At 41.4% G+C, this 144,179-nt stretch overlaps 2 protein-coding genes and 1 pseudogene across 9 annotated transcripts in view; 2 read left to right on the plus strand and 1 right to left on the minus strand.

Annotated features, from left to right (window-relative positions):
• The window catches only part of Wwc3 (WWC family member 3), a 102,175-nt gene extending 101,421 nt beyond the window's left edge, over window positions 1–754 (plus strand). Inside the window, exon 23 of the mRNA XM_051142212.1 lies at window positions 1–754. This exon is cut by the window's left edge and continues 771 nt beyond it. The gene's annotated coding sequence lies outside the window, so the exon portion shown is untranslated.
• Window positions 755–26,092: 25,338 nt separating this feature from the next.
• Clcn4 (chloride voltage-gated channel 4) lies at window positions 26,093–92,767 on the plus strand. Of its 8 annotated transcripts, none has more exons than XM_051142399.1 (14): window positions 26,093–26,200; window positions 26,496–26,602; window positions 27,823–28,006; window positions 53,537–53,708; window positions 55,383–55,482; window positions 58,842–59,029; window positions 62,140–62,262; window positions 70,040–70,246; window positions 70,366–70,446; window positions 71,510–72,055; window positions 74,530–74,716; window positions 75,917–76,315; window positions 82,471–82,687; window positions 92,456–92,767. In XM_051142399.1, exons 3-14 carry the CDS (start codon window positions 27,993–27,995, stop codon window positions 92,544–92,546), a joined length of 2,325 nt encoding a protein of 774 aa, XP_050998356.1. In that variant the 5' UTR covers window positions 26,093–26,200; window positions 26,496–26,602; window positions 27,823–27,992; the 3' UTR covers window positions 92,547–92,767. The 8 variants fall into 8 exon arrangements, with proteins under 8 accessions (XP_050998356.1, XP_050998358.1, XP_050998360.1 ...); XM_051142401.1 differs by having other exon boundaries at window positions 27,864–28,006; XM_051142403.1 differs by lacking the exon at window positions 26,093–26,200 and adding an exon at window positions 40,108–40,168 and having other exon boundaries at window positions 26,247–26,602.
• Window positions 92,768–103,893: 11,126 nt separating this feature from the next.
• On the minus strand, window positions 103,894–104,349 carry LOC127185066 (60S ribosomal protein L17-like; annotated as a pseudogene).
• Between the last annotated feature and the right edge of the window lie 39,830 nt (window positions 104,350–144,179).

Raw genomic sequence — 144,179 nt, forward strand, 5'->3', positions numbered from 1 at the left:
CAGAGCTTCCAGCATCCCAGGTTTCAGCCTGCCTTTCCACTGGTGACTGGTGGCTGTTCATATTGCTTACAGTTGTCAAAGCATGTACAGCTATCTTTGATACCTCTGGCTGATCTGACAGACAGCAGGTGGGAGTGCTCTCCCGTTACCCCTACTGTTTTGTGAAGGAAAGTGAAAAGAGTGAAAACAACAGATACTAAGAGCAGAGACATAACCTTTGAAGGTGCTTTTTGTGTATGTGGAGAGAAGGGTGTGTGGGTAATATGGCTTACCCAGCAAGTCATTGCAGGAGAATAGTTGAGTTAAATCAAAATGCTTCTCTCATATTGGAGCTAACCAATATTCCTCATTGATTTTTAGAACTAGATCATGAGGGAAAATTTAATGGAATAAAAATATACCATGATTCTTTTAAATGCCAAACAATTTAGTTTGCCTAGCACACCATTATTCTATGTAAGTGTGCTTTCTTTTCTGAGGCCTTGAATGAATAAATGAAGTAATCACAGGAAATGTCAAAGAAAGCAGAACTCTCTTCCTTGATCTTTCTTCCCCTCCTTGGAAATGTCCCTTTTGATCGGGTTTCCTTTCTCATCTGTCTGTAACCTCTTCCTTGTATAACCCACTTTCATTTTTCAATTTATTAAAAATGAATTTTGTTAAAAGCATTTCATTGACATGTGACCAATCACAGACAATGGAATTTGTCAGTGGTGGTAAGATTGAAAACCTTGGTTTTTTTTTGTTTGTTTGTTTGTTTTGTTTTTTTACAGTTGTCATCTCTTGCTATGCATTCCTGCTTCTAGTCTTGCTTTTTTGCCCCCACCCCCACCCAATTTCCTTTTTGTACAAACCTACAATAGAAGTAGAGACCCAAGGTACCAATCCTTAGAGGACTGCCAGTAGCAAGCAGCGTTGCTGAGCAGGCCCTTGCCCTGTGCCTGCAGATTATCGGGACCTTAACGTCCAGCCAGAGCCAACTGTGGCTGACACTGCCTCACAGAGACAGCTCTTCCCAGGCCACTCTCCACCTGGAATGAGGTAGCTTTTCTGCCAACCCAAATTAGGGAGCAACTGAGGAAAACCAATGATGCCAGTACAAAAACTCTAAGTGTACTTTTCAGAAACATCACTGCCTATCTTATGTCAATTTCTGTGGGGAGTGTTATCTTCCTACTCTTGCCCCCACAGGAAACACATGCAGCCCATGCTTTAGGAGCAGTCCAAGGAGCAGCACCTGAGTTTGACACCTTTCCATCATATCTCTCTCTCTCTCTCTCTCTCTCTCTCTCTCTCTCTCTCTCTCTCTCTCTCTCTCTCTCTCTCTGCCATCTGGCTTTGCAACATGTGGAAGGTGAATTTTGTGCAGGTGTACTGCATGGACTGTTTGTTGCCATAGGAGACATGGTACCAAACACCCTCACTTGCTTCCTTTTGGCAGCTGCCAGCCTCTTAAAAATACCATGCCGGGAATACATTGCCCACTTCAGATAAATGAAGGGCTGTGAGCATTAGGGAGCTGGAGGGAGTTTCCATCTGCTGTGTGAGTTTGTATATATGCTTGGCCCGGTGAAAAAGAAAACTCTGGTCTCTGAGCAGCTCTGATCGTACAACAACCTGAAATCTGACACCAGGGTCTCTGCAACAGCACCGCGTGTAAAAGGGAATTTGGTGTTTTGCTTTATCTAATCATTGCATTGTCAGACTTTGGTGATTATTGCTGAAATAAGTAATCTTCTGTTGTGGGAATAAGTTATAATCAGTATTCATCTCTTCTTTGTTTTGTCACTGTTCTCCATGATTGTGTAATTTGTATTGTTTGAAGGTATTTCTTCTATAAAATTAAACTAACCTGCCTTAAGAACAAATGGGAATGTGTGGTTTGTTATTTAAATAAAAAATGGTGCTGGAAATGTAGCTCACTGGTAGAATACATACATATTTCACATATACAGAGACTTGAGTTCAGTCTCAACACTAACAAATAAATGAATAAAATAGAGACATTGTGTTAGTCAGGGGTCTCTAGAGAAACAACTTATAGACGGAATCTAGATAGATGTAGAAAGGTAATTTATTAGAATAGCTTATAGGCTGTAGTCCAGCTATTCCAACAATGGCTACCTATCAATGGAACGTCCACAAGGCTGGATGACCCAGCTGGTCTTCACTATACACTGGAATCCTGAAGAAGTAAACTCTAATGCCAATGAAGGAATGGACTTGCTATAGAGAGTGAGAGCATTCAGGCAAAGGGAGCAGGCTTCCTTCTTATGTGTCTTTATGTAGACTGCCAGAAGGAGTGACCCAGATTAAAGGTGGATATTCCAACCTCAAAAGACCAGGCTTAGGGTGGGTTGATACCCATGGGGGCTGCCCTTCTCTGAGGAGAATATGAGGGGGAATGAGAGAAAGAGGACTGAGGGTGGGAATGGGAGGAGAAGAGAGCAGACTGATCAGGCTGTAAGATGAATAATAAATTAATGGGAAAAAAGACCCCATTAAAGTTTTATCTTTCCACCTCAAAGATCCTGATTAGAAGTGGGTCTTCCCACTTCAAATGATTTAATTAAGACAAAATCTACCAACTATTTGGGCTTTATTTAATTCTAGATGTAGACAAGTTGAAACTAAGAATAACCATCTCAGACATGTTTATTTTAAAATATAAAATAGATATATAAAATTTTGAGAATAGTACAATGGATGAACACATAATAAAACCCACCTGGCTTCCACACAAGCCATTAGTGTTTCCCCAACTCTCAATCTTCTGATTTGAAGCATATTTCATATGTCTTTTTTTTATTTTGAAAATATTTCAGTATATATTGTTAATAGCAAAACTCATACATAATGACTTTATTACAACTAAGCATCTGATATTCATATTAAATGGCCTTTAAATGACATTAATATTAATATGAACTTCATGTTAAAACACAAAGGTCAACAGCCATACTTTTCTTATTTTTTAACTCTGAACAGAATCCAAATATAATCCATTTGTTAATTTTTATATATGTGTTTTTTTGTTAGTACCTTTCTTGAAATAGAATTCAAATACCATAGAATGTACTCATTAAGGCATATGACTCAGGTTTTTATATATATTGAGAGTTATGAAAGTATTACCATAATTAATTTGGATATTTGATCACTCCCAAATAACCCACACATCTATCCTCCTTTCATTAAGCACAATGCTTCCTAGATTCAGCCACACTGTATTATCTATCAGCATTTGGTTTTTACAGCAGAGTAATTTTCCACTGTGTGGACAGACCATATCTTATCCATCCTTTTGTCACTTGGACATTTAGGTTGCTTAAATTTAGGGATGATTATATGTAGAGCTGCTGTGAGCTTTCATGTTCAAGTTTTTATATGGACATGTTTTCATTTCTCATTGGATTATACTGAGACTATTTTCCAAAGAAACTATACCATTTTACCTTTCCAACAGATGTGCACCAGACCTCTAGTGTCTCCGCATTCTGGTCAGAACTTGTCTTGCCATTACAATGATAGCAAATCTTGAAAGTACAAAGTGGTATCTCATTGTTTTTCAATCTACACCATATCACCACACAGTTCTTCATGAATCCTCCAACTCTTCCATTTTCTGGACTTAGTGAGTTCATCTCTGGTATAGTTGAACATTTTCTACAGAATTTTATTACTTATAAATTGGTAGTTGTTGTGTGATGGTATTCCTGGAGAGATGTGAATCAATGCCTACTTACCTCAGATAGGGAACCAACCAAACATGCCTTGGTTACAAAAAGCTGAGCGTTGCATGAAAACTGGAACCCTGAAACTCTATGCACAACTTGCAGACTCCACGGGTCAGGGAGTATCCTCTACTCAGTACAGTCCTTACTGTTTATATAACCTTGGGGAGAGGGTAGACTTGTACCTTTGGTGTGTTTCGGGAACTTACTAAGACTTTTGAGTTGTTCACTTCTTGCGGCTTTTAAAAATTTACTTTCAAATATTCTTTACTTCCATTTTTGTGTATGTTTCCATGCTGAAGTTGCCAGGAGTTGTGAGCCACCATTGGGGACTGAGAATACCATCAGGGTCCTCTGGAAGGATACCCAATGCTCTTAACCACTGAGCAATTATTTATGTTCCCATTTTTTAAATTTTAGATGTACTTTATTTTTTTAAGAGAAATGGAGGGGAGAGAGAGGGGGGAGAGGAGGGAGAGAGAGATACCTGAAGAAGACAGAAGAGGGCATTTGATTCCCTGGGGCTAGAGTTACAGGCAATTGTGAGCTACCTAACATGGGGACTTGGAACTGAACTTAGATCCTGCAAGAGCAGCGCTTAAGGGAGTAACCAGTATTAACCACCGAGCCATCTCATTAATTCCTCTGGTTTTTTATTGTTGTTGTTGATTTTTTTTCTTCCTTAGAATTAAAACGGGGGGGGGGAATTAAAACAGGGCCCTCTTTTTAAACATTCTCAGTCTTAATCAGCTTTCCTCCAGGATGGACTGTTTGAACTCAGAGGAAACTGCTCCACACAGTAGTCAAATATGGAAATTCATTTTCTTTTCATTATTTTTTTGAGAAGAATGACTGGTAGATTTCCATATGGTCATCATCTGGTGACTTCCAGTATCCTGTGTCTTTTTGTAATGTCAGCTACTGTTGATAAGACCTAGAGCCAGTGATTCCCTAAGCATGAGTTCATTGTAATCTGAGTCTACCATGTTTTTCTACACATGAAGTGAAATACTTTAAAGAGAAGCTTATCTATTTGGTTACCCTGTAATAACAGCTTCTGTGGGAAAGGCATGATAAATTCTTGACGTTTTTCTTTTTTTCTTACTGGTTTTCAAAACAGCAAATCGTATTACAAATGTACAGTAGTGAGCAATTTGATGTTTTGTTTTTGAGAGCTTTACCACCATTATTATTAACATACATTATTATTAGTGTGAGTAACTGTTCCAGGTGTTGACATGCACTAGACTTGTCCTTGGTGCTCAGATTTATCCATCTTTGGCTAGAGCAATCTGCCCAGTTCCTGTCCCCCTCCCCACCCCCATTCTGAACCTAGTCTTGTGAAGTGGTCTCATTGCCACTGACCTGCTTGACTCTATGCTCCAGGACTAGAATTTGCCATTTTCTCAATACAACATATTTTGCTGCTAGAGGTCTTTATTACTACTACATTGGTCATTGTTTTTAGATTGTTTTAATGGTTAAAGATAGAGCAATTTTCTGGGGGAGGGAAATGGATGGTAGCACTAGAATATCATGCCACCATTCGTTTGCTTTAACCCGTGTCATGTGAGTACTCGTACAGCAATTTAAGAATAAGGCCAACAGTACTAGTCATGATAGAATTACTAGAAACCATTTGAAAATTTTTCCTGCCATCTCCTAAGCCTTAATGTATAGATTCTTAAGAATGTAAAGTCAATTTACCTTAAAAAATTGTAGAACTATTCTAAAATATTAACATAATGCTAAAGATAAATATACAAGGTGAGGTCGATCCAAAGAAGTCTAATTTTTTTTGCCTTATTTTCTTTATTTACAGATAACTATTTTTAAAATATTGGTTTTTGTGTTGTTTGTTGACACAAACATATATACACCCAAATAAATATATACAGATATGTACATATGAATATAAATACACAGATATTACACAATTACATTTGTCTTTCTTCTTTACAATAATATTCTCCACTTGATTTTTTTCATAGCAAAATATATCTGAAGGGCTGTAAGTGTAGCTCAGTGGCAAAGCACCTGTGCCACATGCACAAGGCTGACAGTTTGATCACTCGCTCGCATGCACACACCTCTGCATTGGTTGTTATAAGAACTTCCCTCTAGTCACTATCCCCATCCTCTCATCACTTACTCTGTGTTGTTTGTTTCTTTTTATCCCATAAGAACATGTGTCATTGGATGTGGGGCCACATGGCTAATCCATGATAATCCCAGCTTGGGGTTTTTATTTAGTTACTTTTGCAAAGACTCTTTGTAAAGAAGGCCACATTCTCAGGTTCTAAGGTGAAATATCTTTTGGATCATCGGAACAAACACCATTTAAACCAGTGTACAATCAGGAATATTGGTGTACACCTGTAATCACAGTACTTGGGAGGCTGAGGCAGGAGGAGCCTGAAATTAAAGCCAGCCTGGTCTGCACAGCCAGTGTGAGGCTGATCTAAGCCTATGCCTCTAAAATAAAATCAGCCATCTCAATACAGTCTGCTTTCTGGTGCTGCCAAATTTAAATCTGTCCTACATGCAAAATACATTGTTCCATCCCCCATTTCTGTCACAGTGGTATATAGCGAATTGTTCATCCTTTGGTTTTTTTTTTTTTTTTTTTTAATTTTCCACATTGCATTGGTGGGTGTGAGTTTATCCAACCATCTTCCTACTGTCTCTCTAGTCTTCTCGATTAGTTTCTTTTACAAACATGTTTTCACTTTTTTGGGGCCACAATTTCTGGGAAAATGGAACCTAAAAGTGAAACTTCTGTAATTTTGTGAGGTATCACTAAGTTTTCCTACTCAAGGTACCCTATTTTTGTATCTCACTATAACATATAAGTCAGTTTTCCTGCAGCCTCACTGGTAGGGTGTTACTGTAACTTTTATTGGCCTGATCTGATTGTCATCTTGAAGGCCTTCTGTATCCATCTGCTAACCTAGGCCTATTCCTGGAAGCTTCTACCCTCTGTACAATCTTATCTAGGTATAGAATGTTTTCGGCCTTGGAGACTTACTGCTTACCATTTCTAGTACTTTCTGAGTTCTGGCTGGCTGAATCAACTCAGCTGTTCTGGCTCAAACTTCTCTCCAAGTAGACTGATTCAATCTGGTTTCTCTCTCCACCTCTGACTGAATTGCTCTGCTTGGCCTCATAATAAATCTAGCAATCTTCTGGGCATGGTGGCGCACACCTTTAATCCCAGCACTCAGAAGGCAGAGGCAGGCGGATTGCTGTGAGTTTGAGGCCAGCCTGGTCTACAAAGCCATTCTAGGACAGCCAAGGCTACACAGAGAGACCCTGTCTCGAAAAGCCGAAACAAACAAACAAACAAACAACAAAAACAAACAAAACAAACCCAAAAAATAAATCTAGCAATCTGTTCTAATCCTCTGGCTGCTTCTCATTTTCTGGCTTGTTATGTCTTCACTTGTGTCTAACTTGTTTTCTCTTCAACCTTTCTGTAAAACTCTCCTGGTAAAAACTGCCTCTGAATTCCATGAACTAACAGCCATAAATTCAACTCCACTGCACTGCCTCACAACTCACTGACTCAAGTGAATTGACTGAACAGAACAGACTAGAACTCAGAGATCTGTGTGCCTCTGTCTCCTGGGTGCTTGGGATTAAAGGTGTGTACCACCACACCTGGACTCAAGCTTTTTCTTTACCTCAACTAACTCTACACCAGTCTGGCCTTAAACTCAGATCTGCTTGCCTCTGTTTCCTGGAATAAAAGCTGTGTCTGTATTCCAGCTGGATCACATGGACCTAGAAGTTCTTTAGATGTGTTCTTTTGCCAGAGCAGCCATATTCTAAATTAAAGTTCCTCTACAGTAAGATGAGTCTTTGCCATTCTGTGAGAAAACACTGCATACTCTATATCTGTTGCATGGGGAGAGGCTGCATACCCTATTATATCTGTTGCATTGGGAGAGGCTGTTGATAGTTTTTCCTGATTTTTCAGCCCTAACTCTCCTTCCTTTCTTCTTTTCAGTGCTTTGCTAGATAGTCTTGCTTGTTTGTTCTTCCAAATGAACTTTGTAATCAACGTATCTGGGTCCTGTGGTAACACAAAGACTGTCAAACAAACCACTGGAGCACCAATCTCACTGAGATAGTGATAGCTTATTGAGTGAACACATACCCCAAGACAAGGCTGATTGCAATCAGAACCACAGAAAGGACTCAGGAGCCCAGCTGTGATGCCACCTGTTTCTAAGGCAGGCCTTTTATTAAAAAAAAAAAAAAAAAAAAAAAAAAAAAAAAAAAACATTAACCAGGTAACTAGGTGGGAAGCAAGCAGGAGGACAGCACTACATCTTTTTGATAAGCTAAGCACAAAGAATTGATTTTGTGTGGAGCACATTGTATCTAGTTAGCTAGACTAAGCATTTTAAGCTGATTGGCCAGGATATAGGATTGCAGGCTTTCCAGTTCCCCACTGTTGTGGGAAACGGAAACATAGCAAGGTATTGTGATTTTGTTAAAGTAGAGCATATATCATTACTTCTAGCAGATCATTCAACAATTATTGAATTGTAAGTAAAAGGCTGTTCAACTGCCAGGCAGGTAGAGCCTGAGAAACTGAACTTAATTTCATGTTATGATCAAAATGGAGAATTAAAAACAAAATGGCAAATTAAAAACAAAATGGCTTTTGTTATGCTAAAGACAAAAGCAGGTGTTAACAAAGGAGCTACAGTTTTAAGCAGGTTACAAGAGCTCCAAGAAAAAAAAAACAAAATGTTGGGGTATTTCTTCTCTTGTTTTGCTTTTTTTGTGTTAAAGGCAGAAAATAACGATAAGATAAATACACAAACACTAAAGGCAATATTTTTCACTTGGGTATTGTGAATGCACTTATAGTCCCAGCATCTCAGAAACCAGACTTGACTGGAATTCATTATGTAGCACAGACTTACCTTAAACTCCCAGCAATTTTCCTGACTCAACCTCCCAAGTGTTGGGATTAGAGGCTTGAATCACTCCAGGCAGCTGGAAGCAGGTGTTTTAGCCTGCTTTCTGGTGATATAACAAAATACCTGATGCCAGGTGACTATAAAGAACATATGTTTATTTAATTGATGGTTCTGGAAGCTAATAATGCCTAATGAACAGTGACAGTGTAAATGTGTGCAATGGCTTCACAATTTGGTGAATGTAAAGCCAAAACCAGCCCTAGCAGGAAATAAGAATAAAGACTTATTACCTGCCAGACTGTGGTGGCACATGCCATTAATCCTAGAGCCTGGGAGGCAGAGGTAGGTAGATCTATGTGAGTTTGAGGCCAGCCTGGTCTAAAGAGTGAGTTCCAGGACAGCCAGGGCTACACAGAAAAACCCTGTCTTGAAAAACAAACAAAAAACAAAAAGACTCATTACTTGCCACAACTAAGGAGTACAGATGTTTCCCCACAAAGCACTGCCTTTCTTAAACAAAAGAAACAGGAAGCAAAGCACATTAATGTAGGAGTTCACCCTGGAAGACACAGGTTTACTTAAAGGCTAATAACAGCATCAGCTCAGTTTCTATTGGGTACCTTGAAACTGCTGCATCATCATAACATGGTGACAATGTTACGGGCAAGCAGCCTTACGTGGAATAGACTAAACTCGGGAGTGTGGTTATCCACTGTTGTCAATAGCCTGTTCCCTTGAGAAAGACATTGATTTTTCTTAGCAAATAATCACTTTATAAGGACTCCACATCTCGACACATTCACAAATCAATCAAATTGCAAAATAAGTTTTGAAAACTACAACTCTCTGACACAGGACCTTATGCAGCCCAGGCCGGCCATGAACTCACTATGAAGCTAAGGATAACTTTGAATTTCTGGTCCTTCTACCTCTACCTCCTGAGGCTAGGATTACAACTATGAACTACCACAACTATTTTATAGATTGCTTATAGCTTATATATGTTAGGCAAGCACTCTACCAACTAAGGTATATCTCCAGCCCCAAGGTTTTTTTTTCTTGATTTCTTGGTTTGGAGAATAAGTTTGGGGAAATTCTGCATCAAGCTGTCTGGGCCTGTTCCATGCTCTACTGCTTATTATATTTTTTATTTTATTTTTTACAGATGAGTGCTTTAAACTATTTTCTTAATCCTTTTTTCTATGGAAGTTTGTCTTTTAAATTGTATCTCTTGACCCATTTAGTTTAACCAGGGCCAATTGTGTGATCATTGAATTAGAACTACTCATTGTAGCTTGCCTATCATAATGTTCTACTTATAGGTTTCTAGGACCCTCTGGATCCTTCTACTTTGCTATTCTCCCATGCTTCTCTCATTTAGAGCCCCAATAGGATGTCCTCCCCCCCCCCGCCCCACTTTCCTGGTAAGTGAAGGCTTTCGTGGGACATGCCCCTTGGGCTAGTATGCAGATATAAGTGAGTATATACCATTTGATTCTTTCTGCTTCTGGGTTAACTCACTCATTATGATCATTTCTAGCTCAATCCATTTATCCACAAATTTCGGGAATTCCTTGTTTTTAATAGCTGAGTAGTATTCCATAGTGTATATGTACCACAGTTTCTTTATCCACTCTTCTACTGATGGACACTTAGGTTGTTTCCATGTTCTGGCTATTATGAATAAGGCTGCTATGAACATGGTTGAGCAAATATTCTTGTTGTGTGCTGGAGCATGTTCTGGGTATATTCCAAGGAGTAGAATAGCTGGGTCTTGAGGAAGCCCTTTTCCCATTTTTCTGAGATAGATTTCCAAAGTGGCTGTACTAGTTTACATTCCCACCAGCAATGAAGGAGTGTTCCTCTCTCCCCACATCCTCGCCAGCATGTGGTGTCGCTTGAATTTTTGATCTTAGCCATTCTGATGGGTGTAAGATGGAATCTCAGAGTTGTTTTGATTTGCATTTCCCTGATGACCAAGGAGATTGAGCATTTTTTTAAGTGTTTCTCAGCCATTTGATATTCCTCTGTTGAGAATTCTCTGTTTAGTTCCAAGCCCCATTTCTCAATTGGGTTATTTGGTTTGGTGGTGTTTAATTTCTTGAGTCTTTATATATTTTGGATATTAGACCTTTGTCAAATGTAGGGTTGGTGAAGATCTTTTCCCAGTCTGTAGGCTGTCGCTTTGTTTTCTTGACAGTGTCTCCTGCCTTACAGAAGCTTCTCAGCCTCATGAGGTCCCATTTATTAATGGTTGACATTAAGGCCTGGGCCGTTGGTGTTCTGTTCAGGAAATTGTCTCCTGTGCCAATATGTTCCAGGCTCTTCCCCACTTTTTTCTCTAAGTGACTTAGTGTCTCTGGTTTTATGTTGAGGTCTTTAATCCACTTGGATTTGAGTTTTGTGCAAGGTGACAAATATGGGTACAGTTGCATTTTTTTACACATAGACCTCCAGTTAGACCAGCACCATTTGCTGAAGATGCTATCCTTTTTCCATTGAATGGATTTGGCTTCTTTCTCAAAAATCAAGTGACCATATGTGTGTGGATTCATATCTGGGTCTTCGATTCGATTCCACTGATCCACCAGCCTGTTGCTGTGCCAGTACCATGCTGTTTTAATTACTATTGCTTTATAGTACAGTTTGAGATCAGGTATGGAGATTCCTCCGGAGCACCTTTTATTGTACAAGATTGTTTTAGCTATTCTGGGTTTTTTGTTTTTCCATATGAAGTTCAGAATTGAACTTTCAATGTCTTTAAAAAATTGTGTAGGTATTTTGATAAGGATTGCATTGAATCTGTAGATTGGTTTTGGTAGGATGGCCATTTTTACTGTTAATTCTCCCGATCCATGAGCAAGGAAGATCATTCCATCTTCTCAGGTCATCTTCAATCTCTTTCTTCAGAGTTTTGAAATTTTTTTCAAACAAGTCCTTCACTTGCTTAGTTAGAATAACACCTAGATATTTTATATTGCTTGTGGCAAGTGCGAAGGGTGTGGTTTTCCTAATTTCTTCCTCTGCAGGCTTGTCATTTGTGTATAGGAAGGCTACAGACTTTTTTGAGTTAATTTTGTATCCAGCCTATTTGCTGGAGGTGTTTATCAGCTGTAGGAGTTCTCTGGTGGAATTTTGAGGGTCACTTATGTACACTATCATATCATCTGCAAATAGGGATAATTTGACTACCTCCTTTCCCATTTGGATACCCTTGATCTCCGTTTGTTGTCTTATTGCCCTGGCTAGAACTTCGAGTACTATATTGAAGAGATATGGAGAGAGTGGGCAGCCTTGCCTTGTTCCCGATTTTAGAGGAATTTCCTTGAGTATCTCACCATTTACTTTGATTTTGGCTATTGGCTTGCTGTATATAGCCTTTATTATGTTGAGGAACGTGCCTTGTATCCCCGATCTCTCTAAAACATGAATGGGTGTTGGATTTTATCAAATGCTTTCTGTGCATCCAAAGAGATGATCATGTGGTTTTTTATTTTCAGTTTGATTATATGGTGGATTACATTGATGGATTTCCGTATGTTAAACCATCCCTGCATGCCTGGAATGAAGCCTACTTGGTCATGATGAATGATATCTTTGATGTGCTCTTGTATTCGTTTTGCAAGTATTTTATTTAGTATTTTTGCATCGATGTTCATAAGAGACATTGTTCTGAAATTCTCTTTCTTTGTTGAGTCTTTGTGAGGTTTAGGTATCAATGAGACAATGGCCTCATAGAATTAATTTGGTGATTTTCCATCAATTTCTATCTTTTGGAGTAGCTTGAATAGTATTGGTATTATCTCACAATTGAAGGTCTGGTAGAATTCAGCACTGAAACCATCTGGCCCTGGGCATTTTTTGGTTGGGAGACTATTGATGATTGCTTCTAGTTCTGTAGGGGAAATGGGCCTATTTAGCTTATTTTTCTGTTCTTTACTCAACTTTGGCAAGTGAAATTGATCATGAAAATCGTCCATTTCCCTTAGATTTTCAAATTTTGTGGCGTATATGCCTTCAAAGTAGGATCTTATGATTCTTTGTATTTCTTCAGTGTCTGTTGTTATGTCTCCCTTTTCATTTCTGATTTTGTTGATTTCAAGACTGTCTCTCTGCCTTTTAGTTAGTTTGGCTAATGGTCTGTCTATCTTGTTGATTTTCTCAAAGAACCAGCTCTTGGTTTTGTTGATTCTTTGGACTGTTTTCTTAGTTTCTAATATGTTAATTTCAGCCCTGAGTTTGATTATTTCCAGGCGTCTACTCCTCTTGGGTGTTTCTCCTTTTTTTTTCTAGGGCTTCCAGTTGTGTCGTTAAGATGCTTATGTGCGATGTTTCCAATTTCTTTTTAAAGGCACTTAGTGCTATGAATTTTCCTCTTAGCACTGCTTTCAATGTATCCCACAAATTTGGGTATGTTGTTCCTTCATTTTCATTGAATTTCAGAAACTCCTTGATTTCTTTCTTTATTTCTTTCCTGACCCATGTGTCATTTAGCAGAGAGTTGTTTAGTTTCCACGTACGTGTAGGTTTTTTGTTATTTCTGTTGTTGTTGAATTGCAGCCTAAGAGCATAGTGATCTGATAGGATACAAGGTATTATTTCAATCCTCTTGTATCTATTGAGGCTTACTTTGTGACCTACGATGTGATCAATTTTGGAGAAGGTTCCATGGGGGGCAGAGAAGAAAGTATATTCTTTCTTGTTTGGGTGAAAAGTTCTATAGATATCTGTTAGATCCATTTGACCCATGGCATTGGTTAATGATGTTATTTCTCGGCTTAGTTTCTGTTTCAATGACTTATCCTTCAGTGAGAGTGGGGTGAAGTCTCCCACTATTATTGTGTGGGGATCGATGTGTGGTTTAAGCTTTTTTAGCAGATCTCTTACAAATGTGGGTGCCCTTGTATTGGGAGCATAGATGTTCAGAATTGTGATGTCATCTTGGTTGACTTTGCCTTTGATGAGTATGAAGTGTCCTTCCTCATCCTTTTTGATAAATTTTGGTTGAAAGTCTATTTTGTTCGACACTAAAATGGCTACCCCTGCTTGCTTCTTGTGACCATTTGCTTGGAATATTTTTTTCCAACCTTTTACCCTGAGGCAATGCCTATCATTATGGGTGAGATGTATTTCTTGAATGCAGAAGAATGTTGGATCTTGTTTATGCACTCATTCAGTTAGTCTGTGTCTTTTTATTGGAGAATTGAGACCATTGATGAGAGAAATTAATGACCAGTGACTGTTAAGAGTCTTAATTTTGATGTTGTTTCCAGTCGAGCGTTTGTGTAGTTGTGTTTTTGCCAGGGGATAGTTATCTATTTCCTGAGTAGTTTTGGTTGTAGCTTGACCCTTTGGGATGGAGTTTTCCTTCTAGAACCTTCTGTAAAGCTGGATATGTGGATAGGCACTGTTTGAATTTGTTTTTGTCATGGAATATTTTGTTTTCTCCATCAATGGTTATTGATAGTTTTGCTGGGTAAAGTAGTCTGGCCTGGCATCTGTGGTCTCTTAGGGTATGCAGGATCTCTGTCCAGGCCCTTCTGGCTTTTATGGTCTCTGCTGAGAAGTCAGGTGTAATTCTGATAGGTTTGCCATTAAATGTTATTTGGCCTTTTTCCCTTGCAGCTTTTAATATTTTTTCTTTGTTCTGTGTGTTTTGATTATTATGTGACAGGCAGTTTTTCTTTTCTGGCCAATTCTATTTGGTGTTCTGTAGGCCTCTTGCATGTTTATAGGCATTTCTTTCTTTAGATTGGGGAAATTTTCTTCTATGATTTTGTTGAGAATAGTTTCTGGGCCTTGGAGTCTGATGTCTTCTCTTTCTTCAATGCTTATTATCCTCAGATTTCTCCTTTTCATGGTGTCCTTAATCTCTTGGATGTTTTGTGTCAGGAGTTTTCCAGATTTGGCATTTTCTTTAATGGTTGCTTCAAGATCTGTGATTGTATCTTCTAGACCTGAAATTCGTTTTTTCATCTCTTCGATTCTGTTAGAAAAGCTCACCTCTATGTTGCTCGCCTTCTTCTCTGAGGTCTCATGTTCTCGTTTTTCTTCTGTTTGTCTGTTTATCATTGAATCCATTTTCATTTTCAGATTTTGAACTGATTTTTTTAATTTCTTTCATCTGATTGTTTGTATATTCCTGAGTTTCTTCCATTGCCTCTTTATAAGTCTTCAGAGCTTAAACCGATTTATTTCTTTCATCTGGTTGTTTACATTTTCCTGCAATTTTTCCAGTTCCACTCTATGTGCTTCTTTTATGTCTCTCACCTGTTTGTCTGTGTCTTCCTGCATTTGATTACGAATTTTATTTGTTTCCTCCATTATCATCCTCATTACTAAGGATTTGAGGTCCGAACCTTGGAGCACTCCCACTGCCGTGGTGTGGGGACCTCGATGTTCCTGGCTCAGAAATCTGTGCAATTCCCTGAATTGTTCAGTGGAGCCTCCAAACACGGTCCACACTGCTCACCGCCATCTTGGATCCTCCCAGAACTTACTTCTTGAAAACAACTTTGGTAAGCTCATTTTAAATTATGTATATATGTTTATGTCTGTGTATGGGTATTTGCAAATGAGAACAGTGCCAAAGGAGGCTAGAGGAAGATGTCAGAACCTCTGGAGCTGCAGTACAGTGGTTGAGAGCTACCCAACTTAGGCATTGGGAACCAAACTCAAGTCCTCTGAAAGAGTAGTATGAGCTCTTAACTGCTGAGCCATCAGCCCAGCCTCAGAAGGTGAAATAATTTGGAAATTATTTTATGTGTTTTATAATTTCTTTGTAATAAGATATATAAATCAATCTTTAAAAAAACTTTTTCTTTGGCTGAGAGATCCTTCTATTCATAGACTGAGGCTGAAAAATTGTAAAAGCCAGATGTAATAGATGACTCCAAGGAAACACCATCTTCTAGGTAGGACAGGGCTGATGAACAAATGAACTCACAGAGTGTGTGGCAGCATCCACAAGACCTGCACAGATTCAAGCCAGATGGTGTCCCAGAGCTAATAGGGGAAAGTAGACAGAAACTCCCGTCCCTAACCAAAAAGCTGTCTCCAATAGACAATTATTGGCAAAGGAAAAATTGGTTTCTCCCAAGGAGTCTCACTGGGCATACAAACTGAACTTAAGGCTAGACAGTAGATGGCCAACACAAAACAAACTCCATGTGTTTTCTTCTGTTGTGTTTTGTCTTATTGGGCTTTGTTTCCTTGCTTTTGATATCTATATCTATATAATCTCTCTCTCTCTCTCTCTCTCTCTCTCTCTCTCTCTCTCTCTCTCTCTCTCTCTCTCTCTCTCTCTCTCTCTCTGTGTGTGTGTGTGTGTGTGTGTGTGTTTGTGTGTGTGTGTGTGTGTAAAATTGATTGGGTAGAGAAATGGAGAGGAGGATTTGGGAAGAGTTGGGGGGAAATATGATCAAGACATGTGAAAAACATTTCCTTTCTTTTTCTAGTTCTTTCTCTTGTCATTTCCTATTTTCTTGTTTGTGTTTTCTTCCTTGTGTTCTCTTGATCAGATCACCTTCTGATCAAGATTTTACATTAAAATCAAAACCCTTTCTCCCTATTTTTAAGTCTGAAGGTCAGGCACTTCAGACCCATGCTCCATCCAAGGGCTCCAAGGGAGGGTTCTTCCTCTCTCTTCTACATCCTAGGGTTTACAGGTATCCCTTGGCTTGTGGCTCCATCCTCCCCTCTCCTACATCCCATTCCTGTTCCCATTTTCAAGAGCCTTCTCAGCTGTGTTTCTCTCATCAAATCTTCCTTCCCTTTCTCTTATGAAAACACCAACTATTGGACCCAGCCTAAGTTTCAGCTAGAGAATCTTTTGTTAATTGCATCTGTCTGGTGCTCACACTTTCTTTCCTTCTTTCTTTCTTTCTTTTTCTTTGGGGGGTGGAGGTCAAAACAGGGTTTCTCTGTGTACCCCTGGTTATTCTGGACTAACATTGTAGACCAGGCTGCCCTCAGCATCACAGAGATTCACCTGCTTCTGTCTCTGGAGTGCTGAGATTAAAGGTGTGCATCACCACTGCCCGGCTGATGCTATTTCTAAATAATCACATCCTGACAGTCTGAGTAAACCTGAATTTGAGAAGCAGAATGCATATATATTTCTTCTTCTTCTTCTTCTTCTTCTTCTTCTTCTTCTTCTTCTTCTTCTTCTTCTTCTTCTTCTTCTTCTCCTTCATTTGTTTGCTTGTTTGTTTGTTTTGGAGACAGAGTGTCTCTGTGTAGCCCTGGCTGTCCTGGAACTCAATCTGTCAACCAGGCTGGCCTAAAACTCACAGAAATCCACCTCTGCCTCCCAAGTGTGGGGATTAAAGGTGTGGACACCACCTCCCAGATACACATACATATTTCAACCCTGCACACACTTATCCACACATGTCTAAGTACTAAGAATCTGTTTATTGGCCATGCTAGCTGCATACTTTTCAGCTTTGCTCAGGTCCTGTCTTGAGTGCACTGATACTTGCGTGGTAAGGCTCCCAGTTTTCCTTATATTGATGATAATTACTACTTTTGTTAGCTATTGCCTAATGACTCTTCAATTCTTCACTGGACAGCATCACCCATAGCATTGTGAAGTGGACTTTTTTGTTGCACCCATGCTCTTCAGTCACAACTCCATCTTCTTAGACAACAAGAGTGATAAAGCTGCTTTCTTTTGGTTATTTTCCTCCTTGGATACCTATGTACATGCTCTATTTCTAGTCTCTTTTTGTGCCCATGTTTCACCACAGCTTTAATATTAAAATGCACTGCGTTTGATATTTCTAGAAATGCTTTCTTTTAACAGATCATCTGGATATGAACATTTGTTAATGATATTGCATTATAAAAATGTACTTGCTTCTGTTCTGCCAGATGCTTTCCAGCTGCTGCCTGGCTCTCCTGCTGGCAGTTGCAGGAACTTGTTCCAGGACCTGCTCAGTAAACCCTTTTATTTTTATCTCTTGGTCCGAGAATGAATCCAACATAACAAATAATAACAACCTTAGGGCTTATAACAACACACATTTACCCTATTATACTTCTGGATGTTGGAAGATTATAATGGGTTACACAGAGCCCAAATAAAGTACTGTGTTTAGTCAGCAGGCACCAGGCAACAATATTTCCTTGTTTTTTCTACTTCTGGAAGCTGCTTAGATTTGTCTGCTAATGGTCCCATACTCCATTCTGAAGGCTCATGATGCAACATTTTCAACTCTTGCTTTCTAATTGCTTATTCTGTTGTCATGTCATTTTTTCTGACTTTCATGCTCCTACCTCCTTCTTATTAGGGGCCTGTTGAAGTCACTGCAATCATGCACACATTCTAGAGTGTGCTCACTTGTTTTGTTATGTTTTGTTTTGTAAACTCGACATAAATCTAGACATATCTCAGAAGAGGTTATTGCAATTAATAAAACACGTCCTTAAGAATGGTTTATAGAGGTTGAAGAGATGGCTGAGAGGTTAAGAGCACTGGCTGCTCTTCTAAAGTTCCTGAGTTCAATCCCCAGTAACCACATGGTGGATCACAACCATCTGTAATGAGATCTGGTGACCTCTTCTGGAGGGCGGGCACACAATATTGTATACACAATAAAATAAATAATCTTAAAGAAAAAAAGATTGGCTTATAGGTCTGTGGTGCATCTCCTTGATAGATGATTAACATGGGCGGCCAAGTCTGCTTTGGGAGGTGCCACTCCTGAGAAGCTTGCTCTCAGGTGTATAAGAAAGAAGGCTAGCTGGGCATGGTGACCCACTTCTTTAATCCCAGCACTTGGGAGGCCACGGCAGGAGGATCTCTGTGAGTTCAAGGCCAACCTGGTGTACAAATTGAGTTCCAGGACAGCCATGGTTACACATAGAGAAATCATATCTTAAAAACCCACCCACCCATCCATCCCCCAAAAAAGAAAGAAAGAAAGCAGGCTGAGGGACTGGAGAGATGGCTCAGCAGTTAAGAGCATTGGTTGCTCTTCTAGAACTTCTGAGTTCAATTGCCAGCAACTACATGGTGGCTCACAACCATCTATGAAAGGGTCTGATACCATTTTCTGTCATGCAGGCACACATGCAAATAGAGCACTTATATACATACATAAATCAATACTTTTTAAAAAGAAAGAAAAGAAAAGAAAGAAAGAAAGAAAGAAAGAAAGGGAGCAGGTCAGTAAGCAACATTCCTCCATGGTCTCTGCTTCAGTTCCTGCCCAAGGTTTCTGTCTACATTGAGTTCCTGCTATGATTTCTTTTGATGATAGATTGTAATATAGAAGTCTAAGGCAAATAAACCCTTTTCTCCCCAAGTTTCTTTTGGCTATGGTGTTTTTCACAGCAATAGAAACCTAAGCAAGACACAAGGCAAAATCTGCATCACTCCAGAACCCTTAACTTAACCACACCTGTATACATCCTTTCCTCACGTAAGTCAACATCTTCAGGGGTCCTACAGACAAAAGATTGAACACCTTTGGGGGACAATTGTCTAATATAGTACAAAAGCACCCCTTTTGAGGGGTGCATTTCTAAGTTGCTATGTGGATGTCCACTTGCAGGCATCTGTACCTTTGCTTTGGAACCAATGATCAGGTATTGTCGCATCTCCTTGAAGCAAGGTCTAGAGACCCCAGAGATAGAAACTGCCCTTTTATGGCCTTTGGAAGCACCATGTCTGAATTCTGTGCCCAGAGGCACACAGCTCTCTGGAATCAGCAGCTTTCTATAATTCCCACCAGCAGACTTTCCGCCTAGATTGCTTTCCTGCTCTGAAATTATAGGCAGCCTGCCAAAGGTAATAAACACAAATTGTTTTACTTCAGTGGAATTCATTTAACAGAAGTACTTGATGGCATAAACAGAATTGTCTGCGATGATGCAATTGTTATAAATGCTACTAAAATATCACAGTTATTGGAGCAAGGTGACACTTAAGCAGTTGACATGTAGCTATGAATAAGGGACTGAATTTTAACTTATAATTTAAGCCAATTACTTTGTAAGTAGCCATTGCGGCTGATGGCCAGCATTCATAGCCAGTACTATTCAGAAAAATCATGTTTCTTCTTCATGGTACTAAGTCAAAAAACATTTTTTTTCAAAGGCCAGGTCCAAAGGTAAAAAAGAGCTACTCTTTACTTAGGGACAATAAAACCTTAATTCTGTCATTTATATAAATTGACATAGTGTTGAAGCACTATATATATCCTTAATTTCAGAGAAGCTTCTCTTTCCAGTGAACTTCATTGAATGAAGAGATGTATAGTTGCACAAGGTACGAAATGACAGTGAAGTGTTCAATTATAAAGAATACACCTATAATATTTCTTCCATGCTCAAGAAACACTGTGGAAGAGGGGAGTGGAAAAAAGGTAAAAGCCTTAAGGTAGGAGAAGGGCTGTGAAATGCAAACCTTCTGGTGTAATACACAGTTGTTGTCAGCATGAACTGTCAACAACTGTGGATGACTGCAATGAGTCTGCACAAGAATGGGTGGTACATCAACAGTCAGTTATAGAGGTGTAGGCTCAATTTTCTTAACAATTTTATTTTATTATGAACTTATCAAACGAGCTTATAAGCTGACTATCATAAACCTAAGGAAAAGAAGATTAAAGAAAACAAAAATTAAACCTTCTGGGTATCAGTTTCCAGGAATGGCTCTCCTGGCACCATCAACAGGAGTTCTTCTGCTGGAACCTGAACCTCAGCTGGAGCCCAGAGCAGCAGCCGAAGCCTGGAGCCTCAAAACCTTCACTAGAGTGGTTCTCTTGAGGAGCGTCTTGAAAGCCAGCAATGAACAACCACTCAATCCCAAGTCTCCAAAGACCACACCTCCTGTTTTTGGCTCACATTTATATCTCCTCTCAGAATTTGTTCAAGGATGTTTTTCAGGTGGTAACAGCCAAGCCCACCCACAAAGTGGTTTGACTTCTAAGGGGGTAAACATCACCTGCTCTCTCATAGGTCTGTTCTTCATCCCACACTGGGGATCTAAACAAAAACATGTTTATCCCTCCTTCATAGAGGGAAGATACACTCAGGGGGCCCTGTCTCTCACGGAAGCACTACTTCCTATGGATAGGTTCTGGGGGAGAGGAGTCATTTCCCTCAATAGTATATCCAACTGATCACCCCAACTGGCTTCACATGGGTTGTTCCAAGCCAATAGTCACACAGATGACCCTGGTTAAACAAAACTCATTTTTACCATTTTGAGTTGGGTTGTTTATCATTAACACAACACCATACTTATGCCAATTAGAAAAGTCAGCTTTCTGATGCAGGTTTGGTGATGCATTCCTATCATTCCAGCCACACTGGCTGAGACAAGAGTATTACAGTTTAAGGCATTCGTAAGCTACAGAGTGAGTTCAAGGTCAACCTGGGAAATTAAGTGACATTGTTACAAAACAAATCGTCAAGAAGAGGTCAGTGTTACAATGTTGGTCACTTGGTAGTATTAAAAAGTAAGTCTAGTATGTGCATATCCCTAGGTTCAACCCAGTGGGCAGGAGAGAAGAGATGGAGAGGGGAGACAGACACATGAGTTGCCTTAGCACAATCTGAGTTTCCTGGCAGCCAAATAGAAAAAGGTGACACTATCACCCTCAGAATGCTAAGTATAAAGTCTTGGGGCTGGAGTGGGGAGTAGAGCAACAGTTCTCTTACTCCTATAATTTATTCAGGCTATTGCCTCAAGCAGCCTAGAATAGACAATGGCCTTGACAGTTACTCCTTTGCAAAACAGTGTGTTTTAGGCTGTAGTGTGTCACATTTATAAAGGCATTCCCTCTACCTAGATAACTGAGTAATATGGTCCAAGTCTGCAGTTTTCAGATGTCCAGTATGATCTGTAAACACAGCTCAGAATGCCTGAGAAAGGCTGGATTGCACAGTATTATATTTCACATCATGTAATTATTCTCGTAAATCTTTTAAGATACTGATCACATGCACAGCACCAAACTAGATGGGCAGGATTCATTCATTCATTCATTCATTCATTCATTCATTCAAGACAATAGACCCAGGTGTAAAGTACTCAGGATGCAAAGTCAACTGGAATAGGCTCATTATTCACAGAATAACTTACTAGATACTCAGGGCTGAAATTGGTGGCAAGTGAGGCAATTGCCTTGGGTGTAAAAGTTTAAGAGTACCACAAAAGGCATTAATAAAAAAGATCATGTATTTGTTAATGTAAAAAAATAATGCAAAGGGATGGAGAGGTGGCTCAGCAGTATTTAAGAGCACTGACCGTTCATCCAAAGGACCTGCTCTTCTAGCACTCACACTGCTAGTTCATAATCATCTGTAACTCCAATTCTAGAGGATACAATATCATCTTCTGGCCCCTGCAGGCATCAGGCATGCAATTGGTACCCAAATATTCATGTATGTACAAAACCCATACCCTTAAAATAATAAGTTAAAATTATTGCAAAAGTCCATAATGCAGAAAATATAAAAATTTAAATACACTGTAACTCCAGCCCCAGAGAATCTAATACTTTCTTCTGACCTGTGAGGACAACAGGTATGCATGGTTCTCAAACATTAAAATATATAAGATAAAATGAAATAATTCTTTAACAATACATTGAGGTTTGAGGAACCTGAATTATTGTGAGAGGGTAGTAGTCATTTCCAGTCAGCAAGGGGTTATATTTCTTATGTGTCCCCCCCCCAAAATGGGTTTATACAGTTTGGTAGTGGTATGTAAATAAATTGGGCATGCTGTGTGTGTGTGTACCCTCAACAACTTCCACGTAGTTGGAAATACGGGTGATTACTATATATAGGTGCATACATTTCCCGTCACATCTCCCATGCAAAAAGGCACTGCTTCCTCTTTCTCAGTGGCTCACTTAAGCCTCATAACAACTCTGAATGGTGGTCTCTTAGGGTTATTGCTTCTGGGATGAAATGCCATGACCAAAGTAACTTGGGGAGGAAAGTGAGTACAATTCCACATCGAAGGAAGTTAAGATAGGAACTCACACAGAGCAGGAACCTGGAAGCAGAAGCTAAAGCAGAGGCTACAAGGGGTGCTGCTTACCGGTTTTCTCCTTATGGCTTGCTCGACCTGTTTTCTTACAGAACCCAGGGGCACCAGCCCAGGGATGGCACCACCTACAAAAGGCTGGGACCTCCCCCATAGATCATTAATACAAAAACATCCTATAGCTGGATCTTATCGAGACATTTTCTCAGTTGAGGTTCCTCACTTTCAGATACCTCTAGCTTGTGCCAAGTTCACATAATACTAGTCAGTACAGGTAGATTCTATAACACTGCCCTATTTGCAGAAACAAAAAGTAAGGTTTATGCAGATTTGAAAATATAGCGCAGATAAGACTGGGCTGTAGCTTAATTGTTCAAATGCTTGCTTAGCATACACAAAACCCTAAGATTGAGTTTAGCCCTGCAGAGACTGGGTATGGTGGTACATGGCTGCAATGCCAGTCTCTGGGAGATGGAGGAAGGAGGATCAGAAGTTCAAGGTAACTCTCAGCTATACAGCAAGTTTGAAGACTAACTTGGATGCATGAGATTATGTCAAAATAGCACAGAAAGTAATATTGTAATATGTTAAGGTGTTATAAGTTAGTTGTGTTAATTTTTGGTTGAGAATATTTTTCATATTTATTTTTATTATACATATATGTATAGGCATGAGTATGTGTACATACCTTCAGAGTCCAGAAAATCTTTGATCTTCTGGAACTAGAGTCACAGTCAATTTTGAGTCACCAGATGTGGGTGCTGGGAACCAACTAAGGTCCTTGGAAAGAGCCTCAAACACTCTTAACCTCTGAGCCATGTCATTAGTTTCTTAGCTGAAGGCATTTGAGCAAAATTTAAGTTGCTGTAACTTGGTATGGCACAGAGATAGTACTGAGTGTTGGGCTTTCCTTGAGGTTCCTTGAGCTTTCCTTGAAGAGGCAGATCCAGCTCTTCTTGCTCTCCAAAAACTATAGGACTGGTGTGAGCAAGTGATTTGTATCTAATGTGGCGCATGCCATGCCAGAGTCTTGGGGAGTTGTGGGTTCACAGAGGAAATGAGGGGATGGTCAGAGATGTCATCTAGAGGGCAAGCAGGGACTGTAAGTCCATGTCTGACCACATGGTGCTGCATATCGGAGGGCAAGAGGCAATGTCAAGACTGTCTTCTGTCTGTCCTGAAAGACATAGCATTTTCCTTGTGCTATTGCTGGTAATACTTGCCTGTAAGCATCAATGAATACCCTGGAGATGAATGTACTCAGAGTATTGAATATTTGACACATGTAGTTGAGAGTGCTTTGGGACATGTATGTTTAAAACATGTTTAATGCATCCCAAAACTCTTAAAACTTTCCACCAGTCTCTGTGGGCCAGCCACTGGGTTCTCCTCCCCAGAGATATAACTGCCAATTTATTGTGTTTCTTTCAGAGATAGTGTATATGCAGACTGGCAGTTATTCTTTCCTATACCTTAGTGCTGACATGGAAGGCGCTTCATTACATGAAGGTTCACAGTCTTCGGCACATTATCAAGGGGGAAATGCTTCAGAATGGTTGGGACATCAAATCATACTTTATAAGTCATTCTAAACCAGTGGCCCTCGGCCTCAGCCTTATTGATATTTGAGGCTATATCATTCGCTGTCATGGGCAGCAGTTCTTTACACTGTGGCCTGTTCCCTAGTGTCTCTGGGCTCCACCCTCTGGGTGTCAAGAATATACTACTTGTCTCTATAGTGCCTGAGTGGGACAGCTGAAAATAACCCCAAGGGAAAAGGAGCTATACCATTCCCATTAGGAACCAGTGTTTTAGCTGTGCAAGGTGTCTCTCACAACACTCAAGAGGCAGCCTGAACTACAGAGTGAGACTGTGTCTCAAAACAAAACAAAACAAAACACCCACAACTGAACAATCCCATAGTGTAGTTCATCTTGTGTGTGTTTCTAGGAAAGGGGCAGATAATGAAGAGGGGGAAGGTGAAAAAAGCTTCATGTTATGAATTACAAATATGTGAAGAAAAAAGAAATTGGGGATCTCAAATTTAGAGCCCAATGGTGCTTCCACAGCTCCTGAAGAAACTTTTTTTTTTTCTGAAGAAGCTTTTTGAGACTATTAACAGTCTGTCTGTCTGTGTCTGTGTCTGTGCACCCCCCATTGTAAAATGAGAAGCAGGTTACAGAAAACAGAAAATGACATGAATGGCCCCCATTTCCGGTGCCTGACAGTCAGAACTCCAGAGAAAGGCTGTGATTGTTCCCTTCAAGCTTTGTCCTTAGGACTGGAGACCAATCAAATAAGAACTGTGAATCAAAGAATTAGCTAAAAGTATACATTCTCCATATTTCTTTTGTTATAAAACTGTGTCATTATGGAGAAACTATTGTATAGTGAAGAAGAAGAGGAGGAGGATGCAGGGAGGAGGAAAAAGAAGAGGAAGAAGAGGAAGAAGAAGAAGAGGAAGAAGAAGGCAGCTTTAAAAACACCCTTAAACCACTGAGTTGCCATATTTGATAATATGGTGAATTCTATTAATTGTTTTCTATGTTTATATGTGAAAGTTTGTGTACCTAGCCACAACTATCTTGCACCCACATACAACAAATATATCACTTGGTACATGATTGGGAGCCTGGTTGTGTCCCATTTAACCTAGTATTAATGTCTTTTTCTCTCTATGTATCTACTATCACAGTAACTTTATTATTATTATTATTATTATTATTATTATTATTATTATTTTTGGTATTTGAGGGTAGAGGATATTACAAGAGTTATTTCATTCTGCAGGAAATTCCATGGCCCCATTTTAGGTATGCTGTAATGTGTGCTTTCAATTGAACAATTTTAGGTCTGTTGTTGGTGTGTGTGTGTGCGTGTGTGTGTGTGTGTGTGTGTGTGTGTGTGTGTGTGTGTGTGTGTAAGAGACAGAGAGACAGAGAGAGATAGAGAGACAGAGACAGAGACAGAGGCAGAGAGACAGACACAGAGACAGACAAGCAGACAACAGTGTGCTTGCTTTCTTTCCTTGTTTTTGGTTGGTTTTCCAGACAGGTAGTCTTTGTTGTTTGTTTGTTTTTCGAGACAGACTGTCCTAGAACTCGATCTGTAGACTAGGCTGGCCTTGAACTCACAGAGGTCCCTGTGTCTCTGCCTCGTGAGTGCTGGAGCACTAGGATTAAAGGGCCATGCCATAGCGTGTGTGCGTGTGTGTGTGTGTGTGTGTGTGTGTGTGTGTGAGAGAGAGAGAGAGAGAGAGAGAGAGAGAGAGAGAGAGAGAGAGAGAGAGAGAGAGAGAGAGAGAGAGAGAGAGAGGGGGGGGACGCGGTGGGACGGGGAGGAAGGGGAGAGAGAGCTTTCAAATGAGCAATCACTTGGAAAAAGAGAAGGTGAAACTAACCCTTTTTTTTTTTTTTTAGTCTGTCCCCGGATGAGGAAGGTGTTGGTATTTAGTCATTTCAGCCAAGCTGAACACAGAGGAAGGATGTGAGCAGCAGGGTGAATTACATGCCTCTGGCAGCAGGGTGAATAACAGCACGCAGCAGTCCTCTACTCCCACCCCCACCCCGGGAAACTACGGCCAGGGAGCACCAGCCTCTGGAGGTGGGGCATCCTGTATTGCAGAAGTAGGGTTCTCTCCGGACACCTTTTTACCAATGGTAGAAGGCCAACCACATTGCAAAGGCTATCTTCCAGAGCCAAGAGCTGCCCAGGAGGACAGGGCTGGGCTGAGTGGCTGAGCTGAACACGTGATACTGCCAGACTGCGTCCTGGGCCCTCTGTGAGCCTAAGACTGAAATCGACATTTGCCTCTGGCAGGAAAATGAACTTGTCAATTTCACTGTGCTTCACACATTCAACCCAACGGAGCCAGGAATTGCAGTAGCAATTTGGCTTAGTATCTCAAGAACCTCAGAGCTATAAAGGTAAGTTATTTGTCACTCTGAGAAACAAACCTGAGAGGAGTGACCTAGAAATCCACACTACCACTGTCAATTTAAAAAATAATAATGGTCTTGAAAATAATAGATTGCTGAGAGAGGCAAGGGCTGTATTTAATCTAAATTAGAGTTTGACATTCTGAGAAAAAAATGTGGTTAATCTGGAGGCAACGGTGGTAAAGGGGACAAGGTTAAATATAGAAGTGAATAAAAGCTGTTGGAGTAAGTGGCGGCCAACTTAACTCATGCCTGTTTGTCAAACAATCTATTTAACCTGTCTTTCAGGGGAGTGATCAAAAGGAATGTTATAATTGTGACTTAAGGTTAAAACAATTCCTTACAAATGAAAAGAGCTTCTACCTTTGCCCTTTTAATCCTCACAACATTTATGTGCTTTGGCAAACAGATTGTATTTTTAAAAAACTGCTTTAACTTCTAAATGTGCTAGCTCCAATTTATGAACTGATCACAGAATATTTTAAAATTTTTAAGCAAAGGCTGTTTTACTGTGAATGAAAAAATGTTGACAATGTACATTATAACAGTAAAGTGACTCACTTCTTCAAAATGTCAGTAAAATTAGACAACCTGAAATAACGAGTTGTTTTCGACAAACACATACTTGAGAGATGAAATGTCTTACCCCAGGAGTCAAGAAAAATAAGCACAGACACATACTGTTGTGTTTTCTCAATAGTGCTGTATTTTAAATAATCAAATATTATTACAGTAAATAGTATTAACATATGGTGCCACTGGTGTTTTCCCTAGCAAAAAGAACAAATGTAATGCAGTTACTGGGAGTAACTTAAAGTATTAGTCATAACTTAAAGTGAAATTAGTACAATATTACATCAAGAACTGCTTTAGTGTAATATTTGGCATATAATTTGGAACACCAATCCTTTAGTGCAGTGTGTTCATGCATGGTCTATTTCAGGTGTCATTATGATTTTCGTAAAAGATATTTCTCTGTTGTATCTGATAAAGTAGAACACCAGATTGTCTTCCTTTTCACAATAATCTCCTTATTGCTACCTTTTTTGAAATCCTATTACATGCCTGGAGCCTGTAATAATGTCGATTGCTTTTGTGTGCTGTTTGCCACAACTTTCCCAATGAGGCCAATCAATAGACATGCATCAAGACAAATACCCTGAAAGGGGGTTAGACTGACTGTTACCTACCTCTTCTGGAATATTTAGTGTCTTCCTACTCCACCCTCGGACCTTTGGTTCTGCTCCAGCCGCAGGACTCCAAAGACGTCACGTGGCAGAGCGGAGCCCGCCTCCTGATGATGTCACAGCGCTAGCAGCAGACGCGCTGAAGAAAGGATGCTCTAGGATGCTGTCCAGGTGGACGGCCACGCTGCAAGATGCGGCACTGCAGGTAAGGGGTGCACGGTGCCTGGATGCCCTTCCGGGCGCTCAGGGCAGTACAGTCGCTGCAGGTGGAGCCCGGGTCGGCGGTGTGTTGTTCTGGCAGCGTCCCCTAAAACTGAAGTAAGGCCTTCGGCTGCTGCAACGCCTGCTGCCCACAGCTGCTTCCTCCTGCTTCTTTTGCTGTTGGAAGCATTAGATGAGGAGTGGCCTAGTGCAGGTCCTTGCATGAGTTGGGTCTTGGCGTGCACACCTGCAGAAAGTGGCCAGAGGGCAGACAGAAAGATAAAAGCCTCTTACTAGGAGGGGGAGAGAAATGTGCACCGACTACAACACATATATTCTAAGGACAGAGACCAAGAGAAAGAGCTGCTTTTGAAAAGATAACCATAAACCATTTTCCTTCTGCCATTGTGCTGGCTCAATAAAGGCATCTTTATTAATTCTTCTCACAGAGATTGCTTCTCAGCAGTGAGCCTAATTTCACTCAAAGCAAAAACTTGCTTGGGAATGACAACTTCTTAGCTGCAATAACAAGGCCAGATGTGCAGTCTAAATCGTTTTTACATTGTTTTGCAAGGCTATAGCATTTAAATGTGTTTTTTTCCCCAGGCAGGTGTTTTCAGTAGATTTAAAAATAATAGCAGTCAATAAAATATAATAAATGTAGTTTGCAAAGATAACAGGCCAGTATAAAACATGGCTATATCTCTAAGATCAAAATAATCCTTAACAAGAGCTGGGGGTTGGAGACATTCCAGACCTTTTAGAATTTCCAGCATTCTTCTTAATTGCTTTGCTGCATAATTAGCTCACTGAAGGCAGGGGCTTGATGACTCAGCGGCAGATGGAGGGGTCAGGTGACTTCAGGCCCAGCATGACAGCCTGTGTGTGCATGTGGGGGGGGGGGAGGGGTTAATGCCCTCTTTCCCACCAACCCTGTTTATATTCCTTTCTTCTGGTCTGTGGCCAGTACTCGCGTGGGTATCCTAAAGAGGAGAATGTAACATTCTCTCCTGAAACCCTGATGTCTCAAAAGCTGAGGCATCAGCACTGGAACTTACCCTCTGAAGAATCCCATCCACCAGCAACTTTGGTGAAACAGTTCTATTCAAACTGATAATTGAAGATGGTGTTTTGTTCAGATTTGGAGATATCCTGATAGGCTACTGTGTCCATCATGATTTATTTATTGTGATTTTCCTTCTTTGTTTTACGTTGGCTACATATATTAAATTAGCAGTATTGCAGCTCAGTGTTGGGTAATGTGTTTCATATTTGAGAGACCCTAGATTCCATCTCTAAAGCAAAAGAAAAGCATCCTTGGGTCCCCACCTTTTCTTCTCCCCAGCCAAGTCTTGACAGAGTAAAGTAGGTGATGGAGGCAGGAGGAATAGACACTTGAATCTACTTCTGGATTTACAGCTGTATAACCTTGAAATAGTAACTATTATATTTTCATACCTCAGCAGTCTCCTTCAGAAAGTAACAAAGGAATTTAGTTTAGAGTTTTTTAACTTCAGGATGCCACGAAGGTTATCTGAGTCACTGTAGGATGTTTTCCCTAGACTGAGGCCTCTGCCTAAAGATGCTAGCATGAAGATGTTTCTTCTAGTTGTGACATTCCAAAATGCAGTGGAAAAATTGTTACCTGCTTAAGTATTCCATTGACCTTTGTTAGGAGTTACTGATATAGATGATAAGTTTATTCTTTTTTCCCACCCCTGGTACTGGGGTTGAAATCCAAGGTTATGCGTTGTATATTAGGTAAGCGCTCTACCATTGAATCATAGTCTCAACCCAGAGATGTTCTTTAAATGTTATTCCAGCTCTAACATTCCAGGACTTATTTTCTTATGATTTGTTCAATGTGAAGCCCCTGTCCCCTTCCATCCTTTTCTCATCAGCTCATGTCTGTCTGAACCTCCTCCCCTGGCCTAATCCTCAGGTAATAGCTTGCTTTTAGTGAAACTAGTAAAACAGGCTGCTGCTGCAATCTAGGATGGCAACAGCTGGCTGTATCTAGTCCCCAGGCCACTTTCTGCTCACAAGTCTTTCTCCTGAGTCCTGGTAGTTCCTCTTCCATCCAGAGTAGACCATTCCAACTCTTGTTTCCTCAGAAGGCTTGGATGTCTCCCTGGGCTCTCTGGTCTTGCCTCTTCATAATTCAGTTTCATAAAAGCAAATTATAATGAGGGCATGAGGGTATTATTCATAAAATGATGCTTAAGAGACCAAAGAGCCTAATACAATTTGTGGCCTTTACTTGTATTCCAGCCAGAACAAACATGCAATAAACATTTGGGGGACAGTTGAAGAGTTATGTGTGTGGCTATCAGATGATCCAAAGAGACTAGTGCTGCTTTGGTAAATATGAATCTGAGATTTTTACTCTTGCTGGACACAATCTTGCATAATCCTTTTCCTCCACATTTGGGCCACACCCAGTGATTCAAGTGGATATAAAAAACTAGAGTATAAAGAACTAAAGCTTTAGTCTTGGGTATGTGTTCTCTCTTGAGTCACTCCAGCACAGGAAGGAGACTCTGTGTCTTGAGCAGTTCTGACTTCTATTGGAAGCCAGAACCAACTGTGGCATGAGTGCACTTGGCAGCAAATCTCTCAGCCACAGCTCAGATATGAGGTGGTGGCAGTCTTCTGAGAGACCTGGGGCCCCTGCACTTAGCTCAGGTGCACCAAGATTCATGTGTCAAACACTATAATGGTTAGTTTTAATTGTTCACATGACACAATCAGTATCACCTGAAAAGAGTATCACGAAGGAATTATCCAGATTGGGTTGACCAGTAGGCATGTGAGGAGATTGTCTTGATTGCATTAATTGATGTGGGAAGACCCACCTACTGTGGACAGAATCATTCCTAGGGTTTGGTCCCTGAACTGCATAAAATAGAGAAAATGAGCTGAGCAGTAAATATTCATGCATTTATTTTCTCCCTGCCTCTGGATGTAACTAGCTACTTCAATTTCCTGCTGCTTTGGGCTTTCTGCAGTGATAGACTGTAATCTAGAATTGTAGGCCAGATCAACTACTCCCTTAAAGTTGTTTTTGTCAAGGTAGTGTATCATCACATCAAGAAAGGAAAGTAGGACACAAGATAAGGTAATCTTATTTCCTGCTGCTGTGTTTTGGGTAATTTGTTACACAGCAACAGATAGATCGTACATATGTTTATGGATGGGGTCTTATTTTTTGGAGATGCTTGTTATAGTACTTAGAGATAAATGCCATGATAAAAGCAATTTAAACATTTTATTGAGTTTTTTTGAGATCTCTTTAATATGTGTTTAAGTAGAAGATACAAGAATTACTCTCCTAACTACATTACTCTCATTGCCTTGTAGCACTGATACTCCTTGCTCAGCCAGTGAGTGTGTTAGACATTGGAAAGGCTCATTATCAGTCTTTTGCCTAATTATCTTCCCAGAAACAGCCCAGCAGACATTTTCTTTCTCATTTTCAAGAGTGTGCTTCATTTACAGATCATGACATTAGTTTCATATTAAAAATAATAACTTATTTTTATTGAAATGGGAATTTATAGACATGGTAACAATTTCCATGTTACACAAAGACTATTTAGGTCCCTTATATTCTTGCCCCCTTACTTTCCCAAGGCAATCACCCATAAGTAATCTGGTTATATGCTATTTCAGAAAGTGCCTGTACAGATACATCCATCTATATAATATGTTATCACCTGCCTCTTTTCTTCCCTGTCTTAAGAGGACTTGCAGAGGACCTGGGTTTACTCCTTAGTACCCATATGCCAGTTCAAACTGTCTGTGACTCCAGTTCCAGGGAATCTCACATTCTCTTGATCTCTATGGGTACCAGTTGCAATATATATATATATATATATATATATATATATATATATATATATATATATGCATACATATATTTTACATGTACATGAAAAATAAATAAATCTAAAATATTTTAAATGAATAGACACAAAAAAGTCAGATGCAAGGAGATTGCTTCCATTAGTTTTGGTAAATCTATACATTGAACATTACTAGACCTTCCAAGGACACTATCTTGCCCCACTTGCTAGAGTGGCCATTGCTATTCTGGTTCCTATTAGCATAGGTTTGCTTATTATTGAATTTCACGTAGATGGAATCATAAAATACACTTTCACATCCAGCTCTTTTCACTCTACACGTCTCTGAAATTCATTCTGTTATAGCAGTAACTCATTTCATTTTCTTGTAAAGAGCACCATAAGAACTAAACTTGTGCAACCAGGATTGTGAAGAGTTTGAGGCCAGCATGGAATGAGTTCCAGGATAGCCTAGGCTGTAGAGTGAGACCTTGTCTCAAAAGGGGAAAAACGGATATAAGTGGAACAGTACCTGAGCTATTGTTGGAAGACTAATTTGTATGTACCTATTCATAGTCATTCCATCCATGGGCAGTACAGGAATTTACTGAACCAGTGCTGATTGATAGAGATGTGGATTGGGCAATCTATTACAATCAGTTATTATGGTATTATGGGAAAAACAGAAAAACTCTAAAGAGGAAACAGTCCTCTGAGAAGAAACAAATAGTATTTAGATGTTAGAAGTAAGCTTCAAAATCAAAGCAATTTCTAGAATGTACATCTGAGGAGTAGATGCCCATGATCAATCATCCAGTTTTGATAGAGCTATGTATGAAAAATTGTCATGTCTTTTGTTCCTTTTTCCAGTATGTTAAGGTAGACACCATGCTTGTCTTCTTTAGTGATGTGAGCTCAGAGAAGATGGTCATTAAACAGTATTTCAGTGTAAACCCAAGTTATATGCTGGGTGTAGTAATGCATTTTGAAGGCTATGGTGGGAGGATTGATAGTTTGAAGCTAGCTTGGGCTACATAATGAGTTCCAGGCCAGCTTTGAGCTATCTAGTTTGACATTGCCTCAAAACAACAAAACTGCTACAAGCAGCTGCAGAGATGGCTTAATGATTAAGAACAAGTAATGCTCTTCCAGAGGACTCAAGTTCAGCTCCCAGCATCCACATCACAAAGCTCATATCTACCTGTAACTCCATTTCTAAGAGCTTCAATATCCACTTCTGGCCTCTGTGAGCACCTGCATGTACCTACAAAAGGACACATGCCCATACACATCATTTAAAAACTCAAATGCATTAATGTCCCAAGAAAAGGCCATCTATGAGTACTACAAAAGCATTTCCATAAGATGTGAATCTCAATAATTCATTCATTCATTCCTCCACTCAACACTTTAGCAACATTGTTGTTTATTCTTATTTTATTTTGAGTGTGTGTATGTGAGTGCATGCACAAGAGTGTATTAAAGTGTATGAATGTGGGCATATGTGTAGAGGTCAGAGGGCTACCTTTGGTATCGGGCCTCATGTTCCATCCTGTTTGAGACAAGCTCTTTGTTGCTTATTTATTGTACACACCAGGCCAGCTGGTCCACAAGCTTCTGCAGATTCTCCTCTCACTATCTCCAATCTTACTAAAGGAGTGCTGGGATTATAGATGCTTGCATTATGAATGTTCATGCTACATATCTGGCTTTTATGTGTTTTGGGGAATTCCAACTCAGATCCTCATATTTTCATGACAAATGCTTTTACTCAGCAAGCCATCCCTCCAACCTTTTTAATAACATTTTAATCCAGCAACTATTGCTTGCATCTCTTCTGTGTGTAGACCAGGATTTTTCAACTTGTTTTTTTCCCACTTTGATCCTTCTCCCCCTTTTAAAAATTTTTGTTTAAGTAATTTATTCAGATTACATCCCAATTGTTATCCCCTCACTTGTACCTTCCTGTCCCCCCTCCCTCTTTCATCCTATTTCCCTCCCTTAGGTCTGTGACAGAGGGGGACCTCATCCCCCACTATAAGATCACAGTCTATCAGGTCTCTTCCTGGTAACCTGCTTACCCTTCCTCTGAGTGTCACCAGGTCTCCCCACCAAGGGGAAGTGGTCAAATTGGGGACATTAGAGTTCATGTCATAGTCAGTCCTTGCTCTCCACACAATTGTGGAGAATGTACTGTCCATTTGGCTAGATCTGAAAAGGGGTTTCTACGTTTACTGCATGCATTGTCCTTGATTGGTACAGTAGTTTGAGCAGACACCCCTGGGTCCAGTCCACCAGCTTTGATGGTCTTCTTGTAGGGTTCCTGGACCCTCTGGATCGTTCTATTTTCACATTCATCCTTACTTCTCTCACCTAGAGTCCCAATAGAAATTCCCAGTATCTATCCCAATCTCTGGCTAAGTGAAGACTTTCAGGGGACATCTCTGTTGCACTGGTGTCCAATTATAAATGAGTGTATACCATGTGTATCTTTCTGGGTCTGGGTTAACTCACTCAGGATGATCATTTCTAGTTCAATCCATATTCCACTCCTTGGAAAATACCCAAAAAATGCTCCACCACACAACAAGGACATATTCTCAGCCATGTTCATAGCACTCTTATTCATAATAGCCAGAAACTGGAAACAACCTAGATGTCCCTCAGTCGAAGAATGGATAAAGAAACTGTGGTACATTTATACTACAGAATACTACTTAGCTATTAAAAACAAGGAACTCCTGAAACTTGCAGATCCTTATCTCTTAATGGCATGATTACCTGCAATCTAGACTAGTGCCCTGAGAGAGAGAACAAGCTGGGAATGGCCAGAAATGATGGAGACCTTAGGCAGCCAGTGATCATGACAAGAACGACTCTCAGGAGGCATGCTTCATTGAGCAGCTCATGTAATTGGGGGGAACAAAGGCTATTGAAACCTTTTGGGAGTGGGTAGAGGCTCTTGGAGTGAGTGTACATCATTGGCTGGGGCCAAGGTGCTGGGAATGCCTTACTTGCATGAAGAAAAATTCCAAGTGCTTATTGGACATGACCTTATAAGGAGAGGGGAAGTTTAACCTGGCTGGAACTATGTGACCTCCTCTGGTGTGGGCAAATGTGGAAAGCACAGGACTACTTGCTCCAGGACATGTAGGCCCAGGGCAGGGGAGGGAGTGGTCCTCACTCTCTCTGCACTAGAGATGAGGTTTCTGGGGTTAGACACAACTTGAACCCACTCCTGCTCTGGACTGGCTCCTCCTGGTTCTCAGGCACCACAGATACTATTTATATTTGAGGCTGTGCAGTTGTTTGGTTTTGTTGTTTTAGAGACAAGATCTCAGACTTTTAGGCCAGGATGGCCTTAAATTTACAGTATTCCTACCTGAATCTTCCAAATACTAGTATTACAGCCATGTACCATCACACCCACTGGGGCTGCAGGGTTCTTTATGATGGAGGCAGTATAGGCTTTTTAACAGTTCCACTCACCTGCATCTATCTACATAGCAAGCACTCTACAGATGTCATTCTAAAATGTTTCCAGTCATTACCAGGTGGCAAAGTTGTAGAAACTTTAGGATGGTGAGGGGGTATGATGCTGTCATCTCTGCAGCTAGTTCTCCAAACATTAGACTGGTGATAACGATAAGTGCTCCCCATTAGCTACTTAGTAAGTATCTGAGAGCCAGAGGACCAAAGAGGAGACAGTCTCAAACAGAGGGAGGCTGGAAACAAAGGAGTACATACAAGCATAGGAGAATTAAACTGCTCCTGTTTCAAAATGTTAATATATTATGGACCTGTAATACACAGAGCTTGGGGATGTTCACTTCCTGTTACCTCCTCCCCCTTCTTCCCTGTCTAACAGTACTTTCTGTACCCTGCTACCCCCTGTCTGCCTTACACAAGACTGAGCAGGCTGGTGTGTGGCATGGCAGGCTTCCTACAGCCCCAGGCCCACGCAGCTATTTGTCCCATTTTGAAACCTAGCCTGTGTGTTGGAAAGGAGATCAGGCCAACCTCATGTGGCCTCTGGTGACACAATCAACTCAGTGTTCTCCACCCTCACCGAGAGAGAGGGGGATGGGCTGTGAGGTCTCTGTGTTGCTGTTGCCAAGAGTCAGCATTTTAGAATTTCCCCATAGACACCTTCCAATAACAGCAAAAAGAAAAGGCTCAAAACAACAACAATAATGAATATGTGGCTTAAAATACTCTTCTAAATACTTCCTACACATTAAACCTGTAGGACTCCCAGTGCTCTATGAATCAAGAACTGTTACCTTGGGCCTTTGTTAAGATAAATTAACTGAAACAGCAAATAACATAGCTCTTATATACTACCAGAAGTGGGTTGCATAGAGCCTAGGCCCCAAGGCTTTTTGCAATGCCTGACAGGCCATGATCATTTTAGGACCTGGATGCTCCCAGGTTACACTGAATGGGTATTGGGAGCAATGTTTCTCCTCAACTGTGTGGAAGCAGTTTCCCAAAGACACTTGGGTTATCTTCTCATCTCTCTGGTGGGCAAAGGCAAACACATCCACACAAAACCTGGCTATACTGTATTTATTGCTTGGGCTGCTGTAACGGAGGATCATATACTGTTCAGATAACATTAAGTTCTTCCATAGTCAGATTAAGTTGTGGGTGGGGTTGTTTCCTTCTGAGGGCTAGGAGGAAATAATCTCATGAAGGTCTATCCCTGGCTTGTCCTCTTATGTTTGTATGTGTTTCTGTGCCCATATTATGTCTTATAAGGACACTCATCAAATTGGATTAGGGCTCCATCCTAATGACCTTAGTTCAAATTAATTATTTCTGTAAAGACCTTGTCCCCAAATATGATCCCACTGTAAAATACTGATGGCTGGAACGTCAACACAGGAATTTGGAGGTGGATAGAATTCAACCATAACAATGCCAAACAGTGCTGCAGGGAAGTTGTGCCCTGTATCCTGGAAGTTGCACCCCTTCCTTTCCTGGCATTCCTCATATTGGCCTTTTGATAACTTTTTTCCTGGCAATTTTTAACCACAATCTGTTTTCTGCTTCCCTGTGATACTCTCACTCATAAAAAAATAAAATAAAATAAATAAAATAAATAACTAACACCAATGTCTAGTGATTTTGTCAAGGTTGTATGCAGGGCATCAGACCCAGCCTTGATGTATCCCCACTGTCTCCTCAGACTGGCCACAGCAAAGAGAACATGGCTAATGTGGCTGAGATGATGGCTGAAGGTTCAGGCCTTTCACATGTTTTGGGAGAGACAGGATTGGTGAGCTATGAGGTTCCTAAGCTATGAGGAAAAATACCTCACTATGGTAGGCCTTCCTATATCCTGACCACAAAGTCCTTTTAGGCCAACAAGCACCTCCCAGGCTTCCTCTGTAGGAGGAATAGTAAGCCTCATGCTTAGCCAAATCAACCCAGATCAGGAACTAAAATCTGAGAAGTAAACAAACACAACTAGGCCACAGAGTCCTGGGAGAACTGCTCGGTCAGCATATAGTACAGGCTTCCATGACCACCCTGAGATGTGTGTGCAGGCATCTCAGCCAAAGCCCGAGCTAGTCCTAGGGAATCTGCAAAGCAGTTTTCTGTATGGCCTTCTCTTGTTAGCCAAACCCCAGTTCAACCTCATGAGGGGAGAGCTACCCCACTGCATTCTCTCTGCCACTTTTCTTCTTTTTGGTGGGTGATCCTTGGCCCCAAGCCTTCCTTACACTCATCTTCTGTGGCTTCAAGTCAAGTTAAACTCGTCTTCCTATAAGAAAAGCCCTGGTCTCAAACTTACACAAAGTCCAGCCAATAACTGAATACTGGGCTATGAAGAATTGATGGTCATCCTTTGCTTCTGACTATTTAATTCAGCAGCACAACCAAGGAAACAGCAAATTTTCCCTTCTCTATCTTCAGGGACCTCCACAACCCCAAAGACATTGTGTCTAGCTCCACCAGACGTTCCATCATCCTGATGCAATTTTGTCCATAGGATACATTTGACAGGAGCTTTTAAAAAACCGAATTTAAAAATATTTTAATTAATTAGCTTGTAAGTTTATTAATTTTCAGATAGGGTCTCATATATCCCAGGCTGGCCTCAAACTCACTTTGCTGAGGATGACCTGAATTTCTGACCTTACTGCCTCTATCTCCCATGGGATGGCATTAAAGGCATGGACCACTACTGGTAGATTCAAACCTGGGCCTCTTGTACATTAGGCAACATTAGACACACAGGCCCTGACAGCAACTTTAAATTCTATTTATTTGTTTATTTATTTATTTATTATTTATTCATTCATTCACTTATTTATTTGCATATGCATGTGTGTATACATTTATCCATGCATGTATAGCATGAGTTATTAGAGGACAGTTGGTTAAGAGTTGGCTCTCCTTTTACCATGTGGCTCCTGGAATCAAAATCAAGTTACCAGGGTTGGTAGTGTTTTATCCTTTGAGCTATCTCACTAGCCCAACAGTAACTTTTTAAAGTAAGGTGAATTTGAAATGGCTGGGGGTGGGGTGACACAAGGCAGCAAGGTGAGGAGAGATGCTTCCATCACTGGAGAAGCCGCCTTTTAAGATGGATCCTCCCGCCTGTCTGTGACAAGGGTCCCTCTGTTTCTTAACTGTAAAGGCACTTGTGTACTTATTTGGCTGTTTATTGTCTGTGTATCTTTTCTCTCACGCTGATTTTAAGAGATCCTGGTTTAGGGCTGGAGAGATGGCTCGGTGGTTAAGAGTACTGACTGCTTTTCCAGAGGAGCCTGGCTTAGATCCACAACACCCACATGGCAGCTCATACTTGCCTGTAACTCCAGTTTCAATTATCTGACACCATCTTCTGGCACATATGTGGTACACAGACTCATTCAGGCCGGACACCCATATACATCACATGAAAATAAATAAGGAAAAAAAAAATAGAGTTAGGAAGCTTGATTTTCCCTGGTGTTGCCAATTTGATTGTCTGGGTTCTTCTTTTGTGTTTTGAGATTCGTTGAGCTTCTTGTTTCATTTAGAACACGATTTTCTACAAAGAGTGTTCTAGTTATTGCATCAAAATTTATCTAAAATATACTTCCTGAGATGCTTTATATAATTGCACAGTACTGTGCGTGGAACCTAGGGTCCCAAACATGCTGAGCTGTTCTCTAGTGTTTTGAATAGGTTTTAAAACCAGTTTCCCTGTTGAATTCACACACTCCTCCACCATTTGCATGAGGACAATAGGGGTTGGCCTCATAGTTGGTTTAAGAAGCTGCCAGATTGTGGTTGCTACTTAAATTATCCACTTGGAGGGGCAAGGGAGTAGGGGTATTTCTACACTAGTTCTGAGTGTCATTGTTCACACTGGCTTCCAACCATGCATTTCAAGCATGTCACATGAACAGAATCACCATCCCTGGATTCCAAAACAATTATGTCAGATATAGAAATGCAACTAGAAAATTAACTAGAGCCTACTACAAGAGTTTAAATGGTACGAATGGGATGCATCAGATATAGTTACCGGTCTATAAATTGGGTAAGGACAACAGAGCCACATGTACAAGTCAATTCACATGTAACATGCTTGAAATGTAGCATTACAACCATTGGCAAAATTGGTCAAGGTGCAGATTTGTCTATAATTTCTTTGGCATGTGGCAGGAATGCCCAATGAAGGTTGAGAATGAAGAAAAGCCTCACATACCTAGCTCTGTATTTGGTGTGTGTGTGTGTGTGTGTGTGTGTGTGTGTGTGTGTGTGTGTGTGTGTGTGTTAGAGACAGAAAGACAGAGAGAGAAACATGAAATGCAGAGACACACAGGGAAAGACAAAGAGACAGAGAAAATATTTTGTAAGCAGAAAATAAATCCTGGTCCCTCTGGTATATTTCATTTTTTCCTTTTTTGAATTTTTTTTGAGACTAAATCTCATATTAATCTAAACCCTGCTATATAATGGAGGATGACCTCAAAATCCCAACTTTACTTTATCTCCTTGTTCTGGTTTCTTTTGTCAACTTGATACAAGCCAGGATCATACGTGATGAGGGAATTACAACTGAGGAATTTCTTCCATCCAGTTGGCCTGTTGGCAAGTCTAGGGGACATTTTCTTGATTAGTGATTGATCTGGGAGGGCCCAGCCCATTTTGGGCAGTGCCATCCTTGAACAGCTTGTCCTCAGTGGTGAGCAAGCCATGGGGAGCAAAGTGGTAAGCAGTGTTCTTTCATGGCTTCTGCTTTTGTTCCCACTGCCAGGTTTTTGTCCTGTTTGGCTTTCTGCCTTGGATTCCCCTGCTGATGGTCTATAAAGTGTAAGGTGAAATAAATGCTTTTCTCCTCAACTTGCTTTTGTTATGATGTTCCTGGGTTTTAGTACTATAGACCACCATACCTGGCCCGTCCCTGTTTTTGTCTGTCTGTTTGTTTGTTTGTTTAGACAAGGGTTCTTTGTGTAGAAAAACTTGCTCCTGGAGACCAGGCTGGCTTCACAAACAGAGATCCATCTGCCTCTGTCTCCCAAGTTCTGGGATTAAAGACATGAGCCACCACTGTCTGGGCCCTTCACTGTTTTTAAGCTTCTATTTTTAATCTTTCAAATATGAAAAGTATAAGAAGATAGCTAGAGCAATATTTGCAACTGCATTAAAAACATCTGTGGCCATTTTAGTTTTGCCTCCATGCACTCCGACAGGTTAGAAATAGTAAGTGCTCAATGGTGGGTGCGTGCCTGTACTATCTGCACTCGAGAAGCTAAGCAGTAGGGCTGCTGTGAGTTTCAGGCAGTCTGAGGTATGGAATAACAGAAAACAAACAAAGCAAGCAAACCAACAAAAGAAGCACAGTATTCTGTTGGGCAATGTGAAGATTACTTTGTGCTGGATGACAGTATTTAAGCATTTTGTTATGTTGAGTGCAGAGACTCGGGCTTTGAGTAAAGACAACCTGGGACATCCTCATTCAACATGAGCTCCCAATATTCCTTTCACCAGACAACAAAGTAGAGAATGAGGAACTGGCTGGCCTGGCTGTTCAAAACTCAGTGGGCTGATGATGCTCCCACATCTGATATCTGAGTCTAAGAGCAGTTCCCTGACAACCCCAGCCACCCTTGTCAGGACACAACATATTGCTTCACGCATCACCTCTTAATCCGTTTCATGACATTTACTGTTTGTGGCTTTTCTTTTCTTTGTAGAATTACCACCGAATTGTTGGTTCTGGTGAATCACAGCCTACTTCTGCTTTTTTTTTTCTGAATATTCTATAAATAGAATCACATAGTGTGTATTCTGATGTGTCTGGATTTTTTGGCTCACCATTCTGCGTTTAAAAGCCATCTTTTGCAATCATGTTTAAGCGTGCACTTGAGTCAGAGCAGATTAGAAGAGAAGCTACTAAAGGGGACAGAGAAACTGCAGTGAGTTGGAGAGACAATTACACCAGTGCCTGTTCCTTAGGGTTCAGTTCCTATCATGGGCTCTTTCAGTTTGGGACTTCTGGTGACCTACAAGCCAAGCAGAGAAGCTTCAATGAGGCTGGGTCGAGTTATAACTTAAAGAAGATGGGGAAAAGAGGAAATCTTTTTCTTTTCTTTTCTTTTTTTTTTTTTTGAGGCTTAGTTTTTTAAATTAATTTATTCATATTACATCTCAATTGTTATCCCATCCCTTGTATCCTCCCATTCCTCCCTCCCTCCCATTTTCCCCTTACTCCCTTCTCCTATGATTGACTAAGGGGGACCTCTTCCCCCTGTATATGCTCATAGGGTATCAAGTCTTTTCTTGGTAGCCTGCTATCCTTCCTCTGAGTACCACCCCATCCAGGGGACGTGGTCAAATATGGGGCACCAGAGTTTGTGTGAAAGTCAGACCCCACCCTCCACTCAATTGTGGAAAATGTCTTGTCTCCTACTCAGATCTACCCAATGGAGAGGAAATCTTTTTCAACAAAAGGGAATTGGTTGCCTACACAGTTGGTGCTGAACCAGCAAATCCTGAGAGGCTCCCTCTGGTGTCCATATGTGGTAATACCATATATGAGCTCATAGGCTGTACCAGCTTCTGAGTTGAGCCCCTTATGTAACCACCATGTAGATTTCGAGAAAAAGACCTTTTCAAGGCTGCTTGTGGATTAGTCATTGAGATTGGCTAGAAAATCTGTAAGAAATGAAAAGTTTTTTTTCTGTGGGGGATGGATGCTTATTTTTAGATGTCACCTAACCTAGGCCTGTCTCTGAGCATATTCTCAGTTCCTCTCCTCCAACTGTATACTTCTAGAATTCCTATTGAGTCTTATGATGTTCACTAGAGGTTAATTTTAATGCTGACTTTGAATATTTTATTAGAGAAATACAGTCATTATATTTTATTCATGAGCCTGGGCAACTGGAAACTGGAAGAATTAATTAGTTGTGGGAAATCCTTCTGGTTAGAGAATCTCAAAGAAACCTTAGGGTCTCTCTCTCTCTCTCTCTCTCTCTCTCTCTCTCTCTCTCTCTCTCTCTCTCTCTCTCTCTCTCTCTCTCTCCCTCTCTCCTCTCCCCTCGCTCTCTCCACTCGCTCCTCTCTCTCTCTCTCTCTCCCTCTCTCTCTCTATGTGTGTGTGTACGTGCATGCATTAAGAACTGCCTCTTATCATCTCGTAATGTCAGGGTTGAAATCTTAGTGATGTCCTTTATTGGCATTTCTGGGACCTCGTTCTGTCCCTTAAATGAACCTATGAGGCATGACTGTGGCTGCTTAACTTTGAACTAGTTCCAGTGGATCACAACAAATATCTGTCCATAGTGGAGTGTACAAACACATTGGAACTTAGTTCTATAATCAGATAGAAGACTAGGAGCAGGCTAAGTATATTGTTGCATAGTCTAAACCCAGCTTACCACCTGCTTTTTTGTGGCTTCTGAGATAAGAATGCTTTTTATTTTTCTATTTTTTAACTCAAATGGTTTTTACATTTTTATAATGTTGAGAACCGCAAAGTATTTTGTAACACATTGAAGAGTATATGAAATTGAATTTCAGTGTCCATAAATATAGTTCTATTAGACCAAAGTCATAATTGTGAAGATGTGTCTGGTCCCTCACTCCTTTTGGATGACAACACACAGTTGAATAAACCTATCATTGACCACATGTCTCACAAAGTTTCAAACATTTACACTTTAGCCCTGGACAGGAACTATTAGCCCTCCTGGTTACAAGGCAGAGGGTTGAACACACAGAAATTATGCTCAATAATATAGATAGACCTTAGATCATAATTTAGGATGCAAGAAACCAGAAACAAAAGATTTAATTGATAAAAAATAGTTTGAAGATAAGCACCAGTAGCATATGGTGTAGGCTTATCCTTAGCAGTAGTTAAGGACTACGGGTGCAACAGGCAGCTTCTAGGGCCTAGGTACATCCTGTGTCTTGTCTTTAGTACTGGTTACCTATGGGAGAGGGCAGGTGAGCTGCTTTTTACAGAGTTGCACTGTTGTAATTTTGTATTTTATTTATTTGTGTTTACACATGTGGAGGCCAGAGGTTGATGTTGGGTATCTTCCTCGGTTGCTATCCACATTAGTTTTGGAGACAGGGTTTCTGACTGAACCTTGAGCTCACAAATTCAGCTAGCCTGGCTAGACAATTAGCCCCGGGGATCCTCCCTTCTTTGCCTCCCCAATGCTAGGATGACAAGTATCTTGTTGCAGTCTACTTTTTTCTTTCTTTGCGTAGGTGCTGGGGATTGAATTCAGATTTTCATTTGTACACGCCAAGCACTTTACTTACTAAGCCATCTTCATAACCCTGATTTAAAAAAAAAACTACTGTAAATCAATATTTACTTCAACAGGAGATGACCTCAAGGCTTGGGCTGTAGTTTAAGTGGTAGAGCACAGGCTGAGTATGCCTGAGACCCGAGATCCAACTACCAGGACTGGAAAGAAAAGAAAAACAAAACAAAGGTGGGGGCATTCGGGGGAGAGAGAGACTTAAGTCTGGCAACTCCTTAGAAGGTTAAATATAGAGTTCTTTTCTGTTCCTAGTGAAGTTCCTAGCAACTTCACTCTTAAGTATATATACAAGAGACATGAAAACGTGCATACAAAGACTTTATATCGTGTTTATAATAGCATTATAAAAGTAGAAACCACCCCAAAATTTTGTCAGGATATAGAGAAACCAGTTGTTATACTGTGCCACAGTGGATTATCATTCAGCAATAAAAAAGAATGAAGTGCTAATACATGATCTTCTGTAGATATATCTTGAATATATTGTGTTAAGTAAAAGGAGTTAGCTACAAATGGCTGCATATCAGATGATTCCATTTAGGTGAAATATTATAGACTAGGTAAATTTACAGACAGAAAATAGATCAGGTATTGCTTGGGTACTAAAGAGGGAAATGACTGCTAATGGCTCTGAGGTCACATTTCCGGGAGATTGGATAGTGACGGGTGATTGCACAAGTCTTGGAATGTACCCAAGCATAAATTGGAATTTTATAGTAAATGAATTATGTATAAATTATGCTTTAAACAGATTACTGTTTCGTAGCCCCTTGTGCATCTATATAGGTCAGAATGCAGAAGTCTTAAAGTGCCAGCCACCGCGTCAACACAGATAACTCAAGGGACTGGCTCTTCCAACAGGTTATCCACATTTATCCCTTGGGTCCAGGCTGATAGAATTTCTAGAGTTCAGTAGAAGGGACCACTAAAATTCCAGTTCTCAGAGAAATAAGGCAAATTAAAGATAATAGCAAAATAAAAAGCGACCTTGGATTTTTCCTGTGACTATATATATATATCTACCTTGGTTCCCACTTCCCTGACCTCTGATTTCCTTTTGTCTGAAGGGGAAGTGGTGAAATTCTTATAGTTAGCTACTATTATGCACTGCCATTCCTGAGCAAGGACTGTTAGCTTCTTGCAGGTTGCTCCAAGGCCCCATTTCTTACCTGTATATATTTTTTCTCTTCTACTTTCCTTTATGTTTTCGTCCCACTCTTCCTCTTTCCCCTCTCCCTCTCTTCTCTTTTGAGACAGAACCTCTCTCTATAGAATGCTGGTAACACTGGAACTTGCTATGAAGACCAGGCAGTCCTCCTGCTTTAGTCTTTCACTGCTAAGATTACACCTAGTTGTAGGTATCTTTTTGTTTGTTGTTTTGTCTTTGTTTTTTGAGACAGGACAATTCCAGGCTGCCCTGGAATTCACTCTATAGACCAGGCTGGCCTCTACCTGCTTCTGCCTCCCCAGTGCTGGAACTAAAGACGTGCTCCACCGCCGCCACCACCTGGAGTAGGTATCTTTTTGTAAAAAGTTATCAGTCTCTTTTGTGTCACACTTCTTAGTCCTCAGTTCTAAGGGGTAAGGACAATGATTGTTACTTTGGAGGACTTAAGACAATCTCCCAGATTATCTCCATTTGAATTTTGCTGTTGTCAAAGAATATGTATTTTAGGATTTTCTTCTCTGTCAAATACAAATGGCAGTGAAGATAGCTTTGAAATTTCTGGAAAGTCCCAAAGGCATTAGCTCTGGCACACAACTCATTCTGATTAATGAATGAATGTTTGCTTGTCCATGAGAGGGTGAAAAAAGTAGGTATTAACTTTCAATCTCTGTGTCACGTGTTTGGGCAGGTCAATGGAGGTCACATAGCTAGACTGGGGATTTGTGCAAATTTCTCAGTGGCTTGTTCACTTTGAGTAGAGAAAATTAAAAATTTTCAGAAACCAGTCTCTAATAAATGCAAATCTTTAATGGTATTCATAGGAAAACAAGATTCCTATCTTAGTGACCTCACTGATCCTTGGTAAAGACAACCATAGGAGGCCTCTTTAGAAGCAACATTGGATCACCCCAGTTTCCTCAAGCTGAAATGGAGTCTGGGATTGGGTGGTGCTATTTGTCAGCCTGAGACTTCATGCCCTGAGGCAAGTGCTGCTACAGTCTCTCTTTCATAGACTGAGGCCAGGTAAGGCTTGGTAACTTGCCTGCAATCCTACCACTGGAGAGCATCCTCACTGAGTTGGAACTCAGGCAGCACTGTCCCAGGGTCCTAAGAGTGCTACCTTTTAGGAAAAAATCCGAAAGTACACAGAGAAGCATGTATTAAATTATTCGCTTGGGCTGGGGATGGAGCTCAGTTGGGAGAATGCTCATTTAGCACGCACCAAGCCCTGAGTTCTATCCCTAGCACCACATGAACTGGGAGTGGTAATACACACCTGCCACCCCAGCACTGGGGAATTGGAGCCAGAGGGATCAAATGTCCAAAGACATCATCAGCTTTGTAGCAAGTTGGAGGCTACCTTGGGCTGTAGGAGATCCTGTCTCAAAAACAAAGTATGGCTTGATATTTGTACCTAAGACCTCAGGCATGTTAGTAAGGACTACAGTACTAGCCATGAATTTATTTTAAAACATACTTATGAAAAATTATAGACACATGTTGTAGTGACTTCCAACCTAAGATGATTACAGATAATCACTGTTTTCTTTTACATATGTTTGCATTGTGAAGACTTTTATAAGTTGAATGATCAGTTCCATTTTTCAAAAAAATGGCCACAACATTATTTCTGGATTCTGGGTGGTTTTCTAGAGACTCAATATTCCCCAGTCAGGATTGTGATCTATTTTCTTTTCACTTGACCTTGAGTGTGCTTTTGTAACAGCCACAATGTGTAGTATGTGACAAGAAGGCTACTGCCTGCTTTTTGAGGCTAGGTGAGGTAAAATGGCATAGCTTCTGCCTGATCTCTCTCAGGACATAGTTCATTGTGGTACATGGAAACTCTACATAAGACAGCCTGCTACTCAATACAACCATACTGGAGAGGGTACATGGTGGTGCCCTGTAGGGCCTCAGCTATTCTCATCCTCATTTGTTGAGGACTCCAAAGCCAGGCAGATGGGAGTGAGCAAGTCTTCAAATGAATCCTGGCCCCGCTGATTGAGCAATCTCTAGTGAGAACTGTCTGTGTCTGGTCAAATCCCAGTGCTAACAGTGCTAAAAAGAAAAAAGAAGGGCTTTTTCCTATGTCAGCCATCATGTTTTGAGATTAGCTGTAAGTAATCTATATAGCTTGTGCTACTTTTATGGTTATAATAACAGTGACACAACTAGCTCCTGCCTCCCCAGCAGTGAGATCGCAACCGAGTTACCAATCCTGGTTTTTTTTCATGAGTTCTGTGGCCTTAACTCACCTTTTCCTGCTTGCATGCTAAGCACATCACTGAACACTCTTTCTAGTCCCTTCTGGTAGTATCTGAAGGAAAAGGGACAGAGATGACAGTGTATTAAACCTAGCTGGTTGAGGCTGAAGAAAATGGGCTACCTAGCCTGAAACTGTGCTCCTTGGGCTACTTTACTGGTCTCCTAGTCCCACAGCTGTGAGAAGGCAAAATCAGCCAGAGACTTGAAGATTTGGTACATTGTTTGGGTCTTTCTAAATTTTACCCTTCAGAGTGAAAGATCTGGGCCTGGAGAGATGGCTCAGTTAAGAGCACAGTTTGCTCTTCCAGGGGTCCTGAGTTCAATTACCAGCAACTACGTGGTGGCTTACAACAATCTATACCCTCTAATGCCTTCTTCTGGCATGTAGGTATACATTCAGATAGAGCACTCATACATAAAATGAAATCCTTTAAAAAAGAAAAGATCAGTGGCTTATTTCATCTCCCACAAGTGCTTCTCAAAAGAGGTGAAGTACATCATACTGAGTTAAAAAAAAGGGTAGCACCAGAGTGCTGCTTGTCAAAGATTCATCAATAATTAATATCTTAACGTTGTCCTCACAAGTACATAAGGGGAAGCCTTGTTTCTCTACCTAAGGGATGTGAGGGAACTGGCACTAAGCTGAAAGCCTGGGCAGAACCTTAAGAGAGAGCACATGCTGGGGATCAAACCTCATTTCCCCTCCCTACAAATTAATTTTTCCATAGCTGATGAACCAGTCAGCCAGAAGGAGATTGGTCAATTGAAAATGGCTGAGCAATTTTGTTGCATACCCAGATGCTGATGTATTAATTCAAATAAGGGCTGGACTAGAATTTTGAGAGTTAACTGTTGTCTATGATTTGTATAGCTGAGACTGCTTCTGTTGGCAGTAGGCACAGTCAAGGGTTTCTTCAGAGTGCTGACTTCTGACATTTTGATCTGAAAGACCCATGCCCTCAAAATCATTTTGAGGATGCTCTTAAAGGCTGTTGGTTTAGATCACCCTGAACCACACAGCAACTACTGGCAAACTCACTTATTGGCTTGTACATATTTTGTCTATGTATCTTCTATTCACTTTTTTCTCCTCTCTCCTCTCTTTTATTCACTTATAATAAATTTAAGACTTTTTTTTTCCTATTTTAGATGGTTGCAAAAAGTCTGATGGGCTTTGTTACCCCAATGGTCCAGAAATAATGCATATAATTGAATTAATTCCATTACTTATTGAACACTGACTGCACTCCAGGCCTAGACACAGAGAGGTGAAAATGACTGTTTTCCATACTACAGAAGATCACATTAAAGTGAGAAGTTATTTACTGCTGTGGTGTACTTAGGAGTTCTGATAAAGAAGGCTTTGAAATGGGTAAACAGGATGCCTCAGCTCTCGCTGGGGGAACTAATACAATCTCTATAGATGAGGAGATGTGGCAAAGAGCTTTACAGAGTAAACCAGAACTTTCCAGACAGAGAAGAAACCGTTCAAAGGAGAGGAGCAGCATATTCAAAGTGATGGCATTTAGAGACAGATATGCTGAGAGTCACCATTTAGTTCATGGTGGCATGTTCTTTTATACTTAGTTGGGGCCTTGATTATCCTTATTGATCTTTATCCAAGTGATTTCCTGCTTGCTTTCATCTCTGGAATCCATTACATCTTTACCAACACCCAACTACCCACTGTCTGGGTTTCCTTTAAATGATACAGATCCCTATTCTGAGGGTGAGCCGACCCATTCAGAGTAGCTTTCAACATCAAAGTCCTAAATGGCATCGTTGATGCTATCACTGCTAACACATGCTTGTCTTTGTTGGGCTCTGGTGAATTGAGTTTATGGGAAGGAGTCTGTTATCATCTGCTGTTGAAGACTTTGATCCTGGCCTCTTGGGGGCTTCATGCTGAGACTAAGCCTTACAGATATTTTCTTGCTTTAAAGCATTAGATAAAAGACTCGAGGTGTCCTGCATGTTTTCCAGAGTCCCTTCTATACGTATATAATGGTCCTATATGAGAGATGGTATCTTCTCTGGCAGAATACAACCAGCATGAGATAGGGAAATTTCTGTTCCATACTATCTCTGTTGGGCATTGTCATCCATTGCTGCTTCAGTCCCCCTCAACACTGGAGTTGCTTTTCCTTTCTGCCGTGCTGACTTCACTTGCCTTCATTTTCCAGAGTCCAAGTGGGCACTACTGGATGCTGATAAAATTTTATTTACAAAACTGGATTTTCCTGTAGGGTGCAATTTGCAAAGACTTGATCTATGCTTCACACCCAGGGAATCTCAGATTCCGACTTTAGGATGGTATCCTTTGAAACAATGGCCTCAAAGTCATAAGCAGAGCTATCATCTGCCAGCAAAACTCTATCTGTTGGGGAGAAGGAATCAGAATAAATGAAAGAAACAATGAGTCCCTTCTTAGGTGCAAATGACTATGTATCTGTTAAGGGTTCCCTCACCATACTGAGCTGACAGAGATGATCAGATCATTTTTCAGGTAGCTGATCCAAGCCACGTACTTCCTTCTTGCTGCTCCCATATATGGCTGGACTTATGCTATTCCTTCATTTGTACTGTCCCACTGGATCTCAGGCAAAGTTCTTTTCATTTTTTTCTCACCCATGCTGTTTCTGTTTACATGCTTCCTGACTCTCCCATTGTCTCTTCTTCTTGCCTTTTCACCACAATCTCAAGAGATATATCAGCCACACTTTTGGGGGGAGGGTCGCTGAGAGGTAATCCAAACTCAAGTGATTAGATCGTGTTTACTTTCCTCTACTAATTCTAGGTAGAGCGGTTATATCTGACAAGCTCCATTAGTGTCTACAGATGGATGGGCTGTGGAGATGGCGCAGTGGGTAAAGCTTTTGCCATGTGAGCAGAGGGCTTGAATTCAGAGCCCCAGAGCCCACGCAATACTGCATGTGGCAACACATCTATGGACAAGTCCAGCGCCCCTATGATGTGAGGAGAGTGAGACAGGGAAATCTATGGGAGCTCGTGGGTCAGCTAGCCTGGTGTATACACTGAATACTAGACACTGTCTCAAGCACGGTGGAAGACAGAGAAGAAACCCTGAGGTTTCCCCCTGACATGTGCCTGTACATACCCCCACACCTCCACCTCTCTCAAGTGAGCATTGGCTGATGAATTTGGCTTTTTTCCCCATTGAAGCACTGTATCCTGGAGTAGCTGCTGCAGTAGAGACTTGGTTATATTTCAGGTAGGACCTGAAATACATTTCAGCCTGCAGCCACTCTGATCTTGAACTCATGACATTCTTTGTGCCCCATCTCCCAAGTACTGGGATTATAAACATCAGCCACTCTGTCCAGCATCGACTTTTCTTTAGTATCAGGTCCAAATCTCTGCAATTCTTTCACCAAGTGAAGTTTTTTTTTTTTTTTTTTTTTTTTTTTTTTTTTTTTTTTTTTTATGAGACCTCTGTGTTGTGGGTCTACAGCCTGTCATCTTGTTTTTCCTCATCAGAGATTTTCTTTGCCACATATAATAAGAGATTATGGCCATATTGCTTTTGTAAAAATGAGAATTCTAACCCTACTTTCTAATTTTATTCCTTCCCTTATATTATTGGTTATGTTATTGGTTGCTACTGACTTATGCAATGTGATTCTTCCCTGGGTACTCATCAGCGGGTGTAGTTTTCAATTTGGCATAGCTCAGCACTCAAACTTTGAGGAAGTTTAAAAGCAGCTGACTTGCACAGATGGTCAATAAATCAATCACTGTGGCCATTTTATTGCTTGTAAGGTGATTACCCTATTTTGTTCATAGTAACTTTTCTAGTTGATTAAAGTGCAGTTTCATAAGGATGTACTCGAATCCTCTAGATTCATAATATATAAAGCAATGAGAGAGGGCTGCACACAAATATTTTTATAACTGCCTTCAATGTTTTAACCATTGATTCCAATACTTTTGTGGCCTTCATCCTGTAATTCAAATTTCCATGCTTTTTGCCAAACTAATTTTTATTTGGTGCGTTTTCCAGACTCTTGTCTTTGTTCAAGTTTTATTTTTTTATTTTTTTTATGTTAACCGGAGTTAACGTTTTTCCTGCTACAAAAAAATTCTGTGCTTCAAACTGGTTCCTATGTGATCTAGAAGTGAGGCTCTAAGGGTGGCAGAACATGGAAACCTTATGATTGATTGGTTTCCAGGCCAGGGGAGCCTGAACAGTTGGAATGGAATTGTTATCTAAGACATTCAAGTCTTTTACTGTCCAGGCAAGAGTACCAAGTAAGTTTTGACTTTGTTTTAAGAAAAACTTAAAATGAGTGTCTGGCCTCAGAGCTCCTTGCCCAGGGCACTGTGCTGCCAACTTTGTGCGGTTCCTGCTTATTTGATATCCATAGTGGCTCACCTCTTGAAGAGGGCTGCTGCCACCTACAGACTGCCCTGTCACTTGTGAATGAAAACTGTGCTCTATTTGGATGTCTATGATGACAACTACAGAGGCTGTTTGCTATTATTTGCCATAGAACATGGAAAGAAACTCAGTTATTTGTGAACTGTATTTTCAAATGTGCTCATTTACTAAAATTTGCCATGTTGTGTGCTCTTCAGCTTAGCATCATTGTAACAAAACAAAAAGAAGAAAGGTTTATTAAGTTCATAGTTCTCAGACTGTGGCAAATTAGCCACCCTGCTTTGGAATTCTGGCGACAATGTACATAATAGCATGATTTTGTGGTGGAACAAACACTTACTTCATGTCCAGGACATGAGAGAGGAGTGACAGCAAGGAGCTGGGGCATTCTTCTTCTTCTTCTTCTTCTTCTTCTTCTTCTTCTTCTTCTTCTTCTTCTTCTTCTTCTTCTTCTTCTTCTTCTTCTTCTTCTTCTTCTATCATAAGACAATATTTTTTTTCATTTTTAAAAATTTATTAATTTTTTAATTAATTTATTCTTGTTACGTCTCAATGGTTATCCCATCCCTTGTATCCTCCCATTCTTCCCTCCCTCCAATTTCTCCCTTACTCCCCTCCCCTATGACTGTGACTGAGGGGGACCTCCTCCCCCTGTATATGCTCATAGGGTATCAAGTCTCTTCTTGGTAACCTGCTATCCTTCCTCTGAGTGCCACCAGGTCTCCCCCTCCAGGGGACATGGTCAAATATGAGGCACCAGAGTATGTGAGAAAGTCATATCCCACTCTCCAACTTCTAATCACCTAAGGATCTCGCTCCACCTCTTTAGCTTTCTCTACCTTCCAATAGCACCACCTTGAGGATAAAGTATGTAATACAAAGACTTAAGGGGTCCTTTAAGAACCAAACTATAGCACCAAGTCAGTAGTGGTGTTTAAAAGTTATTCACTGACTTGACAATTGTGCAGAATGGTGGACAGTTCAAGTTTCTGGAAGAACATCTCCTAGCTGTGGTCAGAGACTATAACTTACCTTGGTGTTTCCATAGTCATACTGTAAACAAGTGGCGTTTTCCTGTTTTATTTAGTTTTCCATTAATAACAGACCCTCAAAACTGTGCTCCTTTCGTTGGTAATTTTGTGGTTTAAAGTGTCCTGGAAATACTGCCCTGTAGTGCTGTCCATGTTCGTATGTGCTAGAGCATGGCTTGTGATGTGCTTTGTGGAGAAAATATGTCTGGTGGAGAAACTGTGATGAGGCCTCAGCAGTAGTGCTGAGTTCAAGGATACTGAGTGAGCAATATATGCCAAATAAGATGTCTCTCAATAGGAGCACACAGATAAAAGATAAACTATTGATGATCTGAAAAAGAAGTTGTGAGCAGAGGTGTGCAGAATTAGTTTGGGGGCAATTGTTTGGTATTTCCTAATTCAGTGTTCAAGATGACTTTGTAGAAGATAATTGGGAAATAATGAGGATAAATTCAGTACATATTACATATGTCAGTGATATTAATGTGGAAATAATGTTTTGGTTTATAAAAAATTAATGGAAGCAGAGAATGGTGGCACATGCTTGTTATCATACTGTCCAAGAGGCAGAAATAAGAGGATCAGAAGTTCTAGTCATTCTCTGTGACATGATGAGTTCAAGGACAGTCTGGGACACATGAGACTATGTTTCAAAACAGACAGACAGGCAATAAAGGAATCAGTGGTAGAGCTCTTGCCTAACATGTGAAAGGTTTATCCAGTCATAGGAGCGCGCGCGCGCACACACACACACACACACACACACACACACACACACACACACACACGGAGGGAGGGAGAGAGGGAGAGAGGGAAGGAGGGAGGGAGGGAGGGAGAGAAGGAAGGATAGAAACACAGAGAGACAGACAGACAAACAGACACAGAGAAAGATAAAGTTAGTAGAGTTCTTGGATTATGCGGCCATATTCACATTGTGGCCCTGCTTACTTTGTGTTTTTTTTTTGTAGAGCTGGAAATCAAACCTGAAGCTTTGTGCATGCTATGCAGACACTCTGTCCTGTTTGCATTTTTAACAGGTGGACTTCTCTTCCAGGAGTAACTAGCATGGTCAGTGCAGGAGCCATGAGTGCCTCTGGGAACCTAATGGACTTCCTCGATGAGCCCTTCCCTGATGTGGGGACATATGAGGACTTCCATACCATAGACTGGCTGAGGGAAAAGTCCCGCGACACTGACAGACACAGAAAGGTAGGTGGTATCATACTAAAGGGGTCTTTACCAATAGTTTCACAATGCTTCCATCTTCAGGTTAGGATCTCTGCCTGAGGATATTGTATATTGGTTCCACAGAAGAAAAGAGCTAATAGAGAAAGCAGGGACAAAGACTGAAAGTTATAATAGTAGGTACTTTGGGTGGAAATATGACCACTGCAAGCAACAAGGGGACCCTGGAGCCAGAAGTGTTTGAACCACATCTTGCTCTTGACACCTTCATGGTAGTTGAATTTGAGGATGTCATTTCTGGGCCTTATTTTCTCTTCTTTGAAAAAAATGCTGATTATGTTGAAGATTGGGAGGGGGAGAGGGAGGTAGGGAGGAGAGAGAGAGAGAGAGAGAGAGAGAGAGAGAGAGAGAGAGAGAGAGAGAGAGAGAGGGAATATGTTACCATGCTGCCAGGCATCTAATTGGCACTGAGTATATACTAGAATTTGATACAATGTAGTTATATAGCAAATGCCATGGGTTCGTTTTAAAGGAATGACTAAAGAAGGCTTTTCCAGAAAGGGTGTGACCAAAGTTTGGTAGTCAGAGAGAGTGGAGGTCTTCTTAAATATCAGGAGTGGGCTTTTTTAAAGTCCCAGACACATGAAAGAATGTGGCACATTTAGATCATTCAGGAGAGTCCTGGGTTTGTTGGAGGATTCTCAGGAGAAGATGAATAAAGATAAGCTCAGAAGAATGGGCTACAGGGCTGCATTAAGAATGGCTAAGTGGGCCATGGGAAGGAGTTGGTCATGGCCATAGAGAGTAGTAAAGAAGTGCTACAAAGAGAAAAACAGGATGCTTGAAATCATGGTCAAGAGGAAGGAAGAGTTGTTACTGAAGGCTGTAAAAGAAGATGGAAATGGGGTCAGGGTCAAGTCATGGGCGGCTTTAGAGGAGGGAGTAGAGTGAAATGTACTAATAGAACAGCAGACTCCTGTCAGACAAGGGGATGTTTTGCTAATGAGTAGAGGAAGGAGAGTAGGGATTGCCCTACAGCAGGGGCTGGGAGAAAGTGTGCCGTGAAGCTCAGGGTGAGGGTAGGGTTCCCCTTGGAGAGTCAGAGACTCCTAGCATGCAGATTCCTGCTAAAGCTTGGGACACTGACAAGGTGACGTGGGCACTCAAAGAGAGAAGTAGGGATGGAAGTAGGGCCCAGGAAAAGTTAGGGTCCATATTCTGGGCACAAAGGGAGGCAGGTGTGAGTCAAAGCTAGAGATTGGAAGAAGGAGACAGGGATGAAATAGAGAACAAAACGAAAATGCATATCGGGGGAATGATGATGCAAGAGGAGCATAGAACTCCCACAGAATGGGGAGGAAAAGAAGCATGCCATAAAGATACCAAAATGGTCTCTAAAGAATTAGAGTAGCCCCTTAAAAATTCATTTTATTTTATCCACTGGATCCGATTTGCTCTTTGATTATCTACAATCTACTGTGATAGGAAACACTGATCCTGTGTTGCATCCTTAGAGCCCTATGAACCAGAAATCCCATTGAGTCATTGTACTGTATTGCTGCAAGAATAATATGACTGGGGACTTAGTGGCTTAATTACATTCATGTTCTCAGTCACTTTCTTTCCTAAGGAATCTACTTAGTGTGAACTAGAAAATGTGTTCTGATCAATTGCTTGCTATATGTGCTTCATTTCCAGATAACCAGCAAAAGTAAGGAGTCGATCTGGGAGTTTATCAAGAGCCTGCTGGATGCCTGGTCAGGATGGGTGGTGATGCTACTCATTGGGCTGCTGGCAGGTATGTACAAGATATGTATGTGTGCTGTACTCCTAACCACCTGCCCCCAAACATCAGATGTTTGGGAGACACTGAAGCTACAGAGTATTCCTCTTCCATCTCAATGCAAAGGATTTATTGCTTGAACTATTTAAGATCAAAATACCTGCATGAGTACTTCTAGAATCTACCACCGAGGCTAAGGCAAGAGCCTGATCCTTACTGTGGCACCACAGACCAAAGCAGAGGTGGCTCACAAAACAAGTGTGGGCTTCTGAAAAGTTCTAATTAATAGTGCTGCTTGACCCTGTCCACACACTGAATAGGTTTATGATCACCTAGGGTTTTTTTTTTTTCCAGAAACACACGTTTTATATTCTACCTAGCTATGTGTGGAGTGACAATATATGGAAGCATTATAATTTGTAGGCATCAAGCACCACATGTGATGGGCTTTTTCTGCTACTGGAAAGCCCTGAACTCTATTGTTATAACATTCAAAGTAATGCTAACTACGCAGAGGATGCTAGGTGAATCCAGGACAGTTGCATCTAGACTATATACACTGTTCAGACCCTGAGAGACTTTTCATCCTCCGTAATTTGTAGGCATCAAGCACCACATGTGATGGGCTTTTTCTGCTACTGGAAAGCCCTGAACTCTAATGTTATAACATTCAAAGTAATGCTAACTACGCAGAGGATGCTAGGTGAATCCAGGACAGTTGCATCTAGACTATATACACTGTTCAGACCCTGAGAGACTTTTCATCCTCCGTTGTCATAATCTCAGCACCATTTTGTAGACAGTAGATATTTGGCACTTCATGGCAGTTTGCTGAACTTTATTTCTTCTTAGGAGGTTATGAAGATTGGTGTTAAGTAGGCCTTTCTGGGGATAACACTGTGACGCTGCTTAAAGACCTTCTCCATTCCTTTCATGATTTTGGTGTGAAACTGGAAGCAACAAACACTTAGAAAACTGGTTCTATGGACATGGTAGAAAGTGAAAGAAGGTGCAGAATGAAGAGGTTTTGGAGATAGGCACCTCCAGTGTTCTTTGGATTTGGATGCATGTTAGAGGGAGATCTAGAAAGTAGCACCATTTTCCCATGGTGGGGAGGACTCAGGTGCCCAACTGCCTGGATGGATGGTCTTATTTGGATGCATATATGATGGCGATGTAGAAAGTAGTACCATTTTCTCATGGCTTCATGCCTGGATGGATGGTTTTATTTGGCCTCCCCCATAGAGGAATCATAGAGATCCTCTGTGTAAGCAACTTACCAGAACTTACCATGAGGGGGCACTGTTGCACTACAGACCAAAGCAGAGATGGCTCACAGAACAACTGGCCTGGATGAATAATGTAACTGTGAACAATTGAAAAATGAGGGCTTTTGGAGTGATCATCAGATCTTGTTCAAATGTCACTTTCCATTCCAAATTTTGATCATTTTTCATAAAAAATTACATCTTTCTTTAAGCCTCTCCCTCACGAGTTCTGTACACGTGGTGTGTGTGTGTGTGTGTCTGTGTGTGTGTGTGTGTGTGTATGTGTGTGTAACAGCTATATTGCATGATTAACCCATTTAAAGTGTACAACTAAGTAGTTTTTAGTATATTTACAGAGTTGTGCAGTCATGATCATGACCAATTTTAGAATAATTCTATCATTCCCACCTAAATAGTATCAGAACCATTTAACTATGGAAGGACCTAACCCATTACCAGTGTACCTCATTTCTCTGTAGATTTGTCTGTTCTGGACATCCTGTATAAATGGAGTTGTATACTATATGTGTCTCTTGAAGTGGACCCAGGTTGAGTTGCCTGGCCTGAGCCTTTTTTTTCCCTACTGATTAAACCAGTGGAAGCACACACACACACACACACACACACACACACACACACACACACACACACACACAAACATACACACACACACCATGCACATGCACACACACACACACACACACACACACACACACACACACACACACACACAAAATCTACTGTTGAAGGTAGGGTTCTGTGGGCCTGAATGTGTCTTTAGAGTTCAGTAGCAAGAGGTGTACAAATAAGACAAGTCAGGGAAGAATGAATGCACAGCAGGAAAGGAGAAGAGGGTTTAGAGCCAAGCTTTGAGGAAATATCCCCTTTAGAAAGCTGAGCGGGGGAATAGGGAAGATCAAGAGAGACAGAAAACCCAAGAGTGAGGAGGAAACCATGAGAGGTTAAATGTTATAGAAGCCATGAGAGGACAAGTTTCTTGAAGAATGGAGTGCTCAGCAGTTTCAAGTGATGTCAAGAAGCCTAAAACCAGGGTTGGCAGCCTTCCTTCTATAAAAGGCTAGCAAATAAGGGTTTTTAGATATGTGAGCTATGTAGTTCCTGTCTCAGCAATTCAACTCTGCCATTGTAGCAGAAAGAATTGCTACAGTCAGCATGCAGTGAAAAAGTATTTCTATGGTGCGATAAAGCTTTTCTAACAAAAAATAAACAAACAAACAACAACAACAACAAAACAAAAACAAAACAGTGACATTTGGTCTTTGGGTGTGTGTTGCATGACCTGTTCTGGAAAATGAGGACTTGGTACAGGCTATTGCTTTCCTAGTGAAAGGAGGGAATGAACTGGACTGAGAGGAAGAGGAGAGACAGGAAGATACAGGAATCGTGTCTGGATGGGAAAGTAGACTAGGGGTGACTTAAATATTGATAAGAAAGAGACATTTGAGAGGGAAGCATTGTTTATTTGCTTGTGTATTTAGTGCATCTGATGTGTATGGTGTGTGTGTTGTGTGTATGTATGGGTACACTCACCTATATGCACATATTTGGAGGCCAGACAAGAATATCTTCCTGTGTTTGTTTCTACCGTACTCCCTCCAGACAGGATCTCTCACAGCACTTTGGCTTGGCTGACTGTCCAGTGCCACTTCCAGTGTCTTCATGTTGCTTCCCTCAACATTGGGGGTTTAGGCACATCTGGCCATGTCCAGGTTTTATGTACATGCTGAGATTTGAACTCATTTCCTCATGCTTGCACAGAAAGCACTCTTATCTGGTGAGCCATCTTCCTAAGCTGGAGATATTTTTTCAAGATATATGTAGGCAATATAAAAAAGCCTGGAGAGAGATGAGTAGTTCTTGAGCTTTGGTGTGTCCTCACAAAGGTCTCGTACCTGATTTGAGCCCCCAAGGCTCTTGTGGATCTTTGAGATGCCCACTGCCTGGCTTATATCATAAGTGCTCAGGTGACTTCCAGGTGAGTGAAAGCAGATGTGAGTTTCAATGGCAGTGTCATGGCATGGGTGTGCCCTCAGCTGTCTTCTCTCCATGTGGCAAATTTTCTTCCATGGTTCATTCTTTTCCTAGGTACCTTAGCTGGAGTCATCGATCTCGCTGTTGACTGGATGACAGACCTAAAGGAGGGGGTCTGTCTGTCTGCATTCTGGTACAGCCATGAGCAATGTTGCTGGACCTCCAATGAGACCACTTTCGAGGACAGGGACAAGTGTCCCCTGTGGCAGAAGTGGTCAGAGCTTCTGCTGAGCCAGTCAGAGGTATGTTATCTGTGTAGGATCCTGCCTGGGGACCATCATAATCCCTATGTCCCGGAAACTCACGATTTTACCTTCAGATAATCTCTCAATAGTGCTGCCACTTGCTTTTCTTGAGCCCTGATGCTCCTCAGAATTCACTTGGAAATTCTTGTTCACTCTCGTGGGCGTTAGATGTTTATTCTACAAAGCCTTTCCCTTTCTCCATCTCTCTCTCACTTTGTCCAACTTTTCTCACTTCCCCTCTATTTTTTTTTCCTGATTTTTCAGACATAGTCTTACCCCATAACCCACTCTGGCTTGAAATTCACAGTAATTCTCATGCTTTAGTTTCCCAACTTCTGGGGTTTTTTGCATGAGTCGTCATAGCTGGTGTAGTCACCTTTTTAAAAATCAAAAGTGACTTCCTCATTGTGCTGAAGAAATGTTTTAAGGCAGATAAAATGATGTTATTTGCTTTCTTAAAAAAGATTTTACTTAATTAATGTGTGCTCTATCTGCATGGGTACATACATGCTACAAGAGGGCATTAGGACAGTTGCTGGGAATTGAACTCAGGACCTCTGGAAGAACAGACAGTGCTCTTAATCAATGAACCATCTCTTCAGCCCAATGTTATCTGTTTTTAAAGTAACAATTTCAGGGAACCAATTTATAGCTTGTCAGATCCTTCCACAGAAAGTACAATTTAATGACTTCTGTCACATTCACAAAACCGTGTAATGATCACCACAATCAAATTTCAGAATATTTTTGTCCATAACAGTCCCCCATAAATACACACACACACACACACACACACACACACACACACACACACACACACACACACACCATGTATGAACTGATGCACAGTCATTGGCTGTTAGCCCTAAGCAACTGCTAATGTCTTTTATGTCTCTATAGATTTTCCTGGTCTAGATAGTTCAATTAAATGAACCCATGCACTATATGGATTTGTGTCAATTAGCATATTATTTTCCAAGTTCCTTCATGTTGTAGCATAAATAAACATTTTCTTTCTTTTTATGCTGTGTGATACTCCAGTGTATGAATAGACTACATAGTATTTGATGAACATGTGTTGCTTCTTTTTGGATAGCCTGAACAATGAACATCTGTGTTCAAAGTGGGGACATGTATTTCATTTCTCTTGGGTATAGGTGTAACCTCTGGGTGAGAGACGCCCTTTAGATTTAACCTTTGAAGAACTGGTCGGATGTTTTTAATGTGGATGCACCATTGTGCATATCCATGAGAAATATATGAGGGCACTGATTTGCCTACGTTCTTTCTAGCACTTGCTAGCATCTGTTTTCATTATAACTATCCTAATGAGTGTGAAGTGAGAGGCTTCTCACTGTGGTTTCCATGACCACCTTCCATCGATGTTTTCTGACCCAACCAGATGATAATTCTGTGAAAAGCATGTCTCAGGTACAGGGATATATGAGTGACCCACAGATCCAGTACTTTACTTCAGGAAATGATTAGCATCGAAGTAAATTCACAAGTTACCACCCTGAGCCAGGTGTGGTGGCACATTCCTTTAAATCCAAGTACTCAGAACGCAGAAGCAGAGGCAGGTGGCTCTCTATGTGTTCTATACCATCCTGGTCTAATAGTAAAGGTCTGACTCAAAAGGAGGAGGAGGAGGAAGAGGAAGAGGAGGAAGATCATTGATGGATCAGAAAGCCAGGTGAATAGAGCTAAGTGACAAGCTTCACATCAGGGGTAATGAAGACTGTTAAAGCTAGAGTATTCTGGAAGGATATTTGTAATCTATTTGAACTTCTCCTTCATTCTCTGTTGCTTTTGACTGACATTCACAGCTGAAGACATTTGGAATGTACTTTGCCATTTTACTAAAACCTTTCACTTGGTGGAGTATTCCCTCACATCTCAGAAAAAGATAGAGATCTTGAAACCTCACACATTCTCAGTGCTCTCCATTATTTCCAGAAAGAAATTCTCTTCTTGGGTTAATGGGTGTTGGCAGATGGGACTGGCTAGCTGCCATCTTTTCTCCTACTTGCAGAATGTGTTCCGGGGGAAACAAAGGTGCCTATCTTTTCAACGGGTTGTAAGATTTATTCTTTGTTTCAAAGAATTACTCTTTAGAAGAGTGAGAAGTTGGGTTTTCTTTTGCCTCCAAAAAGTACATATTTAAGTAGATGAAAGGTATTCCTTGGGTTGATTTCTCACCACATAGTGTGTGAAATATGTGCTTGCATTGTAATCTCCGGGAGCATGTCCTTACATTTAATAGGCACACATGTGACCATGGTCATGGCCTGACAGGTAGGTGATCACTGTTTCCCTTTCTTTCACTTGAATAATCCAGATGGTGAAGAGAAGCTAAAGCCATGAGAAAGGAGAGAGGGCTCAGAATATGTGTGTATAAGAATTGAAAATATCCTTCCATCAGCTACTTTGGAACAAATAGTCCAGTACATTCTTCTGAATAGGATGTTTAAGCAGCTTCTTTTTATGAGTGCCTGTCAAATGTTAGCACTTGCTGGAATCTTCCAGAGGCTTGTTAAAATGCACTGGGCTGTGTGCCTGTGTGAAGTATCTGATTTGGCAGCCCTTTGGTGGGGCCCACAGGTTACGTTTCTGCCAAGCTCCCAGGTGATGCTGATGCTGTTGGTCCATGGACCACACTTAGAGAAGCAGCCTTCCCAAACACAGTACCAACACTTATTCACTGTGGTCTGGGTGTGGTTATAATGAAAGCTACGAGAGGCTATCCCACCACAGACAAGACAAAACAAATCGTCCAACGTCTCACAGGCAGTCTTCTGCACCACACCTTTTATTAACTACAGTGCAAGTGGTGATTACGGTCCAACATCACCCTTGCTTTCCATTACTGCTGAGATTTCACCCCCTGGAAGGTTTGTGTAAATAGCTCCCGGAGAAACACCTGATACTGTTTGTGTCTGGTGACTGTAGCAATAGCAACAACTGGTTCTTTTGCTTATACAAGCTTGGGATGAACCTCTCTGAGCCATCACAGCTTCGTTTTCCCTGATGGAGATGGTGGGGTTGGGTACCCTGTTCAGATCTACTATGGCTCATCACTTTTTCCTTGTTTTGTGTCTATTCTTCAGGGTGCCAGTGCTTACATTCTGAATTACTTAATGTACATTTTGTGGGCATTGCTGTTTGCGTTTCTTGCTGTCTCTCTGGTACGTGTGTTTGCACCATACGCCTGTGGCTCTGGTATACCTGAGGTAAGTTGTGGCTGAAGTACTGTGTACCAGCTATAATCCACACACTAGGCCTACTAGATAGGCCTGTTTGTTCATTTAGTAGTTGAGGAAACTAAAATACAAACCAGTTAAGTTACTTCCTTAAAGTTTCAAAGCTGGCAAGCTGTGAGTTGAGCCCAACAGTCTGGATTCACAATGAGTTGTACTGTATTCAGCACTGTATTCTGTTGCTTCTCAAATGATTAGACCTCTTCCTTGTAAGCCAAGATAAACTCTTAAAGTCTGAAGAAACTGAGCTCACAAAGCATCCACATAAATTTGCTACTGTAGTAACTCTATGATGTAATGTGAAAAACAGACAATAGTGGAAGAGTATCACTGGGAAGATTTACTGGTGCCCAGAGCTTCTGCCACATTGTGCTTTTCTGGTGACAGGGTAATAAGACCCTTTAAAAACATCACTTCTGCTTTTAGAGCACACACTGGGAATATGGCTGAGTGAAGGTGAGGTTCTTGTAAATAGCTTTCAGCAATTTCATGTAACTAGCATATCGAGAAAGTGACCTCATCTTTCACTGAGAACAAACTTGAAGCCTGAGAGAATCTGCTAGGTAGAATGATGGTAATAGAACTGATTCCTGAATAAGCTCAGGCAAAATGGTAACCAGAAATCATAAAATGCCCTGCATGTACACTGTAGTCAGTGTACTTCTATTGGTCCTTGAGTAGAAATGGAAAGAGTAAGTTTGAAACTAGAGTTGTAATCTGATGATGGCACTGGGTTCCTGTCTTGCTGTTTGCTTTTCAATTTTTTATTAATTTCCTTTTGGATACAGCATTTCATGTATCTTAGGCTATCCTGAAACTTACTATGTAGCCAAGGATGACCTTAATTTTCTTATCCTCTTGCATCAATTTCCCAGGTGCGGGATTGCAACTCCCAGTACTGGCTTATGTGTGGCTGGAGAAGAACCCAGAGCTTTGTGCATGCTGGGGAAACACTCCACTAACTTAACTCTAACCCCAGTCCAGTTTACCCTGTATTGTGCCTTCTCACACTGATGCTGGCCCAGACAGTTCACACAAAGGGATAGAAGATATATAAGGAAGATGTACTGAAAAAGTACAATATATGCTGGTTTCAGCAAAGAGAGTAAAAATATATATTGATATTGTCATACTGAATTTTTGGCAGTTTATTTTGGTATATTGCTTCAAGAGCACCCAAACCAAACTGCCTTACCACCTGTCTTAGTCACTGTTCTATTACTGTGAAGAGACACCATGACTATGACAACACTTATAAAGGAAAGCCCTTAGTTGGAGTTTGCTCACAGCTTTGGAAGTTTAGCCCATTATCATCATGGCAGGGAGCATGGTGGCATGCAGGCAGACATAATGATGGAGAAATAGCTGAGAGTTCTATGTCCAGAAGAGAGAGAGCCACCAGGCCTGGTTTGGGCTCCTGAAATCTCAAAGCCCACTCCCCCAGTGACATAATTCCTCCAACAAGGCCAAGTGTCCTAATCTCTACCAAGTAGTTCCACTCCCTGATGACTAAGCATTCAAACATACGAGCCTATGGGGAACAGTCTTACTCAAAGCACCACACAACCCTATTTCCTCTGCACAGCCAATTCTGCTCTAAGGAAGCATGTACACTTTGAAAGCATATGGTACTACGCAAAATGGAACACTAAAACCGTAGACTTCTGAGGGAAATGGGTCAGAGTGGGGTCCTACTACTCAAAACCTGACCCAGAGGGAGAGAGAGAGAGAGACTTGCTAAGAACAGTGCCACACATCTTAAATGGCTTCCACACATGTAAATACTACAATAAATATGTATTTCCCACATATTGAAAAACTTTGATGTTTGCTTGTGGAAAATTGAGGCTAAAGGGATTACACCTTGAAAGGACTAAGTTGGGGTGCCATCCAATATCAATAGAAAGTGGTCACAGCAAGTACAGGCAGCCATGGCACTTTAGCAAAGGTGTGAGATGGTAGGAATTAGAGACATATTAAAGTGCACATTTTGTGTTTTCCTATACAGCTCAGTTCAACCAGAGGCAATTTTCTGCATTCACCTTCTATTTCTCCTGTGGAAAATTATCCATAAGCAGTCACAAAATTTGCATTATGCTTAAATTCTTATTTGATGAATGAACAGCATGGGTGGGAATTTGTATATTCAAAGCAAGTATTATTGCAGATCTGGCTGTTTTATTTGATATTAAAGCCTAAGGGAGCCTAGAATATAAAATAGATAATTATTACTGTCACAGTTTATGATCTTACTGTCCACTAGTAGGCATGTTCTTACTCAAGCTTTTCCCCAAACAGGAAGATAGTCATTAGAGATACTAAAACAGGAATAAATTGCACACTGGATTGATCTTTGTCCCCTTCCTAAGAACCAGAGATGAGTAGTGGTGATCTTGTAGACAGATGTGACCTTTGTATCTTCTCCAATGTGGATATCTTTTAAAGTATTTTTTATTACTTTGAGTGAATGCATGTTGTGTACATGGGAGGGGCGCTCTACACATGCCATAGCAAGTGTGTGAAGGTCAATCGACAACTTTGTGGAGTCAGTTCTCTTTTTCTGCCTTCCTGTGAGTGCTGGGAATTGAACTAAGGGCATTTGGCTTGAGTCTCAAGTGCTTTTACTTGCTGAGAGATGTTACTAACCCCAAAGTAGACATTGTAAATTATTGGTGACAGTTGCACATTCAAGTTTCTTAGGTGACAAAATGGCATGTGAAACATGATACTCATAACAGTGATGGCAAGTGTTCAAAGTAAAAAGTAGCCTGGTAACTTAAGTATAGTTCTATTTATATGGCAGCAACATGTAGCTAAAATGAAACAACCTGTGCTAACTTGATCAAGAAATGCAATTGAATTATTGGAAGTGGAGGGGGAAGAAGGAAGGTTCTACTGAGGAGGGAAACAGGGTTTTCAAAGATATCTACTGGGTAGAAGATATTTCTGTGCTTGCCCTATTAAGTCTCTTTTAATGATATACAATTACTTTAAAAAAACTTTTTATTGATCTTTAGGATTTCACATCATGTACTTCAATCCCACTCATCTCCCCATAGCTCCATATTTGTCTTCTGACCTTGCAGCTCCCTCCAAAAGAAAAAAATTAAAAATAAGGATAAATAACTTTTTGTGGAAGCTGCAGTCTGTAACACAGTATACCGTTTTTTCTCCAAGCAGATTTACTTGCAGATGTTCATTGAAATGAGTCATTGGTCTGGTTCTGCTACACTGTCAGTACTGGATCCTCACCAGGACTCCTCTTGGATATCCAGTTGTTTCCCTGTGTCATGGAAATCTTGCTCCTTTGGTTCTGCAGGACTGGCCCCTTTACACACTCCAGCAGTTCATAGATGGAGTAGATGTTGGAGTGAGCCAACTCAAAGCCCTGGAATTGGGCCTGGGTGGCAGCTGAGTTGGTCAGCCTGCCAGCGCGCCTACACCTGCCCTAATGAGCACTCAAGATAGTCTGAAAGTTTCATGAATGAATGGGGGTTTCACAGTCGAAGTCAGCTAGTGTGGGTCAGCAGTAGTAATGCATGCATTGTTAGTGTAGTAGAGTTGGAAATCCTTCACCTAGGAAGACAGAACTTATGACAGTTCTTGGAAAAGATGGTCAAAGTGAAAAGTCTATGTAAGTCCATATTTTGTGCATTAAAGAACCTTCTTGGGCTGGAGAGATGGCTCAGAGGTTAAGAGCACTGACTGCTCTTTCAGAGGTCCTGGGTTCAATTTCCAGCAACCACATGATGGCTCACAACTATCTATAATGTGATCTGGTGCCTTCTTCTGGCCTGCAGGTATACATGAAGGCAGAGCACTGTATACATAATAATAAATAAATAAATCTTATTTTTAAAAGAAGCTTCTCTTATTCAATAGCCATATCACAGTGGAAATTGACTTAAAGTAAAAGTTGGGCCATGCTGCTTCACATTAGCGAAGGTATAGGCTGAGCTTCTTACAAAAGCTACCATGTCTTAGTGGAGTCATGTGGTCTAGTGGAATATGTTGTATGTCAGATGACACAAGAGCAGACTCTGAACACAATGCACATACGTACATATTCACATTATTTTATCATGCTGAGGATGAGACTGGCAAGCTCTCTGCTACTGAGTGACAAACTAGACAAAGTAGGTTTTCAAAATTGCTCATTCTTCTAAGAATTTTCTTCCATGACATTTTGATTATTTAAGATAAAAATCCTTTTGGAAATTCTTTTAAGGCAGGATCTCACTATATAGCTCAAACTGTAGAATTACAACGTGGCACAGGCTGGCCTTGAAATTTCATCAGTCTTTCTATTCATGCTTCTTGAGTCTTGCCTGGGATTACAGATGTGCATCACCGTACCCACTATAAACATTTTAAAATAACAATTTAGAGATGTTTTTCTGTGTAATAAATGCACCATAGATGTTTTGTAAAGCACATTTGAAAATGAGCACTCCAGCTAAGGAAATGGCTCATCTGGTAAGAGTGTGCAAGTATAGGGCTTGAATTTGAATATTCAGCACTCGAGTAAAAGCTGATCATGGCTGTATGTTCCTATAGCACCAGCATTATAGAATAGAGATGGACAGATCCTAGAAACTCACTGACCAGCCAGCTTAGGTGAAACAGTCAGCTTCATGTTTAGTGGGAGACTCTGTATCAAGGTAGTAAGTAGAGAAAGATAAAGAAAATGCTTAGCACCCTCCTTTAATCTCTATATGTGCATACATGGATGCATGCACCCGCATACCATACATATGCACAAATAACACAAAAGAGAGCACTCATAGTGTCTTGGATTTCAGAGTTTGGAGAGACCATTTTCTCTTGAACCTCTCAATTCCAAAAAGCCACAAGTCTTCACCACGAACTGGACAAGAAATTACATCCTCTCAAAACTTATTCTTCACTGATTTCTGTTCTTTACCAAGTATGAGCATTGAAACAAACATTTATTGATCAGAAAGAGCTTTGTTCTTAAGGGTAACACCACTGAGTAAGAGTCTCTGCAATACGTTGCACTAAAGCCATGCTTACTCCAGTCACTATCAATTCATATTAAAGTAATTAGATTTGGGCATCTCCCGGGAATGAATCTGTCTTCTTTAGTTCCTAATTTGATCATGACAATTTTATAAAATCATTATAGAGAATTACAAAATACCTATTACATTATTCAATTCACCACATGTCATTGCTGGCAAAGGCTTGGGTAATTTAGACGCTTGTGATTTTCTAAGTAGTATTATGCTTTTAAAATGTACCCCAGGGTACAAATCCTTATTAACTAACTGACAAAAATTATAGATATTTTTATTTGAGGGAACACAAAAGGTCTAGATTGTGGCAGGCACAATCAAACATCCCTTCAATACAGAGATCTGGGAGCCCCAGAGCACAGGCTCAATTAGGGCAACTACAACTAGTTAAATAATAGTTTAACCACCACTAGTATGAGACTAGTTGAAGAAATTCTGTTAACCAGGTGTGGTGGTGCATGCCTTTAATCCCAGCACTCAGGAGGCAGAGGCAGGTGGATTGCTGTGAGTTCGAGGTCAGCCTGGTCTACAGAGTGAGTCCAGGACAGCCAAGGTTAATACAGAGAGACCCTGTCTTGAAAACCAAATAAATAAATAAAAGAAAAGAAAAAAAGAAATTCTATTTAACTTTCATTCTGTGAGTAGGAACTCACAGAGACTCTTTGGATATTTGTCTGTCTATCTATCTATCTATCTATCTATCTATCTATCTATCTATCTATCTCTCCCTCCCTCATTTCCCATTCCCTTTCTGTTCTCCTCATCCTCTTCCTCTCCTCTTCAAACTGAGAACCACGAAGTATTATCTGAGTGACTCTGTGGAACACACCTGTTATCTCAGCACTTTTGAGGTGGAGGCAGGAGAATCAGGTCAGCTTGGCTCAAATAGTGAGATCCTGTCTTAATCCTAGTCCATTAAAAGACAAGAAATGAAATCCTGAGGTGAAAAGAATCCTGGCCACAGCATTTTAAAATATGGCTTATCCCATTCATAACCTTCCCAAATCAACAAAGTTGACACGTTAAACAATACAAGGAAACACTGAAAAAAAAAAGACAAATTTTGTTTCAGTGATGACTCTTTTTTTTTTATTAATTTATTCCTGTTACATCTCAATGTTTATCCCATCCCTGGTATCCTCCCATTCCTCCCCCCCCCATTTTCCCATTATTCCCCTCCCCTATGACTGTTCCTGAGGGGGATTACGTCCCCCTGTATATTCTCATAGGGTATCAAGTCTCTTCTTGGCTACCTGCTGTCCTTCCTCTGAGTGCCACCAGGTCTCTCCCTCCAGGGGACATGGTCAAATGTGAGGCACCAGAGTACGTGAGAAAGTCGTATCAGTGATGACTCTTAAAGATTGAGAGTTCAGGGATATTTGTGTTACTCTTTCCAGGAGCAGAGCATTTTAGAATCATCTGGCTGTAAAATTTTCTTTGCCTTGGCTGCACCTCAGAGCAATTACATTTGATCTCTGTTGAGAAAGCTAGTTCTTGATTGCACCTCTGCAGGGAGAGCTACTCCCTGAGATTTTGTAGTTTGCCAAGTGATTCTGATGAGGTTGAGAAGCATCATGTTCGCCTTTTGAGAAGTTGTTTTACTTGGCAGAGTGATGTCCACAAGAAGACATTTTTCTGTTATATAATGTCCACAAGAAGACATTTTTCTGTTATGTAAATGACATCGACAAGGAAAAACATGATCCTATGACACAGCGTACAATTGGGAAAACTGGATAGGAATTTGATTAACTGACCTAGTATCTTATAAATCTAATCAGGAGCTTGAAAGTTGCTAGCTCAATGGTCAACATTCACTTTTTCTAGCCTATTGTGACAGAGGTTGGAGGTAGAAAAGTATTGAACCACTCGGAAAAATAGGCTTCAGTATGCAAAGTCCATCAAAGATCCTGGTAGCCAAATGAATTCTGGGCAAAGACTTAAACGTACTTGTAAGAATAAAGTTGTTATTTGGCATTGAAAAAATGGGGCAAGTCTGCAAAGGAATAAATAGGTCTCTCTCTACTTAAAATCCTTTTCAATATAAGACAACAAGAACAAAATATGTGACATATACATACAGAAACATCATATGAAACCCATCATTCTATATGCTAAAATTATCGATTTGAAATAGCAATCTATGGCTGGACATGGTGGTGCACACATTTAATCTCAGGACTCGAAAAACTGAGGCAGGTGAATCTCTCAGTTCAAGGCTAGTATAGTCTATGTAGGGAGTTCCATGCCAGCCAGGGCCACATAGTGAGACCTCATTTAAAAAAAAGCAATTTGTAGTCGTTCCACTGTATACCCCAAGTTGCAAAAAAAATTGTAAGTGCTTAATTAAAATGAAAAAAGGCATTAACATTGGGTTACAAACAAACAGAAAACATGTTTTGTTTGTTATCGTTGTTCTCTTTTTGTTAATTACTGGTGTTAATCTCTTACTGGGCTTACTTTATGAATTGAACTTTAATATGGTGTATATTAAGTTTGACATAACTTGGATTTAAGGTGTCCACTGGGAAGCTTTAGATGCATCTCCATGGGTAAGAGGGCTACTGTAATAAGGTACAAAACCTCTGCTGGTCAGGAACTAAAATAGCCTTCCATCCCTGTGACTTGGTGAGTCTTGTTCAGTCACTGCAGTTTCTTTCACAGACTTGGACTGATGTAGTTCATTCCCCCTCACTCTCCATCTTCTGTTGCAGATAAAGACTATTTTAAGTGGATTTATCATCAGAGGCTACTTGGGGAAATGGACCCTCCTAATCAAGACTGTCACCTTGGTGCTGGTTGTGTCCTCTGGCCTGAGCCTTGGGAAAGAGGGGCCACTGGTCCATGTTGCTTGTTGCTGTGGCAACTTCTTCAGCAGCCTTTTCTCCAAGTATAGCAAGAATGAGGGCAAGAGACGTGAGGTGAGCCAGTCCCTTCCACCTCCACTGGCAAGGGACATAACTTCTTGGAGTCCCTACCTCATCTTACCAGCTCTCATACTAAGGTCTCCAGAGCTCACCTTGAACTAATCATTTTGCAGGTGCTTTCAGCTGCAGCTGCTGCTGGTGTCTCTGTGGCCTTTGGTGCTCCTATAGGAGGTGTGCTCTTCAGTCTAGAGGAGGTGAGAATGGGCTTTCATGCTTTAGAATAGCCAGAAACACGTGGGTATCTGGCAGGGTACAATTGTTGAATAAAATTCACACAGTTAATTAAAGCGCACAATTTCTGCTGATAAATGTGTTCTCATATACTGCTTTCTAAACTGCCAATGTTTTGGAGAGTTTTCTAGTATGGGAACACAGACAAGTTAGCTTCCAATTTGGTTTTGGAACCTAATGGATCATTCCAGGGCTTAACAATTTTTTTTTCTGAAAAAGTCAAGATAGTTAACTATGTAGGTTTCATGAGGCACACTTTCTGCCACAGCCTATTGACTGACTGTACTTGCAGTAATATCCATGCGTAGGCATGACTATGTGCTTGAAAACTATCTTTATGGGCTTCGGAAACTTCACCTTTATTTAGTTCTTATGTGTCACAAAAATGGTATTTTTGAATATGTCAGGTTATAAGTAGTTACTTTTATAACCCCAAACATTCATAAATATACAAACTCTGCTGCCATATAAATATATATTCTGAGTCAGAGTTGAACTGTAGGCCTGACTTTTCCAGCCCTCAATCTATTCTGCTGCTCACATAGTAAGAATTATTGAGTTTGGGAGGACTTTTGTGGCATGAATAGTATTATAAGTACTTATATTAATTTTTCTCATTTTTGTGGTGCTGGGATTTAGAGAATACTAAACATGTGCTAAACCTCTAAGCTACATCCCACGCCTTTTATTTCTCTTCCAAAAACAGCACACACCCATTTTGATTAAAGCTATCCAACTTTTGCTATTTGCTAATTAATGTGTGTAGTACTAAGGACTGAACCCAGGCTCTATGACTGCTGTTCAAACACTGTACCTCCAAGTTGTATTCTAGCTCGCCAGCCCATGCTTAGACATTAAGTGCTTTTTGGTCACAACTAAACTTAACTGATAAATAAGTTGCATATATTTTTGGTCTTAGACTGTGTCTTTTATGCCAAAGGTCAACAGTTAGCTGCTAACCCAAGAGAAAGGCTCTGAGCAGTCCGTTCTCTGATCACTCTCTGATTTTCTATTTGTTTGTCCCAGGTCAGTTACTACTTTCCTTTGAAAACCTTGTGGAGGTCATTTTTTGCAGCCCTGGTGGCAGCCTTCACACTGCGTTCCATCAACCCCTTTGGAAATAGTCGCCTGGTTCTCTTTTACGTGGAATACCACACACCCTGGTACATGGCTGAACTCTTCCCCTTCATCCTGCTTGGAGTCTTTGGGGGTCTTTGGGGAACCCTCTTCACACGCTGCAATATTGCCTGGTGCAGGAGGCGTAAAACCACCAGGCTGGGGAAGTACCCAGTATTGGAAGTCATTGTGGTGACAGCCATCACCGCCATCATTGCCTATCCCAATCCCTACACTCGCCAGAGCACCAGTGAGCTCATTTCTGAGCTGTTCAATGACTGTGGGGCTCTTGAGTCCTCCCAGCTCTGTGACTACATCAATGACCCCAACATGACTCGGCCTGTGGATGACATTCCGGACCGGCCAGCCGGGGTTGGGGTTTACACAGCCATGTGGCAGCTGGCCTTGGCATTGATCTTCAAAATAGTCATTACTATATTTACCTTTGGCATGAAGGTAAGTGAAGCAGAAAGAAGAGGTGAGGGCATATTTTTCTGGGTATAGCAAATTATTCTCCAAAATAAAATTATGATTTGAAGAACAGTGACCTTTCTTGAATGTTCTCATGTGCTTGGTCTTCTTTTAATAATAATAAAAAAAGAAACAGTTCTCTAAACAGCAAGCATATGAAGTAGAGATTTTATTGTCATTTTCTTTTTATATTTTTTGGGCTGGGTCCCACCACTCTGGCCTAGAACTTGCTACATAGTCCAGACCAGCCTTGAACTCACAGAGATCATATGTCTCCCAAGAACTAAGAATAACAGCATGTGATACCACACCTGGTTAGTTCCACTTTCTAGTTGAAGAAGCTGTAGATGGTTCAATGCAAATATAAGCCTGGCTGTTGACTGGATGATGGCAGGTAGTGGACAAAGAAAGCCCAATTTGGCCTCTATTTCAGGCAGTAATCATCATTTGAGAATCATTTGTATTCTGAGCAATGTACTAGTCTGAGGAGTACAGAAACCAATATAAAATGTTGCCCTTGAAGGAAGGGTACATGGTTCTGGTGAGACACATGCAAAGCCAGCATTCAGAGAATTTGTACTGGGAAGCATGCGTGGGCTATTTGTATACATCTTACCTTGATGGCCTTGAGAACTGTGGATAATAGTGCATACTTCTATTTTTGGAGAGAAGATATGTTCTTTCATTCTGGTTTGAAGCTCTGTTTTAACCCAAATCAGATATACATAATCCCAAGGGCACTGAGGCATTATTGTTTTCTTTTTCTCTTTGAGATTGTGTCTTGCTGTTTAGATCAGACTGCCTCTCAAATGTTGGGATTATAGATTAGTGCTATGCTTGGCCAAGTTGATAATTTTAAAGTACAGAGTTCATTTTCATTATGTACATCCACAATATGGTGTAGCAACTGTTTATTTAGAATCAGAATATTTTCATTCTTCTGAATAAACTGTATTTATAGTTATTCTCCACTCACCCCTTCTATAGCCCTTACAGCCAATCGTATGTTCAGTGATACTGTGGATTTAAACATATTGGACAGTTCATATAAATGGAATGGAATATGTGGCCTTTTGTGTCCAGCATCTTTCACTCAGCATCATGGTTTCAAGGTTCATCCATGGTGTACTATAATACTTTGCTCCTTTTATTGGCTAAGTAGTATTTCATTCTATGTATATTCCACATTATTTCTATTTAGAAACTTATCAGAATATACCATTCATACAGAGTTGGTCACAGCTTGATGAGTCTTCATAAAAATATGAACATGTGTGGACATTACTATTGCCATGTCGTATTTGAAAATGTTTTCTTTTTACAGAGTCTCAGAAATGGGGCCTTTGTAAGACACAAGATGGGTAGAACTCATTAAGCAGATGACTTACTCTTATCCTTCAGTTCCTATCAAAGGAGTCGATCTTTGTGTTCAAGGAAGATGCTATTAGTACCCTTTGGTGCTTACTAAGAAAAGCCTACTTTGAAGTTAAAGGGGATTCAGTGACTGTGGAGCAAGGAAAATTCAGAAAGAGATAGTTTCTCAAAGATCATTCCAAACTCTAGAAATTGCACAAAGAGGCTGCCTCCTTCACGTCAGCGAGGTTGAAGATCTGCTTCCATCCTCAGACTGATGGCTACTGAGGTGCTGAGAAGAGCAGCTGCTGTGAGATTTATAAGCTTGTGAATTCTCAATGAACATCGAAGTCAGGGAATTCTGTAGCTCATGTATTATCACCAGCTAAACCAAAATATGTCTTCATTCATAAAAGTAGATGACTTGCCATTACTAACAACTATTAGGCCACACAGTCTGCTTCCTTGCTGCCTCTGAGTTGGCTGTAAAATATTCTGAAAGGTTCTTGGAAAATGCATTTAGTCAGGAAATGGAAATTTTTCTCCTCTCTCCCTGATAGGTGCCAGCCATCACCTTTTGAACTGGGCACTAAGTCTTTGAAAAGCTTTTGGAGGATCCAGGCCAGCTATGGTGACACAATGCATTCTGTTTCTTTATTTTACTGAGGAGCAGTTGAAGGCTTTTCTTATCCATTCTCATGCTGTGGCTTTGACATTTAATTTTCAAAGCCAGTGTGAATAACACAGCCAGGGGAGTGAGAAAGTGGTGAGAGGCTCAGGTGGCAAATGCTGGCTTGGAATGTTATCTGCAGCGAAGCTTACCATTCTTAAATGCACAGCAGGCAAAGGGGCTGGCTTTTGAAGTAGAGGAAATGAAAGTGTCAAGCTCTGTTCTTTTTGAGTTGTGGTGGAGTACACCACCTAAGTGACTGCTTGGGTCAAATCATTTGTCTCACCTTTCCCCAGCTTAGTTGTTTTGAAGAGCTGTGTCTCCTTTGAGGACCTAAGGCAAATGCAAATGTTGTGGGGGTGGGAGATGCTCACTCTCCCTGGGACTGGGTAAACGCCTTTTCTCAGACTGCCTTTTCTCTCTATGCTCCTTCGAGATTCCTTCAGGCCTCTTCATTCCCAGCATGGCTGTAGGAGCCATGGCAGGCCGGATGGTGGGAATCGGCGTGGAGCAGCTGGCCTACCATCACCATGACTGGATCATCTTCAGGAACTGGTGCAGGCCTGGAGCAGACTGTGTCACGCCAGGGCTTTATGCAATGGTGGGAGCTGCAGCCTGTCTAGGTACAGCCATAGATGCGGGGAGGATGAGGGCAGTGTGGTGATCTATCTTTGAGGTCAGACAAGCTGAAAGAAATGGATTAGATCATTGGCTTCACTTAGGATAAGGGTAGGCTATCTATCCTCTGCTAATAAGTAAATTCCTACATCTCAGTAGCTCATGCCTCGTTCAACACACACACACATGCACGCACACATGCCTGTGCACACACACACACACACACACACACACACACCCCTTCACATGTTTGCAGAAGGTTCTCATCTCTCCACTCATCCAAAGTCCAGGCTGATTAAATATCTATTGTCTGTACCATTTAGAACTTCACTTCTCAAGGTTCTCAACCTGTGGATCATGACCCCTTTGAGTGTGAAAAGACGTTTTCACAGAAGTCACCTAAGACCATCAGAAAACACAAATATTTACATTATGATTCATAACATCACAATTATGGAGTATCAACAAATATAATGTTGTGGTTGGTGGGGTCACTGCCACATGAAGAACTGTATTAAAGGATTACAACATTAGGAAGGTTGACAACCACTGCTTTAGAATATGCCTTCTCAACAAGGGGTGATTCTGCTTTGGTAATATTTGGAAACACTTTTCCTTATCATAATTGTAAGTGACCCTTGTGTGTAGTGTGTAGAGCACACAAAAGAGACTGCTTAGCTTGTGAGCATAAGACCTTCATGATAACACAGAATAGCCCACTCCCAAATATCTTATATTTTATGGGCTAAATCCTGGTTTAAGCTTATTAGAGTAGGATTTGGCTGCAATTGCCTAGGGATTCAAAGCCAGATCCCTGTCCAATGTAGTATTCTTTAAAATCTCTACAACTTTTTGGCTTCTGGGTTGCTTGTATTGTCAGAAGCCTACGTAGTCTGGTAGGATCCACTCATCAAAAATCCAGGCACATAACTTGGGTGAATATACAACCCATGTTCTTGATTGTAGTGGAGCTCCCTGTAGGCCAGTATACAGGTCCTTGATGCAAAGCTGGGTTTAACGGAGCCTGAGCCCAGTCATCATGTGGGATTGACTCCTTAGAACAAGTATGAAGATGATCAAGAGTTCTCATTAGAGAGCCTGCTTGGGCTGAAATTCTGATCTGGAAACTTGCCTGTTTGTATAAATCACACATTCATGGGGTCTGTGGCTTAGATTTCCCATCTCACTGTCCTTTCCTGTTATAGGAGGAGTGACTAGGATGACAGTGTCCCTGGTGGTCATCATGTTTGAATTGACTGGAGGTCTGGAGTATATTGTACCACTGATGGCAGCCGCTGTCACCAGCAAGTGGGTCGCTGATGCCTTTGGGAAAGAAGGCATTTATGAAGCCCACATACATCTGAATGGGTACCCATTTCTTGATGTGAAGGATGAGTTCACTCACCGTACCCTGGCCACGGATGTAATGCGGCCCCGGAGAGGAGAACCACCATTGTCGGTACTAACACAGGACAGCATGACTGTGGAGGATGTGGAGACACTCATCAAGGAGACAGACTACAATGGCTTTCCTGTAGTGGTCTCCAGAGACTCGGAGCGCCTCATTGGCTTTGCCCAGAGGCGGGAGCTGATCTTGGCTATAAGTGAGTAAGGACAGGGAGGTTCTCACATTTTCTCAGAGACTAGTGTTAGCTTTTGTATCCTAGGATCAGCACATGGGTCCCGGGTAGTTCATTAAGTCAGGGGCTTCTTGACAAGTCCCCAATATGTCACTTAAGTCTATGTGGTGAGTCCCAGACCTGTGCACATATGGGCAACATTAATTGGATTCAATAGGTTGTGTGTGCATAATATGTATATGCATATGCACTATAACTATAGAATGGGAGAACATGAAATTTAGAGGAGTATACGGCAAAGGAACGTAGGAATTGGAAGGGGAAGATGAGGGGTGGAAATGCTATAACAATGGCACCTGTATTACCATCTCAGAAACAAAATTTATGATAAAAACATTTTTAAAAACCAGAGGCTTCCAAGCTTTTCTTTAAGCAGATTTGTCATCGAGGATTAGGTTAAGTTGCAAATTCTGATTGGACTGGCCCACTGGATACTGAGATTCTTTATTCCTTCTGGGCTTTCCAGTCATCCCAATGCTTCTGCTGCCAACTCACATTGTAACGAGTTAGGGTTTAAACTCAAGCCCTGGGGTAAATATTTTGGGTTAGAAGTGGTTGCTGTGGGTCCAGGTAGTGGCTGGGGCTCCCTTCCTGCTAGGAGATATGTAATGTTGCTGCTGCTGCTGCATTTTTAAAGGAATTGTTGGCTAAAACTGAAAGGAAGGAATGCTGTGAGAATACAATTGAACAGACAAAGCTTGTCTCAGAAGTTGACTTCCAGGTAGCATAGTTATCCCACTTAAGGGAGGAGTTCTCAGCACTGCACTGGTGCCCATCTTCCCGTGCACTGCCTATACCATGCCCTTCTCATCAGCAGTCTTGCTCCATGATCTGTGAAATACCCCTACATTACATGGGAGACAAGCCTCTGGCACAACCTTCATGCCCACCACATCTTCCAGAATGTTCCTGCAGCATAACAATGAGACCTTCTTCCTCTTTCCTGACAGCCGATTACCTCACTGTGAACACATCTTCACCAGACTGCTGTTTATCCTCTGGCCCTTTGTTCCTATTTCCCAGGCACTTCCTTTTCCATTTTACAGCTCCTTTCTCATATTAAATAGCTGAAAATATATTTAAGATATCTTTCTCTAAAGCTTTCCAAGTACTAGTATAGATAAGCATTGCCTTCTAACTTTAATGGTTAGTTCACACAGAAATGAGAATTTGAGCTTACATTTTTGGTACCATAGGAAATTCTTGTGTGAGTACTCTGAGATGTTTCTCTTTATATAGGTCCTGTTTTGGAATAGGGAGGTGCCTTGAGGGGCAAATATTGCCTTATAAATAATGAGACCATTAAAAAGCTGTTGAAGTAGGGCTGGGTTTGTTTTAAAATAATATAATCAGCAGCCTTTAAAATGCATTCAGTTCCCCAACATCTTTTATGCAACGGTTGAGTTTAGAAACTGAAGTAATAAACGCCATTGCCTACTGTGCTGCTCTAGGCACACTTGCTAAGAGATAGCTTACTAATTTTGCTTAAATCCATTACTGTAATCAAGTGGGAAGTGGTAATTGGCATCAACTAGTTGGAGAAGGGATTTAAGCTCTGCAAGTGTGCAACCTCTCAGAAACGTTGTTTGGAATACCTGAAGAGGCATCATGCAGTGTAAATCATATTTCTGTGATTTCAGTTAAGCTCATCATAGTGCAGAAGCTGCTATTTACACGACTTGCAAAAAGGTGAGGGGTGTTTTGCTGAAAGGAATCAGAAAAGCTGTTTTCCTGAGCTGTGGAAACTGCAGGATCACCTCATTCTGGTAGTGAGATTCAGGACCCGTATTTGAGGAACTATATGCTCTTACATGACTATTGAGATAGGAAATTAAACATTTTGCTAAAAATTCTTCTATGCCAAGTTTACTTTTTAAAAAAAAGATTTTATTTATTTATTTATTTATTATGTATACAATGTTCTGCCTGCATGTATACCTACACACTACAAGAGGGCACTAGGTCTTATTATAGATGGTTGTGAGCCACCATGTAGTTGCTGGGAATTGAACTCAGGACCTTTGGAAGTACAGTCAGTGCTCTTAACCTCTGAGCCATCTCTCTAGCCTGCCAAGTTTACTTTTAAGGGGATTAGAAGCAGAGCTACTGCAAAGAATATTCAAGAAAATGATCATGAGTAAAGAATGAAAAATGAGGAAAATAAGGATGTTCCTACATTTTATGTTCTGTTCTTCTAAAATTTAAAAACTTTTTTAAAGTTAGCAAACAAAGTAATGGATTTCATAATAGTGTCTACATACATACACGTCATTATGTTTTGTCAAAGAGTGATATTTAGCGCCACCTTGCGCCCATCAGAGTTATTAGTCACTGGAGGCCCTGTGTGACCCTTGTTCAAATTCCTAGCAAGTGGATTTTACTACTCATTCCTCTTTGCGAATATGAAGATCCTTCTGTACTCAGCAGAGCTCAGGCTCTTCAAGTCCTGGCTTCTGCAATTAAGCAAGTGCAGGTTCTATGAGGACCCAGTGGGAAGTCACAGAGATGATTAAAGGAATGGAAAGTTAGAGTTATAGGGAAGAGTTAAGGGAACTCTTTTTTTTTCCTCATCTGATGGATGACTTAATAATGATTCTCCAGCATATGGAAGATGCTTACTTGCATAAAAGTATCCACGTTCAGGACCTAATGAGAAGATAGGTCTCAGATCTGCCAGACAGGCTCTGTAAATATAGAGGTTTCTGTCTGGAAGCACTGTTAACTATTGGAATGGGTCATGTGAAATAGTAGTGCTAATTACTTTCTGGGAAATGTTAAGATATATGGAGTGGGTAACACTTCTCCATGCCTTGGTAGATAGTATCTTATAAAATAATCTTTTCCTTCTATGTACTCTTTCAATCATGTCATACTGCTACTTAGCACGAGAGCAGTTGCTTCCAATCTTCCATTTAACCTTTCTTGTTAATTGTGCTTGTTTTATGGACACATTCTTAACCAACTGGATAATAGAGCATTGCTTCCCTGGAAACAATTACTCTAAAGTAAAGACTCGTAACCTTGAAATCAATGACATTTGGATCTGGTTGGGGATGTGGTGCACACTGTAGGGTGTTGAACAGCATCCTTGCTCTCTTCCCATTAAAATCCAGTGGTACCCCCCTTTCCATTTTGTAACTACCAAAAGGGCCTCTAGACATTACCAAATTCCCCTGAGAGTGGGGCCAGAACTATTCCCAGTTCAGATCATTGCTCTGAAGTTACTCACAGGCTTGATGGATGTTTGATTAGTTCTAATTTCTTAAATTTTCTTTATCTATCACATTATGTGACATGCATATCACCATCACTGTATTAATTACCCACTTTGCATTTGACACTATTGCTGCCAGAAAGTAGAATATGAGATTTCACAACCTTAGCAGGTGCTCATAAAATATACATCATTTCTAAAGGAGGTATGTCTACCAGGACTAGTTCAAGTACAATATTATGACAAAACCTTCTACATTAGAACATGAAAGAAGTCAGGCATGGTGGCACATGCCTTTAGTCCCAGCACTCAGGAGGCAGAGGCAGGTGGATCTCTGTGAGTTTGAGGCCAGCCTGGTCTACAAAGTGTCCAGGACAGTCAAGGTTACACAACGAAATCCTGTCTCAAAAAACCAAAAACCATTAAAAACAAACAAACAAACAACAACAACAACAAAAACGAAACAAAACCCCAAAACAACAACAAAAAACCCTCCAAAACATTGAAAGATACATTTGAGTGCTTGAACTCTCAAATATTTAAAAATGAATCTTTTTGTTATATGTTAAAAGTAAAAGTAATATATACTCCTCCTAGGTTATTGAAAATTTTGGAAAAATTTAAAAGGCACCTTCATTCTCACCACTGTTAAACAAAGGCCATCATAGGTTAGCATTTCAGTGTATTTTCTTCATATTTTATGTGTCTTAAAAACTATAATTTGGGGGTTGAAGATATGGCTCAGAGTTATATGTATAGCACTTCCTTCTCCAGAGTTGAAACCTTAATATACATTTTTATAATCTAGTTCCAAAGTAACTTAGGAGAGTCATTCTGAAGGGATCAGCCATTGTCACCTGGACTAGCAAGAAACACAACTCAGATTCCCATTTGACCCCAGCTAATGGTTATGGTTCTTGTCTGGTGGTGGATAGCCCTTGGACATTCCCTTCAAATGTCTCCTCCATGATATATGGTCTATGCTCTATGACAAACAGCTAGTTACACTGACGTTTACTAGATCTTATCCATTCATGTGACAAAAAATGTTTTGTGTTGGCGCTGAAGAGATTACTTAGCCACTAAGAACAATTGCTGCTCTTTCAGAGGATCCAAGTTCCGTTCCCAGTACCAGTGTCAGGTGGCTCACAGCGTCCTGTAACTCTAGTTTTAGGGTATCCAGTGCTCTCTTCTGGCCTTGACAAGCATGCGCGTGTGCATGTGCGTACACACACACACACACACACACACACACACGAAAATAAGTCTTTAACAAAATATTGGTGCCTGCTACATGCTTAGACATGGTCTTGGCACAAGAGATACACTGGTCATAGCTGCTATTATCAGGGTTCCAAAGAGTATCTGTTGATTGTGAGGAACATGAGCTTGCTATTTATTTCAGCAACTGCTGCATAGTTTCACAAGCAGCTTGGCAAATCCATGTGATCAGTTTTTGCTTAAGGGTTGTGGCTTGATCCAGTCCCGGTGTTCAATCTGATTGTTGAAGTGGATGGAAATCATGTTATTTGGGACTTTAAGAGACTACTGGTTTGTGGAAATGAGCAAATATGTACGTACTGAATATGGCCTCTGTGCCTGAGAGCTTTAAGACAGAACCCTTTTGGCTTAGGAGAAAAGGGCATAGTGTGTAGCCTGTAGTGTGGCTTGTGCAGGGTCTGCAGTTGAAAACATGCTGTATGTCAGTGCCATCGGGTATTTGTGGTTGAATCACATCTTATTTGATACAGCTAGATTCAACCTGAGCCATATAATGTGCAGACATTTGCCAAGCAGGCCCTCCTTTCCTCTTTACAACAGAGCCCCACTTTCAGACTCAGCCTGATCCTAATGCTGCCAGTTTTCCATTAGAGTACTCTGTTGCACTAAATGGTCTTAGAGGAGGCAGTAAGAATTTTAGTTTTGAAGAAATAATATAGGTGAATTGTAGTCATCTTTGAGAAGGTTAAGAACTGAACTATAGAAACTGAGGTTCATTTTTAAGGCAGGCTCTGATGTACATTTTCCCTAACCTTTTCCCATGAACTAAAAGGAAGATTAAAATTCCAACAGAAGGAAAATGGCCTTGGAGAAATATCTTGAGACTGATGGATTTATTTCACGTGTGACTTAAAATAGCTTGGGTTTCTATCACTACATTAAGCTGTATTTCTAATGAATTCCGGTTACCCTACTTTTCTTCAGCTTCATATGGCCTTGCCTACAGACAGAAATAAGTTAATTGCTACCATAACAGTTTTATTATCTTTCTTTGTGAAATCTATGAAATGGCAGATTTTAAAGAGAGGAGAATCAAGGGGTGGATGGATACAGCTTTCTTGGGGTTGTTTCTTTGGTCCCAAGGGTCATATTTGGGAGTGAGCTGCATTTCTGGGCTGTGAGCCTAGGCAAGTCTTATTGGTTTCTCATTCCTCTAGGATTCAACATGGCATTTAGGCCAGTTGTAAACTCATTTGTAACAAAACAAAAAACAAAACACAAAAAATGTGTGAAGGTTACTGGGCAGTGAAATGAGGTTTCTTGTCCTCAAACTTCAGCCCATGGTGAGATAGTGTAAAAGTGAAGATGGAGGACCTTTGGTCTTTTGGAGTGCTCTGCGCTCTACAGGAAAACAGTGGACATCTGTAAAGGGCCATGTTGTTGGGGGCCCATCTTGCAGGATGTTGGCAGTGAACATTCTGTTCACAACAGGGGCCTGCTCTCACAGCATGTGAGAGGGATGCTAGATTCACAGATGTTTGGCTAAAGTACTTGTTATGACTATGCCTTTTGCCCTCTGAACTCCTCTTTGTCAGAATCTGAGATGCTATATGCAGGCAGGTGTGGGTAGTAAAGTACAAGAAGTTTGTGTGTGGCTTACCATTTTTTCTCACCCTTACTCTAGAGAATGCCAGACAAAGACAAGAGGGTATCGTGAGCAATTCCATCATGTACTTCACAGAGGAGCCCCCTGAGCTGCCTGCCAACAGCCCACATCCACTGAAGCTGAGGCGCATTCTGAACCTGAGCCCTTTCACTGTCACAGACCACACCCCTATGGAGACAGTGGTGGACATCTTCCGGAAACTGGGGCTCCGTCAATGCCTAGTGACACGGAGTGGGTGAGTGGAATGACAAAGGAAGAGAGAAAATGTTTACCATGGCCAGCTTTAATGTGTCTGTCCTTAAGGAAGTCATGGTCCACTTGGATGGACCAGTCCTGGACAGATGCTACCCCTAAGCTTAGTTGAATGTATTGAGGAGGAAATGTACCAGAAGCTTGGGAACTTGGAGCAGAGGGAGAAACTTCTAGGCTAGACTATGGCCTGAAGGTTGAGTCAAAGGGTGGAACTAAAGAACAGATTGTTTCCTTTGCTGTTTGACATGGCCTAGGGAGAAGGTACAGTTAATTCTGCTATTCCATGACATAAATGGTATTCAAAATCACAGTAATACACCAAAAAGAGTAGCAATTAAAACACGAGAATTATGGGGAAAATAGATTTAGTGCACAATTCTCAAAACCTTAGTCAGTGATATATCATTTAAAAAGGACAGAAACCTAAAACACAGAGTAAGTTTGTACATTTTCCACTTGCTGAATTTTTGGGAAATTAAAAAATGTGACAATAAATATTTACTTTCCCTTGGGGAAAAAAACCCGTGTTGACAGTAAGGTGGCCATCTGAAGGGCCTCTAGACTTACTTTGATGGAGTAAAGGGAGGGAATTGGAATTCATTACAACAAGCTGGATGGGTGTGGCTCCTAATTCTCATATGAGTTCTGTGTGTATGTGTGTGTGTGTGTGTGTGTGTGTGTGTGTGTGTGTGTGTTGTATTTGGTTGGAAACAACTTTCTTTGCTCACCTACATTATCACGGATATTATTACCCAAAAGCAAATGCCACATCTGTATTATTCTCAGACTGTTCCCTAAAACATCAATGTATTTGAAAAAAATGACACCTTCATTACACAACTAGTATTAGAAAACTTAGTAATTTGATAGCCTGATGGGATCGTCTCTGAAACGTTTGCTTTGTGTCGTCATAGGCCAGGCAATCAACAACACAAATATCAAATTGCCATAGTGATGTGTGCAGTGAAGTTCTCTGTGGGCCATTCTTCAGGTCCAGGGATGTGGCACGATTCCATATCCTCAGAAAATTGGTTAGAGAAAAGTGCTGGAAGCCAAGTCATCCACTGTACTTCTAGGTTGGATGTTTGAGATAAGAGATGCTGTATATTTGATACCCAACATAGTTTAGGTCTTTGTAGAACCCAGAGGCTGAACTGTCTAACATTGCCTACCATTCTAGAGCCAACAGACTGTTGTTTAACACATTAGTCCTCAACAAGGGTGGCTTTTTTCCTGCTGGACCTGGGGACAGTTTTGGGTGTCACAACCCGAGGAAGTGGTGCTATATAGTTGTGTAATGGGTAGAGATTGATGGTGTTGCTAAATTTTCTACAATGTACAAAACATTTTCTGGCACAAAAAAAAATCACAATTTGACTTTAAAATGTCACACTAGTATCATAGTAGAAGGACCCTGGCTTGAATATTGTTTCTAAGTGAGGAACCTTACTCATGTGGCTTCCTTCCTCATAAGCTAGTCATAGGGGTACAGACTCTGCGAGCTTTCAGTGTGTACACTTACCTGCTGACTTTATAATTGGCAGGACAGGTTTCTCCTTTGTTCTAACTGAGGCTAAGATCACATTACCCATGAATTTTAGATGTACTGTCTATTTTCTCACACTTGAAAGATGCATCAGATTGCCATCCCCAGAGGATGAATCTACAGGTGAAACCCATTTTCTGTTTGCCACCCTAGAACTTCTGTTCCCTGAGGTCTTGAGTAAGGCCTGAGAAAGTGAGTTTTTAACAAGCTCCTGGGGATCCCACTTTGAGAACCACTGAAATGAATATCTGGCACTTGGGTTTCCAGCATGGAATAAATGCCACAATGATTGCCCAGGCCAGTTCAAGTGTATAGCAGTTTCTCCTTTCCTCTAATATAGTCTGATGTCAGTTATCATTGGAATTTCCAGTTTAGTCAGGAAATTCTGGCCCCCAGTGCCCACTTACACCTCATGGAGCCTCATGAGGTTTTCCTGTGAAGATCTGGGTGCTGAAATTGGCTCCGAATGTTCTAAGAGAAAACAACTCTCCCTCTTTCTCTGGCTCTACATGTTTTAAACAAATACAGATGCTGATACGTTAGTGCTGGCAAGGGGTTCTTGTTTGTGGGGCCTTTCATCTTCTCCTTGGGCTTTCAGCCAGGGCAGGCCCAGCTCAAGCCAGCTCATGGTTTTGATGCATTCCATTGCCATGTGCCTTCCCTACTCTAGTGAATGAGAGTCTGAGCCTTTCCCCTGACCTGATTTTCTGCAGGCTATCTCTAGGCCTGTGGCCCAGAGTATTCATAAAACTAGAGCAGAAAGCAGGACTGCATTGTGCCCACAGTGCTGGAACCTAAGAAACCTTTAGGTACTAAGTTCAAATTTGGGTCAGATTTTCTCTAGAGATTCTAGAAAGGGAAAGCAAATACGGGTATCAGCTTTCTTTTATCCTTGTTAGGTGACTCACAGGGATCTGAGCAACATAGCTGTCTCAGAAGACCTTAGCGGCTCCAGCCTGAAGTTAGGTCCTTTGTCATAGATCTGTCCATTTGCATTCTACTGGATTTTCATGGAATGCTTCCCAAAGAAGTTTGGCATTCAAACACTCCATTTAAATCAAATAGGACATTTATCACCACTAATGAAGCCTGATGTGTTTAATTTTTGCCTCCTTCTGGGTAGATGTTTTACTGCTATAGGTCAGGGCATAATTAATGCTTGAACCCAAGGCAGATCTACAATTATATTTTCTCAATGCTGCTGGAACCAATCTAATGGGCAGACTTTATAATTACAGAAATTTACAAAGAGGTTTTCAGAACTATAAATGCTTGTTTGTTGTTATTGTTGTTGTTGTTGTTGTTGTTGTTGTTGTTGTTGATTGTGGTGGTTGGGGTGATGGTGGTGGTGTTAAGGGAACTGATCTCACTAAATGGCCCAGGCTGGCCCTGAGTCTCTGGGCTCAAATAATCCTATTGCCCCAGCCTCCCATGAGCTGCGACTACAGGCATGTGTTATCACATGTGGGTATAGTAGATTTTTGGATTCTATTTATAGGGTAAAGATAATAAAACAAGGCCCAGACTATAAAGACACATGAAATGTATGTGTGTGTGTGGTTTCATCACTGTGTAAATGATAGTGATCTTTTGTGGGGGGAGGAGAAGGGGACAAGGAGATATCAGAACAGTGTTTTTTCTTAGCATCCATTTTGGCTGAGAACTGGAGAAGGCTCAAAGAGGTTTTTTAAAATATAAGGTTGTGGAGGAATGCCTTGAGTGGGTGTAGTAGTTGTCAATAAAGAGGTGTTTGACCAAGGACAGGAAGTGGAAGGCGGGACTTGCATGAGAGGTGGGAGGAGCCTGGAGAGGTTGACAGTTAAGAGTTGAGGGCTGACATGCTGGCGAGGATGTGGAGAGAGAGGAACACTCCTTCATTGCTGGTGGGAATGCAAACTAGTACAGCCACTTTGGAAATCTATCTGGTGCTACCTTAGAAAACTGGGAATAGGGCTTCCTCAAGACCCAGCTATTCCACTCCTTGGAATATACCCAGAAGATGCTCCAGCACACAACAAGAAAATTTGCTCAACCATGTTCATAGCAGCCTTATTCATAATAGCCAGAACATGGAAACAGCCTAAGTGTCCCTCAGTAGAAGAGTGGATAAAGAAACTGTGGTACATTTACACTATGGAATACTACTCAGCGATTAAAAACAAGGAATTCCTGAAATTTGTGGACAAAAGGATTGAACTAGAAATGATCATAATGAGTGAGCTAACCCAGAAGCAGAGAGACTCAAATGGTATATACTCACTTATAACTGGACACTAGCCCAAGGGGCAGGTCCCATGAAAATCTGCACTTACCAGAAAAGTGGGACAGAGGTAAGAACATCCTATTGAGACTCTAGGTGAGAAAAATATAGGGGATAGGGAAGTAGTTGGATCCAGAGGGTCCTAGAAACCTACAAGAGGAGCATTATGATGGGTGGATCTGAGCCCAGGGGTTCTGCTTGATCAAAGGCACCAACCAAGGACAAAACATGCAGCCAGCATCAAACCCCTACCCAGATCTAACCAAGGGACAGAACATTCTCCACAGTTAAGTGGAGACTGGGGACTGACTTTTACAGGATCTCTGGTGCCCCATATTTGGCCATGTCCCTTTGTTGGGGAGGCCCAATGGCACTCGGAGGAAGGATAGCAGACTACCAAGAAGAGACTTGATACCATAGCACTGTATTCAGGGGGAGGAGGTCCCCCTCGGTCACAGTCATAAGGAAGGGGGATTGGGGTGAAAGTGGGAGGGAGGGAGGAATGGGAGGATGTATGGGATGGGATAGAAAATGAGATGTAATATGAATTATTTTATTTTTCAATAAAAATGTGTTAAGAAAATGAGTTGAGGGCTGACAGTTGATGGAGACGGTTGGGGGAGAGAAGCCACTGGAGGAGCATCAGATTGGCAAGGGCTTGGGATATATGTAGGTTATGAGGATTAAAGTAGCTTATTTTAGTTTATTGTTAGATTTGTAGCAGTTTAGATTCTGTCCAGCATAGTGCTTGCAGCTTTGAAATACGTTTCAGTCTCTTTGTATCAGCTATTGGCTTCTTAGGCCAAACAGATACAATTTATTGTAACAGAAGGTTGTGATACATCATTTACTGTGTGCACAAGGCTCTGGGTTCCATGTCCAGCACCACACCAAAAAAGTGTTAAAAATAAAAGTCTGCTGAGCCAAGTGGCTCCAGCCTGGATTTCCACGTACTCAGGAGGTGAAGACAGGAGAACGGCAAGGTCAAGACTGCCTAGCCTGCAGAGTGAATTCAAAATCAGCATGGGCAACTTAGTGAGACCCTATCTTAAAGGAAAAAATTTAGACGGTTAGATCATAACTCTGTGGTAGAGTGCTTACATTGCATACGTGAGGCCCTCTACGTGCAATCCTAAGCACCACAGACAAAAAGTTAAAGAACTTGCCATCTGCTAAAAAATATGACTAGAATCCAATTTAAGTGACATCACCCAAGGCAGATGGCCCAGAGGCAGCCATCATGATCTGTGTTTTTAAGTAAAAACTATATTGCAGAAAATGAGTGAGCAAGTTAAGTTGGATGTTGAAGCTTGTCAGGTGTAGGGCCCTTGGTACCATCAAGCTCACCTACCGCGATACTCTCTCCATGTGAAATGATTTACTCAGATTTAGTTCTTGATCATGGTTTACTTAGTGGCATATTACAGTGGCATTTTAATTTTGAAAGAAGGTCAAATTTCTACCACCTGCTCCTCCACTTTCAGCTACTGATCCCTTGCATTAGAAGTCCTTTATTCCTGTCCATCACCTTTTAGCATCTGAATGGAGAGATGGACTTTGCATAAACCCATGTGGCCCTGCCTTTACTTCTTATTGATTCATTTTCCTTTAACAGATACCATTATTATTATCACTATATCACTATTATTCTTGTGTGATCATTATTATTGTATGTAGATGTGCATATGATATATTTCTGAGAGAGTGTAAGTATGTGCACATGTGTGCCACAGCTTATGTGTGGATGCCAGCCAGAGCAGAACTTTTGGGAGTTGTTTTTCTCCTTCCATCTTGTTTGAGGCAGCGTCTCTGTTGCTTCTTTCCTACTGTGTACTTCATACTACCTTCTCTATAAGCATCCATTCTCTTCTCTGTCTTGCATTTCACTGTAGAAGTGCTGGGATTACAGATGGATGCTACTACATCCTGATCTTTTTTTCACTTGGGGTCCAGAAGTCAAGCCCCAGTCTTATCCTTGCACAGCAAGCACTTTCACTTGCTAAGTCATCTTGCTCTTGCTAGTCCTCTCTAAAGCTTTATTGAGATAATTGTATAACCTGCAATCCACCCATTTAAATGTATAATTAGGTAGTTCTATTAGAAAAAGTTTTTCATTTATCCTCCCCATCAAAGTAAAAATATTTCCATTTCTTTAGCTATCCTAGTCCTAGGCAACCACTGTGTGCCGTTCTGTGATTGGCTTGTACCACTTGGGATTTTCAAGACTGATCTATGTCAAAGCTTGTCTCAGTACTTCATGCTCTTTGTGACAGAATAACTTATCATTGTATGGATAAGCCACAGTTTGTCTATTCGTTCTTTTATCGATAGACATTTGGGATGTTTCCAGTTGGGGCTATTGTGGAGAAGATTCCTGTGTAAGTTGTAAAGCAGGCATGTTTTCAGTTTTCTTGGGTAGTTAACTAGGAGTGGGTTGTTTAGTCATGTGGTTACTCAATTAATTTAGTCCTTCCCTCCTTCGCTTTCAGTTTGGACAGTGATTCTCAATAAGGAGTAACATTTGATAGTAGCTGAGGAAATTTTGGTTGCCACAGTTCTCTCTCTCTCTCTCTCTCTCTCTCTCTCTCTCTCTCTCTCTCTCTCTCTGTGTGTGTGTGTGTGTGTGTGTGTGTGTGTGTAGGTGGGTGTGAGCAGGAGTGCTGCTACAGAGTAGCAGTGAGAATCTGGGTAATGTCCAGGACAGGTCATTCCACATACAGACTGCCCTGAATGCCACTAGAATCAAAGTGGAGAAGTCCTTAGTAAAGCTTTTATGGGGTGTAGAAAAGTAAAGAGTGTCATCTAGATCAAAGTTAGAGCTTATTTGGCTACTGATATGTAGGAGAGATCACCACTGAACAGTTCCAGTTAACTTTAAATAGTGACCTCTAACAGCATCAAATCTTTGCTAGCTCTGTACACTTGAAGTTAATTAGTATCTGCAGAGTGAGAATGAAAAGTATCTGAACCCAAAGGGAAAACTGCCTTTTTTTACCTGGAGTCTCCAAGCCTCTGAAATAGCTCAGGTCTCTGGGGTATTGTTCTCAGCAGCCACATATAATTATGAAGACCCAAGGACAATATTAAGGACACAGTGATGTTTTTACTGAAGCATGGTGATTGACCAAATGCCAGGTAATAGTGAGACTATGAAAATCATTACCTCTCATTGGATGAATGCATGTGCCCTTATTCTGGCAGTTCATCCCCAAGCAGCTGAGATAAATCAACTTGGAAAAGTGGATTTTTAGGAGTTACTAATTGAACCCAGGCCCATTCCTCTGTGAGAAGCCTGGAGTGCCTCGCTTCCCTTGGCAGTGGTCACACTAGCAGATGCGTGCCCAGAAGAAGCCAGCATTTTATTACAAGAAGAGTGGCAATGTTTGCTTCCTTCAGGCTGCTTTAGGGCTAGACCAACATTCAGGGAACCCACTATGTTCACTTAAGTCAGTTCTACAAATTTACATGGTTCAAAGTTTCACATGATATGGAAAGGGAAGCATTCATAGGAAATTGCTTCATCACAACTGTCCAGCACAGACAGTTGCAGTCCTGGTAAGGACTGAATTGTCTCCCTCTAAATTTCTATAGCGAAGCCTAATGTTATGGTTGATGCAGTGGGTAGTGTGTGTGTGTGTGTGTGTGTGTGTGTGTGTGTGTGTGTGTGTGTGTGTATCTTTGTGTCTGTGTCTGTCTGTCTGTCTGTCTGTCTCTCTCTCTCTGTTTGTGTGTGTGTGTGTGTGTGTGTGTGCAAATGATACCGAGCTTAAAGTTAAATGAGTCCATTTGGGTAGATCCTTAACCCAACAGGGCTAATATCCTTTTAAAAGGTGGAAGAATCCAAGCAGTACCTATCTATACACACAGAGACGACCATATGATGACACAGCAAGGGCATAGTGATGCCCATATGGCATCCTAGGAGATAAGTCTTGGGGAAACTGGTCCTGTTGGCACCTTGATCTTACACATTAATTCAACCACAATGTCTGTGGCATTTTGTTACAGCAGTGCAGGCTATGTGATGCCAAGACTGAAACTCAGCTTGGCAGATTGGACAGAGCAGCATTTTTTTGTACCACGAAACAGCTTCAATTCAATTTTGCTGCATTGTGCAATAAAATTACTTTGCTGGATGTGGTGGCATATGCTTGGTAATCCCAACAAACAGGAACATGAAACAGGAGGATTGCCTTAAACTTGAGGTAATCCAGGGCTACATATCAAGACTTTGTCTCATATATGTATGTATGTATGTATGTGTATATATATATATGTGAATGTGTGCATGCATGTGTGTGCGCGTGCGAGTGCGCACGCGTGCGCACGCGCGCAAACACACACACATGTAAGGATGACTACAATCAGCCCTAAGCATCTTGAGTTAGATTCACAGTTCCTGGCTCTATCCTCATTCAAGCACTCTCCATCTAGTTGTTGTCTAACATGCTTTTATAGGGCCCTCTGGCTGCTTTTCTCCCTCCTAAAGATGTTCCTGTGACACAGAGGGTGATGGAACAGTATTTATTAACTCTCTTAATGTGATAGATAAGGAAACTAACACCAGAAAGATACCATATTTCCTAGATTGCTTAAGATCCAATGTGGTCAGAAACAGCCTGATGTGTCCACCAGCTGTAGCTGACAGATATCCCTTGGACACATGCAGCTTTCTTCACATTAGCTACTGGGTAGGACAACATGAGCTGGCCTAATTAGGCTTAAGTTGAATGGCAATGTATTGTATCTGTCCTTTCTTATTTTTCTATATGTCATCAGTTTACACAGCCCCATGAATAGATATCATTTTTATTGTTTCATAATTCTGAGGAGAGACTGCTATGGCTTGCTTCCCAAGCCCACCCTCTTTTAAGTTAAATGGGGATGGAGTGAACAATTATTTTCATGCTTACATGGTAGTGGATTTTCTTCCAAAGAAATTGTTCACATACTCTTTGTAGAAAACTCACTTTATCAAGGAGTCATGATTTGGTCCCACAGACTGTTATTAAATATCTAATCAAAGAATGAAAGCAAGGTTGATGGGAATGTTCAAATGTGCTTGGTATCATCCAGAGAGCCCTATTTACCTTCCATTCTCTGTGAACACTGCTCCCCAGGTTTGTACAGTTCAGATAACCCTATAAGAACAACTCTGGGAACCAGGTTCCTGACTCATTTGGTAAAATACTTGCTATGCAATTATGAGTTTGTATGTCCAATACAAAACTTTTATCTCCGATACAAGCTGGGTGTGGTATTGCATATCTGCAACCCTAACGCTAGGAGTACATGGATCAGAAAACCATTTGTTCCAGTCTAACTGAATCAATAAGCTCTAGGTTCAATGAAAGACTATCTAGAAATGAAGGTGGTTAGCAATGGAGGAAGAGCCATGAGTTGACCTCTGACCTTGACACAGACAGGTACACAAACAACTACAAACACCACACGTATGCATTTATACGCACACACGAGTGTGCGCGCGCACGCACACACACACGCGCGCACACACACACACAGTGTGTGCTCGTGTGCGTGTGTGTATGTGTGTGATTCAGGGACACATGTCTTTGAATATAGTACAGGCTTCATCAGGCATTTGGGGACACATGTCTTTGAATCTATTAACTTATGAATCTAGTAGCTATGAATCTAGTGACTTATGAATATACTTGTATATTGGTTCTGTGCATCAGCGTGTTTCCTTAGTTCTCTTGTTCCAGGATGCCAGGAGAGTGGAACAGAGGAGAATTTCACAGAACTGAGAGAGGCATCTGTCACCATTGCCCCTAGTCCATTGGCTGGAGCTTACACTATTTGTCCTGTCCAAGTATAAGGGAAGCTAGGAAATTTTGCCTGTCCCTAGCCTGGTGATGAGTTTCTTCTGTCAGGCTGATTTCTCTATTTTTGTTTTGTTTTGTTTTGTTTTGTTTCTACTCCAGGAGACTTCTTGGGATCATCACAAAAAAGGATGTTCTGAGACACATGGCCCAGATGGCAAACCAGGACCCTGAATCCATCATGTTTAATTAGCAATAAGGCGGCAATTATTTTGAGAAGACCAATAACTATATGATTTTTAAAGAAATAACCAAATGATACGTTATGATCCTAATGAAAAAATATGTACTGGGGACAGCAGAAATGAAATCCTTGTTTGAAAGGAGGGGGAGAAGGATGAAACTTTTTTTCAAAAAGGCAAAACCATAAATTAGTAAGCATTTTATAGATTTAACCTCTTACAAGTTCCAAGCTGTTTCATAATAAATTTGCTAACTGCTTTGGGGGCATGTGGGAGGGTGTAAATGACATGAATTAGACAAAGACATGGAACACAAGAAACTTCTGCGCCTTCACTCAAGGTTGATATTTGTCATTTTGGAGTACATGTGAAACTTTGAGTTCAAAAGACAAAGAGGGTTAACAGCATGCCACTGTTATATATGGGTTCCTAAAAATTTTGCTAGTAGGTTAAGGAATCATACTGAAGATGTGCTTATTTTATTGAAAGAGAAAAGAAAATCAAAGTTGGATAAAATGAAAGTTTCATGCAGGTTCTCATGGTCTATTCATGACCATCTCATGTCTTGCTTTTGCTCTCAAGTCCATTGTTTGGCTTCATTATCAGTCTGAACTAGTTGTGCCCACCATAGTGAGCATGAAGAAACCACATCTCCCCAGAAGGCTAATACCTTGAGAGTGGACAGTGAACATTTGGACAATGAACCATATAGTACTTTGCATACATGTCTCTTATAAAAGGGATACATTTCTACCTTGAAGGGACACCTGCTTCATCATTGATTTGCAACCTCAAAGCATCAGCTTCATTTATTTATATGGTTACCTGTACATTTGATCCATCAATTGATCAGTCCAGCACTTTCTATGAACTATTGCCTGTGTTCTTCCAGATTGCTGTAGTGTGTTTTTGTTTCCAAGTAGCATGTGCAATACAAAACAAAACAAAACAAAATCAAAAGACAAAAAACAAAAGCAAAACAAAACAAAAACACAGCTACCCAGTGTTTCTACTTAACTTTCTTCTCAGGTCTTTCAGCTAGAGCCATGATGAGAGTGGAGCATATGAGTTCTCAGTGGGAACTCTTCCAAATGGATTACAAGAGAAATAGCAAATTGATTCTAAATCTGTTCCATTCTCTGCTCTATAGGATATAACATGTCTAGTTTTAATGCCTAAACTTGTACTTTCAAACTAGCAATTGCAGCACAGGACAGAGTTACATTTTATACAGCCAATTGAAGCGTTAGGTCTCTTTGCATTTGAACTTAATGATAATTTCCTTCCTTTAGTTCTGCATTTCTGTCTTTTATGCAGGAAGGAACTAGTATTTCAGGTCCATTTCATAATCTGTGTAAGATTTATATCGTTTGCCATTTTACTTCATCTTTGCCTCTTACTTTTCACTGAGTCATTATCATTCTTTTCAATTTTATTGTCACTGGATATTGATGCATCAGGTACATGTGCACTTGACTGTAACAGAAAATCCAACTAACTGTGAGCCTAAGTAAGAAACCTGGGAGATAGCGACTCCAGGACTGTCTTCACACAATTGCCAGGGCTCCAAAATTCTTCTGGTATTTCATTTTCACTTTTCTTATTCTCTGTTCTTTAGCTTAGTACCTCATGGTTGTAAAAGTGTTGCCCAGATGCCAGGTGGGATGTCAAATTTCTGTGTGGGAAGAGGGAGGAAGAGACTAAAAATATCCAATGTGTATATCTGGGAAAGGTAAGCTTTTCCCAGGGATGCTCAGCATACAACCATTGGCTGGAATTCTGTCACATGCTCCATGCTCCTAGATGTCAGTGAGTACAGGAAGGAAAATTTTTAGCTAGACACATTACTTTCTGGAGGAAATTTAGATTCTGTTACTAGGGAAGGGGGATTGACTTGGGGAGGGGAATGTATCTGTCATATTAAATTCCAGCATCATGTCCCTGTCCCTACCATTGTCTTTGGTGTTTTTTTCCTCTCTAATGTGTAACAACCATTCCAAACATCCCTCCCAACATTCTTATAACGTTTTCGCATCTGAACAATTTTTTCACATTAGAGAGAAAATTCATTTCTAAGCTGAATCCGTTTCTTAGGCCTAATAATAATTTTAATTTTGAATCTTCTTATTGGTACAAGAAATATATATTCTGGAAAGCAATCATTTTGTGTCAGATCATGCTGACAACTGTAGAAAATTATGTTCCAAGTATTTTGTTTCTATAATTAATTGTCTCCCTCTGAAATAACACTAAATAGACACACCAGTGTGAAACTATCCAGGTAATAGAGGAGATTTTAAGCCTTGGTTAGAGAATGAAGTTCATCATCTCATTTGCAACATGTAAATATTATGTAGTAGATCCTAATGTTAGGGTTGTTATTACGTTTTGCATGGAACAGTGTAAATGAAGCTGAATTTTCCTGGACTGTAAATTCTAAGTGTGAAAGATTACTTCGTGTGGTTCCCCTCTTTTGCCCAGGTGGCTCCCCTCAGAGTTGATCTATAATGGGAAGACAGTATTAGTCATAACCTGGCCTTTATAATCTATGAGACTCCAAGCCCCATTTTTGATGTTGTTGTTGTTTGGGGTGTGTGTGTGTATGTATGTGTGTGTAATAGCTTAAAAACAATGGATGACAGGGAGACATAGCCAAAGGACAGCAAAACCACACGATTCAGCTCTGATCCAGCAGAGTCCACTGAGGAAGAAAAGGGGATAAACTTACTCTGGGCCAAAGTTACCAAAGGGAACCTGAAAACATTTGTGTCTTTCTCCTACTGCTTACCATGGAGATGCTGAGAACTCATGGAAGTAATTGAAAGTGTGACTAGACTGATATAAGGCAGTCTACTTTTCATTCGCAAGTTGATCCTCTAGGGTGAGGTTGAGGATCAAAGCTGTGGTCAGACAGGCAGGCTAAGATCAAGGATGGGGAGTGTGTTGTGGACACTGCCTTCTTTTCAGGGAGTCCAACTCTTCTCAAAGGTTCGTTTGCCATTGAATAAGCTCCCAGGGGAACACACTGCCCTGCACTTTGTCACTGTTATGAAAGCACCTATATAGTAACTCTGAGGCTATTTGCTGTATCACATGTAGAGTTCCCATCCATTTGGTGGTGTGATAAGAATGAGGACACAAAGGTGAGATAAACATCTTTCCCACTGATGCTCCTCCTGCTTTCCTGAACCAAAACCTTCAGGCATCTGTAAAATAGTCTGTGGTCTTTCTGAATCCATTCTTAATACTAAAACCAAACAAAACCAAAATGTACAATAGAGAAGGTGATTTCTAATGAGGCACACCACCTATTTTTTGCATTCGCTCTCTGTTACTAAGAAAATGGGTTCTAGAACACCAAAGAATAGCTACCCCCCAAAAGACATGTGGAATTAGTGTCAGTGTTTGTCAGTGCATCACGTAGGAATGCAGGTGTTCCTGTGACTTTTAGGGACAGGTATATGTTCTGGAAGAAAATCTTCAAGTATTCAGCCCTCACTGTTTCCAAGAACAGTTCTGTACCTAGCACTTCCCAAAGGCCATTCCAAGGAGAGTATGTACACAGATACATTCTGAATGGAAAAAGTCACACAAACTGGAATTTGAGAATGATTTGTTATACTGAGGTGAGAATGGCTTACTTTAAGTTATCAACATGTGCATGCTCTGCTGGAGATGAGAAACTAACAAAGGAGAATGATAGACTTCCTCCATAATTGCAGTATTCCACCTTTTGGATTTGGGCAGTGATTTGTCCGACTCAGCTTCTAATCTTTAAAATGTTTTACATGAATGCAGAGCCAGCCTATCCAACTTGGGAAATATTAACCAGACTTCATTTTGCCAGCATGGTAATAACTATTTATCTGCCATACTAGGTGTGCTGGGAATAAGCCTATGTGTGATTTTTTATGGGATATATTTACATTTGGTTTTGCCACAGCCATGTAGTAATGTGTTGGATGTTTTTAACAAAAAACTGTAACACTCTGTAAGCATTGGTACCTTATTAAAAATTAAATGTTTGAACTCTATTTTTAAAAAGAAAATAAGCACAGTTTTCAACAAACATATTGCACGTGGAAAAAAGGTCATTTCACTGCACATTTCTTCCCAACAGGGACTCCTGAAGCCTCCTTGTGATGGTTGCTGACAGAACCATCCATGGGAAAGACCTGCTTTGCAAGATTGTGGGGCAGATTGTGTTGTCAATGTGGTTGAATTGAAAATTCCTTGTTCTTGGCAGAGTGGTCAATGACTAAATCGAAATTCAGCCTGGGCCTCTGAATTTCCAAGGATAGGGCAGGATCACTTTCCTTGGGCTATCTGTGTGCTTGTTCTGTGTTGGCTCGGAAGTGCAGTTTGGCTTACTGCTCTTTATTTAATGCAAGTGGAAATCAGAAGGGCTTGAACTGTGTTCTTCCCCACTGGGGCTTTTTTTTTCAATGAAAGCTTGAAAAGAAAAAGAAAAAGAGAAGAAAGGACCAAAGAAAAACCCAGAAGAGTTGCTGATTAATACCTGCAGTGAGAGGAATAGCCTCTGACTAGGAAGGAAACCAATTTGGAGAAGGGCATCCTCGAGAGAGGAGAGACATCAGGTGCAAATGTCCTAAGATGGAAGGGTCCTAGCCTGCTGTGGTCCCACTGGGGCAAATGGCTACAGATACAGTAGGGCCTGGGGCAGCAGAAGGGTTTGAAGTCTGTTTCTTTTTGGAGGGAGAACACACAGTAGTAGATACCTCAGGATCTTGAAGGGCCAGGCAAAGACTCTGGCTTTAAAAAGGAGTGACGTAATTTGACTTGTGCTGCTCCCAAACCATTCTGGCTGTTGGACAGTGAGTCAGGACATCAGGAGTCTAGCAAGATGAAGAAGGATGGGAAGCATGCTCTAGTCAAGTTCCTGAATAAAGGCTTGATTGCTTGGAAGAGCCAAGAAGCTTCCTGGCAGACTGGCTATATTGACTGAGATGGGCTAGATAAGACAAGGGTCTCCATATGTAAATGTTGATGGGGAAATATCTGTTAAGCTTTCAAGCACAGAATTCACAGGAATCCATAGAGTTAGAGATAAAAATCACACCACTGGTATCACACACACACACACACACACACACACACACATAAACACACACCAAAATTTCCTAAGTTTAGTTATATCCTAACAGCATTTCAGTATTGGGAGAAAAGGGAGTTACATAAATGTGAGATGCCCACAAGATTACACTTGAATTATAGCTTCATCAAGACCTGGCTGAATGACACTTTCAATCTTATCAAACGTCTTTGAGAAATGGTTCTCAACATGTAGGTCACAACTCCTTTGGGAGGTCAAAATGACTCTCGCAGGAGTCACAGATCAGATATCCTGTTTATCAGATATTTACAATTCATAACAGTTGCAAAGTTCCACTTATTAAGTAGCAATGAAAATAATATTATGGTTGGGGCTTACCAGAACATGAAGAACTATCTTAAAGGGTCACAGCATTAGGAAAGCTGATAACCACTATCATAGAGCCTGGTTTTCTCCGTCTCTTATACTGAAATACTGTCTTTCAACCATTACCATGCCTGTGAGAATTAAATTTAAGTACTACTGTAAAATCTTGGCATAGATTGTAGCTATGCAAATGTAGTTATTGTTTTCTTCTGTTATGAAGCCTTCTCATTATCTATCATTGGAAACTCATTTAGTGTTGGCAAAGAACACACACATACACATCACTTTGATAATAGTACTTCTCTTATCAGCTCTTGTTAATAGTTTTGCAACCCCCCCAAAACAAACAAACAAACAAACAAAAACACCTCCCACAAACCAACAAAAATCCCAAAATTCACACCTCTTAAGAGTTTTCAAAGTTGTTTCTTTGTAAATTCCAAGTTCATGGGGTGGGATGGGGTTATATATAGAAAAGAAAATACTTAAAATTTAAAAAATCATTTTTTTCTGTAATTTTATGTTAGCTTGGCAAGGAAAATCATGAAAATGAATGAGCCATACATTGATCAATTTGAAATTTGGCACAAGATCTCATGACACACAAGAATGTGTATGCGTTGCTTAGTTTCAGACAGTGTAAAACCTAACACTCACTAGATAAAGAAAAAACTCTCCAGTGGAGTGTTATTGTAGAAATAAGTCTGTTTGTAGAACTCGTGAGAGAACAGCCTTTGAAGGCCTTACATATTTCCCTTTAAAATGATGTAGTTAAAAACTAAAGAGTGATAATGAACAAACAGGATTTGTCCCAAAGGTGACAACCTTTCAGTATTGCTTCTGGGAACTCAGCCAGAATGGCTTCACAAGTAAAAGTCTGGGTCATGCATGGGCTTCCTGGATTTTTGTAGGTTGAGTCAGGACCAGAAACTGCATTTCTGCCTGGGGCCATGTGCACAGTGCTGGCATGCCTATGCTTGTGGCTCTTCTCAGTTCATTGGTAGTTAATTGGCTAGAAAGAAACTATGTGAAGGCAGATAGGGAGCTTCTATTTTTGGCAGTTCCTCAACATTATATTTCATTAAAGAAATGTTTTTTTTTCTTTCTGAATGAGCAATAAGCAAAGAGCACCTTGTGGGGATTTCCAAACCTCTTTAGTCAGGGTTTGGCTCACAGAATGAAGGGAGCAATTTATATGTGATTCCAGCATTTGTTATGGAACACATTATTTCAAAGATTAAACAGCCGTCCTCAATCCAAACAGATTCTGTCAGAGAAATTGAAAACACATCCATAAATTCTCAGCATACAGGCTGCCTGATGGGTTGGGTCCAGAGGACGCTTGCTGATAGAACATACTTTCCTTCTGCTGGGCTCCATGTTCATTTCAAAGGATCACATTTTCAGGCCTTCCACCTGTTTCTAGCCAATGCAAATGCAAGTGCAAATTGGAGCTCATTCCCTTTTGATGAACAAGTTTCCTTTCCTGTCATTTCTCAAACTTCAGCCTGTTCCCAGAAAGACATTTTTTTTAGGGATGGCTGCTGGGTGGTTTACAGGATCAACAAGGAACTTTCTCCAGAGAGTTGCCAAGCCCAGTTGTTGGCCAGGGGCAAACATTTCCATGGGTTATTAAAGAGGTGGAGGAGAGAGCAAGCCTGTGAGAGGTGCCCACAGGTTCTGTAGGATGATTTGATATGTCAGATAGCAAGTGGATTCTGTAGTTTGCTAATTGGTGGTGGGAACATGAAAGCCCAGGAAGTCTTGTATTTTAAACAATTTTTAAACCAATTTTTAAAAAAACCGTTTCTTTCTAGAATTTCTATCTGCATGCCCTGAGAGAAGTGAGTTCATTTGAGTGGACTATAATTGTACCACGAAAATACTTCCCTTACATTCTGCCAACAGTACAGATGATACCCCACTAGGCCCATACTACCAGAGAAAGTGCAAGGCCATGCATGATGCATAATCTACCTGTTCCCTGGTCTGCAGGGCTGAATCTTCAGTTTATGTGCCCAGCTGATTTGTGTGTGGAATAGAATTTGAGAAGGCATCCGGATGAGATTTTACTTTGAGCTCTGAGATAAACATTCCCCAAGATTCTCTTTCAATGGAAGGAGTGATGGCCACAGTGACTAAACCATAGAGGAAGTCTGGACCAAGAAAGAGAATGAGGAGAAAGAAAGAAACTTAGCAGTGGAGCTCACAGTCCTCTTTCTCAGCATCCATCAAGTGACTTTTGTCATCTACACAGCTCATATTTGAGAACGAGACAACTGAGTTACAAACAAAATCTTTCCAAAATCACATGGTATTTAAGGTGACAATGATTTTGCATTGGACCACATACATAGCTTGTCTTAGATGCAGATGGACACATATCTGGTAGACTTTCCCTCATCCTGCCTTGTTAGCTGATTCTTTCTATGGAAATCTCATCTTTTGGATTGGGAGAGTCTCTGTGACCACCAATTGCCAGTCATACCATGCATTCCCCAGTTGTGACAACCAAAAAAGTTTCTAGATATCACTAAGTAATCTGGGAGGAGGGATTCCAAACCTCTTTTCCCTCTTCAGTGGTACCCAAAGGGGTGCTATGATTTACAAAATGTGAGAACAGGGCCTCTCTTTCATTCTGCTTTGGTGGACTTTCATTAGACAAGGTGAAACCCTCTAGAGTTAATCCAAGCTACTTGGAGATTTCCTGTCTACCTGAGTGGGTTGCATGACTAAGAGGAAAAGAGTTTACTCGCCTTTAAGCAGTAGGCAGTATGGCAGACTTGGGCTTACTTCTTGCTAAGACCCTGAAAATTGTAGCCATGTCCCATCAACTGGTGATTTTGAGGTAAGTGACCACTTTTGCGTATCTATAGGAACACTTTGTTTTCCTTGCTCAGTCCTTTCCAACCCATAATTTGAACCACACACAGAAGCATGGCTAGAAATCATTCTTTTTTTTAGCTCCTTAGAAAGAACCTCAGCCACTATTTGAGTCAGCTTTGAATATTTTCCTGTATTTATTGGAAGCATAGAGGAGTGGGTGGTAAACTGTAGCACATGGGTCGTATTCAGCCTGCACCTGTTTGGGTATGCAAAGCTTATTGGTACACAGCTAGGCCCGTCAATGTATATATTGTCTACAGCTGCCTGTCTGTATGGTTTTGTCTGTGGTTGTTTTTGTGCCACAGTGGCAGACTTAAAGTAATTGCAAATGACACCCAGCCTTCAAGCCAAAAGTGTTTATTATCAGATAATTTGTGGGAAAAGTTTGCTGGCCCTTGACTTAGAATAAATTTGAGTTACAAAAGCCATTGGATAGACACAAAAAAGAATTTCTCTTTCTTATTCTAGGTAAAAAATAGGAATAAATGCTTTAAAAACAGAAGTCAGGAGAGACGATCTGTATTGACGGAGTAAGATAAATTTCTTAAAAATTTTGTTCTCCTCTTTTTCCAGCAGCTTAATTGGATATACCAGAAACATCTATCTTTTGTTTAAGACAGAGTTTCACTCTGTAGCCCAGGCTAACCTATAACCTATATAGCCCAGGCTGCCGTTAAACCATCAGTAATTCTTTTTCCACAGCTTCACAAGTGCTGGATTGTAGGTGTGCACCATGATGCCTGGTGAAATATTAGTCTTGGTTTAGGTGTTCATAGAGGTTTAAAATGAGTTGTGGTAGCTTATACCTATAATCTCAGCACTCTGGGGTGGGGTGGTGGGGAATGAGGCAGTTAGATTGCCTGGGCTACATACTAGTACCAAGTCTTTTAGTCAGTTTTGAGGCTGCCATTGTTTGCCACCCACTGGTCTAAGGAAAGGAGAAAGGGGTATAGATGAATTCTGGTGGAGGGAAGGTGCTACTACAACAAGCACACACACAGTGCTTGCATACACACACACACATGGATAGTACACCTGCATGGCCTAGATAGACCCTGCCACTGGGAAATGAACCGTGGGTGTAGAAGGGTAGAGTAGTTGTGAACAGGTTGGTGGAAACAAGAGGCCAGAAGTGTCTGGAAAAGGGTAAGCCAGAGCAATACAAAAAAGAAAACAGACTTCACGTGTGTCTGCGTCTGTGTGTGAGCATCTGTAGGCTTAATTGTCCACAGGCCACACTGAAGGTGTCAGCAAGAATTCATGCATCCATTTGCTCTATTTCAAGTTGGAGGTTTAGTTGTTACGTGTTTTTTTCCATTCCCTTTTGAATATATAATGTTTGAGGGGTTTTAGAATCCCACACTTTGTAGAGATGACACTCTTCTGTGATCAAATGAGCCCCCATCTGTTTGTAGCCAAAGTCACATTCTTTGCCTTGATTTGATCCCAGGTGCTTCTTTTTAATTGCATTTCAGATTCAACTGTGTAGCCATCCGCTTCTCTGAGAGGGCTGGCCCCTAATCACTACAGTGCTTTTACTCCTGCAGCTGGGACTTCAAAGGCCCCAGAAGTCATATTGAAATATGAGCTCCAAATTATCCCTGAGAGAGAACCCAGACAATCATCGTCAGTCAAGACTCATCAAGGGAACAGGGTGGGGGGTAGGAGTGGGAGACAACAGGGACAGAAAGGGGTACTTGAGCGTGACATGGAGGTGAAAGAATGCAACCTCATCCTTGGTCATCCTCCAGCCTCTTGGCCCAGGGCATTGCCACTGCTGATGAAAACTCCACTGGGATATATATAATGCAAGGCCATGCATGGGTCTCCCAGAGTGTGGGGACAGCCGCCTGAACCCAGGAATGTTTGTTTCAAGCAAACATTCACAGCAGCAGCTGCCAACGAGGGGAAAAAAGGCAGAGGGGGGACTCCCGCAGACTGACATGGGAAAGTATAAACAATGATTACAGGCTCCACAAAGGGGCTGTTGTTGGGTAAAATCACATCATCTGATTTGGGTTTTGGTTGTGTAATTACCAGACCTAGAGAATGCAACTGCAAAGCACATGCTGTTTCCAGAATGGGTAGGACCACGTGAGCTCCCGATGGTTTCAAGCCTGCACTTGGACATTTCTCTTGGGCTCCGAGAGCTAACAAGAGCAGGCCCTGCTTTAAATAGAAGCTTCATTTTAAGTTCCAAAGCACAGTCCCAGAAAGCAGATGGGGCAACTTGTGCTTCTATTTGCTTTCTTTAGGCTGGAGCTAATACAGAATATTGATCCTTAATGTGGGAGTTCTGAGGGTACAAAACTGGGATCAGCTTTCTTGGTCAAATTGAAGAGTTTTTCAAGGGCAAAGGAATGATGCTTTCCGTGTTAGTTTTAGCATTTTATGTATCGATGATTATCAGTACTTGGGTTTAAAGACTGGATAAAATGCAGGAAGCTCTTTGTTAGCCGTGACCTTTTGCGATAAATCAGAGAACCATCTTGACAGAGTTTTCTGGAGACGTGGACCACTTTTCACAAAGAGTTCCATCTGCTATCATGTAAATTATCACATAAAACACTAAATTCCAAAAGAAAATGAGATGGGCTTGGTATTGCGTGGCTTGAGAGTGATTCCTTAGTTGAGACCCTGAACTTCCAAAGTATAAATATGAAAGTGGAGCCTGAAAAACCTCTGTGCCCTGCCATATCTTTGATCAAACTCAACCTGTAGAATGCCACTGAGACTTAAGTATTCAGGAAATCCATGTCAGTGACTTTAGTGAACATGTCACATCAAAGACAAAAAAAAAAAAAAAAAAAAAAAAAGCCCCACTAACTGGAAAGTTCTTTTGTTGTTCAATGCTAAGAGAGAACAGTAACAAGATTAAATTTCAGTATTTCTGGACTTGGTTACTAGATGACCCCTCTCTATAAGAACATGAAGAGATTTGATTCTGCTTTACTAGAAAATCACTCAGAATTACATCCAATAACCAAGGGTGAAGAAGGTGAAAAAATATGGTTGCATTCTTACAGTCTCAATCATCCACTTCAGTAGAGTAGGCCAAACATTATTATTTTTTTTTACTTTTATCTGCATTTATCTTATGCTGAATTTATTCCTTTGCCTTAAGTTTTTGTTTCTCTAATTCTTTTGGCATATCTTTTTCTTCTGAGCAGCCTCCTCTTCTGGCTTTGAAACAATTTGCTCTTTTTCAGTGTGGCAGGGATAGCTCATATATGGGCTAATCTGAACCCTGAAAGTTCATCAAGGCACCTTAAGTGATATTTTCAATAACTAGAGAATCCACATTTAAGTTCATCGTTACTATCTGTGTTTTAAAGCATGTGCAGCAAAAATTCAGCACTCTTTTTGGGCCACCAACTGTGTCCAGCCCCACTGTTTGGTGTGAGCACACCTACCTACAATTACCATTGTACCTCAGGAAGCACATACATTGCTTCTTTCAAATAGTTGGTGACTTTCCAGATATGCATACCCTTGATGGCCTGGGCAAGTTCATAGGTGTTCTTAAAAGTGAAAATGGAGATTTGACCCTCTTGATTTGCATGACTTTGTGGGCTTTTCTGGGTCAAGAGTAGTGAATAGGCTTCACAGGTCACCGTAGGAACCAACGCTCAGGCATCTTGATCTAGCAGCTCAGCCCTGTCATCCATGTCTGCTCCTCATGCTGCTCTATGTTCGGAAGAGGCCACCACTACCCAGAGCTCCAGTTTGGACTCCAAATATTATTTTTAACCACAGTATCCAAGCTGGTTGCCAGTCACCAACACAGATGTTTCAAAGGTAGATGCTAGATCTGTAAATGAATGCCAGGACACTGTTGGCAATGTGACTGTGAAGGGGGCTTAAGAAACTGCCAGTCCAAAATATGCCACTCTGAATTTTTTTACCTCACGTAATCACTCTGAAGTTCATTGTATTTTTCTCTTTTTTTAAAAATTTATTATTATTTATTCACACTACCTTTACATTCATTCTCATGCTCCCTCCCTCTTCTGTCTTATTCCCTTCCCCTAGACCTCTGAGGAATGGGCGGTGGGGGTGGTGACTCTTTTCCCACTGTCTGACCTCAGCCTATCAAGTCTCATCTGGATAGCCTGCTTCCAGCTTTCACTTCTTCTGTATGCCCACAGGACCTCCCCACCAAGGGGAAGTGATCAAGGGCACCAGAGTTCATGTCAGAGGCTTTCCCTGCTCCCCCCACAACCCTGGAGAAAGAGCTGTCCATTGGCTAGATCTGAATCGCGGGTCTAGGTTCTCTGCATGCATTGTCCTTGTTTGGTGTATGTTTGTGCAGGCTCCCCTGAGTCCAGATCCAGTGGCCTTGATAGTTTTCCTGTGGGGCTCCTAACCCCTCCAGGTCCTTCCATCCCCCCAACACTTCAATACAACTCTCAGCACTCAGCCCAGAGTCCAGTTGTGAGTACCAGCATCTATTGGGATCCACCGCTGGGTGGAGTCTCTCAGAGGACATATATGTTGGGCTAATACTCACTTAGAAGTGGGTATATACCATGTCTATGTTTCTGGATCTGGATTACCTCCCTCAAGATTATCTTTTCTAGTTATATCCGTTTGCCTACAAAGTTCAAGATTTCCTTGTTTTGAATAGCTGAGTAGTATTCCGTTGTGTAAATATATCACAGTTTAAACAGCAGGTGATATTCCCATTTTAAACCCCTACCCAGATCTAGCCAATGGTCAGAATATTCTCCACAGTTGAGTGGAGAGTGTGATACGACTTTCTCACGTACTCTGGTGCCTCACATTTGACCATGTCCCCTGGAGGGGGAGACCTGGTGGCACTCAGAGGAAGGACAGCAAGTAGCCAAGAAGAGACTTGATACCCTATGAGAATATATAGGGGGACATAATCCCCCTCAGGAACAGTCATAGGGGAGGGGAATAATGGGAAAATGGGGGGGGAGGAATGGGAGGATACAAGGGATGGGATAAACATTGAGATGTAACAAGAATAAATTAATAAAAAAAAACTGTCTTAAAAAAATAAAATAAAATAAAAACGCCCATTTTTTTTCTTTCAGTACTGAGAATGGAACTTAGGGCCATATATATGGTAGGCAAATGATTTGCCACTAAGCTTTGTCCTGAGGTCTTTTGCAGTTTTTGCTTTGAGAAAGGCTCTTCAACAGTTTTTCAGGTAGGTTTTCAACTTACTGTGTAGCTCAGTTAGGCTTTGAACTTGTAAGCCTCCTATCTTGTCCTCTGATTAGTCAGAATTAAAGGCCTGTGCCACCAGATCTGGTGATGTATCCTTTTTATATGAAAATTAATAGCATTCTTAATATTGAAAACACAAGACAAAATTGAAAGAACTCTATATAGATCTCATTAAAATAATTCCTTTAGCTTCCCTACTTAATTTAGATGTTTTCACCAATCATAATTTTTGTTAAATTTGGTAAATGGCACTGTTTATTTGAGTCTTCATTCCTTTATGTGCAAACCATAGCTTACCTCATAAATCTGTATTTAATAAATTCATTTTTTATCCCATTAATTTATTTTTTGTCATTTTAATTCTCAGGTCCAGCTACGTCTCTCAGAAGATAGGCGTGGGAGGCTTTCCCTCATCTCAGGGCTTTTCTCACAGATTCAAAGAATCAAAACCAAAATGTTGTAAATGATATTGGGATAATATTCATCTTTATTAATGTTTTATAAAAAGCAAGATTTGCATGAGCACACAAATATTTCATGTTAGTACAAACCTCCCTAAGAGTCCACTTCATAGCTGCTGATACAGAGCTCCTTTAGCCAACTTCTACTCTTGTACTTTGTAATGACTGTGATGCTCCTGGTTGCCCCATTCTGTGCCTAGATAAGTCCATCATTAAGACTACAAAATTTAAGATGGCAAACTCCTTATTTCTGTTCTCTCTCTCTCTTTCTCTCTCTCTCTCTCTCTCTCTCTCTCTCTCTCTCTCTCTCTCTCTCTCTCTCTCTCTCTCTCTCTCTCTCTCTCTCTCTCTCTCCCCTGGTTTTTTGAGACAGGGTTTCTCTGTGTAGCCTTGGCTGTCCTGGGATCACTTTGTAGACCAAGCTGGCCTTGAACTCACAGAGCTCTGCCTGCCTCTGCCTCCTAGAGTGCTTTGATTAAGGTGTGTGCCACCACACCCGGCTTTCTGTTCTCTTTAATTGCCCTGAGCACAGAGGTCAAGTTATCTCCCTTTACCCAAGATGACTCAGTTGCAATCTCAAGGCATGGATTCAAGGCACTGGTATTTTGTAAAACTACTAACACTAAGATCTCTTGGTTAATCATATTTCTCTTTATTTATTCCAAATTCATACATTCAATCCTCCTGTGCTTGAGCTAAAAATGGCCATTTCCTTATAGCCTGTGCCAGCCAATGTATTCTGCAGAGGCCTTATATTCTCATAAGTATTGGCAGGATGTGACCACAGGCTAAACAAATCTCCATTCGCTAAAACTTATGCCTTCTGACAACTAAGTTTACTAGGCTCATTTGCAAAAACAATCACCTACTCACTCTCTTAGGACTAAAGGTATGAAGAGATAAGACTGAGAATTACTCTTGCGAAAGAAGAACGACTTTAACAAGGATCTGATTTAGGGTCACACTGTCTCTGGCACCCATCTTTACAAAGGTGGAGCTAGATGAAACTTGAGTCCAGACTTTCCTTGCTGCTAGATGTGCAACGTAGGACAAGTCACATAGCCTCTGTAAGCTTTAGTTTGCTCATATATAAAATATGCAAATTCATCCATCTATACAAACTTGATGGACACAGTAGCTGGAACAGTATGAATACTGTACTAGACAAATATAACTGAAGCAGAGAAAGCACATACTCACTGAATCCATGTTCTTCTCATCTTCCTGGGCTCACAGCTTCTTGGCAAGCAGGTGTACACATGTTTTGTTTTAATCAATGTATACGAACAAAAATGGATGTTCACAAATTCTGTTGTAATCCTTTACAATATTTTTCTCTTTGACAGGAAAGGAGATGACCTAGGATGGCCTTTGAAGCCATGTATTGAAAACAGAAGCTCTGCTATCAGCCATGGCCTCTAAAGGACTGTGGAGGAGGATTTTCCAGTGGTCTGTTTTCCTTCTTGGTATGGACATGTGTGTCTGTGTTACTGAATGAGTTCTTCCTTAGGAATCAGTGTAATAAAGCAAAATGTCAACCCAGAAGTCATTATCAGTACAAAGTCTTAGAAGGCTGGGCAGTGGTGTAAAGAAGCCAGCTGTACCAGCTCACAAATGCTATTTAAATATACAAGAGTTCTGTGAGCCATTATGTGTCATAGGCCTAGGTTGCAATGAGCCATAACAGGAATATTTACACTATAGAAACTGGTAGACACTATATCAGGATTTTCTGTCTATGTTGGTGGTGGAGATGCCCCTATTGCAATGTTTAACCATACCACTGGCAGAGTATGTAACATTTTCCTCTTTGCCTCACCCTAAAACTTCCCCATAACAGAACATTGTATATTTGTGTGACCTCAAAAGTATTTGTGACTATGAACCAAGATCAAGGTTCAAACTTAAGAGAGGAGATGTAAAAGTGTGGTTGCTAATATTGAGGGTTAGATGGGCATAAGGTAAAGGGGAAATAGGAAGAACAGTCAGTCTCATGTCTGTCTTTTGTAGGGATATTTTTGTGTCTTGAATCCTAGAAAATTTCAGGTCTCTAATCTTCTTTACAGGTTGCCACTTGTCCATCTTCAAGTAGGTGCTGTACTCTCTACTGAGAGGCACCAAAGAAGTGTCTTATTCCCTTTGTGCTCCAGTGGCAGAAGCTAGGGCTGGTATGGAGAGGGAACTGTCTCCATGTAGGCTTTCACAGTAGTAAACCCTGAGACAAAGTCAAGGGCAGGCTATCCATGCAGAATGTGATGGCAGAGCATGAGAAAATAGGGGAGAAATGAAGCAAGGACGGGGAAACAGCCTATAAAAAGGGGATGTGATCTATCACATTGCTGCTGTGGGCAGATAGAAGAAACAGAAAAATGTAGCGAGCACTTATGTCAAGGTCATTTCTCCAAAAAGAGAGAGTAGGCTGTGGACTATTAGCTCTCTTTAGACACTGGTTGGTGTATCATCATAAGACTAGGAGTCCTGTATTCTTCTAAGACAATGAAACTGTTTTTGCACCTCATTATCTAGTCCCTAAGAGTTTGTGCTCTGGCAAGACTCTTGCTTTATCAAAGGTGGGCTGACTCCTTTATTCTGATCAGGACTTTTCACTTGTGACTTTAGCAGCCCTTCACTGTGAATCTAATTACATTTCCACCCTGACCTCTGCAAACATTTAGTTATCTGTATTCATATACAAGAAGAAAGATTTAAATCATAGTCTTGATGCTGATATAACTGATAGGAATAATCTCCTAAGCAACCTAACTATGGCCATCTTAGATTAAATGTACATTTTATTGGAATTTTTTCTTTGGTAGAATGCCACTGTGCCAACCCTTGTTATTAGCCCATTCTGACTTCTAAAGCTCCAAAATAAAATTCTATTGTTTTAAGCTACTGCTACCCACTTGTAGTAATACATCATAGCAGCATTATGGACCAAATACATGTCTAGATTTTCTTTTTTTAGTCTTTTTTCCATTTACTTACTTACTTACTTACTTAATCACTTATACAGCCTAATCCCAGCCCACTCCCTCCTGTCCTCCCAGTCCCACCCTCATGCCCCTCTGCCATTCTTCCCTTCTTCTTCTCAGAGAAGGGCATCCCCTAAAGGGTACTAACCCACCCTGGCAAGTCACAACAGGACTAAATGTATCCTCTCCCATTGAGGCTAGACAAGGCAGCCCAGATAGGAGAAAGGGATCCAAAGGCAGGCAACAGAGTCAGGGACAGCCCCTTCTCCCACTGTTAGGAGACCCACATGATGACCAAACTGCACATCAGCTACATATGTGTAGGGGGTCTAGGTCCAGTCCAAGTATGCTCTTTGGTTGGTGGTTCAGTCTCTGTGAGCCCCCATGGACCCAGGTTAGTTTACTCTGTAGGTCTTCTTGTGGTGTCCTTGACCCCTTCCAGCTTCCTCAATCCTTCACCCTACTCTTCACAAAACTCCCAGAGCTTGGCCTATTGTTTGGCTGTGGGTCTCTGCATATTTCCATCAGCTGCTGGATGAAGCCTCTTAGAAGAGAGTTATGCTAAGCTCCTGTTTGCAAGCATACCACAGTATTGTTAATAGTGACAGGGGTTTGCTCTCTCTCGTGGGGCAGGTACCAAGTTGGGCCAGTCATTGGTTTGCCATTTCTTTAATCTCTGCTCCATCTTTATCCCTATCCTTCTTGTAGGCAAGAAAAATTTTGGGTTGAAGTTTTTATGGGTTTGTTGGTGTCCTCCTCCCTCCATTGGAAGTCCCACCTATAGGAGGTGGCACTTCAGGCTCCTTAAACCCCAACCCCCATTGTTTGGAGTCTTAGCTTGGGTCACCCCCATAGACTCCCAGGAGCCTCTCTGCACTGTCTTTTGAGGGTCCAGTGCAATTGCAGTTTTTAGCTGTTTTTGTTCAGTTGGATTCAGAAATGAGCTTTGTGGATTATGTACAAGCAAGTCAAGTTTGAGTTGGTTACTCTCTGAGGCTTGCTCTCATTAAACATTTGGCAGCTTCTCAGGGCAAAGACTCTGACCTCACACATAGTCAGGGCTGCCTGGTAGACTATTGCTAGAGGGAAATTGGCTTTTGATGGCACCTGCTGGTTGTGATCCAGTTGTTTCAGGATTAAGTGTTGCTTTTAATCACCTGTACTCCTCTTGGTTGATAATCCTTCATCAAGATGATTGAAAATTCCCTTTTTGTGCACACTATTTTGCGGTACTTGAAATGCTAAGATTTTTGTTTTTTCCTCTGTTAAGTGCCTTCAAAGAATCAATAATATTTGTTTATGTACTGACCAAATTGATTGTCTAACTCATGAATATATTTCATTCTGAATAATCTTTCTTCCTGTGCCAGCCAAGTTCCAGACCAAGCACTTTTATGTTCAGTAACTTGGAAATCCTTACTCTGAGGTTACTTCCTGATAACTCCCAGTTCTTATAAATGAGGGCCTGAGAGTTGGAGAGGTTGTATGAATTATGGAAGGACACGTGACTTGTGTACAGCATAGCTCTGTTGTGAGTTCAGAAAACATCATTCCCAAGCCACATATCTAAGCAGTAATGATATTACTATGGTCTTTTTTTGGAAATGACTCAAGTTGGTTCTCGGAAATAGTGTTAAACTTAGAATCTGGCTTTAACTGGCAGGAGAAAAGAACAAGAGTCAGGAGGAGAAATCAAAATCGACTCCTAAGTAACTATTGCATTTTCTCTTGGACACAAATTTTTGATGAGGGTGGGTGGTCTGTCTGTCTGTCTCGGTCTGTCTGTCTCTCTATTTGGAAGTCTGTCCTCTCTGTCGGCCTCTAAGTCTGTCTGCCTGTAAGTCTGTTTGACTGTCTCTGCCTCTCTGTGAGTCTGTCAGTCTGTGAGTGTCTGTCTTTCTCTGTAAGTCTCTCTGTGTGTAAGTCTGTCTGTCTCTTTGTACATCTATTAGTCTCTGTAGGTCTCTCCTTCTGTTTGCAAGTCTATATGTCTGGCTGTCTCTAAATTTTTGTCTGTCTTTCTGTTAGCCCTTCTGCCTGTTTCTGTCCATCTCTCTGTCTATAAGTCTATCTGCCCATCTGTCTGCCTCTCTCTAAGTCTGTCTGTATATGTTCATCTGTCTGCCTCTTCATCTGCAAGTCTGTCTGTCTCTGCCTCTCTGTAAGTCTGTTTGTCGGCCTCTGTCTGCATCTCTGTCTGTAAATCTGTCTGTCTGTCTGCCTATGTCTACAAGTTTTGTTTATCTATCTCTGTCTACCTCTTTATATGTAATTCTGTCTGTCTGTCTGTCTGTCTGAAAGTCTGTTTCTGTGTGCCTCTCTGTCTGTAAGTCTGTCTGTCTCTGCCTCTCTATAAGTCTGTCTGTCTCTGTTCTTCTATCTGTATGTTTACCTGTCTGTCTCTGTTTATCTGTCTCTCTCTGCCTCTCTGGAAGTCTGTATTTCTGTCTCTGCTATCTGTCTGTGTGACTGTCTGCCTCTTTATAAGTCTGTCTGTATCTGTCTGTCTGACTCACTGTCTCTGTCTGTCTTTCTCTGTAAGACTGTCTGTGTCTGTCTGCCTTTGTGTCTGCAAGTCTGTTTGTCTCTTTCTGCCCATCTATCTGCAAGTCTGTATATCTGGTTGCAAGTCTGTCTGTCTCTGCAAGTCTGTGTTCCTGTCTGCCAGTCTGTCTGTCTAAGTCTGCCTGTTAGTCTGCAAGTCTGTCTGTCTGTCTCTGTCTGTCTGCAAGTCTGTATCTGGAAGTCTGTCTGTTTCTGTCTGCCTCTCTATCTGACTTTCTCTGTCTGCCTGCCTGTCTTCAAAACTCTTTGTCTCTGTCTGCTTCTCTGTCTGTAAGCTTGCCTGGCCTGTCTGCCTCTGTCTGCAAGTCTGTATGTCTACCTCCACCCCTCTATTTATAAGTCAGTCTGTCTCTCTTCTCCAGTCTGTAAGTCGGCCTGTCTGTCTCCGTCTGCTTGTCTGTCTCTGTCTGCCTATCTGTATGCAAGGCTATCTGTCTGTTACTGCATATCTGTGTGTGTGTGTGTGTGTCTGAAAGTCTGTCTGTCTCTGTCTGCCTGCCTGTTTAACTGACTGTATCTGGAAATATGTCTGTGTGCCTCTCTGTCTGCAAGTCTATAAGTCTGTCTGCAAGTCTGTCCATCTATCTCTGTCTGCCAGTCTGCCTGTTTGTCTGCAAGTCTGTCTGTCTCTGTAAGTCTATCTGTTCCTGTCTGCCTCTCTGTCTGGAAGTCTCTCTGTCTGTCTGTAAGCCTGTCTGTCTGTCTCTGAAAGTCTTTTTGTTTGCCTGTCTGCCTGTCTCTGTCTACATATCTGTCCGTCTACAAGTCCATTTGTCTCTGTCTGTCAGCTTGTCTGTCTGTGTCTGTCTGCAAGTCTGTTTCTCTCTGTGTGCCTGTCTGTCTGCAAGACTGTCTGTCTGTATGTCTGCAAGTCATTCTGTCTCTGTCTGTAAGTCTGTTTTTCTCTGCCTCTGTTTGCAAGTCTGTCTAAATTTGCCTGTCTGTATGTAAGTCTGTCTGCCTTTCTGCAAGTTTGTTTTCTGTTTCTGTATGCCAGTCAGTCTACAAGTCTGATCTGTCTGTCTCTGTCTACCACTCTGTCTGTAAGTCTGTCTGCAAGTGTGTCTCTGTCATTCTCTCTGTTAAGTCTGTGTGCAAGTCTATGTCTGTTTGCCTCTCTGCTGTAAGTCTCTCTGTCTCAGACTTTCTTTGTGTGTTAAGTCTGTCTGTTTCTGTCTTTGTGTCTATAACTCTGTCTGTCTTTGTCTGCCTGCCTGCCTGTCTGTTTGTCTATCTCTGGAAGTCTGTCTGTTCTGTCTGCCTCTGTGTTTGCAAGTCTGTCTGTCTGCCTGCCTGCCTGTCTGTCTCTGTCTGCCTGTCTGCAAGTCTGTGTCTATGTCTCTGAAAGTCTTTATGTTTTTGTCTACTCCTCTCTCTGTCTGTGTCTGTCTACCTCTCTGTCTGTTTGCAAGTCTGTTTGCTGTCTGCCTGTTTTTCTGCAAGTCTGTCTGTCTCTGTCTGCCTGTCTGTCTGTCTCTGAAAGTCTTTCGGTTTTTCTCTGCCTCTCGGTCTGCCTGTCTCTGTCTACCTCTCTGTCTGGCTGCAAGTCTTTGTCTCTGTAAGCTTATCTGTCTGCCTCTGTCTGTAGGTCTGTTTCTCTCTGCCTCTGTCTGCAGCTCTGTCTGTCTGTCTCTGTGTGCCTGTCTGTATGTCTGTCTGTTTGTCTGCAAACCTGTTTCTGTCTGCTGTCTGCAAGTCTGTACGCCTCTGTCTGCATGTCTGTCTGCAAGCCTGTCTATCTGTGTTTGCCTCTCGTTAAGTCTGTCTGTCTACAAGACTGTTTGTCTCTGTCTGCCTGTCTGTCTGTAAGTCGGCCTCTGGAAGTCTGTCCAATTCTGTCTCCCTCTCTGTCTGCAAGTCTGTCTGTCTGTCGATCTTCAAGTCTGACTTTCTCTGGAAGTCTGTCTTTTTCTGTCTCACTGTCTATCTGCCAGTATGTCTGTCTCTCTGTCTGCCTTTCTGTCTCTTTCTCTCTGTCGATTTCAAGTCTGTCTGTCTCTGGAAGTCTGTCTTTTTCTGTCTGCCTGTCTGTCTGCCAGTCTGTCTCTGTCTGTCTTTCTGTCCACAAATCTGTCTGTCTGTCTCTGTCTGCCTATCTGTCTGCAAGTCTGTCTGTCTGACACTGGCTGCCTGTTTGTCTGCAAGTCTGTCTGCCTGTCTGTCAATCTGCAGGTCTGTCTGTCTCTGCAAGTCTGTCTTTTTCTGTCTGTGTGAAGTCTGTCTGTCTGTCTCTGTCTACCTGTCTGTCTGCAAGTCTGTCTGTCTATCGTTCTGCAAGTTTGTCTGTCTCTGGATGTCTGCCTATTTTCTACCTGTCTATCTGTCTGAAATCTGTCTGTCTGTCTCTGTCCGTCCCTCTGAAGTCTGTCTGTCTGTCTTGGTCGGCCTGTATGTCTGCAAGTCTGTCTGTCTGTCTATCGATCTGCAAGTCTGTCTGTCTCTGGAAGTCTGTGTTTTTTCTATCTCTCTGTCTGAAATCTTTCTGTCTGTCTCTGTCTTTCTGCAAAGCTTTCTGTCTGTCTCTGTCTGCCTGTCTATCTGTCTGACTCAGTCTGTCTGACAGTCAGCCTGAAGTCTGTGTCCGTCTCTGTCTGTCTGTCTGTCTGTCTGTCTCTGTCTGTCTGTCTGAAGTTTGTTTGTCTGTCTCTGTCTGCTTGTCTGTCTCTGTCTGTCAGTCGATCTTCAAGTCAGTCTGTCTCTGGAAATCTGTCTTTTTTTCTGTCTGCGTGTCTGAAGTCTGTCTGTCTGTCTCTGTCTGTCTGTCTGCAAGTCTGTTTGTCTGTCTGTCTGTCTGTCTGCAAGTCTGTCTGTTTCAGTCTGCCTGTAAGTCTGCAAGTCTGTCTGTCTATTGATCTGAAAGTCTGTCTGTCTCTGGAAGTCTGTCTTTTTTCTCTCTGTCTGTCTGTCTGTCTGTCTGTCTCTGTTTGTCTGTCTGTCTGTCTCTCTTGGTCTGCCTGTACGTCTGCAAGTCTGTCTGTCTTTTGATCTGCAGGTATGTCTGTCTCTGAAAGTCTGACTTTTTTCTCTCTGTCTGTCTGAAGTCTGTCTGTCTGTCTCTGTCACTCTGTCTGTCTGTCTGAAGTCTGTGAGTCTGTCTCTGTCTGTCTGTCCACAAATCCATCTATCTGTTTCTGTTTGTCTGTCTGAAGTCTGTCTGTCTCAGTCGGCCTGTATGTCTTGAAGTCTGTCTGTCTGTCTATCAATCTGCAAGTCTGTCTGTCTGTGGAAGTCTGTCTTTTTTCTCCCTGTTTGTCTGTCTGAAGTCTGTCCGTCTGTCTCGGTCTGCCTGTATGTCTGCAAGTCTGTCTGTCGATCTAAGTCTGCCTGTCTGTCTCTGTCTGTCTGTCTGTCTGTCTGTCTCGATCTGCCTGTATGTCTGCAAGTCTGTCTGTCTGTCTATTGATCTGCAAGTCTATCTGTCTCTGGAAGTCTGTCTTTTTTCTCTATCTCTGTCTCAAGTCTGCCTGTCTGGCTCTGTCTGTCTGTCTTCCTGAAATCTGTGTGTCTGTCTCTGTGTGCCTGCCTTTCTTTCTGCAAGTCTGTCTGTCTGTCTCGGTCTGTCTGTCTCAGTCTGCCTGTGTATCTGCAAATCTGTCTGTCTGTCTCTGTTTGCCTGTCTGTCTTCAAGTATGTCTGTCTCTCTTGGTCGGCCTGTATGTCTGAAAGTCTGTTTGTCTGTCTATTGACCTGCAAGTCTGTCTGTCTTTGGAAGTCTGACTTTTTCTCTCTGTCTGTCTGTCTGTGAGTCTGTCTGTCTGTCTGAATTCTCTCTGTCTGTCTGTGTGCAAGTCTGTCCGTCTGTCTGTCTGCAAGTCTGTCTGTCTTTCTCGGTTGGCCTGTACGTCTGCAAGTCTGTCTATCTGTCTTTGATCTGCAAGTCTGTCTGTCTCTGCAAGTCTGTCTTTTTTCTCTCTGTCTGTCTGTCTGAAGTCGGTCTGTCTGTCTCTGTCTGTCTGTCTGCGAGTCTGTCTGTCTCTTTCTTTCTGTGTGAAGTCTGTCTGTCTTGGTCTCCCTGTATGTGTGCAAGTCTGTCTGTCTGTCTATTGATCTGCAAGTGTGTCTGTCTTTGTAAGTCTCTGTTTTTTCTCTCTGTCTGTCTGTCTATTGCTGTCTGTCTGTCTGTAAGTCTGTCTGCAAGTCTGTCTGTCTGTCTTGGTCTGCCTGTAAGTCTGCAAGTCTGTCCGTCTTTCTATTAATCTGCAAGTCTGTCTCTGGAAGTCTGTCTTATTTCTCTCTGTCTGTCTGTCTGTGACTCTGTCTTTCTGTCTGAAGTCTGTCTGTCTCTCTCGGTCTCCCTGTATTTCTGCAAGTCTGTCTGTCTATTGATCAGCAAGTCTATCTGTCTTTGTATGTCTTTGTTTTTTCTCTCTGTCTGTCTATCCCTGTCTGTCTGTCTGCAAGTCTGTCTGTCTGTCTCGGTCTGCCTGTATGTGTGCAAGTCTATCTGTCTGTCTATCGATCGGCAAGTCTGTCTGTCTCTGGAATTCTGTCTTTTTTCTCTCTGTCTGTCTGAAGTCTGTCTGTCTGTGTCCGTCTGTGTGTACATCTGCAAGTCTGTCTGTCTGTCTCTGTTTGCCTGTCTTGCTCAGTTGGTCTGTACGTCTGCAAGTCTGTCTTTTTTCTCTCTGTCTGCCTGAAGTCTGTGTGTCTGTGTCTGTCTGTCTGTCTGTCTGCAAGTCTGTCTGTCTCTGTTTGTCTGAAGTCTGTCTGTCGGTCTCAGTTTGCCTGTAAGTCTGCAAGTCTGTCTGTCTATTTATCTACATGTCTGTCTGTCTCTGGATGTCTTTCTCTTTTTTTCTCTGCCTCTGTCTTTCTCTGTCTGTCTGTCTGTCTGTCCGTCTGAAGTCTGTGTATCTGTCTCTGTATGCCTGTCTGTCTGTCTGAAGTCTGTCTGTCTGTGTTGGTCTGCCTGTATGTCTTGAAGACTGTCTCTCTGTCTGTCTATCAATCTGTATGTCTGTCTATCTCTGCAAGTCTGTCCTTTTTCTTTCTGTATGTCTGCTGAAGTCTGTCTGTCTCTGTCTGTCTGTCTATCTGTCTGCAAGTCTGTTTGTCTGCAAGTCTGTCTCTCTGTCTCTGTCTGTCTGTCTCGGTTTGCTTGTACATCTGCAAGTCTGTCTCCCTGTCTGTCTATCTATCTGCAAGTCTGTCTGTCTCTGGAAGCCTGTCTTTTTCTCTCTGTCTGTCTGAAGTCTGTCTGTCTCTGCTTGTCTGTCTGCAAGTCTGTCTGTCTGTCTCTGTCTGCCTGTTTGTCTGCAAATCTGTCTGCCTGTCTGTCAATCTGCAAGTTTGTCTGTCTCTGGAAGTCTGTCTTTTTTGGTCTGTTTGTCTCTCTGAAGACCATCTGTGTGTCTCTGTCTACCTATTTGTCTGCAAGTTTGTCTGTCTGTCTCTGTTTGTCTGTCTGTCTGCAAGTCTATCTGTCTCTCTTGGTCTGCCTGTACTTCTGCAAGTCTGTTTGTCTGTCAATTGATCTGCATGTCTGTCTGTCTCTGGAAGTCTGTCTTTTTTCTCTCTGTATGTCTGTCTGAAGTCTCTCTGTCTCTACCTGTCTGTCTGCAAGTCTGTCTGTCTATCGATCTGCAAGCATGTCTGTCTCTGGATGCCTATTTTCTGTCTGTCTGAAGTCTCTCTGTCTCTCTCTACCTCTCTCTCTACCTGTCTGTCTGCAAGTCTGTTTTTCTATCGATCTGCAAGCATGTCTGTCTCTGGATACCTTTTTCTGTCTGTCTGTCTGTCGGTCTGAAGTTTGTCTGTCTATCTCTTTCTGTCTGTCTGTCTCTGTTTGCCTGTCCATCGGTAAGTCTGTCTGTCTTTGTCTGAAGTCAGTCTGTCTGTCTCGGTCAGCCTGTTTGTCTGCAAGTCTGTCTGTCTATTGATCTGCAAGTCTATCTGTCTCTGGAAGTCTGTCTTTTTTCTCCCTGTCTGTCTAAAGTCTGTCTGTCTGTCTGTCTCTGTCTGTCTTTCTGCAAGGCTGTCTGTTTGTCTCTATTGCCTGTCTGTGTGTCTGACTCAGTCTCTCTGTCTGTCTGTCTGAAGGCTGTGTGTCTGTCTTTGGTTGTCTGTCTGTTTGCATGTCTGTCTGTCTCTGTCTGTCTGTCTGTCTGCAAGTCTGTCTGTCTCTGTCTGTCTGTCTGAAGTTTGTCTGTCTGTCTCTGTCTGCTTGTCTGTCTCTGTCTGTCAGTCTTCAAGTCTGTCTGGTTGTCTGTCTGCAAGTCTCTTTGTCTGTCTCGGTTGGCCTGTACGTCTGCAAGTCTGTCTGTGTATTGATATGCAAGTCTGTCTGTCTCTGTAAGTCTGTATTTTTTCTCTCTGTCTGTCGTTCTGAAATCTGTCTGTCTGTCTCTATCTGTCTGTCTGTGAGTCTTTCTGTCTGTCTCTGTCTGTCTGTCTGTCTGAAGTCTGTCTTGTTCTGCTTGTGTTTCTGCAAGTCTGTCTGTCGGTCTATCGATCTGCAAGTCTCTCTGTCTCTGGAAGTCTGTCTTTTTTCTCTCTGTGTGTCTGAAATCTGTCTGTCTGCCTCAGTCGGCCTGTATGTCTCTGAGTCTGTCTGTCTGTCTCTGTCTGTCTGTCTGTCTGAAGTCTGTCTGTCTGTCTTGGTCTGCTTGTGTTTCTGCAAGTCTGTCTGTCAGTCTATCGATATGCAAGTCTGTCTCTGGAAGTCTGTCTTTTTTCTCTCTGTCTGTCTGAAGTCTGTCTGTCTCAGTTGGCCTGTATGTCTCCGAGTTTGTCTGTCTGTTTATTGATCTGGAAGTCTGTCTGTCTCTGAATATCTGTCTTTTTTCTTTCTGTCTGTCTGAAATCTCTATGTCTGTCTCTGTCTCTCTGTCTGTCTGTCAGAAGTCTGTGTGTCTGTCTCTGTCTGTCTGTCTGCGAATCTGTCTGTCTCTGTCCGTCTGTCTGAAGTATGTCTGTCTGTCTCCATCTACCTGTATGTCTGCAACTCTATCTGTCTATTGATCTGCAAGTCTGTCTGTCTCTGTCTGTCTGTCTGAAGTCTGTCTGTCTGTCTTGGTCTTCCTGTATGTCTGCTAGTCTGTCTGTCTATTGATCTGCAAGTCTGTCTGTCTCTGGAAGTCTGTCATTTTTCTCTCTGTCTGTCTGTCTGTCTCTGTCTTTCTGCAAGTCTTTCTGTCTGTCTCTGTTTGCCTGTCTGTCCCTCTCAGTCAACCTGTACGTCTGCAATTCTGTCTGTCTGTCTATCGATCTGCAAGTCTGTCTGTCTCTGAAATTCTGTCTTTTTTCTCTCTGTCTGTCTGAATTCTGTCTGTCTGTCTCTGTCTCTCTGTCTGAAGTCTGTGTGTCTGTCTCTGTCTGTCTATCTGTCTGCGAGTTCGTCTGTCTGTCTCTGTCTGTCTGTCTGAAGTTTGTCTGTCTGTCTCGGTCTGCCTGAATGTCTGCAAGTGCCTCTGTCTGTTTATGGATCTGCAAGTCTACCTGTCTCTGGAAGTCTGTCTTTTTTCTCCCTGTTTGTCTGTCTGAAGTCTGTCCATCTGTCTTGGCCTGCCTGTCTGTCTGTAAGTCTGTCTGTCTCTGTCTGTCTATCTGTCTCGGTCTGCCTTTATGTGTTCAAGTCTCTCTGTCTGTCTATTGATCTGCAATCTGTCTGTCTCTGGAAGTCTTTCTTTTTTCTCTCTGTCTGTCTGTCTGAAGTCTGTGTGTCTGTCTCTGTCTGCAAGTCTGTCTGTCTCTCTTTCTCTCTGTCTCGGTCTGCCTTTATGTCTGCAAGTCTGTCTATCTATCGATCTGCAAGTCTGTCTGTTTCTGCTTTCCTGTCTGTTTGCAAAGTCTGTCTGTCTGTCTATCTCTGTCAGTAGGCATCTGGAAGTCTGTCTTTTTATGTCTGTATGTCTGAAGTCAGTCTGTCTTTCTCTGCCTGTGTATCTGAAAGTCTGTCTGTCTCTGTCTGCCTGTGTGTCTGTACTTCTGTCTGTCTGTTTCTGTCTGCTTGTCTGTGTGCAAATCTGCCTCATCTGTCTGCCAAACTACAAGTCTGTCGGTCTCTGGAAGTCAGTCTTTTTCTTTCTTTCTACCTGTCTAAAGTCTGTCTGTCTGTCTCTGTCTGATTGTCTGTCTGAAAATCTGTCTGTCTGTCCCTTTCTGTCTGTCTGTTTGCAAGACTGTCTGTGTCTTTTAGCCTCTCTGTCTGCAAGTCCGTCTGTCTGTCTCTGTCTGCCTGTCTGTATGTAAGTCCTTCTCTGTCTACCTGTCAGCAAGTCTGTGTCTCTGTCTGCCTGTTTGTTTGTGTCTGAATGTCTTTCTGTTTCTTCTGCCTCTCTATCTGCCTGTCTCTGTCTGTAGGTCTTTCTGTTTTCAAGTGCATCTCTTTCATTTTCTCCGTTATGTGTGTTTGTCTGCAAGTCTATGTCTGTTTGCTTCTTTTTCTGCAAGTCTGTCTGTATCTCTCTGTCTGCCTGTCTGCCAGGCCGTGTGTCTGTCTCTGTCTGCCTGTCTGTCTGCGAGTCTGTCTGTCTGTCCCTGTCTGCCTTTCTGTCTGACAGTCTGTCTGTCTATCTCTGTCTGCCTTTCTGTCTGCAAGTCTGTCTCTCTGTCTGTCCCTGTCTGCCTATTTATCTGTCTGTCGATCTCCAAGTCTCTCTGTCTCTGGAAGTCTGTCTTTCTCTGTCTGTCTGAAGTCTGTCTCTCTTTCTCTGTCTGCCTGGCTGTCTGCAAGTCTGTCTCTCTATCCCTCCCTACCTCTATATCTGCAAGTCTGTCTGTCTGTCTCTGTCTGCCCCTCTATAAGTCTGTGTGTCTGACTGTAATTCTATCTGTCTCTGGAAGTCAGTCTGTTTCTTCCAGCCCCTATGTCTGCAAGTCTGTTTACCTGTTTCTCTCTGCATGTCTGTCTCAAGTTTGCCTGTCTGACTCTGTTGACCTGTCTCTCTGAAAGTCTGTCTGTCTCTTTCTGTCTATCTGTTGTCTGTATGCATGTGTGCCTATCTCTGTAAGTCTGTCTGTCTGTGTCTGCCTCTCTGTCTACAAGACTGCCTGTCTGTCTACAAATCTGTCTGTTTGACTCTGCATATCTTTGTGTGTGTTTGTCTGCATCACTATATGTCTATCTGTCTCTGTCTGCCTGTCTGCAAGTCTGTGTCTCTGCCTCTGAAAGTCTGTTTTTGCCTGCCCCTCTGTGTGCCTGTGTGTCTACCTCTCTGTCTGTCTGCAAGGCTGTTTGTCTCTGTTTGCCTATCTGTACGCAAGTCTGTCTGTCTCTGTCTGTCTGTCTGTCTATATCTTAAAGCCTTTCTCCTTTTGTCTGCATCTCTGTCTATCTTTCTGTGTTCAAATCTGTTTGTCTTTGTGTGCTTTTCTGCTTGTCTCTGTCTGCAAGTCTGTGCGCCTCTGTCTGCCAGCCTCTCCGCAACTGTGTCTATCTGTATCTGCCCATTTCTCTGTACATCTGTCTGTCTGCAAGTCTGTTCATCTCTGTCTGCCTGCTGTCTGTAAGTCTGTCTGCCCATCTGTCTGCAAGTTTGTCTGTTTCTGTCTGCCTGTCTGTCTGCGAGTCTGTCTCTGGAAATCTGTCTTTTTCAGTGTGCCTCTCTGTCTGCAAGTCTATCTGTCTATGGCTTTCTCTGCCTATTAACTCTGTCTGTCTCTCTGTCTGTCTGCTTCTGTCTGCTTCTCTATGAGTCTGTCTGTCTCCATGTGTCTGACTGTCTGTCTGCTAGTCTGTCTGTCGATCTTCAAGTCTGTCTGTCTCTGGAAGTCTGTCTTTTTTGTCTGTCAGTCTGAAGTCTCTCTGCTTCTGTCTGCCTGCCTGTCTGCAAGTCTGTCTGTCTGCCTCTGTCTGCCAGTCTGTCAGTAAGTCTGTCCATACCTTGAAGTTTGGCTGTCTCTGTCTGACTTTCTGCAAGTCTGTGTCTCTGACTCTGAAAGTCTTTCTGTGTTTGTCTGTCCTTCTGTCTGCCTGTGTCTGTCTAATGCCCTATTTGTCTTCAAGGCTGTTTGTCTCCCTGACTCTCTGTCTGCAAGGCTGTTTCTCTCTGTTTGTCTCTGTCAGCCTGTCTGTCTGTCTCTGAAAGTCTTTGTTTTTGTCTGTTGCTCTGTCTGCCTGTCTCTTTCTAACTCTGTCTGTCTGCAAGTCTGTTAGTCTCTGTGTGTAAGTCTGTTTCTCTGCTTCTGTCTGCAAGTCTGTCCTTTTCTCTGTCTGTCTGTCTGTTTGTCTGCAAGCCTGTTTCTGTCTGCCTGTCTGCAAATCTGTCTGCCTGCATGCCTGCATGTCTGTCTATCTGTATCAGTCCACCTCTCTGTAAGTCTATTTGTCCACAAGTCTGTTTGTGTCTGTCTGCCTGTCTGTCTGTAGGTCTGTCTGTCTCTTTCTGTCTATAAGTCTGTCTGCCTTTCTGTCTGTAAGCCTGCCTGTCTGGAAGTCTGCCAGTCTGTCTCTACCTCTCTGTAAGTCCGCTTGTCTGCAAGTTTGTCCCTGCCTCTCTGTAAGTCTTTCTGTCTCTGCATATCTTTGTTTGTGTGTGTCTGCAAGTCTGTCTGTCCCTGTCTGCCTGTCTGCAAGTCTGTGTCTCTGTCTCTGAAAGTCTTTCAGTTTTTGTCTGCCCCTCTGTCTGCCTGTCTCTTTCTAATTCTCTGTCTGTCTGCAAGTCTGGTGGTCTCTGTCGGTAAGCTTGTCTGTCTGTCTCTGTCTGAAAGTCTCTTTCTCTGCTGCTGTCTGCCAGTCTGTCCTTTTCTCTATTTGCCTGTTTGTCTGCAAGCCTGTCTCTGTCTGCCTGTCTGCAAGTCTCTCTGCCTCTGTCTGCCTGCGTGCCTGCACATCTGTCTATCTGTATCAGCCTACCTCTCTGTAAGTCTATCTGTCTGCAAGTCTGTTTGTGTCTGTCGGCCTGTCTGTCTGTAAGCCTGTCTGTCTCTTTCTGTCTGTAAGTCTGTCTGTGTGCAAGTCTGTCAGTCTGTCTCTACCTCTTTGTAAGTCTGCTTGTCTGTAAGTTTGTCCCTGCCTCTCTGTAAGTCTGTCTCTGCATATCTTTGTGTGTGTCTGCCTGTAAGTCTGTCTGTCTCTGTCTATCTGTCTGTAAGCCTGTCTGTCTGCAAGTCTGTCAGTCTGTCTCTACCTCTTTGTAAGTCTGCTTGTCTGTAAGTTTGTCCCTGCCTCTCTGTGAGATGTCTCTACATATCTTTGTGTGTGTGTGTCTGCAAGTCTGTCTGTCTCTGTCTGCCTGTCTGCAAGTCTGTGTCTCTGTCTCTGAAAGTCTTTCAGATTTTGTCTGCTCCTTTGTCTGCTTGTGTCTGTCTACGTCTCTGTCTGTGTGCAAGTCTGTTTGTCTCTGTCTTCCTGTATTTCTGCAAGTCGATCTGTCTGTCTGCAAGTATGTCTGTCTCTGTCTGTAAGTCTATCTGTTTCTGTTTACTTGTCTGCAAGTCTGTTGTCTGTCTCTGTTTGCCTGTCTGTCTGCAACTCTGCCCCTGGAAGTCTGTCTGATTTTGTCTCCCTCTGCAAGTCTGTCTGTCTGTCGATCTTCAAGTCTGTCTGTCTCTGGAAGTCTGTCTTTTTCTGTCTGTCTGCCAGTATGTCTGTCTCTCTGTCTGCCTGTCTGTCTATCTCTGTCTCTCTGTTGATCTTCAAGTCTGTCTGTCTCTGGAAGTCTGTCTTTTTCTGTCTGTCTGTCTGAGATATGTCTGTCTGTCTCTGTCTGCCTGTCTGTCTGCAAGTCTGTCTGTCTCTGTCTGTCCCTCTATGAGTCTGTCTGTCTGACTGTAAGTCTATCTGTCTCTGGAAGTTAGTCTGTTTCTTCCAGCCCCTATGTCTGCAAGTCTGTTTATCTGTTTCTCTCTGCATGTCTGTCTCAAGTTTGCCTGTCTGACTCTGTACCTGTCTCTCTGAAAGTCTGTATGTCTGTCTCTGTCGGCCTGCCTATCTGTTGTCTGTATGCACGTGTGCCTGTCTCTGTAAGTCTGTCTGTGTCTGCCTCTCTGTCTACAAGTCTGCCTGTCTGTCTACGAGTCTGTCTGTTTGTCTCTGCACATCTTTGTATGTGTCTTTCTGCCATCTCTGTATGTCTATCTGTCTCTGCCTGTCTACAAGTCTGTGTCTCTTTCTCTGAAAGTCTGTTTTTGTCTGTCCCTCTGTCTGCATGTGTGTCTTCCTCTCTGACTTTCTGCAAGGTTGTTTGTCTCTGTTTGCCTGTTTGTATGCAAGTCTATCTATCTCTGTCTGTCTGTCTGTCTATATCTTAAAGCCTTTTTGCTTTTGTCTGCTTCTCTGTCTATCTCTCTGTCTGTATGCAAGTCTGTTTGTCTCTGTCTGTAAGGCTGTTTCTCTCTGCCCCTGTGTGCAAGTCTGTCTGTCTGTCTCTGTTTGCCTGTCTCTCTGTCATTCAGTCATTCAGTCTCTCTGTCTGTCTGCTTCTCTGTGAGTCTGTCTGTCTTCATCCATCTCTCTGCCTGTCTGTCATCTGTCTGTCTCTGTAAGTCTGTTGCTTTCTGCCTCTGTGTCTGGAAGTGTGTCTGTCTATCTTTGTCTGCCAGTCTGTCGGCAAGTCTGTCTGTCTCTAGAAGTTTGACTGTCTCTGTCTGACTTTCTGTAAGTCTGTGCCTTTGTCTCTGAAAGTCTTTCTGTGTTTATCTGCCCTTCTGTCTGCCTATGTCTGTCTAATGCTCTGTCTTCAAGGCTGTTTGTCTTTCGGTCTCTGTAAGTCTTTCTGTTTCTATCTGTTTATCTGCAAATCTGTATGTCTGCCTGTCTATCTGCATGTCTGTCTACCTCTCTCTATGTCTTACTGTCCACAAGTCTGTCTCTGTCTGGCCCTCTTTCTGTAAGCTTGTATGTCTGTGTCTGTTGTCATTCTGTCTGCCTATCTGTCTATCTGTCTCTGTTTGTAAATGTGTCTATCTGTAAGTTTGTCTGTCTCTGTTTGTCTCTGTCTGCTTGTTTGCCTTTGTCTGTCTGCCTGTCTCTGAAAGTCTGTCTTTTTCTGTCTCTGTGTGTCTGTTTGTATCTTTAAGTTTTTCCGTCTCTGTCTCTGTAAGTTTGTCTGTCTGTCTCTGTCTATCTGTCTCTGTAAGTATCTGTATAGTCTGTCTGTCTCTGTATGTTTTTCTGTCTCTGTAAGTATGACTGTCTCTCTTTGTAAGTCTGTCCTTCTCTCCCTCTGTGTCTCTGTTGTTTACATGTGTGGAGGGGTGTATCTTCCCCTCTCTCTTGTGGTACTAGGTTCCTTTGTTTTTTCTGGAGACTGAGATTCCCTTCCACCCTTCAAAGAGGCAAAGATAAGAATTTATTTTAATATTTACTCATCCAAATGGATTTAAAGAGCTCCTCAGGAGAAAGGCCTCCTCAGTGAAGAAGATAGTAGTCATTTCTGTGTTCTGGTCCTGTTTACTTTCATTTTTGTCTTCATGTAGGTAGTCTTACATTGCTGCTCAGGTGATCTGATGATTGGAGAACTTTCACAGACATCACGAGTGCCTTCTTTTTAGGTTAGAGGCTATAATGACCGCGCAGCATTTTTTAAAACCTAGGACCATCTTGCTTTTTAAGGGGCATTCTTAAGTACCTGGGGACAGTTTTGATTGCCAGTCTGGAGGCAGGTGCTATCTTAGTGTGATGCATTGCTCTCTTGATATTGCTCTATTTTTCAGGGACTCAAAGGTGAATCCTTTCTGTGGCCCTCTTTTAGACCCTGGTGTTTGTAAGTAGACTTTGGTGTTTATTCTGTGCCTTGTGGAAGAATTGCTCCAATCTCTGCCTCTGAACTTTCATGGCCTTCTCTTCTCTTGTATCTGAAATACTCCCATGATTCTTTTAGAAAGCCACCTGTCACTGGACTTAAGACCCTCCCTCAGTCCAGTATGAGCTCAACCCAAGGGCCTTAATGTGATTGCATCTACAAAGACAAATGCTATTCCCCAATAAGCTCACACTCACAGGGGCTTGGGACTTGAACTGATATTTTGAGAGATCATTCATCAACCTGCTGTACAAGAAGAGAGCAGAGATATGAGAAACATTCTTTAGTGCCCAGTACAGCTCCATAGCTAAGATATTAGATAAGATATTAGAAAACTGATCTGCCCCGAGTGAGAAGTTTGACTATTTGAGAAAACCTGTCAGTAAGCCTCAAGCCCTTCAGCCAGCCATGACAACAGCATGGTCCAGTGCATGCAGTGCTGCTAGCCTGGTCTTCAGGGTTCTAGTGTGAATGATGGTTTGCAATGTGTGGAGGCTGTTTGTGCCCAGTAGGTGGCATTCACATACCCCATATAACTGAGCCTAGTGTGCAGATGACCCAATGTCTCCAAAGTATGTGTTCTGGTCTACAGATCTAAGACTTATATCACTCCTTTGAATGCAGATTAAGTGAGAGTCTCCTCTGATTTCTCAGTCCAGACTCAAGATTTCCTTTTCCCATGGTTCCCCAATCACAGTGGTTAATCTATTTGGCTAGTGTTTTGTAGACATACTGGTGTGGTCCCCAAAGCAGTGTAAAGGGGCAGATATTAAGTATTTGTGGTTTCTCTTGCCCGAAGGCAACACAGATGTGGGTGTGGTTAACTGCTACACTCTCTCCCCTTTGCCTAGGATGGGTTGTCCTAAGAGGAGTTGCCACTTTCTATTAACTATCTTAGAAAAAAAACTGCTCACAGGACTGGGGACTGGATCCAGAAGATAGTATGTTGGGTTAGGACGATTACTACCTGGATCACTTTTACTCTCTGCCCTGGTGACACCCACCGCCTAGTGGACCCTCCTGGAGATCTGGGCCATTCATCTTGACCAGCTAGCCAGAAGGATCCTAGACTTCTTTGTGTCCAGAAATTGTTAGTAGCAGTGGCCTCAATTTATAAAGACTTGAACAACAGGCACCAATCTGGGAAGGAGGGTTTGGGAGCAGAGGCAGACAAAAAGATGGAAGATGATGCCCTGATTGTTCTTCTAGATCACAGTGCTAACCTACTGCAACAGTGTCTTTGTGTTACAAAAACAAACCAACAAAAAACAGCTGTGGGTTGTATTTGTCACACAGGTCATCGTTTGCCAGATTCTAGTGACACCTTCTAGAGGTTATTTAAATAGTTTTTCTTTTTTAACTTGACAAACTGTGTGCTCTTTTCTTCTTTTTTAAAATTTACTTTTATGTATATGAGTGCTCTATATGCATGTATACCTGCATGCCAGAAGAAGGCATCAGGTCAAAGTATAGATGGTTGTGAGCCACCATGTAGTTGCTGGGAATTAAACTCAGGACCTCTGGAAGAGCAGACAGTGCTTTTAGTAACTGTCCTTTATTTTCAAAACCACAATAATGACAACAGTAAGAATCTCTGACACTCCATACCGAGTCGGTCTGTCTTAAAAGTTGTAAAACTATTTTTAAATGTGTGTGTATGCATGCAGAAGTCAGAGGTATTCGATTCCCTCAGAGCAGGGGCTGATATAGGTGCTCAGAATCAAAATTGTGTCCTCTGGAAGAGCAGTACATATTCTTAGCCTCTGAGTCACATCTTCAGTCCTTTGTCTATATTTTTAAAGCTAATGCATCAAGGCTCAGAAACATGTATTTCTCCTCATTTCTCTGAAAATTTGCAGGTAGGCCAAAGAGATCCATAGAACCAGGAAGCGAACGGAAGGCTCTAGGCCACTGTCCTTTGAAGTTTCATTCCTGTACTCCATGTACATTGCTAAACATCTTACCAAACTACATAATCCTACAATGGATTCTGTTGATTTTGGTGATAGAGAGTTTCACCTGGGTAAACATGTTTTGACAATGGCAAACAATGATTTTATTTATTTATTTATTTTACTATATAATCCCCAAAGACAAATATTAGAAGCAATATGGTGAACTCCAACAGCTGAAGTTTTGAGTGTCAGAAACTGTGTGCTGCACAAGGCAGCCATCTGGTATCTGTAATACATACACGTTGGGGAAGACAAAGTGTCCTAGTCAAACTCCAAAAAACCTGTCTTTTCTCACAGTAGCAACCTCTGTCTGCCAGGAAGTGCTCTTCTCTGGTTTAGAAATGTCATTAAAACCTCATGAAAAATGAGATGTCACCTCCTTCTTTCTTCTACGGATCCCATATTATATATTCCTTCAGATGCCAGCTAGCCTCTCTGCTCTAAGGCAGGTTATAGAGTGTCTGCATTTGTGCCTTTTCCTTTGGAGTGTGATTGCAGTGCCAGGGGCTATCTTTCCAGAGTCCTTTGACTTTTTTTTTGGGGGGGGGAGGTTTTGAGACAGAGTCTCTCTGTGTAGCCTTGGCTGCCCAGGACTCATTTTGTAGACAAGGCTGGCCATGAACTCACAGCGATCCACCTGTCTCTGCCTCCCTCCCAAGTGGTGGGATTAAAGGTGTGTAGCACCATGCCCAGTGACATTTATTATTATTTTTCTTAATTTGGGTGTTTTCACAAGTGTATACACAGTAGTGTACTTTGTACATATTCAACCCTTCCATTACCTTAGATTATTTAATTATAACTAAGTTAGGACTGAATAACTTTTCTGCCTTTTGCTCTACCAAGGAATCTTTTTTAGAAAAAAGATATATTTGTTTATTTTGTATACAGTGCTCTGCTTGTATGTTCACCTGCACAGAAGAGGGCATCAGATTACATTATAGATGTTGTGATCCACCATATGGTTCCTGGGAATTGAACTCAGGTCTTCTGGAAGAGCAGTCCGTCCTCTTAACCTCTGAGTCATCTCTCTAGCCCTAACATGGAGTACTAACCACCATAAAACAGAGGATTTTTAATAGAAAAGTGGGAAATTTAAGATAGCAAATGAGAGATCTGGGTCTAGAAAGAAGACAGAAGGTGATTTTTTTTTCATATTTCTAAAGCCGCATTCCTACCTTTTTCTAAAATAATCTTTAGGGATCTCATAGGCATTGAGAAGAAATATCTCAGAGAACTCCGTTCTCAGAGACAGAGCTAGGCATGGCTTGCTTATACCCAAAACTTAGATTCATGCCAAAGCCATGAATTGATGGAGTTAGCAGGTAAAGTTACAGGGCTGTAGGGAGGATGGTCACTTCCTAGGTTCTTCTTCACCTACAGCCGACTTTGATTATTTGAGTGCTAAATATTTTTGGGGGCTTGACAACAAACTCTGGGTAAAGTAATGGTGAGCAGTATCTGCCTCCCATGTCTGAATATGAGGTCAGCAGGGTGCTAGCTTTGGCCTTCTTGGATTTACAAGCTTTAATGAACTGTATGTAGGATTTTGATTTGGACCATCTCCTCCCAATCTCTATCTGGGTCTAGCCCTAAAACTTAAAAAAAAAAAGAGTTTTAATTAAAATATAATTACAGCCAGGTGTGGTGGCGTATGCTTTTAAACCCAGTGCTTGGGAGGCAGAGACAGGTCTCTGTGAGTTCAATGCCAGCCTGGTCTACAAAGCAAGTCCAGGACAGCCAAACCTACACAGAGAAACCCTGTCTTGAAATATATATATATATATATATATATATATATATATATATATATATATATATATATATATAATCACTTCTCCCACACATTTTCAACCCCCAGCCTCTCCTAGCTACTCTACATGTCAGAAGCCTGATTTTCTTTATTATTGTTACATACACATACACACATATGTATATATACATATGCACAAATATATATGCACAATCAACTGAGTCCATATTTGTTGTATGTATAAGCTTTCAGGCTGGCTACTCTGCACTGCAACTAATAAAGTGGGTTTGTGCCAGGGAGAGGCTAATCTCTTTCACTCAGCAGTCATTAGTTGCCTATAGTTATTTGTCTAGCATGGTTGGACACTGTGAAATGTTCCCCTTTCCACATTAACATGTCTATTGATAATGTTATTGCTCTGGCCTTGTTTATGTAGCCATTTCTAGGAGAGATTTCAGAGCAGGCTTCCTGTATTCTGGCTCTTACAATCTCTCATATCTTTATCAGTGTCTCCTGACCCAGAGATGCAAGAGTTGTGATATAAGTGTATCTGTTGGGGGCTTGGATCCTCAAAATCTGTTGTCTTATTGTGTTTTCCTGTAATGGCTCCATATTCCATGAAATGAATCTTGCTTGATGAGGTGTGGCTTCTTCACTTGTCTGCAGACATAAGGATAAGATTTAGATGGTAGAAAGGATGTATACTGGTCTGGAAAACTTAGGTCCACAACTCCTTATTTTGATGTAGTTGGAGGTCCTGCAACCACTGAAAACTCAATGTGCTACATACATGAGATGCCCTTTAGGTACAAAGGCATTGTCAAGTTGAGATATGTAACATCCTCGTACATTTTGGAGGAGATACATAAGGAGAAGTCAGTTAGGTCATTTCATCTTACTGGTGCTAACTATGAATGGAGAGACATAAGGAAGATGGAGGCGGTATGAGGTGAAGATGAAAGAAAATGAGGTTGGGTCAGTGAATCCATTTTTAATCTCAAATTTCAAATACCCAACTCAAGCTAGTTCTAGCACACACACACACACACACACACACACACACACACACACACACACACACACACATGTAAGACAGAAAAGAAATTTTATGGTTTTATTATCTCAAGGAATTAGGAAGCATGGGGCAGTTGTTTCAAGAGGAGTTGGATCTAGGAATTCCAATGGTGCTATCAATTATTGAGTTAATTCTTCAACATAGGCTGAGACAAAGATGTATGTGTGCATGGTGTTTTGGAAGCAACACTTTGAAAAGAACTAAGAGACCTGTGACTTGATGACTTCTCTGGCACCATGAGAAATTGCAGCTTGGTTGTATCTTTGGGAGCCTCTTATAGACTGTATGTTTTGTAGGCTTTTCTTTCTAGGAGACATAATAAGAGGAAGCATTTATTTTTCTGGCTCTGTCTCCCACCAACCAAATATGTCCCCATTTATATTGACATGCTCACATTTGTGAGTTGTGTACTTGAGTACTGAGTTGGTTTCTCATGTGTGTCCCCAATGGGGAGCCTCAGGGAAGTGAACAAAGTTTTATTATTTTTATTTGTATAAGTACTTGCCTGCACATATGTCTGTGCAAAACATGTGTGCCTAGTGCCTGTGGAGGCACGAAGAAAGTGTTAGGTCCCCTGGAACTTGAGTTACATATGGTGGTGAGCTGCCAAATGAGTTTTGGAAATCAAACCTGGGTCCTACTTGAGCAGACATCCTAACCACTTAGGCATCTCATCATTGCTGATAGTCTCAGCTTTTGGTTCAAGGTTGCATCTTTTGGTGGTGCACCCCAGTCAGTGAAGAAGTAAAGGTCCTTGCTACTTGTATCCAACACATAACTCTTTGCTCTGATATATTTTGTTGGATTAATGGAGACATTGCCAAGTCAATCTCACAGTCTGGAAGACTCCTTTGCCAAAGCCTGTTCTTCTCTCTCTCTCTCTCTCTCTCTCTCTCTCTCTCTCTCTCTCTCTCTCTCTCTCTCTCTCTCTCCCTCTATCCATGATATTTTCTATTACACCTATACATTTTAAGACGTCTCAGTGCATACTTTCTAAAAATGTGTTTCTGCTTCCTTCTGGGGATAAGAAAGGCTAAAATATAAAGGAAGGAGAATTATTTTACCATTTTCTTGGAAGGCCTAGGTGACTCCACACTGGCTATTTCTCATCTTGGAGGGTTGGTCCATGTGTAGAACCTCAAAAAAAAAAACAAAAAACAAAAAACAAAAAACAAAAAAAAACATAGATTCCCTAGATGAACTTCCATCCAATTGTCTTCAGTTAGTGTGCAAGATACAAAAGGCCATGGGCCTCCTTAGCACGGGGTTTGGTCTTGCTAAATATGAAATCTGAAGTCTGAGCAAACACATTTTTAACTTTGACTGGAGTGGTGATATTTCTGAGACTCTTTGGTTTGACGTGTATCTAATACACCTGGTTTGTGCATCATTGCCCTTAGGTCTAAAACATGGGAGTGAATTTTATGAAAAGGTGCCAGATAAAGTTATAGTCTATAAATGCTTGTCAGGATCCAGCCAAGTAAAAGACATAAATACCAAGTTATATATCATGAAAAATTAGGGAGTGTTAGTCAAACATTCTATTATATTGCATCCCCGAATAACAAAGGACACACATGTAAGCTTTGACCTTGCACCATCCACCCCAAAACCTTCTATTACCTGATGTTTAGCAATCTAGGAGTTTGGCCTAGAAATAAGAATCTGGAAGATAGATAATTAGAGTTGCAACTGGTAGATGATCCTAATGGCAATTCCAATCCATGATGACTTTGAATAGATAACATAACTTGGTAGTACTTATCTCATATGAGTGAATGTGGTGCTCATATTTGCCAGTCAATGCTTATCACCCTCAGTTAAACAGTAATATGCTTTCTTTTAATACATATATTTTGATAATCTGCAGGTATATCAGCATCATGCTATTTATTAAGAAATAGCCTGTTGTGAGGACTGGAGAGGATGCTCAATGGCTCCCAACACTTACATGATGCTTACAACCATTCCTAACTCCAATTTAAGGAGATATGATACCCTCTTTCAGTCTTTGTAGGTAACAGGTCCACATGCGGTGCATATGCCTACAAGCAGGCAAAACACCGATACACATAAAATAATCTAATATTTTTTAAAAGAGACTTGATACCCTATGAGCATATACAAGGGGAAGAGGTCCCCCTCAGTCACAGTCATAGGGGAGGGGAGTAAGGGGAAAATGGGAGGGACGGAGGAATGGGAGGATGCAAAGGAGGGGATGACAATTGAGATATAATATGAATAAATTAATAAACTATATTTTAAAAATACCAGCCTGTTGTGACAATTTAATACAATGGATTACTTCATAAACATTTAACAATATTTCTTATTTTACTAGTTTATTTACTTTAATTTTTTTTTGTTTCTTTTTTTTTTCAAGACAGTGTTTCTTTGTATAGCTTTGGTTTTCCTGGACTCACTTTCTACACCAGGCTGGCCTCGAACTCACATTGAGGAGCCTGGGATTACAGATATGTGCCGCAGTACCCATCTACATTACTATTTTGAAAATATATGTCTGTGTATATGTATGCCACATGACTGCATGGACCAGTGGAGGCCAAAAGAAAGTGTTGGATCCCTGGAACATGAGTTATAGCCAGTTGTAAGATGCCCAATGTGGGAGCTGAGAGTAAAACTTGGGTATTCTAGAAGAGCATCAAGCACTGAACCATCTCTCCCGTGCCCTTAAAAATAATTTTTAGATACCCTGTCTGTGATGATGATGGTATGATTTGAGGAGTTTACCGAGATCAGGCATAACTTTTTCTTTTTTATAGTTTTGATGATCTCATGGGTTTAAAAAGATTTTTGGTGGAAATTGTAAAATATCAACAGGCAGTCAAACTCAACATTTTTTTTCTATAGCACTTTAAAATTTTTTCTAGGATACCATCAAAATTTAATCATATATGAAGTATAGTGAGTTTTATTTCTGACCATCTACTGGTGAGATTTTTTTTCTCTCTTTCAAATGTTAGAACAGAGTATCACTGTTCTGAAAGGGGTGCTGTAAAAATAGAGGCATATCTGCCATTGTGGTAGTTTCAATAAGTTGGTCCCCATAGGCTTATTTATTTGAATATTTATTCATCAGGGAGCAGCACTATTTGAAAAGGATTAGGAGGTATGGCCTTGTTGGAAGAAGTATGTCACTGGGGGTGGGACTTCCCAGAGACAGACAAACAGACTTAGATCCCTAAATCGATATTTTTATCCTTATGGGGTTAAAATGAGAGTCTTGTAGGACCTTGCAATAATGATAAAAAATAAAAATTTAGTGATTGTTTCTTTTCCAGATGGGTAGACATACCACTGGTGAGGCTCTGTGCCTGCTAATGTCTACAAGTCAATGGATTTCCAGAGCAGCACTGTGCTCATAGTTTAGGATATGCCCTAAACTCTTTCATCACTTATTTAAACATATGCTCTCTTTGACTTATTACATTAATCCATGATCTATGAACATTACTTCTTGACCTTTCTGCAAATAATTTTATTTCCCTTATACAGCAAAGATGGTTGTTTTCATCAAACTTGCAGTGTGCTCTGCTGTACTTCCCAGATGCTTTTGGAATGGAGTGTAGGCTACCTAGTATGTTCTGTTAAATCAATTGTGCATGAAAATGGAATGAATTACTTATGGGCGAATGAAATGAGGAGCTGGTGTGTCTCTTCCAGTCCTTTCTTTTCTATCCATCCCAATCTGGGAATTTGCATCTTGAGAGGGCAGCAACACCAGATGGAAGAAACTTGGATTTCCAAAGACACCAGATGGAGATGAGCTCTGGCCAATTTGTATTGAACTTCATGCAACTGAAAGTAAACTAATGTTTAAGCCTTGGAGAGTTTTATTACAGCAACATGTACCTTATCTCGTGTGGACTAAATGTTATTCCCATGTTCTTGTAAAAAATGTGTAGTTTTCTCTATGAACTAATAACAAATATGTTAAAGAGATGGATATCCCATCTCCAAACACTTGTGATGGTAGAATAAGTGAGGTAGAGAAAATGAGGTAGCTTCCTGTAATGCAGACATAAACAAGAACCAGACAAGCAAATATACTCCCAAGTTTTCATTTCAGAAAGTCTTCACTTCTGAGCTGGAGAGATGGCTCAAAGGTAAAGAACACTGGCTGCACTTCCAGAGGTCTTGGGTTCAATTCCTAGCAACCACATAGTGGCTCACAACCATCTATAGTGAGATCTGAAGCCCTCTTCTAGCCTGCAGTGGTACATCCAGGTAGATCACTGTATACATAATAGTAAATACATTAAAATTTTTTTTAAAGTCTTTACTTTTCATCTATGCATGATTCCAGAAAAAAAGGAAGTTTGCCATGCAGAATTATGGAACACCATATCGTTAGAAATACTGTTTAAGATATGCATGTGAGTTAGTAGTAGTGAATAGTGTTGAGGAGAGTATATGATGGGGAGGAAATGGAAAGTTCTATGGAAAAATTGCACACTTCATAAAGTTTTTAAATATTGTTTTATTCTCATCTTCCTTTTTCTCCAGCACTTCATCTTTTCCTTTCTCATCCATGCCCCTTCCTTCTTTGCTTCTCCTTGCTCTTTATCTTCAACAGGGCCTAAATTAAAGCCATGGCTGGCCTTAAACTTGTTATTTTCCTGCCTTAGCTTCCCAAGTGCTTGGATTATAGGTATATACCATTCCATTTGACTCTGACTTTCATCTTCTGATGTGCATTCTTTAGTTACTAGCCTAATTTGATTATCTACAAATTTCATCTCACAGGCAAACTACATACACACACACACACACAAACATGCACACACACACACACACACACACACACACACACACACACACACACACACACAAATCATTGAGGGGAGTGAAATATTTTAAAGGATAACAAATCATCTGGATGAGGTTTGTCACATCTTTCTGATGCTAAAGCCTGCAACTTTCATCATAGGATTCTGCTTGGATATTTCTTCAAAATTGTGTCATGCACCCATTTCCCTCATTTCTGACATCAGACGTTAAATACACCTGAAGTATTCTTCGATTAAAAAATGTCTTTATATTTGTATATGGTAGGGGTAGCTAAGTGAATGTTTATCGTAGAGTCTGACTGATGACTGAAACATATTCTTTTCATATAAGGTTATAACAGTTTCATTACATTTCCCAGACTTCTTTAAATTTTGGTAGAGAATGCATTGTATGGCATCTTTAGGCCTGGCCCACAGTTTCTATTCGATATATATTTTGCTTTGTTTTCTTTCTCCTTCCTTGATGAATGACCTATTGCAGAACAACCAGGGAACAAGGAGACCAGGGTTTTAGAACAGTTTAGACAGAAGTATCATGGGTCCCTAATTGACTATGTGGAATGGAATTTATCTGGTAGTCTTGTTGAACTAATACATGTGAGAAATATGAAAAATGTTATAATATAAACACACTGATATGTGGGAACTGTTTTCTCCAGTCATCAATCTACTCTGCCTAATATAGCTGTCCTAGACAGCAGCAGGTTATTGTTTAGGAACTGTAAGAAAAGTTCTCCAGGTGCCACAAGCACCTAGGTTAAAGCTCAGGACTTGGATTATTACCACAGGTTGATACTTTTGTAAGGAATTTCTAGTTATTCCCTTCCCAAAGTATTGTTATTTCCTCTTCACTGACATCATGACAACAAACTTCAAAAAAGATTGATTCCTTGAGAATTGCACATATGTATACAATGCATATCCACACCTACTCTCTGCTTTCATCTCCTCTCTTACACACCCATCGCAACCCCTCCAAATTTCATGTCTTTTATACTTTTTATAACTCATGGGGTCCAATTAGTGCTGTCTGTATGCACATGGGTGCAAGATCAGACACTGGAGTATGAGCAATGGACCAGAGGCCACACTGCTGAAGAAAAAGAAATGGCTCCTTCTTTATCCATCAACTATCAATAGCTCTTCAGAGAGAGAGAGGAGGTGTTTTATGAACCCCTCATTAATCCAATGGCAACCAACTTTTATGTACCTTATATAGTGTGTCACGTAGCATTTAAATCATTGTTATTGATATAATCTGACAACCTTAGGTATAGGGAAACTCACCTACTCCACTTTAGGAAGTGGGATTGGTAGTCTCCAAAATAGTGATCATCAGTTCCTCTCTTCCGTGTACATGCATGTTGCTCTACTCAACAGGGGTAGACACTGTTCCCTCCCCCTTGCCTTATTACTTGCTGTAATCAGTGCATGTCATTTTGGGTGCTCTGGGTCAATTTACTAATGTGAAGAATGGTTCCTCTGACATCGTCTCTCTTACAATCTGACTGGAATTTAGGAATTCTGGAGCACGGATATGCTCTCTTATCTGCTTCCTGGCTGCTATAAGGGGAGAATTTGGCTCTGCCATTCTCTTTTGCCATTACATTTTGTGTCACAATGTTCTAGAAGCAAAGGAACAAGCCACCCAAGAACTGAATCCTCTGCAACGGTGAGCTGAATATGCCAACTCTTGGAAATGATGTCTGGAGGCAACATTTTACAAAGTACTATGGCTGTGGCTTCAGGATTGAGTTTATTGCTACTAATGTGTAAAGATAGGCAAAAATCTACTAAAGGAAGGTGACCAGTGAACATCCAAGATAGGCTATTAGACCATATGACTGGAGAATCTTTTAAGTTAATGGTTGTTTATTCAACAAATCATATACAGAAACAATGAAAGCCAGAGAGAAAAACTTAAGGTTCTTAAAGAAGTTTGAACTACATGATTATGGCGTTTCAAGCCAGAGTGTAAAAGTTAGATTAATTCCCTCTACTTTTTCCATGATGCAGTTTCCTAAGAACTGATGGAGTTGGTTATCAGAGTGAATGACCTAGGCTTTACCAGAGGTCAACATCACCTACGAATTTTGAAACAGATCTCATGAGAAGAAGATTGTTATTTCAAAGCATGTCTCGTTGCCCACTTCACAAAAATGAATGAACCATCGTGGTATTTCCCAGTTAAAGAGGTTACTTTGTGAGAAGTTAATATTTCAGGAAACAGTTGATTTTAATGTTGAAAACTCATAAGAAAGTACTCTTGTGAGCTATAATGTCATACTGCATGGGCTCACTCTACAGTCCAACTACCTTGGCCATTTGTGGGAGTCTTTTTTTCTTTTGGTATAAGAAGTAGGTACCTTACTCATATGCACATTTCTTTGTAACTTAAAAAAAAGGAGATTGTTGTATCCAGGCTCCATTTCAGGAAAAAAAATCTGACTGTGCTGAGACCACCATGCTAGGAGACAGCCTAAGCCATGTGGAAAACCCACATGGAGAAGTACTTAGGCACCAGAGCCAAGAAGTTTTCTTGAATGTTTGTGCTCAATTAACTGAATACAGCTATGTAGGTGACTTCAGACAGGGTCAAATGACCCTGAAGAGCCATTCAGTGGGACCAACTCACAAAGTCACAAGGGAAAAGTAAATCGGTCCTGATTCAAGCCATTACATTTTGAAGTGGTTTGTTACCCAGTATATATAGAGAATGAAAACTGTTGTAATTCCAGGTGTAAAGTTTTGACTGGTTAAGGAAATAATCAGAACTGCTCATTGTTGTATTTTAAGTCATGAAGGATGGCACCTGGATTTCCTTCACTTTACCTTTTTTTTCCTTTAATCTCTCTGTGGACTAGGGTTTGAATCCAAGGCCTCCCACATGCTGTGCAGATACTGTGCCACTGAACTATATCCCTAGTCAGCTTTTAATTTTTTTCTTCTTCTTAGATAAGGTCTCCCTTAGTTATCCAGTTTTCCTCAAACTTAGTCTGTACTCCAAGCTATCCTTGAATTTGGTATTATCCTGTCCTTGCCTCTGAGAATCTGAGATTACATACCCGTGATAGCTAACTCACATTGCTTTCAAAGAGTTCTAAGAAAGGCCATTATGCTCTGGAGCAAGCAGTGATTCCTTTCTCATGCTCCTACCTGGGTCTTGGCAAATATTTGCTTAAATTATTTTAAATGAAACTAATTACTCACTTACCCCACTCTTCTCTAGTTTAGGCTCTGAGCTCTTGATGATGCAACCATTCCTGTCATGTCCTAGGCAGAGAAGAATGTCTCAATAAAACAGCTGCAGGCCTGAATGATTTATTGACAGAGTTAATGCTGGGCAGGTTGAAGGAAATTTGCAAGCTATGAGGAATCATTGTTTCACCTCTAATATCACACTCAAAGGTCAAAGGATATCTGAATGGAGAAAATTTTGGTGCTTCTTGACTCCTGGCAATTTCCAAAAATCAATAAATATTCTAGTATATGTTCAGGAGAGAATTTAGTTAGGGCTTACTTTTATCACTAGGTCAAACACTACGTAAGGAAAAACATCACTTAACCTGCATTTGTAAGCCATTATTTTGTTTTTAGAATTGATCTTTTCTTCAAATAGTAATTTGGCTCTCCTTCGATTATATGACAAGCTTTAGGGTCATATAGCAGAAATTGCTGAGCACCAGGAAAGGTAGATGTAAAAGGGAGCCTGCCTGAAGACAGCTATACTTGTTGGAGACAAAATATGCAAGGGCCATTACTTACTTGTTTTGTCCTATACTCAGAGTATTAGTTTCAGTTTTTATTTATTTATTTAATTTTTTGAGACAGGATTTCTCTGTGTAGCCTTTTAACTCACAGTGATCCACCTGCCTCTGCCGCCCAAGTGCTGGGATTAAAGGGTTTTGATGTGGAACCCCATGAATACACCACTATGACAGCCTCAAATTGTTTTTGTCCTTTCTTATTACATACAGGTTATTTGAAGATTTAGTCTGTTATTTGGAGATTCCTTTTTCAAATCCTTCCTTTTGATAATGATCAAACATTTCTCTTTTCCTATCTTTCCTATTTGAATATACAACCCTCAGTGGTGTTGTTGACATATAGTAAACCGTTTATGACTAAAAGCCTTGGGGAAGGTCCTTGGGTCACTGAAGCTGGGCCTTGGAAAGAAATTTTTGTACCCTCTCTTCCTCTTCCTTGGTTGTTTGTTAACTATAAGATAAGCAATGTTGATCTACTGAACATTCTTTGTAAACATGCCATCCTTTTGAAGAGGGTCTCCAGCATTGTGTTTTCAGATGCTGATTTCAGTGCCCTGAGATGTAGTTACTGCCCTGCCACAGTCTTTGCTACTAATGTTGAACCATTTCCTGTACCCAAGTAATGTAAGGAATGTTCCCCAATTGTCCTTGATTGGCTAATTAAAGATCCTGAAGCCTATGACTAGGCAGAAGAGAGATAGGCTGAGTTTTAGGTTCCTGAGCTAAGGGTCATGAAACTCTGAGGACAGGGAAGAGGAGAAGGAGCAGAAGAGTTACCAGCCAGAGAGGAAGCCAGAGAGAAAGGAGTTGCCATGAGTGCATGGCCATGAGGATTGGCCAAGTAGTTGGCTTTTATGTGGGTTTTAAGGGTAATAAGAGTAGAATAGCATAGAATCTTCCCAGGATAGTTCCTATACCTTAATAATAAACTCAAAGGACATAAGGGTTCCTCCTCTCTATGGAAAGCGACAATTCAAGGTACTTGAATGCAAGTGGCTTGGAAGCCAACTGGGCTCTACCACAGTCAGCAGGGAAATGATCCACAGGAGATAATGAATGAAACTCAGGTCAGCACCACTTTAACAGATACTGGGTCAAAAACTTCTGTAGTCTTACTAAGTGGTTTATTTCTCTTTACATATTTAAACACAGTAAAACTTTGGAGAAAAAAGTCTCCCTGTGGCAATTATCATAACACAGGTTCAGGGATGGCTACATAGACACTCTCTTGCAAAGAACATCTCTTTAGCCAAGTGTCTGTGACCTTTACCACAAGAATGAATTTCATTGACAGGGCTCAGGAATCTGGGCCTAGGGAGAAGGAATTTGTAATAAGCATAAAGAAGGGTTCTATTAATTGAGAATGCAAAATACAAGGGACCTCTTTCATAAAGATAGGTTCTATTCCCTGAGAGGCAAAGTTTAGAATGCTCAGGATTTGTGGGGAGTCAAGTGAAGGTGGATCCATAGAATAATAAAAGAGCGCCAGGTAGTTAGATAGCATCCACTCTAGCCTTCCTGGTGAACAGGTGTCAGTCATTTTAAGGTGTGTGCCATCACCGCCTGGCTTTTTTGAAAGAAGAGTGCCCAGGCGCCTTCCTGGGAAGCACAGAAATGCCATTTAACATAAAAAAAGCACAGAGCCCTTTAAGCAAATACCAAATGATTTTAGCAGTAAGGATGGTAGCATTACCTGAAATCCATAAAACTCTTTGAAACGGAGGACTTAAGAGATAGCCCTATCTTATAGCAACTGACCTGCCCTGGGAGATGGGATTATTCTTCCCTGAGCAAATGGCAGAACAAAGAAAGAACAAAGAAAGTTAAATTGTAAGCAGTCCTGGTGCCTCTGTAGTCTATAGTCTTTGTAGTAGATTTTAGAACCTCCCCTTCTCCTGTCTACTATAAGAATTCCCTTAGGCAGGTGCCCGAAGTTGTTTTCTGAGACCTTTGAATTGGGGATCAGATGTGACCCAGTGCCTGGGGCTGAATAAAAAATTCTATTGTTTTTACAGTAGTCTTGATTTCTCTGGTTCTTTTTGTGGGATCTATCTGGGTATAGCAAGTTCCAGAAACTCCAGAGACTGGAGGATCTAATCCCGGGTAAGTGCAGCTGTCTTGGCCGAGTGTTCTGTTGTTTTGTCTGTGTGCTCCGGTGAGTGCTGGAAGCAGCTTGTAAGGCAGCTGGTGCAGAATGAGTAATGTGGCTGTGAGTGGTCACTGATAGACCCTGGAAGACGTTTCAGGATACTGATGCCACAAGAATCTAAGGGACGCCCTAGGTTCTGGAGGTAGGGGGGCGGGTGAAGAGAGTCCCAAGAGTGGGACACTGGGTCCCAATTCGGTGGTGATAGAGTGCGCCAAGAGTATAAGGATGAGTCCCCAAGACAGTCTATTTGACTGAGGAAAAAGGAAATATGACATTCCCACGCTCACCTGGCCCTGGCAGAATTGGTTGTCTAGCCTTGTGTTTGTCTGTCTGCTTATCTGTGGTAATTGTTTGTCCAGACAAGACTTTCAAGGAAACTACAACATACCTATGCTATGGGACAGGCTCCACCGACAACCCTGGACTTAATTTTAGCGCATTTTAAGGAAGCTAAGATCAGGGGCTGTAACCTTTCTTTTTTTCTCAAGAAAAGCAATCTCACCACTTTCTGTAGGTCCAAATGGCCTGCCTTCAAAATCAGCTGGCTGCCAGAAGGAACCTTTAACTTGAAAATAATTAAAGAAGTCAAGCGGGTAGTTTTCCGACCCACCTTGGGTTGCCCAGAACAGTTCCCTTACATTGCGGTTTGGGAGGACCTCGTAAGCAACCCCCGACTCTGGGTAAAATTCTTTCTTCCTCCTAACCCCTCAGACCTTACAGAGGTGCTGTTGGTGATGGAAGAAAGAAACCAGGGTGGAGCAGCCCAGACTGAGGAATCAGTAGGAGAGAGCCGTCCAAAGTGCCCAACAGCACCCCGACTCTACTCAATGTTGCAAGGTGGGGGGTGGAGGAAGAAGTGTTTTCCCACCCCCCCACCCCCCACCCCCCCGGCCTTACCCTTCCGCGGGCTACACTGCCTGAAGAAGTGGCTCCTGTAGCTCTGCACAATAAACACAGCCTGGGGAGACAGTCACAGCAGTAGCTCCGGCAGAAGCCAGACCCGCATAGGGAACTAGAAGCAGAGGAACAGTAATGCCCAAGATAGACTCCACAGTATCCCTTCTGCTCCGAGAGGCTGGGCCAATGGATGACCAAGGCAACCAACCTTACCATTATTGGCCTTTTGCTACTAGTGACCTCTATAACTGGAAGGAAAGGCATGCTAGGTTTTCTGAGGGTCCAAAAGACCTCATAGAATTGCAAGATACTGTCCTTTTCATCCATCGGCCAACATGGGACGATTGTCACCAACTGTTATAGATATTATTTACAAAAGAAGAAAGAGAACGTATCTAGACAGAGGTTAGAAAGCAAGTTCCAGGAAATAATGGAGAACTCACTACCGACCAGTCTGTTATAGATAACAGTTTTCCCTTACAGAGACCCACCTGGGATTGCAACACAGCTGTAGGTAAGGAGAGGCTCCTAGTCTACCACTGGGCTCTATTGGCAGGTCTCAAAGCGGCCGGCAAAAGTCCCACCAATTTGACTAAGTCTATGATGTCAGCCAGGGACCTGACAAAAGCCCAGCTGCTTTTCTAGAAAGAATTATGGATGCCCTCAGGCGGTTCACTCAATACAATCCGGAAGCTGCTGAGCACAAAGCCACAGTTACAATGTCCTTTGTAGCTCAGGCGGCACCAGGCATCAGGCAAAAACTCCTGGGTTTAGATGACTTACAGGAAAAGAGTCTCAGAGATTTAGTAGCCATGGCAGACAAAGTATACAACAACAGGGAGAGTGCAGAGGGAAAACAGATGAAAGCCAACCAGGAATGACACAAGGATATGGCAACTATGACGGCGAAAGTGCTCCGAGCGGCCACCTCGGAACCAGATCTTCGCAGACAGGTGGAACAAATGATGCGCAACTCTAAAGATAAGAGGCGAGGCAGGGGAAGGCAAAAATTGGGCCGTGACCAGTGTGCTTCCTGCAAAGAAACAGGGCACTAGGCAAGGAATTGCCTTCCCCAAGAAAAAGGAAAGCCAGAAGATACTCCCCTTGCGGTCAGATGAAGGAGAAGATTGAAGGGGTTTGGAGCCCCTCCCTGAACATAGGGTAACCCTTAAAGTGGAGGGGAAACCTGTGAATTTCCTGGTTGATACCAGAGCCAAACACTTAGTCTTACTGCAACCGAAGGGCCCACTGTCCAGTAAAAAATCCTGGGTACAAGGGGCCACTGGGATAAAATAATATCCATGTAATACTCGAAGAACAGTGGATTAGGAAGGGGCTGAGTAACCCATTCATTTATGGTGATCCCAGATTGCCCCCAACACCCTGCTGGGGAGAGACCTCCTAACAAAACTAGGAGCCCAGATACATTTCTCCTCAAATGGCATCTGGAACAACAGGGGACCCCAGTTCATGTCCTCACTACCACCTTAGCAGATTAATACAGACTTTTCAGCCTACCTGTAAAGCCAGGTGGGGGCATAGAAACCTGGCTGAAAGACTTACCCAAGGCATGGGCAAAAACGGGAGACATAGGACTGGCCAAACAGAGACTGCCAATCTTCGTTGAATTAAAACCTGGTGTAGATCCAGCTGTGGTTTGACAATATCCGATTCCCTTAGAAGCTAAAAAGGGATCAATCACCATATCCAGTGACTGCTGGAATTGGGAGTCCTCAAACAATTCCAGTCAGCCTCCAACATGCCCTTACTGCTGGTCAAGAAGCCATACACAAACGACTACCAACTCATACAGAACCTCAGGAAGGTTAACAAGCAAGTGATGGATATTTATACAACTGAGGCCAATCCGTATAGCCCCCTGAGTGCCCTGTGTCCAGAATATCAATGGAATACTGTCTTAGATATAAAAGATGATTCTTTTTAGCCTGCCTCTTGTCCCAAGAAGTCAAGAATACTTCGCATTTGAGTGGCATGATCCAAAAATCGGAATAAATGGACAACTAACCTG

The sequence above is a fragment of the Acomys russatus genome, chromosome X, assembly GCF_903995435.1.
Source record: "Acomys russatus chromosome X, mAcoRus1.1, whole genome shotgun sequence".
Classification (NCBI taxonomy): Eukaryota; Metazoa; Chordata; class Mammalia; order Rodentia; family Muridae; genus Acomys; species Acomys russatus.

What these genes read in the sequence shown, in the direction of transcription:
- Clcn4 (XM_051142399.1), top strand. An exon ending in ACACTGACAGACACAGAAAG is followed by an intron (nt 53,709 to 55,382) that starts GTAGGTGGTATC and finishes CTTCATTTCCAG; the next exon opens with ATAACCAGCAAAAGTAAGGA. An exon ending in TTCTGCTGAGCCAGTCAGAG is followed by an intron (nt 59,030 to 62,139) that starts GTATGTTATCTG and finishes TCTATTCTTCAG; the next exon opens with GGTGCCAGTGCTTACATTCT.